At 39.0% G+C, this 105,431-nt stretch overlaps 1 protein-coding gene across 1 annotated transcript; it reads right to left on the bottom strand.

Moving 5' to 3' along the window:
• Positions 1-2,308: 2,308 nt before the first annotated feature.
• Positions 2,309-84,235, bottom strand: LOC106499302 (rap guanine nucleotide exchange factor 4). The gene is made up of 26 exons (XM_013960769.2): positions 84,227-84,235; positions 62,018-62,071; positions 61,596-61,702; positions 59,523-59,644; positions 57,873-58,056; positions 50,771-50,855; positions 47,659-47,719; positions 46,854-46,930; positions 45,178-45,324; positions 43,786-43,901; positions 40,360-40,448; positions 37,819-37,897; positions 31,497-31,647; positions 28,959-29,047; positions 28,455-28,485; positions 28,139-28,217; positions 26,129-26,275; positions 24,825-24,922; positions 21,625-21,750; positions 20,972-21,150; positions 16,202-16,292; positions 13,879-13,929; positions 13,160-13,247; positions 12,811-12,875; positions 5,119-5,173; positions 2,309-3,555 (listed from the first exon to the last, which is right to left on the bottom strand). The coding sequence occupies exons 3-26, from the start codon at positions 61,631-61,633 to the stop codon at positions 3,428-3,430; spliced, it is 2,376 nt and encodes a 791-aa protein (XP_013816223.1). The 5' UTR covers positions 61,634-61,702; positions 62,018-62,071; positions 84,227-84,235; the 3' UTR covers positions 2,309-3,427.
• Between the last annotated feature and the right edge of the window lie 21,196 nt (positions 84,236-105,431).

Consider the following 105,431-nt stretch of genomic DNA (forward strand, 5'->3'; position numbering starts at 1 on the left):
CCGGGATGGCGCTGGAGCGCTGCGGGGGCGGACAGAGCCAAGCCGAACAGCACTGTCCCCAGTTGCCACCAGACATGATCCCTGGTGCGTATCCTCCCCAAATGATGCCTGGCACTCTCAGGGAGTGCTAGTTGGCATGGGCCAAAATCAAGCCAAGCAGTGAGCTAAAAATTAAGCAATACAGACAATCAACGATCCGGTGCTGGAGACTGCCCCCGTGTCTCTCTTGCTTAGCAATGTCGGCACAGGGTCTGAGCTCGGCTTACGGGCTCTGGCCCTGAGAGGCAGCAGATAAGGGGTGTTTCTTCATTAAAGCAGAATCAAGTTGTGCCTTATAGCTGCAAGCACTGGGTGAAGACAGTATGGGTGTTTTGACATTTTAAGGTTTCCTGAGTTTCTATTCATTCTCTGCACTATTCCAGTAGTCACTTAGACTTCATACAGCAAGAACAATATATCAACAGCTGGCTTCCTGTTGTAAAGTCAACAAAGAGAGTGAGAAAGCCAGTATACATCCCGGAGCCCGAAGGTAGTTTTATTCATTTAATCTCTAGGAATGCAGACTGTGATCAGCACCATAGCAACTGTCTGAGACACCTGAATGAGTTAGATGCACAGATAACAGTGCTTGTTATTTATATAGCACCTTTTATTGGAAAATTTAAGAATGCTAGATACCAGTTTCACTGAGATAGGTAAACTGCATTCATGTCTTGATACAGAGATGCCATAAAACCTCCATTTGTATCACTGGGATATATCTACATCACAGAGACTCTTTGGCAACAAATAAGTGAAGCGGTTACAGATTTTAAGGAGTAGAAGTATAAACCAAGGGGGTAAAAACATACTAAACAGATGATGAATTGGTCTATGTGCAGAGCCAAGCTGAAACTTGGCAGCTTTATAAACCAGCTAACACTGAAATAAATGAAAGCCCAGACAACAGAAACAAATCTGGAACAAATAAAATTATCAACTCACAAATGTTATAAATTGATTGTAAAGATAAAAATGTCTTGTGAATTAATTCTGACCATGTAGTTTATTCTGCTGGATGCTTTGCTTCTGGGAAGATTCTGTATCTGAAAGAGCTATATGAAGTATATTCACAGAGAGGTGCAGATAGAAATAAGAAATCATTCTCACTTGAAATAATAAGACACAAGTTTGTCTCTATGGTATTGGCTGCTTTTCCTCTGAATCATCTTGAACTTCTAGTCAGACAGCAAAGTTAAAATAGATAATTTCATCATGCTGCAGAATATTTCTTAACTGTGTAATTCTTTCCTTTGCAGAAGGCAGGTACTGAACAGATAGTGGTCTAGAACATAGTGGTCTAATGTGTCAGTATTTTCCTGGTGGCCCTCAGTTTTTGCAGAATTTATGTTTTGACTAAAAGGATGAAATTATTTGTCAGGTAAAAAATAAAACCTTTAAGTGTATATTGACACCACACAATCCTGGTCAACTCCAAGAAAAGTATCCTGTACCTCTGAGGAGAAACGCAGAAGATGTCAATGAGGTTCTCTCTCAAGCTTAATGATGAGATAATAGTTACAACTTCCAGTATCTGCTCAATCAGTTTTATGGCATCCAACTACTCAGAGTGGAGCTGGTCTGAATGCAATAGGGATGACTTTGCCATGTAAACATCATCAATCCCTTGGCACTTATCTGGCTACCATAAATGCTTGCACAGCAGTAGTACAGCTATCCCATGGAGTATCCAACCTGGCATATGTGATCTTGGAGGAGAAAGAGCATGTGCTGAATCACCTCCCTCTCGTGCTTAAGGACTCCATATATATCCCTGGGGTGACAGAAGCCAAAAGCAATGGACTCCCTCTCGAGTGCCACCTAAGCCAAGGTCTCAACATCAGTTAGCCAACTTGAGGTAAAATCCTATCCAAGATAAGGTAACTTACAGTGTTCACATTAGTGAATGAACAGGACAAATGATAACTGAAAATAGGAATACATCCTTTCTGTAGTTAAATCTTTCCAATTTATATTCTTTCTGTCCTTACATAAGAGGATAAGGAGCCTACTTAGAGACTCTAAACAAACTAGCTAATAAAACCATAATGTTACGTCACTGCAAGACTGTCACCCCCTGTGACAGGGATGGGTCTGACTGCGCTTAAATTGGTCAGGTGTGTATCAAAATGGATGTCAGCTAACTGCAGTTTCGAGGCCCAGCAGAGGACAAGTGAAGTTTACTATATCAGCCAAGTAATAGAATCAGTATTTATGCAGGAATGAAGCTGAAAGTACAAACAAGGCTGGTGAGTAAACTTTTCTGGCAATTACATTTAATAAGGTACTGCATGTTATTTACAGAAAACATACATCACACAATTCCTACACATAAAATGCACACAAAGTATAAAGACAAAAGCTGTACTCCCATTACCTGCTAAATAAAATAAATAAAACATAATTATTTTGGCACAATAGCTATTACATAAATAAATATTCTAGAACATAATGATTTAACTTTTATTTACAGTCTATTGAAAGTGCAAAACAATTGGCTGAAAATTAAGATATCTGTAAATGCTTAAGACCAGAAAATGTGTGTTAAACAGCCACAATTAATTATAGCTGATGTTTAAGGTTTTGATGTCCAGGAAATTATTCTCTTGAGATCTGTTTGTGCATATTGTGCTCTTTTTGAACCAGTCTTTTGCTACCTTTATGCTATTGATTTCAACAACCTTATTCATTCATAATGGAATTTAGTAAAAACCTGATCCACAGTTTAAAAAAACAAGTAAAATGTAAACACAATTAATCTATTTATCATTCAAAATATTTTCTGTCCTGTTAGTTTTCTGAGATGGCCACGCTGCTTGCAGTAGTAGGCAGTATGATTAAGATTGGAAATTCTTCTTAGTATCTGTTGTATTTTAAAGGGAAGTATTTTTAAGCGTTCTTTGAATGGAACTATACTTTGGACCTCTCTTGAACCTACTAACATACATTTTCTACTGAGGTCAATAGTAGCTGGGCAAGCAAAACAGATGGCCAATTTTGGTCCTGAACTGGCGAATAAATCCTAAAATACAGTGTTTTTAATTAGAGGGAAAAACTCTATCACCTTTAGAACTGTTAGGAGTTTTTGATGCATGTTTCACTCGCTATTGTAGTTTACCTTTTGCCTTTTTACTTTCACTATAAGAAATCATTTAGTACACTTTAAAAGGAATTAACAGTACACAGCATGGCCACCCTTACAGCTACAGTGTATAAATTCTTCATCAGCCAAAGTTCTCTGACAGGCTGGTACATTGTGCGTTGCCTAAGATCTTAGAATATGTTTTTGCTTATTTTTGTAGTGGCAGTGCAGTAGCAGAGGAAGTGAAGTTCTTAACAAGTGACCTTGACTGGATAAAAGATCATTTCTCATCATTGCTTCAAATGTTTACGCTCGACGCGGTTCTAGTCGGTGAGACATCTGCGATAAAGTTCTCTGGTTGTCAATCACATTTAATTGCCGTACATAGCTCCGAACATCCTGATGGTTCTTATTAGCTAGGGCTGCGTCAGGATCTGGTGAAAGAGAAATGATGTAGGATTGATACACTTAATGGAACAAATGCCTGAACAGAATGCATAACTCTTTACAAGCTGTCACAGGAAACACCATATCCTGGTGCGTTAAAAATAAAATGTTTAGAAATCCCTCTTTTTGAAACCTTTCCTCTGTATTTGATAATCTTTCTGGTTACTTCCCCCACAAATTAACTTCTTCTGCCAGATATCCTTGGCTACATTCAGTCAAGTTGATGGCCCTTGGGTGAGGTTTTATACATCACCTTATCAGTCAATAGCTATAAATTATATAGCTAACTATTATGAGTTAAAGCTTCCCATCTGCTTTTGAACTAGAAGCATTCACACATGCTCAAAACTATATAATAGATTTCAGCCTCCTTTCATGAAATAACCCTATTTCTAGTTCATCATTAAATATTTGGAATGCTGTAGTTACTTAGTGGCTGCCCAGTTCAAGCCTCAAAATTTACTACCTATTTACATTACTTAACTGCATTTTAACTCCCACAGCAATTATGAAAGTACAGCTTAGCTCAGATCTGAGTATCTTCAACTTCACAGCAAACAGCTTACAATGTAATAAAATGTGGTACAGTACTTAACAAATTTCCCTTCTCTGAAAGAAAAATGCTGAAGCATCTTTTACATATAAATGTATACCCACCTGCACACACACACACACACACACAGAGCACAGGTCTTAGCTATGGTGCATCTATTCACTGACTTTTTTTATATCATGCATAGTGAAAATCCACTTTGATTTTTAAGTCATTTATGCCTGCAGGTCTCACTAGTGCTTAATACATTAAAATTAAAAAATACATAGCCAGAAAAACCTTGAAACCAAAAAAAAAAGAAAAGCTCTGTTAACTTGATATTCTAGAGTTAAGCTTTGACCCAGATGAAAAGACACTATTTTTATTAAAAAAAAAAATTATACTATTTATTCAGTTCTTCAGTTCAGAGAAAGAAGGCGGCTGTGGTGAGGCAAAATGAATGAAGCACTGAGGAAAAGCAGTGCCAGTGTGGACTGGGTTTGACAGTACACCTTGATGGCATGAGACCCACAGAGCAAACCTGTTTGATCATATACCTCTGCCATCTTACATGGTCAAGTAAGTTCTGATAATTATACTGACAAACAGGTTTAAAGTTCATCACCTTATGCGCTTATGTCATTCATAAGCGTCATGTTTCCAGCCTGCTTTCCTATGGAAACAAGGCTTATGCAAGGAAGTAACGTGCCTGTGTCTGTGTCCTTCTGTCTGCCAGCCTCATCTCAACCACTTCTGAAGCCAGTGGCTAATTTCAACCTATTTTAATCTGACAGATGTGTCGAGATCTCACAGATACTTAGCTCCTCCACATTCTTTGAAAAGAGGTAGAGGAGAAAGAGCTTATTAGAGCTTCCTAAAGGATATTTCACCCTGTGAATCCAAACAGGGAAGAATCATTGGAAACCAGGCATTTCAATTGTGTCACACACAGAATTAGTTGTAATTACTGTAGCTACTGAGGATAATGCTGACTGTGCAGATGTTGTAATACACTTACTGAAAGATTGGCTTCGGCAGAATTTCACCGTCCTGACAGTGTTGGCAATCATACGCTGGAAAGAAAAGATGGGATGCAATCAGAGAACAAGCACTGTATTTCATCATCATTTAAACGAAGCACCTAACTGTGGCTGAGTGTGAAGACATATGCCAATAAAAGCAGTCATATGAGTGAAAATATAATTTTAATGCTGATACCCTCATATGTAGGGTGTGATTTGCATTTACACAGGCTTAAAATGAGCATGAGTGTAATTTACATGCACTCAGAGACCCCTTTCCCTTACTTGGATGCTGTAAAAGGCCTTAACTAAAAATGAAAATCAGCCCCTTTAATGTGCACTTCTTTTATACCATCTTCCTACTTGTCATTTCACTAAGTCATGAAGCAAAACATTTCAGATTTAGTAGTGGACTGCAAAATTTTAACTGGTTTGTGCAATTAGCACTATGCAGGTAATACTCTCACCTGTGCTGGACACAATTAGTTGTTCTGCATAATATCAAATAAACTGAAACTTCTGAATTCTCTTAGCTAGAGAGTTTGATTCAATCATTGTTATAAAGACAAGTTTTGTTACAGTTTCTCTTGCTTAGATTAAGAAAAAGCAGAGGGGAGAAGTGCTATGCCTACCAGAGCCTAAGGTTTGTTCCAGCACGTTTAACATGGTCCAACAATTACCACATAGTTACATGTTCTAACACAACACACTCTCACCAGGCTGAAATTTTGAAATTCTCACCTTCCTGAAATTTTGTATGAGATTAACAAGCTAGACATAAGTATAAAAACAACGGAATGATGTATTTCTTACTAGTAAACAGTAAAACCTAATGCTCCTAAAAGTTCATACATGATTATGATCTCATGTGAAAATGATTTTATAAATAAAACACCTTTGTGAGATCTGTCATTTCAGTGATGGTAAATGCCAATGTAAAAAATTGCTTACACACACCTTGAATAATCTTAGACATTTTAATGCATTGTAAAGCATACAAAAATGGGCCTGACTGGTGTATTTATTACATTTTTTTCCTTTATATTTGACTGGTATATTACATTTTTGTGGATTATGCATTGTACAATCCAATGCAATGTAGCTAGCCTCAAACTGATGTAAAAACATTTTACTTCTAAAGCACAGTTCCCAAAAGATCTGGGGAATTTGGATAGAGGACTGTTTATATTGTTCCTAAAGCCATACAGATCTACCAGTGGAAAATAAGTAGGTTTCAAGTAAGAGTCATTTATGTATTATGTTAATTTTCATACCTCTTCAAGCCATTATTACTTGACAAATTTTCTAAGGAACTTATCTTGCAAGCATTCTGATATGTGCTAAACACTAAGCATGTGAGTAATCCCCATTGACTGCAATGGAACCTCTTAAACACTCGAGGATGAGCACCCGTTGTCATACTGGACTGAGACAGAGTGTACTGCATATTACTGTGTTGGTTCTTCAAGTCTGACCCAATCAAAATGAAAATCAAAATAACACAAACATGAAAACATGAATGTTTTGTAACTCTATGGATTCATATGTATTTGGCTCTGTTATCAGTGATGCTGTTATTTTGACTCATACCATTTCAAAAAGTACTCTGCTAAAATAACTAACTCCAAGAGACATCATCAGGTTGAATGAGACTGATGAAGTTTCAAGAGTGACTAACTTCAAGGAAAGATTTTCTAAGGATACTTCATTTTTATGAAGATGGTTGGTATTGCTTGATGTGCTTTCTGGATGGGTTGTCAATACACATCCTAATTTTTCATATCTGTAAAATTTTAGGTTTTGAAGCCTTATTTCACAATGATCTTTGGAGCTAGGCTATAGCGACAGTGTTTGATTGGTTTAGTATTGAGCTTCTTAGGTGAAAACTTCGATTTATCAAAAATGACTGTTCCACAGAATCATTATACTCTTTATTTTCTTTATGGGGAAAATTTGTTTTGAAAAAAAGCATAGCATTCAGGGTAGGTACTGTATTGCTGTACTGTACTGAAAGACAAATGATAAGTGTAATGAAGGTTTTAAAAGTTCTCATTATTTCCAAATTTCTCCCTGTATGGGCTATGCCAGGCAAGGAAACAGAAGTGGCAATGAACTCCTGTGGCTTCTCGTTAGGAGCTGAACTGCCTGGCTTCCTTCATTTGGCTGAAGTCTTCACTATAAGGAGTTATTTTGCCTGTTCCTGAGGAATAGGAATTGCCTATTCCTATGCCTCTTCCTGAGAAGTGGCAATGATGCAACACAAAGGAATGAGGAAGTGGGTGTTAATGTAGAGTGAATGGTGAAACTGGCCAGAGGAGAACATCCCAACCCAGTGGGGACATTCTGGAGCATTATGTTTTCCTCAAAGAGCTCCTTTCACATTGCTTTTTGCAAGTGCTGCTGTACTTTCTAATACAAACTCCAAAGAGCTCCTCTTTGGAAGGTGTGAGTTGGACAAAACAATAGCAAATAAACGGAAAGTGGATTTCCCCCTGGAATCGTTCAGATAAGTTGGAAAGTTGGATTCTCTTCTTTTGATTCAAGAAAACTGGAAACATTGTGTACAGAGAAAATGTTCAAATAGAAGTTCAATTGCCAGCTCCTTACACTTTTTCTTCAAATAGAGGATTACCTCAAGTTAATGCCTGCAAAAATTAACCTCTATTTACTTACTGTGCTAAGAAAGACCATTACTGAAAAGCCATACAAACCTAAATATGGCTCTTTCTGAAATAGAACCAACTGCATAATATAACAGCGACCGCTCCTACCAGCATGCTATATATACACAACAATACCCTTTCAAGTTTTACGGAGTCTGGAATAGTGGCAGCGGGCCAGCACATTATCTTCTAATCCATTCCAAACCCAGGTTCCTAAATGTTATAAATATTCATATATGCCATAGAAAACTACCAAGGGCTTTAGTCACACACTTTTTGCATAATCTTTATGTTCCAAAAAAGAAAGAATGTTTGCCCTTTTTTGCATAAGGATCAGAGTGTGAATTCTCTTTTGTTCATCTCCACAAAACCTGAAAACCAATATGCACAGATTCTCTAATCCTCATTTCACACCTGAAGGGTGAAGAGGCTCGACAAAAAGAAGAATCAGTGACCAGCATCACGGCACTGCCTTGTGCTGCCATGGCAGGTCAGCAGTTTCAGAGCTCTTTTGTGACTTCTGCTCCCTCTGCAGGTGCCAGTTCTGAGACATGCCGGATAATGCAACATGGAGATAGTGCCAGGTAAAGTGATCTTTGTTCTGGCTGCCTGATGATTTGAGAAACAGCACTGATAAAGTTCCCAAATAATTGCAACTTCCCTTTCCTTATGAATGCAAAATTCTGTAGTGGCAGTCAGACAGAGCAGAATTATTAGCTGGGGTGGGGAAAAAAAGCAGCAAATGAGTAAGTCGTCAGGAGGAAAATACAGGAAAACTGTATGAAATATTGCCTCTCTTTAAGGAAAGCCTTGCCCAGTACTTTCTTCACTTTGCTCTCTCTTCGTTCTCTTGCAAAACAATCCTAGGAAAAGGCTTTTAAAATTGTTTCGAAAAATATAGCTATAAAAGCTATTGTACACAATATATTGCCATGTACTGCCTTGCAGATTGTAGGTTGTCCCATATTTGCTAAACTCATACAGAGTTTATAGGAATTAATACTACTGACAGCTTTGGGGACTCTCCTTCACCTGAAAAGAGGGTCATCAAAGGGGCTACAAGACAAAGCCCTTTACTAAACACCTATTCTACTAATACTAACAGCAGTTTAGGTATCCTGTCTCTTTACCGACAAAACTATGAATAACTTGTTCCAGGATAGACAGTTTCTACAGTTTCCTACATCCCCCCCTTGCTTCATGCAATGCAGTGGCGTAGCAAGAGCACAAGCAGAGTACAAGCACGAAGAGGGTACCTATTTCTGACACACACTAAATACTGTTTACCCACATCTTGTACAAACCAAAAGGGTCAGCTTACAAACTTCCTTCTTTACACAGAGCTGTGGCAAATGGCTCTAGCACACATGGTGTCTTCTTCCCGGGCTAGCTTCCCCTCTCCTCACAGCCCTCCCACTCCTCAGAGCATCCCCCAAACCAGAGACGTTGGTGGGGAGCGGGAGGGGGAAGGGGAAGGAGCAGGCACTTACAAAGGCAGCAGCAAGTAAAACAGCACTGCTCTGCACAGCGATGCCCCCCTACTACTGCCATTACTCCTCTGAAAAGACGGATTTATAGGGAAGTGTAGCAGGAGAAATTTGACTCAGTTCCCTTTTTAGTTTGCCTTTCTAAAGAAATGAGGCTAATGTGGTTTAACACTGTCTGTCTGTTTTCCCCTTCTCCTTCTAAACAACTTCATCAAATTTGACAAAAAAAGAACCCAGAGTTTTCAAACATAAGTAAGCTCCTACCATTTTTTTGTGAAAATAGATGCCTGTGGAAAAGACAGAGACCCTGTAAGTGCCCTCTCCCCCTTTATGGAGAGGTCTTTCTTCATGGAGAAGTCTGCAGTGCGAGTTGCTGTGTTACGACAAAAGCCTTTCACGCAGACGTGCCCGCCGTGAAGGAATCGCATGTGCCCCAGCCACGAGGGCAGCCCTGGGCACAGCTCTGGCAGGCACGACTCATGGACCCCGAGGAAACCAGGCCTCGCTGCTTCCGGCACCCAGGGCATGCCTGCCTCAGACCCTGCCTGACAGCTCCTGCATGTTTCGAGATGCACCACTTAAAACAAATAACAACAGAAACATCAGAAAACAAAAAAGATCCAAAGGAAGCTGTTTCAGCTGAAGGGATGCAACTAGACCAAACTTCTACTTTTGGCTGCCAGCTACAGGAATAAAGTTGTCAGCAGCACATCAGCTGCCAGGATCAGAGCTCTGTGGTGAGAATGCAGACACGATGCCAGGGGCTGTTCTCAGTTTCATCACTGCACTTGCAGGAGAGACAGAGGGGCCCACCTCCTCTGCTGGAAGATGGCACCATCGGGGGAACTATCCAGCTATTTTTATTCAGAAACTTCAGCAAGCGTCAAAGTTAGGATGGATCAAAGGAAATCATTTTCCAAAAATGAAGATATCTTAGATCAGTAACAGACTGGCCACCAGCAAGCAATATTTAGAGGTACCTACATATGCTTGTAACAGGGCATCATGCCGTAGAACAAATAAATAGAAAAAACGAATGGCAGGATATTATTCGAGGGAGGAAATCTGGTTCAGAATAACATCACACAGTTACCCTGAATTTATGCTCATGCAAAAGAGAGCAGAATTTTTCTGAGAGTTATCTGGCTGAGCGGTCTTGTCTTCACTAGTCAGTATCTGGCAATTATATGTGGACATGACAGTTATAAGCTTAACACAAGTAGGTGGTAGTGACTGAGGTTTAACAGTAGGCTTTTTTTTTTTTTTGCTTGACCTGATGACATGTACAAAAAAGCTAAAAACTGCCAGGCCCACATTAGGATTTGAATGAGTGATGTGGGTGGAATCTGAATATACATTGCTTGGGACACCTGTGGGTTGAGAAAAGCAGAAAAACACCATAGAAGCATGCAGGATAACCAGTAAAGAACATTAAGGACACAAAAACCTGGAGAAACAGCTTTTAAAAAAGAGAGCTTTTTAAAAAAGAGAGCTTTTAGGTAGAGTACTAACTAAAGTGAGGTTTAGAATAGTGACAAAGGAGAACGTTTCCTGTTCCTTTATTCCTCTTGTGTGCAGGGATATGAGGCTGATTATTTGAAAAATAAATAGCATCAAAAAACACATGAATTGATCTTCACTTTCCCCTCCTAAAGGAAAAAAAATGCTCCAAGCTCAGATTACTGATCAAAAGGGGTAATACTATATTCATACAGTATAAAATTTTATTTAAAACCATTGGGTGCTGCTAGTAAAACCATGCTCTGGTAATAACACACTTTTGAAGCTAGGGGAATGTACAGGCAAGGGTGGAAAGGGCAGTTCTGCAGCAGCCTAGGTATAGATTAGTTTAAGCTGCCACAAAATTCATTCTTGGCCCTGGGAGCACCAAACTGTGGTATACAGTGGTGCAGAACCATTTTGAAATGATAAGTTGAGGATGAACTTCTAATTTTGTCTATGCAAGTGCTTACAGACAAGCTCCTGCCTCCTGTAATGGCTTTCACACAAAACCAGGCATAATTAGGAACCTGAGGCATACAGCTTTGAGGCCTGCAGATGTACTGGTACTTCTGGCTCAGGATGTTTAAGTAGGCCAGGTGTGGTGGAGAACACAGAGCCGATGGGGTGGACTGTGACTTAGACAGCTATGGCAATTCAGTTGCCATCCTTCCTGGTCTGGAGGTGCTCCAGCCAAATCCGAGATCCCTTTGTATTCCCCGAAATATTTACTATCTACACTAAAATACATATATTTATCTATCTAATTAGAACAGGCAATCCAGGGAAAAGTCCTATGTTTTCCAGGTAGAAAGCTCAAGGCTTTAGGGAGGAGATGGCAACACAGTCTGCATATGCAATTACAGAATGTCATTACTGCAGAGTGAGGTCAGGCCCTTACTCAGTCATTGGCACTACCATTTGCACACAAAAAAATTCTCAGCTTTGTAGAGAGATATTTTCACCCATAGGACAGAGGCTGTCCTGGAGCCACAGACTAAACCAAGCTAAAATCTAAGGGAAGAACTCACTCAGAGTCATCATCAATCACTTTTCTGTGAGGCTGTATTACTAAAGAGCTGAAAGTCCTCCTCTCTTCCCATCCGCATTGCCAGCGCTCAGAAGGTAAGACATGCTCCTCCATAGCGCAGTGGCAAGAACCATGGAGTGGTTCTGATTACTGTAGTAATACGAACAAGCCGGTATGGGCCGCAGAGTAGATATACTCTTGCATGGCTGAATGCAGCTTTTCTGCAGACACAGCAAGTCCAGTTTGGTTCTGCAGTGCAATTGCTTATAGCTGGGCTTGGCTATCCCTAGTTCTCAGAGCTGGGTGCCATTAACCATGCTAATTAAGGCCTCAGCAACCAAGAAAACAGCTTCTTCCTACTAAGAAATTTGAGTTTCAGTTGAGATTTCTGCCAGGGGAAGTTGCCTGCCTGCAGTTTTCGACAACTGTGTTTGAAATGATCAGAGCTTAAGTGCAGGATTTAAAATAAAACAAATCTGAGTATAACCTAACCTTCTATCACTGACCTCCCTTTCCAATAGGAAAGCAAGCAAGTCACAGAAATCTCCTTCCACTTGTCAAAGGAAAGAAGAAAATAAAATGTTGTGCATGTTCTGTATTAAAGCTCCTTTCACTCTCTGAGGAGCAATACAGAACTATCCCAGCCTGAGGCTGTTCAATCCTGTTCGAAAGAACAGCAGTTAAAATCACAGCTTGGTCCCAAACTGGCTGTTAAAAATTGTCTTTAAAAGCTCTGCTTCCTGTCACTGCTGCTGCCTCTCCTAGGAAATGTTTTGGCTGTGCATGGCTCCGTGGGCAGTTTCTTCTCCACCACTATGAGGTTTTCTAGAAACCCAAAGGTCCAGGGCTCTGTGCACACAGCAGATGATTTCTGCCAGGTCTTGGTCCTGCCTTCAATCTCTTTAGCCTTGGAAGTCACTGTTGGGAGCTTCACTGCTGAAGAGATAAGGATGGAGTCCTTTTTAACTTTTCATCCCACAACCATCATTTCAAATTCACCATACATACCATTTTTTCGAAGTTTACTAGATTGTCAGTGAGTGTCTTGTTCCCCTCATGAGTAAACGTCATGTCTGTAGAGAAATAAAAGCCACGTAAAAGCTCATAACTAGCTAAATCATGACCATATGAAAAAGCAGAATATTTTATCTATCCCTTACAACAATCAAAACAGCTAAAAGAGTAAAACACTTAGTTTTTAATTTGCAGCATTTCTGAGTCTAGTTAAACTGAAGTCTGATATTCAGATGTACTAAAGAATTTTTTTCTTGTCTCTGTGTCATGCTTTTTACTTGTATTCCTCAAATGTTTGACAAATAGCTTTCAAGTTTATAATTCTGGTAGCATCCAAGCTTACCTTTTATAAGTAGCGGCATGAAAGGAATTATTGGAGGATCCAATTTAGTTACAGTTAGTCTGTAGGCCCTATGGTTTCTTGATGGATCCTTAAGAAAAAAGAGAGCGGTTAATTACTAATATGTATTACTACATGTATTAAGACACTGTATGCATTCATTTAGATGTCATGGCATTTATTAAAATATTTATTTTTCCTGTGTCTTTAAAAAGTGCATCTGCAAACTAAGAACACCTTTTCTCATTTCCCCATGCAGCTTACATGATTAGAATGCAGCCACTAAACACGGAACATTTTTCATGCCAATAGCAAGGTAAGCTATGATTACAAAACAAATTGTTCGTAAAACGAACAGCACTCCCTCTTTTGCACCTGCAGATCCACTTTTGCATATGCTATAACACTAAAATGCACGGCCTGGAAAAACCCAAGTTGGAAAATATAATTTCCCATATGTACTATGGGAAAGCATGTGATAAAGCTTTTCTGAGTTTCCCAGATTAACTTTGAGTGGTACATAAGTTCTCTCAGAGTAGGTTCCTAAGAGTATAATTTATTAGTCATACATACTTGTTTTAGCAGCTCTAAAATGGGATCATAAACTTCTTAAAGTCAAACAAGGACATATAAAATGTTCTGAATCAAGGAATTCAAATCAGATACTCAGAAACTGAATTAGTTCAGATTGCGCACAGAATAAGGGATCTATTGCTATTCACCATTAAGCTTTCAAACTCTGCATAGATCTTCTTGAACTTGCTTGGAAGTTTCTGTTAATAAAAACAAAAATAGCAAACCTTAATTAGATCCAATTCGTGTGGTAATTTTACTGTAAATGCTAATTTCTTCTACAATGCCCTAAGTCAGGAAAGTGCTCTTTTTTTGCCAGATATTTCTAACAATGTGCTAATCTAAAATACAACGTGTCTCCTAGCAACCAGATTATAAATAGAGATGGGACCAGCCATGAAACCTGGATCCTGATTTAAACCCCAACTTGAATTTACTCCTTTGGGATCTTTAGATTCAGACTTTTGTTTGGAGCACTGCTGGCTTACCTGGCAATCCCTGAATTCAGGATGTAAGTGAAAGTTTAAGTCAATGATTTCAGGACATTGCTGATTATAACCTATCTGAAAATATAATTTACACACAGCTTGCGCAGGGGTAGCTCAGCATAATTATTCATACCTATGATGACTTGCCTTCGCAACAGTCACATCTATGCCTGGGCATTTCCAGGAGACTTTTTGTTCATGCAAATGTATCATCAACTATCGGTCAAAATTCTTGACACGCGCCACAGCCAAGGGCCTCTACTGCTTTCTGGGGTATAAATTAATCAATAGTTTTTCAGTCCACAATAGCTACAAGAATAAATCATTGTCATCTGATCGTGCAGTGAATAGGATGAGATGGGCATTACTAAATATTTTCTCTTCTACTCATGTTATGTTAGACCCCTTAAACAACCTTACTGTAAAGTCTATAAGCTATGTTATAAATTAGTTTCAGAGATCTGAGTAACTTTTTATGCAAACTCAGAATATGTCAGCTTTCTAGTTTTAATAGGAAATTTCTGCATATTTGCTGATTAAATCAGACTACTACTGGCAGTGGGTAACATTAAAAATTAATAGAGACTTTACAGTGCAGAAATGATTTTTTGCAGTACTTTCTACATTTGGAGTGTGTAACCTAGCAAGATATTTACACTGTGCCACAGCAAGGGCCTAATTTTTAATGATGTGTGTGAACAACTGTGTGCCTAGTTTGCATATGCATGCAGATTAGGTATTTGTGAAATAAGTGGTATAATTGGACATTTGCACCTGCAAATATCTAGTTTGTGCATGCAACTAATGTAAATGCATGATAATATTAGCAAAAATTACATCTTCATTTGCTTATTTTTAAGTATATTCCCTATATATATCTGGCAAAAAAATCAAGGTGCAGAGATCCTCTTGATAAACTGACTGCCCTGCCAAACCAGAGTGTGATAACATTTCTCTGAACTCAAGTTCATATCCCTTACTAAGAAATAATCTGTTCCCCTTCCAGCTCAGACTCTGTCAATGTCAGATTGCTGTATGTAGTTTATACATTAAATTCCCTCTCCTCTCTCCATACGTAGTTCTCCCAGCTATTCCTCTCAGTAGCCACAAATGAAGGGTCATTATTTTGAGAAACTGACCTCCAAATCTTTGCCGTCAGTGCCAGTTATATAAATTACTTGGAACATGTGCCTTTTTAAGATTAGGCTGGTGTCTTTTCAGATGGGTTAGCCTGAATACCCATTTCAGAGCACTTTCTGGAAAAGTATTCAAATTTTGATTTCAGTCGCATCAGTGATCTCAGTCACGCTGACCAGTTAATTTGAGTTTCTAACGACAAAAGTACATGAACATTCAAATCTGCACTGCTTTTGACAACCAGTATGTTCTTAGTGATTATGTGTGTTTGCTACCTCACCCTGCTGGACATTGCACCCTTTCTGTATACTCACAAACAAAACAGCAAAGCCACAGAAAAAGGTGGAAGCTCTGAGAATGAAGACCAAATTGACAGCAAGCGGGGGATGCATGTCAGATAGAAAACCAGAACTGGTTTGGACAAACCCACATATTACTGGGGTAACAGAGTCCATATGGAGATCAAAAAATAATAAGTATAAATACAGGACAGATTTTCGAGAAGTTCGTATTGATTGATCTCAACAAATGAACAGAAAAGTCAAATAGAGCGTGGGCTGATGTAAGAGCTAACTGGCTAACTCACTTATCTTGTAGGGCACCAGTGAAAGCTGCTGTTGTCAGCTTACTGTCTGTTTGCTAATCTTGAGCACACATATGGGTATACAGCCTTACTAATAAAAATTGTCACCCTTAGCTCCAGGTGTAAGGGTTGTAACTCCTCTTCTCAGGAGCTGAATTACTAGATCTAATTCTATCAGTAATAAAGGCCCAAGTCATGCTTTTGCTTAGTAAAAGCAGAAATTCCAGTCAAACTTCTTACAACTGGATTTTAGCTACAACTTACCTCCCATGTTAATGAGAGACGGCTCACAGCAACATTACTCAGTCCCATAATAATAGCGAAAAAGGAATTCAGATTTTTGTATTCTTTACAGCTGAAACACAAAGGTCCAGGTTTTAAGATGAATGTATCAGTCAGAGCAGAAGTACATGCGACAACCTAAAGAGAGCTGAGCCCAGTCCCCTGGTTTAGATTTGGCTGGATACTCGCAGGCCTCACCAGCAGGCCTGGGACCTGCCACTTCGCCAGCACGGAGTCATCCACCAGCCCCTGGAAGCTTCTTTCCCCTCCCTCCTGAAATGACCTCCTGCTCCCACTTTACTGGATACCAGCTTCTGCAAGGATGTTTAAGAGTCTTTGAAGTTCCTCCCCACCCAGAAGCACACTCCTGAAACCAGGCTCAATTAAGTCCCAGGGAATCCCAGAAACAGTGGGAGGAACCGGTTTACAGCCCCGTTCACTGCAGAACTTGCTGGCAGCTTCTGAGCAGCTACTGAACGCTGGAAGCTATCCCTAGAAGATCATCATTGCAGTTTACAGGGGCACTGAGTCTTTTCAAAGGGAGAAGACCGGCTGTCTAGAGAGGCCTGTGGGTCAGTGACCTCTCTCTCTGTATATGATTTCTAACCAGTACTTGTAGTTTCTGGAACTCTTTAGGATGTTTCAAGCAAAGAACTGCCATTTGCTACCAGCATCATTAAAGAGACCCTGAGCACTAGGAGCTCCAGGTCAGCCTTTATCTCTAATGCAAAAGAGAACTTCTGTTACCAATCAGGAAAGACTGGAGAATGTAGCTGAATATTATGGAAGAGCCAATACGCTGTATGCAGGGGTAGACACAGTTGAGATCTGACAGGAACAGCCCACACGACTGCTCAGTTGTGACTGCATCATGTGGCTCATTGACTCCATGGGAAGGGAAGAGAGAATAAAGCCTTTATCCCATAAATCTGTGCCTCGCTAGGTCACTGCAAATAATTTGCTATTTTTCGCATCTAATTTGCCAAAATCTGTTTTCAGAACCTTCAAACTCTGCTTCTGTTGCTGTTTACCAAAAAAACTTTCACAAGAGTCAAACTATGATTCTCGGGTAGATTTTTTTATTCAACACTGAGGCTCCTAGCTTCCCTGAGTTATCCTCAGCTCCAGACAAAATTAGTAATTATCCCATATGTTACTGCCTGACTCCATAATTGCCACATTTCCTTATCGTTATTCTGTTCTTTCTGTTCTTCCTTTTTAACAGACTTTATGTATTGAGTGGGTGAGTCTTTAGATGAGGGCCTCACTTGCGCCTGCAGTGTGTGAACACTCTCCTTGGGAAAAAATAATCTCCCCTCACCTGGTGGTCTGTCTGTTGGAGGCTGCTGCCCCCTCAGATCCTCTGGTGGAGCTGCTCATACAAATTCTCCCTCATCAGATCAGGGACAGTGAGCAATGCTAGTGAAGATAAGCTAAAATGCTAAAGCTACCCCAACTTATTCTGATTAGAGCAGGTCAGGGAATGCCTTGTTAGTGGATCTGAGGGGAGACAGGGATGAAAAGCAACCAGGATAGGCTGTCAGTCATAACCTCTTCCCCAGGCACAACCAGATCCAGAAAGGGATATCTGTCTGCAGGCTGTGACATGGAGCATATATTGTGGCACTGTAAAAATAATTAGTACCACACAGCAGCAGTGCTGAAATATAGTAGGCAGCTACCAAGGTACCTGCAATATGTAATTTGAAGCTATCTTTCATTTTAAAAAGGAAAAGTTTTGCCAAATACCCTTTTAAGTCAAGGCAATTTGACTAAGTCCCTGTTAAAATCAGGCTAGATGCATGGCATTCTTGCCAGGTTCAACACTACACAGCTTACTGTTCCCAAGTGAATAAATAGTGGGACACTGTAATGAAAAACAGTGCTGCATGGCTCCGCTAGCCATGCTGCATATATTCTGCCTGTATAACGTCAGGAAGTGGGTTCTCCAAAGCACCCAAGTGAGTTAGGAGGAGACATCCCTCAGTCTCCCAAAACTGACTATTGGAAAAATCTTCTTAATACGAACTTGTAAATGCACACATACACATATACTCGTCTCCTATAAAAACACACTACACAGTTAAAAACAATTACACAGGCATATTCATCTTGACATTTTCTCTGTATGCACACACCCCTCCTAAATGTTGTAGTGGCTCCTTGGGATTATAATATAAGCATGTATACAGAAAATGATTTGCAAAAACTGAGTAAAAGTGTCTAAGTGTACTGAAATATACAAAGAAAGGCTTCTAAGTAGCCTGTGGGTATATCTGTAAAGAGGAAATATATACAAAGCATGTTTGCATAAGAGTATGTGCAAGTACATCCTAGAAGACCTTTCTAATACAATTAATATGGGCAGAGCTCGCTCCTGGAGATCCAGTTAGCTCCTCCCCTTTGGTTCAAGTTTGATCCTGCCACGGCTGGAGGAAAGAAACGAACCCGGTAACCTCCACATCCTTCCGCAGCGGCTGCAGAGGCAAGCGCAGCCCTCGCACCGAAAGCACGCGCGCCCAGCACTGGCCTGCCCGTGGCCTTGGGCTCGCCTGCACCGGCAGGGAGCGCACACCGCAGGGCAGGCTCAGGGGCAGACACACAGCGGCGCGCCTCCCGCCACGGCGTCTGAGCTCCTAATCACACAGTTGAGACGGGGGCTCAGGAACAGGTATCTTTGAAAACTGGTACCTGCAAGGCGTCTCGTTACCACCAGTCATGCCTAGGATTAACAGTGCTGCACTGAGCTGCTCTCCCCGAACACTTTCCTAATGAGTCTAGTACTTCTGGGCAGGGTAAAGTTCTCATTAGGTCTCAAGGATCTTCACAAGCAAAACTTACTCAGAGATACTGCTTCGAGGCCTGGGCCCACATCTTTTGATCCCATTCCTTGGCTTTTTTTCCCTCTCGCTGGAGTGCGCTTCGTGTTTGTTTTACTGCACGCTATAGCACCTGTTACCATGGCAGCGCTCTGCTCGAAGGCAGGAGCCTGGCAAAACTTGGCGGTGCCTTTGCAGGGCTGGGATTAAACCTGTCTGCTCAGCCTGCACTTAGGAAAATCTTGTGCTTCAGATTTCTCTGCATTTAGGAGACAAAGAGGGCTCAGCAGAGCAAACCACTTTTAGCTATTTATTTTTAGCATTGTGGTGATACCAGAAACATGGAAGTAAACAGGAGGTTGTCAGGCTGTTGGAAATAGCATAAGATTAAACCCATGACACTGAGGAACCCACTGGCTCGCGCAGTGTATTAAGGAGATATTTACCTGTTGTTTTTAAGATACTTGATTTCAAGTGCTTATAGAAATTCCTGTTGTATCTTAATTTACCACATTTAAGCATTTCCCCCGTCATGCCTGGGAGCTGAGAGAGGACCGGTGCGTGCGTGGGTGCCGCTGCCCTCTCCTGGGCAGAGCCCGCCAGGCCAGGCGGGCCCCTCGCTCCCCGGCGGCGCTCTACCCCAGGGATCAGGCAATACGGCGTGTATACAGTTTTGGAAACCAAAGAGGTAAATTCTGTTCTCTGTCCTGAACATGAACCTGATCCTGCACACCCGCTACTAGATTTTGCATATCTTCGACTCTGGAGGGCCCAAAGCAATTGGTCGAGGAACCTCGGTGCCGGCAGCCGCGGGCCCTTCGCAGAGGAGGGGGCAGCGCTGATGCACAGCGTCTCTGCGAACGCTGACTTCAGCTGGGCGGAATTATGAACTGGGAGGAGGGAGACATCACAGTTGCAATGGTAATCTCTTCCGTCACACAGCTACATTTAGCAATGCAAAACACGTTAACATCCGTGTTTTAATTGCAAGTTATAACTGCTTTGTGCTGTAAGACTGCCTAAAGGCCGGCAGTAACCATGCCCAAAGTCCTAGACAAGCGCTTAAAAAGGCAGTTCCTCGCTGTACACTTAAGTGAACTGTTTGTCCAGACAAGGAGGGACAGGTGATGAATGTAATAAATACATGAAGAACTGGAAAGGAAGGAAGAAGGTAACAGTGATTAAAAAAAATGGTAGCTATGCAGCGTAAGGGCATGCCTCTGCTCCCTCTGAAGTCAGTCACGTCCTTCCCTTGACTGCAACGGTAAGGAATCGTGGCCCAAGTCCTTAGCCTGAAGGCTCCAAAGAGCTTAAGGTTTAATATGAATAAAAGAATAGAAGAGAGCAATAATTGCCTGCTATCCAACTCCAGGCCCAGCAGTTAGCGACAAACAACAGGACATCCATATTGTTCCATTTTTAAACAAAAGTAATAGAAAAAAACACAAGCAGACCAAAGGAAACATAAGCCTCGTCATCTCTGTGCTTCATCTCTGTTGCTCTCCCACTCCATTTTCCCACTGTTTGGGGCTAATGTGAGAAAGGTTGCCTTGAACAGCACCAGAAACACTTCTGTTCTAGGGGGAGTTAAGGCTTGGTTTTGTTAATATTTACTAATTCACATATTAGTATTTGCTAATGCATGTAATGGTACATGAAGGATTCTCCTAATGAACTGAAAGATATTTACTCACAAATTTTATGTGAAAACATGGCCCTAAGAGCTCAGAGATCAAGGATCAATGGAGGAGTAGAACAGGAAAGAAGAATTAACAGGGAGCTATTTTGCGCTCTAAGGAAATGGAGAAAATTACCTAACAGAGAATATTTTAACCTCTAATGTATGTAGCTATCTGAAAATAAAGGAGGGCAGGTAACAACAAATTTACAATTGTGCACATTATTTCCAGATCATAGATGAATGTATACTTACTGGGCTGCTATCTTAATGTACTTCTTTAACAGCTGAACACGCTTGCTGAGTTGAGAGCAAAGACAAATCTCAGTGACCACCCAGAACTGAATTTCATTAAATCTTCTCAAAAACAAGTCCAGATTTGCTGTGGTCTTTTTAAAATTATGTCTTCCAAAAGTGTGATAGATCAGTTCCAGCTAGGAAGAAGAAAACAGTTTTGGATTGCTTTAGAAATCTCCTTTTTGGACAGGAAAAAGGGGCTAAGAAGAATGAGCAGCTAAGTATCTACTGCCTACACATGCCTGAAACTTGCTCTGCACTTTGTATGTGTTGTTGTACAGATGACAAGGATTCAGGTTGCAAGGCCAACAGACAACTGGTGAGGGATGATAAAAGTATAACTATAGACCATGCGTTAATAGCTTAATACCTTGAATAAGACATATTAAAGTAATTCAATAAGCAGCATGTGTTCAGGAGAGGTTTAACTTCATTTTTGCACTTTGCCTGTAGAAGTAAGAATGCCTCACACTTTCAAAACTTCTGCGTGCCTTTATTGTAGTATTTTTGAAAATCAAGCTCAGAAAAAGTTTTGCAAACAATGTACATACCTAAAATATACAATTAAACATTTTTTAACAGATTCTAATGTGCAGAATAGATCCTCATACCTCATGGACACAGTTGAAGAACTCCCAGTCATAAATTGTCATCTGATATGCTAAATCTTTTGAGCTCATCAGTTCAAATGTTCCTACTGTACCAGCAGATGGTCCCTCTTGTTCTGGTAATGGTGCCTACAAATGGAAAAATGGTGCAAAAATATTTTAGAAATGCTAAATTACATACTAGGAGCATTTCTTCCATTATGCTTCGAATTTTTACAATGTGACCGCTTCTCTAAGTCTGTTTATAATAGTAAAACTGGAATTTGTTTTTAACTGCAGGCTGGCTTTAGGAAATGAGAAGCCCTGCACAAAATCAATATCCACTATGCACAGGGTGGTTAGGGAAATTCTGAAAGCTACTCAGAAGCACTGTGAGGAAAATATAACAGACTGTTCTCTGCTATTTTTAGCATTGTTCTAAAATTTGAAGCCAAAAATAAATACTTCGATATGGTTAGTGCTCCCTAAAGCATATCTATTTTTTTAGGAGCATAGGTTGGTCCACAAAACCTTTGTTATCAATTCCCTTTTCTACATACACAAAAATCTAGGCCACAAAGCACAAGCCAAATATTTTTGCAAGTAACTGATTCTAATGATGAGAATTATTACATTTACCATACTTTAGAAATCTGCAGTGATTGCAAGATCTTCTGATCATTTATAAAGTATGCCTCTTACTTTCTCTTTCTCAGTACATGGATGCACTATCAGCCATTTGTGATTACAAAACTCCCAGTTATGCTAATGGAAATTATATGCATAGTCTTATGAAGAAAAAATCCTTTAAATAATTCAAGCATTATAACATTTTTGAAAGACATTTTCATACCACCTAATAAAAAAGATGTTCTTCACAGTTTTGCACACCAGTAAATCTTAGATTAAAATGAGATTTAAAATGTGGCTAGAGATTAAACCGCATTTGGAGTAGTCTGTAGTATATATGCGGATCAAAGTGTTTGAACCAGCCCTGATAAAATACTAACAAACAACCTTCTTGCAAAATCAAATGCACACTGAAATACCCTTTGGGAAAGCATCATTAAAGCTTCCTGTGAATCCACGTTTTAATTATTTTGTTTCCAGGAGAGGGCAGTAGAGTTCACTTACAAGTTTCTAGCTCAATTTCTCATCGGCTCTTTGCTAGATAATTACAGAATAGGTAATTGTCAACAGGCTCCTTTCTGAGTACAAACTGAATAGAGTCTGCAAGATTAACAGACTGTATTTGCACATTGCAGCATCAAAAATGAGCTTACTGAATGAATCTCCTTTCATGAAGGAGCATTTTATTACCAATATAAAAAGCACTCACTGGATTAATATATCATCAAATCACTTTCTCAATAATACACAGTATATAGTAGCTTTATTTCTGTTTGAGTTCCTGCTTTGTGCTCTAGGGAAGACTTGTATTGCAAATATCAATATAACGCAAACTAATTAAAAAATAATCTGCAGTAAAGCACAGGAATCTTACAAGCTCCATCTACAATATTTGAAATACGTATTTAAACTCAGTATTATTTTAAAAAATCACAACCGCCATCAACCTTAAAATGGTCTGCAGATTCCTCTGTATTGCAATTTGCACAAGCACAAAAGTTTGTTTAGTTTAAGACAGAGTATAGCAGTCATTTGTGTTTAGAAAATCCTAATTTGTGGAAATTTGTGGAAAGAGACTTTTCCACAAACTGAAACAGTGTTTTTTTCCCCCTATTTGGAAACAAACACAACATAACTGTTACCATAACAAACACATATTTTCCAAAGCTAGGAAAGAAGCACTTAGATGTAAACTCATTGCATATTTGCAAATTCTTCTGACCCAGAACAATTTTCACATGAGGATTGCCAAGTGTAATGTGAATAAATGTACACACATAGGCAGCAGCTAGAAATTGGAATGTGAAAGGCTTAAATGGGGAGGGGGGCAGCATTATAAGATTTTTCGAGTTGTTTATACCTTTTTGAAAAAACTGTAACTGATGAGGGAGTGCATTCTGCTGTGCAGTGCTGAAAACCCCTTCAAGGTGCTGAGTGTTCATCCCTAACTCCTACTGAAGTCAGTTCAGTTGCTGAAAATTAGCACATCACAGCCCTGTATCTTAGAGCTCCTTGTAGCATTTGGAATACTTGATCCGTAGTAAATAGGCAGCACAGTGGAAAAGGCACCCAAAGCCACGACAGCTTGCTGCCAAAGCTATGTCTGCACAGACAATGCAGAGCCCTGTAACAGCGCCCAAAGTAGCTGCACTGATGCAACACCACTGCTTTAGAGTAGCATGCCCCATGAGGGTATCTGCTAGGCAGGATTAATTAACCCTAAGGGAGCACAAGAATTTAATAAACTGAACAAGAGATATCTCTGCATGGAACTACAGTATGCTGTACTTGCATTCCCTGGCTACTAAATTGAAAGCAGCAGCAAAGCACAGATTTTACCATATCTGTAAAAGAAATCAGGCATACGTACTAAGTGGCTTGTTAAAAGCATACAGGAGGCTGAAACAGGGCTAGGAGTAATAGAGTTCATGCTGACAAGACTTGGCAATGACACTTGTTTTTAATGAAATAAAAGGAACAAAAAGTACAGTCAAATCAAACTCTATAAAAGCAGACCCCATGGAGATTGTTAGAATTACTGTATAAACTGTAAGTACTTATGAACAATTTTTCTTAAGGAAAATCAGACTTTCTAGCTGGAATATTTTCTGTGATTCTAGTTAGAATCATCTGAGATTTTGACATAGTATTTTGTGGGGGCTCAGGAAGAAAAGATTTTAAGGAATTTACTGTTGGAATCAAGTCTCCAGAACACTTTAATTGGTAACATCTGTCTCCTAGAATATATTCCTGTGGCCATGGGAGGTAATTCTGTAATCAGAACTTCACTGCATGGCCTGGTGGTAATATTTAGCTCTTCCTACATGCACAGTGCCACAGAGAATACTGGATGGACTTCTGCTCTAGTTTAGGAAATTACGACATTATCCTGTTTTTAATTTCAGGGCTTGTCCCATAGCACTGTTACAGGCCCTTTGTTGTGAATGTTTCCACTAGTTTTTAGCTAAAACATCGATAAGGCAAAAAAGGCCAAGAAACATTTGAGCTATTAGTGTTCAAATATACCGAAAAGTTAAGTTACAAAGAGGTTCTTTGGCTTGCAGAAATTTTCTGAGAACCATATACATACATACCAGTGAATCAAACTGATCACGTGGGCAGGCAAAGAGCCGTCCATTAACACTGAGAGTTGTAAACACTGAAACATCATGAGGTTTGAGCACGACCTTTTCTGTAAGTACGAAACAAAAGCTTGTTTATTAAACGTATGTAGAATTTACAGCAGGATTGACCCAACAGCTGCACAGATCAGCATTCTGGCTATAACTTTTGCACAGTAAAACAATGTCCAAGATACAAGTAGATGACAACAAGGTCTTCTTTACTGAAGAAATGTGACAACAGGCTCAGACCAAGCCAATCTCCTACAGAACTGCATACAGAACTGGAATCCCAGACCCAAACCATACAGGCAAGCCAAGGAGCCTGTGCCACCCTCTCTAGAAACTATCTGCAACAGTTCAACCATAGTCAGGGATTCCTGTCATTCTTCACTGAGCTTGGAGAGCTTTTCTTACTAGAAAATTGTCTTGGATGACATTAACTACCTAAGGAGATGCTGAAATGAAATTGCATTCAAATGTCATTACAGAAGTCCTAAAAAAAGAGCAGCACATCACAGGTAAAGAAAAGATTATGAAGTAAGTTATGAAACAGTCTCTTCCAGCATGGGCTGGCTGGCAACAAAAAATCGCTGCAATTGCAAGAAGTAGAGCTGCCTGGTGTCAGTCCTCAGGGAGCGAGCTGTTTTTGGCAAGCATCACTGTCTGCAGAAATGCCTTCCAACACAGCTCACATTAGCTCTGTGTGTGCCCACATGGTCATACGCAAGCAGAGAGCACTCTGGCAACACCACTTCTCCAGCAGAATCCACATTGCAGTTACTCTCCCATTACCACAGCCTATACCTGACCCTTTGCCAACACTAAGTCAGTATAAGACTTGGCACTGGGATGCTCAGTGGTGGTTTACTGCGACAGAGCTGCCAGAAGGGTATTCAGTGACCACTACTGGAATGCCAGCATTGCAGCATTTTCTGCTGTTGCTGATTCATATATCTAACCTGACATTACCTATGCTTACCTCACATTTCTGTTGTTAAAAAGCTCTTACAAGTCTTACAGTGAAGGGAACTTGGGGTAGCTCTGCTCTGCAACATGCAGATACACAGGCTTCTCCATTTTCCCTATCTCCCATGTGAGTGCCGATGTGTGCCTGTACTGGGGGAAAGGACGTGCCTCTAAGAGAGAAGCTATGTACTAGCTGAATATGTACATAGCTAGAAAAGCCGTAAGTAAATCAGTATTGCTTTTCACTCCCTCCTAACCTTCTGCTTCACTGTAAATGAGAAGTGTTTAAGATGATGCAAATACAGTACCTCCTCCTGAACTCATCTTTACTAAGGTGAGGCCTTCTCCAGAACCCAGCTTATCTGCTACTGCGCCGATCACTTCTTTCACAGAGGAAGACACTGGCACCCGGATAGTTGTATAGGTTTGGTCTATGCAGTACACCTTAAACAGAACTAAAGAGAAAAAAATTGTTTTATGTGGCATACACAGCACAATCAGATAGAGCTTACTGTACAAACTACTTTCGCTGCAGTAACCACTGCTCACAAATGAAAAAAAATACAGCAACAATAAATCACTACAGTTTTATTTGATAGCTCCCAGTTCCTCAGATGTTCTATAATTTCTCTTATGTAAGTCTCTAGATTTGGTAGAGCTTTTATTAAACTAGGAAGTATCAGTATTTCAGTATTGCTACATTATTTATGAATGCCAATTTCCTCTGTTGTTTTGTTATATCCCAGACATCATGATAGTTTAAATAAATATTTCTTTTCAAGAATCAGGAAAACTGGCTGCAAACTCTCTTAAGTACAGGAAAATATTTTTTGTATTTACAAAATAGATACGACAACAGAATTCTGGTCACAATCAGAATTTAAATTAAATTGGTTTGCAACCTGTTTTTCATAAGCAAGTATATAATTGCTGAATCAAGAATGTAGACAATGAAGGAAAAGACCCTGTCAACAAGAATACACTTGAGTGTACAGTACAAATTGTCTCTTAGAGCAATATGTGAACCCAGGTCTCTGGTTGCCTAGAGATCGATATGATAGTACATTAGCCTGCAGAAAGCAGGGCAGTCCAAAGTGTCATGAATTTAAGACAAAAGAAGTTAGCAAAATACTCCTTCGGCTCAGCTGTCAAGCCAAGCCAAACAGCCCCTGGAGCTATAGCTATCTACGTGTTTTCTGTGTTCAGCTTGCTGCCTGCCTTAAGAACACGAAAGGTGCAGCCATATGAAAAGTGCAGTCCTTGCATGCCCATGCAGACATGAGATAAAGTACTCCCACGGCAGTAGCAACTGTTTTGCTCTTTGGAGACCTAGGAGAAACACTGGTATGGACAGTGGGAGCTGCATCCATGGTAGGAGGTCTGCTGTTCATATGCGGTTACCTCCAGCTTCTGAAATGGCTCTCTCCGTGGTTCGCTTCATACCACCAGCCTTTTCAGATATATTACCTTGCATTTTGTTCCCTTATTTTTAACAAAGTTCACTAGCAAGAGCTGCCCTTTAATATCAAACACCTTGAAGCAGAGGCTATTTTTCTGTGATGAAGAAGCACCAAAACAACCATTAAGAGATTGGCCCCAGCAGTTGCAAAGAAATACCCAGATTTATGAGTTTTAATGCGTAGGTATTTTTGTTTATAAAGAACAGATCTCATCACCAGGGCTCAGGACTGTGTTGACAAAGCAGTGCTTTTTCCTGCCTGAAGTAAAGGACAGTGTGAAAAGCTAGTACAACTGAAAATGATAGTCTGAGGCTCTGCTGTAAATTTTACCTTGATCTCTTCACAGGAGTCCAACAATAGCAACAGGGCAAACCAGCAGATTGTGCTTGCTAGGCTGTGTGCCACAGGGCAGAGATCCAGGGCATGATTATCTGCTCCACTCGTATCTTGCAAAGGAGCATTTCTGGTGAAACAGCTGTATGCCCTAGCTCAAAACCATGGAGGAGAGAAGGAGGCTCAGATATGATCTTCAGCACCAAATATTCATTGCACTGCACCTGAACAGACACTGCCTATGCTGGTTCTTGCTTGTTTTGTTCATTGCCTATTTTAAAGGTTTTTACTTTTTCCTCTGAGGAAGCACAGTGTTTTATAGCAAAAATAACTGATGGAAATGACCAGGAGTGTTTCAAATCAATGATGAAGGAGAATGTTGGGTAAGCAAAAGCAAACAGTTTGCTTCAGGCAAGGCTTGTAAACTGTAGGTACTTTTGTTTATTTTTAGACCTTTTTCTTGCAGAGTGGCAAATTTACTGCAAATCCCAGTGGCTTGAGAAAACTTTGCAAATAGGAACTCACCTTCATCGCTGCCCCGGATAGGCTGGCGTTTCTGTGCTCTGTCATCACTTGTGTTAAACAGCTGCAGAAGAACTTTATGCTGCAAAATTAATCATCACGATTCATGTTAATGCAAGAAGAAACATTATGGGGTAGACCTGAATTGCAATAAATCCTGTATCAATGGCAGGAAAGAGGGTTGCAATGCAGAGTTTGACACTGTAATGTTAAAAAATATTTTTCAGTGTTTGCTTTAATATATCCAAGATTACTATGCTTACAGATTTGCTGTGCTAAAGCTTTTATTTTAGAAAATGGACAAATAAAGTTATCTTACCTTCTTTTGAGGTGCTTTAGGTTCTTCTGAACTATAAAAAGATAAAATATAAAATATATTACTAAATATTACCTGGAAGATTTTATCTACAAAATCACCTAAAGAACAGAAACCTCCTGTCAAACTACAATATCAATGTATTCATGTTTGCTTATATTAAAAGAAGATTAGATAATACCATAGTTAATTTATGATCAAGGCAGGGAAAATAGTATACAAAATCAATGCAAGCATGAAACAAGCAGCCAGTTTGGTTCAATACATACATGTGTACATAATTTCTTATTCCTTCTGTAAATCCTTTTACGAGAGAGTTTGGCATTTGCAAGAATGATGTTGAAAGAGAGGGTCACAGACACACATCCAAACAAGCATGCATGCTAACATTGTCTTGTGTGACTGAACACCATTCACAGAATTAATTTTTAGTAGATGTAAGCAACAATTTTTCTTCATCTATTTACTGAGAAAAAGGGGGGGGGGGAAGAAGTAAAAACTGCTTACACTTGCTTTACAATTTTCTCTAGCTCTAGAAGTTGCTCCTTTAGTGCTGCAATCATTCTTGTATCATCTGATACAGACACATAAAATTCCTGTAAATGACACAGAATAGTCTTTAAATAACTATAGGGGTAAATGAACAGTACACAGGATAGAGGACTATGAGGAAACATCTGATAGTTTAATGATTATAACGAATGATAATCTGAACAGGGGAACATATGTTGGGCCCAACCCCATATTACTTCTACTTGCTTATCTTCAGCTGATTTAAAGCAAGAGTCACATATGCAGAAGGGAAGCATGATGAGAGGTGGGAGACAAAAGTGCTTTCTTAGCTTACTGCCAAGTGTAATGTGAATAAATGTACACACATAGGCAGCAGCTAGAAATTGGAATGTGAAAGGCTTAAATGGGGAGGGGGGCAGCATTATAAGATTTTTCGAGTTGTTTATACCTTTTTGAAAAAACTGCTTACCGACTGTGCAAACACTGCATTTTCAGATTATCAAGGAGAAAGACTACAGAACTCACAAATAATCTGGCATGACTGCTGTTGGAGTCAAGTAATTTTGTTTAAAACCACTTTCTGTTATCACTATTGCTAGAGTTAACCATGAAAATAATTGCATTGTTCTTTACTTTCTTTAAAAAAAAAATCCAACTTTGACCATGCTTTCTAGTATCAGCCTATTTCCTATCTCATCTCCAATTTCTCTTAACATACGGTTTTCAATCAAAGCTTTGAGTTCCTCTCCTCCAGAACCATTCTTGCTCTTTTCCAGTCTGGCTTTCATCCCTTGTATTCCTTTTTTCTCACTGAGGTATGTGAGGTATTATCTCCATCTAAGATTTACTTTTCTTCTCCCTTTCTTGCACTTTATCACTGATTAATTGCTTGTCTGTGCAGATGAAACTACCATTTTCATAGTGGCAACCAACATCTTTACCATTTTATTCTAGTCCTGTCTCCCTCTGTTCAGAACAAAATTTCTTGGACATCTCTCTAGATGTATTTAAATGCTAGCCAAAACTCCAAACGGCTAGTAAATGCTCTTAAGCAATGCCTACCAAGCCATGCTGCTACCTAACTTTTTGGACATTATGGAAATATAACCTGTTGTTCAGGCCTGTAATCTTCTATCATCTTTGACTTGAACCTCTTCTAGGTCCTCACATTTAGGTCATATCTAAGTTTTGCAGACCCTTTCCACATAAGATCTCTAAAACATAGCCTTTGTAATCTACCTGCAGAGCTAAGACTCAGGTTGAGCCTGTCACTGCCTTGCAGCTCACTCACATAAACTCCTTTCTCTGAGGCGTGGACACTGCAGTCTTCCTCATTCATATGTATTTGGAATGATGCTACAAAGATAATTTCCTTACGCCAACGATTCAGTACATTTCCCTTTTCTGCATCCGTCATCTTCACCCTCTTCTCTACCACTCCTCACAGATGTCCCTTCACTCAGAAGGCCTTTCACAGTCTTTTTACACCCTTTTTAGCGGATCACTTGCAACCGAGCTGTTGATTCTCACTACTCCAATCCACTCCAGGAGATCAGCTGCCACAGATCACTTGTTAAATTTCCAAGCAAGTTACATCATTATACCCCTTCAAACCCTACTCAAAACTCTTTCTGTCACACCTACATAAAATTGACCCAAAGAAGGATTTATGTGCTTGCAGTTAGCAATTTTTTTAAAGTGTAACGGCTGGTCTAATAAAAGACTATCTCTGTCTTCAAAGCTTGTCTCTTATGAAAAGCTTGCCCATGTGGGCTTGTTGTATGATAAACCTGTCTGTCATACTTAAGGCCCCTCTGTTAACTCTTGTCTTAGATTCATTTTTAAACTATTTGGGACTTCTGCTCTGCGTTTGCATAGTCAATAACATATGTGATTGTGGTCCACATACTTACTAGATAATCATAATGGCAATCATGATTTTTATGACATTGACAAAGTATCTTAGAAATACAAAGACTTGTCACCTACCGCAAAGACATTACACTCTTAATAGTAACTAATACCTGAGTAATTAGGCTGTTTTAAGGGATCAGGAGAGTACTGAAGGCAAAGATCTTAAGTTCCAACAGCTGCAGCACAGCTTCCATTCGAATGGAAATGATTTTTGGATTTGTACAGGGACAATCCTCCAGCTCCTTCTTGGCACACCTCAGGCAGACATAAACACCACCTTAGTTCAGCCTGGGGGGCCTTTGAACTATTTGCAAAAAGCAACTGAGAAAAGCAACTTCATATATTGCTATAGAGCAATCAACCCACGTGGTACTCTGAAAGGGGTCTGCAACTCTAGAAGGTATTTTCAGAGGTCCAGAGGTTGATAACAGTTCAACCACTGTTGTAGTGAGTATGCTGCCTGCAGCTAAAACCAGGAAAACACAATTATGAGTTTGCACTCTGAAATGACCCACTTTTCTTTACTTCGTAACAGAATTCAGAGAATGAGAACAGGTTTTCAGCTCATCTTCCATGCTAGACACTTTTCGGTACAATAATACAATGACTCCTTCATACCTCCAAGAAGGCCATTGCTGCTTCATCTTCATGTAGTAAATCTCCATATAAAGCAGCCCACTGCAGAACCAGTCGAATGACTCGCCTTTTATTATTGAGGGCATAATCCATTTTCTCCTGCTCTGTACCCTGAGAAGGCTGGGCATGGTAGGTGCCATGGTGTCAAGGAAAATGCTCAGTGACTGAAAATATCAGAACCAGTATGAATTCACCAATAGCTGAATTTCAGTAAGCAATTTTCAGGGCCTTCAAACAAAACGTTCCAGTATATAGTTTTGATTTCTGACCGCTGCTACCGTAAAGATTTGCAAACTTTTCATGTTTGTACTAAAAAGTAAAAACACAGTGAATTCTCTAAAGAGGATAGGAATGATCATAATCCCACAAAAGAGACAATGCTGTAGGGAGCAGAACAGAAATGACACTTGGGACAATGGAGAAGAGGATTAACCTTGGAGACTGAAGAAAGATATTCCTTCTTGTTCCTTTTTGGAGACAGTCACAGGAAAAAAAAAAAAGAGAAAAACATCACTTTGTGGTTATAAACCATTCCAGTCTTCCATCTGTGAGGAAGACTTTTGGAATGAACCACCAGCATTATTCCTCTTATTTAAAGAAGTTACTGTAAACCAAGGTGAATCTCAGTCCCATTATGGTAGAAATACCTGGAAGTTTACAGTCTAAACTGACTAGACAGACATAGGGCAAAATAATAAATAAATTCTAAAATAGCCTAATTTTACAGATGAGGAAATCAGAAGTTTCCACTCTAAAAACTGTATCATATTCAGGACACAATATTTTGTGATAATTATTTTGTGACAATAAGAAAAAATGGGAAATATTTCATTGACCTTTTTAACAGAGAAGCTTCAACATAACAAAAATATGCAAATAGTAAAAAGGCAGAAAATAACATTTATTTGAAGTAAAAGAAAAGAATAAAAAAAGTAAAGTTACAAATAAACTGCAAGCATGCACTGTTTCCACAAGCAGAAAAGCACTTCTTGTAAGTATAGAACATCTCAGTCCTCTCACTAAAGCTGCAATTTGAAAGCTCTGGCCACTTAAAAGATCTCCACTGACATCTCTGTTAAATCAGTGAAAAAACAGACTGAAGAACTCAGCCTGGCCTTCGGACTCAGGCAACAGGGGGAAGGTACAAAAGATTCAATGAATCAAGACTTTAGTTTAGTTAAACTGAGGCAAGTGCACTTCTAGTACAGCTCTAGCTCTGTAGAAATTAGTGGAAGTGAACGCCAGGGCCAATGTAGCATCACTGGATATATCTACATTTTAGGAAATAATTTTTATGAAGTAGTGTAATAACTCCAACATGATGCGCAGGTTTAGAGGGCATAGTATAAATGTTACTATATTTCATTTCCTGTGAACTAAACTGGCCTGCTATATAAGGGCCTTTTTTAACTAGTTAGCATCAAGATTTGAGATGTGTGGTTTCCCAGACAAAAGAAATGAATACAAGCATGTCCATGGAATTGGTAAGCTGAAAAAATTGCTTTACCTTTTCAGGAGAAGCTTTATTTCAATTTGCAGATGAAGAGGAGGGAAAAGACAATGTGTCAGGAAAAATGTGTCCAAAAGGAAAGAAATAAAGAGGATTTACTAGCATATAATTTCCAGAAGATTCCATCAAGTACAGTCTACCTCTGTCCTGCTTTCTCATCTGCAGACATGGTATGAGTGACTTCATCAGGTCTCAGCTGTCCTGTGGGTTTCATACATTTGAGTCCTTCAGTCTTCCTTTGGTTCCTACAGCCAGCCAGAACCACCAGGGAGCGGAAAAGGTGTTTATAACCAGAGGCTTCCTCTCAAACTCTGAACTGCCTCCTATAACCAGAGGCAACAGCAAGGGCTTTTTTTTTTTTATACAGGTCTATACTACTTCCCTCACAAGGACTCTATTCCCTATCCCCACTACAGCATACGTGCCAAGCTGGAATAGAAAACTGCTGCCCAGGAAGGCTTTCCTAGCCCTTAGAAAGCCAAGGATGGGCACTAAGCTGAGATAATTTCAGGCTTTAACTTATGCAAAAATAAACAAAGACGCCCAGCAGAAACAGGATCTGGCAATTTGTGTACCTGCTTCTCACTGATCAGAGGTTAACAATACATATTTAAACTGTTTCCCGATAAACTGACTGAGTACGAGTAAGCACAGGACGAGTGCAGTTACTGAAATGCTCATTCTGGATTCTCATGAATAATAACACTCCCAATTACAGAAGAAAAATTTTAATGTTGACATTCTCTCACTCATCACAAAGTTCAGCATCCTTTCAAGCAACAGTTAAAGTAGCTCTAACTTAAGATTTTAAAATATTAATTAGAAAATTAAAATATTAATTAGAAACCAAAATGGGCTGTAAGATCTGTATTTTAAGCTTCTCATTTAGAATTATAACAAGATCTTGCTTGTTTTTCTCTAATAAGTGTTAAAATTCTTTATATTAATAAAATATAATGGGAAAAAGTACTTATTAACTCATATTTTTCAAATGATCCTCCTGCCCAACCCCCCCCAACGCAGAGATTAGACATGCTACCAAGGTTACTGGGGCAATCATTTGATTGACAAACTTTTAGAAATCTGCATTTTAATTTTGTTTAGAAAGCTTTAAAATGACTAGGGAACTAAAACATGTCAGTATATTTATAAGAGCAAATAAGTCAAAGGGTCATAAGAAGTAAATAATATATTGCAAGCTATGTGCTCTAATGTCTCAGGGAGCAAGTTTAATATTCTACTGAGTCATTTTCTCATGCCATTTTTACCATTCAAGCACTATAATTATTTCATGTATTTTTACTTTCTTATTAACTGACTCACCACAGGCACTGGTAATTTTTCTGTATTTTTACTGCTCATTTATATTAATTGCTCTTTTATTAACATTATTATAGGGAAAGTCAGTGAAAAGTTCCCCAATTTTTATGGGATCTACAGGATGCAGATTCACTGCAGATAGCAATCAGAAGTAAAATATCACGTATTCTTGCAATAAGTGTCAGATAATTGTAAAACATGTATCAACACCAACATGGTTAGAGTTCAATATATATATTTCTAATTCTGTCTAGCATATGCTAGGAAATGAAAGCCGTTCTGAAGTCTATTCCTCCCTGCATGGGAAAATTTAACCATATCAGTAACTCTGCGAAATCAGTACCCATTACTACAGGGGAACAGAAACTATTTTGCTGACGTGATGATAAAGGAGGTTCACAAAACATACGTGAACTGTTATCTAGTTGTACAAAAGTGGCTATTAAGGTCTAATGAATACATGCTTTCTTCTCTTCCTTATCTTAGCTAGTTTTTCTAACAGAAATATACCTATCAGCTGACTACAACTACATTACACTGTTTACTGATGTTTCAGAATTGGGTGAAAACAAAAACAACCCCTCCAGGTTCGTCTGCTTACTGCCATTTCCCTGTCATGCATGCCTCAAAGAACAAGCTCAAAACTGTCTGCAGAAGCCAGTGGCACCGTTTGTTTATGCAAAGGGGAAAGGAGGGAGGGACAGGGAGAAAGAAGAAGAGACACTTGGATAGCAAAACTAAGAAAACTGGCCCTGAAACATCATTTATAAAGCTCTCGGCTTTCCCAAAGTACCAAAAAGAGGCAAAATCAAAACAGAAATTCTGAATAACCATGGCTTTGAAACATCTGCTCTCCAAACATCTTGTTGCTTATATTCCCATATACAATATTTAATCAGTTTGTCTGATACATACATTCTCTCTCTCATATGCACAGGTACACACAGACAAATCTTTCCAAGGGGAGGGAATGCCAAACTGGAGGGAAGCAAATGTTCATAATGAAATGTGCAAACGGATTATCATCTACAGTGAGCAAAAGAGAAGTTTACACACGGAAAATATTTAGACAGTGGCCCTTTAATTATGAACACTTGCACACCTGTCTACACACTTGCTCTATCCCAGGTATGCTTTTGGAGGTGTTACTTCGTTCCAATTTTTCTTGTGGATTTGTCCTGCCTCCCTCTAACAAGCTGCAGCTCTGAGAATTTCTCTATTTCCATCTCGGTGAAGAGGAGAAGGAAACGGGGCCTTGGTCGTATAACCCTACGTACAGGACATGTGCCTATTACATGATCCAGGAGACGGGAGCGTGTCCTTCGCTTCCCTATAAAGAAATAGGTATCTGATTTTTTAATATTGCAGGATTCATATACTTCAGTAACCAAAGAAGAGTGGTGTGCCAAGGGAAAGCCCAGCATAAGCACTGAATCCTAAGCAACCAGCAATGTTACTTAGCCAAAATGGTGCACCCGTCCATTCCTCTCAGCCTTAAAGAACTCACAGATGACCAAACACAGCAGCACAGGAAGAAAAAAGCTAAATAATTTATACCCTTTACTATGCTTGAAAGCACTACAGTGGTCTAATTCTACTAGTACTTGCACGCTGCCAGCTAAAATAGTATCCTAAGTGGGTGTAAGAAAATAGACTTGTATTGATTCAAAATTGGGAGCTGGAGCAAAAACAGTGTCTCTGACTGAATCACCTTTCTTCTTTTTATTTTTCCATTTTAATTTCCTCACTGAGCATAACTAATCTCTCTTTAGTCTCACAGCACTGGCAAACATGTTTTGTAGAGTGATTTTGCTCAAAAAAAAAAAGTTTTGTTAGCAACCTTTCAACTCTAACAATAAAATTCAATGCTACAATCAACAGACACAGTTTGATTTTCCATATTCAGAACGGACCAAATAAACAACAATGCAGTTCTAGGAAAAGCTGACACTAAAGCAGTGGGATACTCATTCCTTCCAATCCCCCTCCTCCTCCCTGAAAGAAATTAGCACACGGCCTGCCATGACCCACTTAAGTAGTGTATGGGCTTACTCTCCTCTCCAGGATAGATTTCATCATGACAGAATGTATACATAAGTGACACTATCATTTTGATCTTCAGAGAAGCTTTTTCCCTGTAAATAATGAGGTACATTCTGCTTGTGTGCCTGATTTTCCAAGCTACTGGATATCAGAGCTATACTATTATAACTAAGGGTAGACAAGCCTCAGCAGTATCAAATGGACTGATTCAATAATATGAACTAGATTAACCTGAAAAAAAGATAAAAAGTGCTGTCCCCTTTTCCCTTCTCAAAGGTGTCAGCAACAGCATTTCATAGTATTTTTGATATCCAAAACTATGTGTATTTGGAAAATGTGTTTGTTGTAGGTATATGAACAATTTTCTCTAGACCAGTTCTGTGGGTCCAAAGGTTTTCAAAGCAATTACTGTTCTTGCTAGGAGTAACAGAAAAGGATTCTCAAGCTCGCTAAACAAAGACATGATGCTCTATTTTGTGGTTTCAGGGTGTTAGCTTTCCCAGATGTCACTCACCCTGCTGAGCTTCAAGGAAACACACTCTTTCTTTCATTCCAATCTGATTCTAAGAAAATAAATAGGGAATTGGTGTTATTATAGCCCTGTCAGAATTCTATAAAACTGCAAACATAATATGTTTATTTTATGTTCCAAGTCTGTTGATAGCTTCATGTAGTCTAAACTCACTGTGCAAAAGGAAAGCTCTTCAATGCCCAGCAGCTCCCCAACCTAAATGACCTGCTGGAAACTGGCTGATGTTCATTTCCCAGACTCCTCCGTAAAACATGCCGACAGTATAAGAATCCCCTCCAGCTCCTGCTACTATCCACTATAAGTTTTCACTTCCTAGATATTCACACACAATTTAGGTTTCTCACAGTGTCTGTTAACATTTGCTATAGACTATTATTATAGATTATTATTATTTTTATTCCTAATTGCATTAAGGCAGTGTCTAGAAACTGCTTACTTGTAGTACTACTAATTCAGGCACTCTTTTGTTTGAGGCACTTTGCAGGTCCACTATAAAGTGGATCATTGAAATTGCAAAAATAATGATCCCAGATGCTGTGATTCAGCAAAAATCAAGAAAGACAGAAAGAAGAAGGATGTAAAAGGGGTAATCCAAACTTGAACGTATTTTCACTTATCTGGTGGAGGGACATGAGGCTTCTTTTCCTTGATATAGCAATCAGCACAGGAAGGATAACTATTTTCATGCTCCAGGACTGCATCTCATCATGGTTTGGGTATACACCATCCATTTCAGAGCTGTGGGCTATGGACAGGCTGTTAGTCAAACACTGAGAACCTACCCACAAGGCACAGCCTGCATGAAACTTGATTTACATACAGAGAGAGAGAAGTTTCAGTCTCATCATTGATAGGAAAAGTTTTAAAAGACATGTAACTTTTCCATTACAAAAGGATATTGTGCCATCAAGGCTGGGCAGAGCTGACTATTTGGCATAAAAACACAGTGCATCATAACAAAATCATTCAAAACGGAATCTGTGAAAAGAAAAGAAAAGAAAAGAAAGAAAGCAGCAAATTAAGCTACTGCAAACAACTTGGGGACTACGAGCATAATGCTTCTTTCATCATTTTAGAGAGCTAAAAGGTCTTATTAGATACACACAATAATGAGGTCATTTTGCACTTTGTACGCATTATTAAGTATGAATATGGGGAATGTACAAATACGAGATGAAATATTAAGCTTTTATTCTTGTCCGCATTGATTTTTCTGCAGTTATGTTATCGAAGAATTTGCCTGTGTCAATGGAGTCCTTGCTCTGAAGTGCAACGTTGCAGCCTTGATTCAACAAGCCTTGGGTGTATGTGCTTAGCTGAAGCACAGCGTCACGTCATTCTAACTTCATTAGGCCCAGACAAAATACTTCAGAAAAAGAAAGTTTGGCATAGCAAAAAAAAAAAAAAAAACTGCACAAAATATTTGGGTATACCTCTCCTATATAAGGGTAAGTGTAGATATCTTAGCATAACAAGAATCAGGCCTGCTGCACCTGAGTACTTAAATGCTGCTGGGTTTGGCATGAGAGAACCACAATACCAAACAGCACATTCAGTATATTCTATAAAGGAGAAGGCAAATAATTTAATTCTTTGCTGATTTCCTAGTAATGAGCAAAAGTCCTGAAAGAGGTAAAAGCACAGTCAAAGATCTGTTTTTATTTTGATTTAAAAACATCACAGCTGCTACATTTACATTAAAATGTATATGGACAGTGGTAGTATATAGATTGGTAGTATACTATGAGATTTTATCTGGCAACAGAGAAAGCTCTTTCTTCCCTCAAAGTGATCTGTGGTTGCACTGGTGTAAATCAGAGTTTGCATTATCTTTGTACTTGTGATGACAAGAAGGATTTATACAGCCTGGCTGTGGAGGCCATCATAAGCTTGGAGACTTGGCAGTTAGAATATTATTTTACTTTTAAACTATGCAATTTTTATATGGAATCACTGAGAAAAGATAAACACAATACCCCGGGGTACCATTTCTACAGTGCAATTTTTCATATTGGAGGAACATTTAAAAACCTTTTAAGTAAGGGATGTCAGACAAAATCTGGTGAGATAACTATACCACCCACATTACATCATTGCTTCCACTGTAATTCACATTTGAAAATATCTCTTAACTGATGAAACTCAGTGCTCCTAAGGTCTCCAGAAGTTTGGGGCTTTTTCTTTGCATGATATCCAGAACAATGTGGATTGTAACCACTTTTAAATTAAGGGAATGCATAAACTACAAATTAGAATTTTCAGCTTTTTGAGCTTCTACCTCTTAAAAATCGCTTTGTTTGTGAAATATGACATTTCGTGTCCCATTAGGCTATATGTATATAATCTTGCCACTGGATGTTTTGGGGAAAAGTTTGAAAGGATTTCAAAACTAACACTGTTCAGAAAATGCACAATACGTGCATAGTATGAATAGTAAACTTGCTACTATACATGTGCAGGCTTAAAGAACAATCTTCTGCTTTTAATCCTAATAATTAGGTATCTAAAAAAATAATAATTTTTATTTTTAAAAATGGTTACAATACACAATGTAAAAGAGCTTCTGAAATCTTGCAATTCTTTCACCATTTATGGTGAAATGTACGAGTTTCTCCAACACTATGAGGTCAGTAACAGATTAACTGTGGATTATTTAAGAACACCTTTGAATATATACTTCTTAGACTTCCAAAAAGTCAAAAAAAAGCTTGCTAAAGCAATGTCTAGTAGCTTAATAAAAAGGTCTGAGTCAATTTATCATAATTAGGAGGATTTTTTTTCTGACTCTTTTTTTTAAATTAAAATATTTACTGATAATAAGTCAGCAAATACCTATATCCTTAGATCTAAATTCTCTATTAGTTCTCTGTCAGCCTATTCAGTGCAGCTGCAGCAACGCGCCTACTGGGGATTTGGCCTTTGGTGTGCTGAGTTCTTCTCTTTTGAGTAAGAATTCTTCTCTCCCTGCACATGGGAAAGTATTGCAAAAAAAGTAATCCACATGTACTGTGATATGGACATGAAAATTTCAGATGACTTAGCCTAGCATAACAACATGGCTGGAGGAATCAAGCTAGTTCACAGTACTATGTGACAGCCAGAACAACAAGTATGAGTAACATTATCATCTGGTGGTAATGCATGTTCTTCTCTGGTCTTACAGCTGTGCCTAATAAAAGTTATTACCAGTGGGCTGGCACCTTTTGAGATTTTGCTGTTTCACTCTGAACGGATAGTCTAAATACAATAGGGTAGGGGGAGTGGATTGCTATCTTTAATTCTGGGTTTCCTAGGCTTTCTCTGGGTTGTTTCAGAGCTTTGGATAGTTTTTTATTCTGGGAAAAATGACCACTAGCTGCTTTCCAAAGTACACTGCAGTGTATCCCCAGCAAGACCATCTTATGCATTAATAATAACACAGATTTGTCACATAATTCTACCTGTTGCTTCATTTAAAGTTGCTTCAAGGCGCATAGTTTCTAGAAAGTGCTCTAAAATTTTCTCTGGTGTTCCTGACATCACAATATACCTGAGGGAGGGAAAGGAGCAGTTAGTGTCTTACAGGCAAAATGGTTAATGGAGAAACAACTGGGTACCAGCAAGAAGATCCAAGATTGCTGAGTATCAGAGGGCAAATACCTGCTCTGACCCATATCTCTGTGTGGCTCAGGAAAAAAATCACTCTCAGTTTTTGCTGGTGGTTTCCCACCTGTAAAATAGGAGCAATAACACTCTCCTCCCTACGCAGGGAGTGTGAGATGACAGATGGCCCCTTCCCCACACCAGTACTCCAGTATAACACCACCACAGTTCCACTGCAATCAGCAGAGCTGCGCTGGTGTAAACCTGGGGACATGCAATCAGAACCCTCTATTGAGGTTAAATTCTCCTCTATTGAGAATAAACGTCTCAGTAATGAGAGCAGTTTTTAGTCATTAGAGGGTCTTAACAGGCTAACTTTGACCACGACATGAGAACTGGTGTGTATCATTGTCAGAGCAACCGAACAAATTCCTGCAGCATCGCTGATCAGGACTGGTCTGAGAAGATGGGGGCAGACAGTGAAATACCACACTGCATCTTTAAATTTGTGTAATGCCTTAGATATCCAAGGTAAGTAAGTGTCTGCAAGTAGATAGACTTACTATTTTACCATTTCCAGTAGTAAATCTAGGGAGGTGAGAAAATTAGTGCAGGAGTCAGGTTACTCCTGCCTAATGTAGGAACACTGGCAAGATTTTAAGTACCAGCAGAATACTACAGGATATTGCCACACTTGTCCTGCTGTCTTTTTTCATTCCTTGCAGATAGGATTTTTTTTAATCTTTCTCTCCATTCTTTCAATCTTTGCATCTTTTTTTTTCTTTTTTTTTTTTTTTGGAATCCGACTGATAAAGTATAAAACTTAAAAAAAAAAAGAAAAGAAAAAACCCCCGAGAAGTGAAGATACTCTGCTCCTGCTGAGAAATAAGTGGTGGAGCTGAGCTCCTGGGAGCTCCTCCTCACTTTGAGCGCTGACCGTCACAGTTCTTTTACCTGCCAACCCCTTTGGAAGAACTGTATTGATGTCCCAAGAACACAAACACTTGTTAAACCGGTGCACATTCTCGCAGAGAAACCAACCAAGTATCTGAGTGAAGCAGAGAAACCACAGTTTGCTGTACTCTGAATATGAAAGTGAAAATGAACAGTGGAGTGACTCGCAGGGCTGCTGAATTTATCCTGCATGAGTGTGATCACCCATGAAGAGGAAGTTAGATCTTGGAGTGAGAACTTCAGAGCTAGTCCTTCGAAGCAAAACTGTCACTGTTTGAAAGCACAGCTCCGGGAGTGGCGGCAGAAGAGGAGAGAGTAGAATCCAAACTGCAGCTCGGAGGATTTGCTCCCAAAGTGCAGTGTTCCCCAAGGTTAAGGTGAAGGAAGTGGGTTTCTTTCCTGGCTGACTGGATCTCTTGGTGAACAACTATGGGGTGCAGAACATTTCTCTAGTTCAAATCCTAGATATTTTAGGAAGCAAAGCCTGAATGTCATTTTCAAAACCAGTGAATTCACCTTGAAAGATCTAAAATAAAAAGATTTTGCCAACACACTGTTAGCAAAGTTATCTGACTGCTGAAAGGCATTCAGTGAACTTTCAGGATATCTTCCTCTTTTGCATGGTTTGTGTCTATTTGTCATTGTTATTAGCAAAAGTTCCCTTGCTAGCACATTCGTAGTACCCAAAAGCTACCCAAATGCATAAAATATTTACAGAAAGGAAATTCTGAGCTTTCACTGCAAATGTTCCTGGAATGTAAGCTCTAAAATACAACCTAGCTTAACCAGGGATCCTAAATAGGTCTAGCTATTTTTATCATTTAAAACAGCTCAAATTCTGAACAAGGAAGTGTTAAATAATAGAAATAATGTTGGTGCAAAGCGCTCGCAATGAAGGTGGTGCTTGAAATATGTTTAAATGGAACCCTCACTTTTGAAAGCATGGAAAATGTATCAGACTCAAGAAAATGGACTTAAATCTAGGACCAAGCTGCTGTGAATAGCAGCTGCTGATGCAAATCCACTGGCTGTAGTCAAGTTTCACTCATTTAGACACAGAGAATCTCACTCTAAGAGTAAATCATTTCCTGGGAGAACAGTGCATTTCTGTAATATATCAAGTGAAGATGAAATGGCAGTTTCTGAAATATTTGAAATGGGTATGTAAAAATATAAAGAATGGTTTGTCTAACCCTTCACAGATAAAGTCTCTTTACTCAAATAGGCAGATAAAATAGATATGTGAAAATCACAGATCAGACAAAAACTATATTCAAAATGTCTCATAGTAAATTAGCTCTTTCGCTGAAAAAAAGCAAGGTGCAGGTGAAAAGGATTCAAAAATTTTTTGCGCTTATTTTGAGTTGTTTGAATGTTGCTCAGGAAAATGGTCATGTGACAACAAATTGTGAATCCATTATTCGCACTGAAAATCTTCATCTTAAAGAAATGATTCTTGAAAGGACAATACTGCTGTATTTTCTTCTCTAAAGATTACTGTTGTCTCTGTGTGTGTACCTATGCTCATTAACACACACATATACACAAAATGTGCATGTTCCAGTAGGAGTGCATATATGAAATTGGAGGGTATCAAAGTTATTCCTTCTGCATTGGGGAATATGAACTCTTTCCGTAATGAACGCAATAGCCCAGCTGTATTTACAACAGTGGAATCCTACATCTCTTCACATGCAGGAAAGTAATACATTTACAAAGCCTTACGGGTTTTACTAGCATTTGGAATGATAATAACCTCACTCTACTCCTATCACAGTAGCAACCAAACAGAATAGTACTTTTTCCCTTTCAGTAAGACAGAAAGAAAATATAATGAATATTGTTATTATAGTGCAAGCCTATTCTGTAAGATAAGCTGTGTGACTTTCATTGCTTAAAATCCTCTTTTTGTATATGTCATAACTAGCAAACTTTTATTAGAATCCAGAGTTTGAAATCCAAAATGAAAATATCTGTACTTAACAATAAAACAATATATCTTCCTCATGTCTTTTACACAGTAGCACTGCTTAACAGGATTTCAGCATTCTCCATGTGCAGTCTATCTAGAAGCTATTACATAAGATAAGTATTTACAGTGAGGTCTTTAGAGAATTATTGTATAAAGCCATAGAACTAATGTGCTGCTGGAAATGGATGTATTATCCAGTATGGGGCATGTGATTAGCTGATGGCTAAAAAAATAAAAGAAAACTTTATATGTACTGCATTTTTGCATAGAAAGGGGAAATATGCTATTGTTTGGATAATAATACCATATGAAAAGGTTAATCATAGTCTGACATTTGTACTATTGAATGAAAACATACTTGTGCTGAGGCTGTGAGTTTCCTTGATTAGAAACTCTGTTTCCTGCTGGGATCTTCTCCAATACCAAAACATCTTGGTCATGTTCTTTGAGTCTGACTGTATTGGCTTCTACATCCTGCAAGACAAGTTGTTTTTAATAAAGTAACTGCTCCTGATTTGGGTGATTAGTCACTCTGAAAAAGTGCATGACTTTCAATCACAAAAGATAAGAGGCTGAGACTCTAGGGTTGGTTCTTCTCACCTAGGTTTAACTATCTTTATTCTGCTTTTCTAATAGGCAGAATCAAGAGGGAAGCACTGGCACTGGGAGAGTTGGAAAATCATGGGAGAGACTAGAGCAAGAACCATGAGAAATCTCTGGCTATGGCAAAGCAAAGAAAGTTTGCCAAAACCAGAGTTCCTCCAGACTTTCAATACGTAATGTAATCTCTATCCCTGCTTTTAGATGAACATTATCCATAATCTGACATTTCTTAGCTATTTTTAAAAGAAATTGGTACTTTAAAATGGTAAGTTTTAGTTCAGTAAACTGTCGGAGCACTGATTTCTTTTCATTTTCTTCTGCCAGAACATACTAGAAAAATAAAACAAGAATAAAATACAGCATGCAGTCAAATAACACAAATGAAAATCAGTAAGACCACAGACTTGAGCCTTCTTTGAAGCACTGACAGAAGTTAGCTCACTTGGAGTCTCCATGGCCAACCCAGCCTTACTACCAATGGCATCCTAGCTTGTTTTTGTACCATAAACACTCAAAAATCACATGTTATTTTGCTAATGCAGTATTCTTCTGGACTGCTTTCACTGCTGCATTACCAGCCATGTATACATTCCAATATAGCATGATCATATTTTTGACTTTCAGTACTCAGAATGATCCCAGAGCAGCTTATATCTGGATGCAGGTTTCAGTTATGGAACTACATTTGGACTTTGGAATGCATTGGCCCTAACACCAACAGCTCTAAAATTTGGGTGGGGATATCCTTCTAGAGACCTCTGATAAAGATTGTCTGTGTGTTTATCTGTAGCTTACTTAATTGCCACTTGATTCTGCCTTGAACCTATTGAGTTTAAGGCACCTAATATTGGCCTATCTAGGACAACAGGCAGTCTTGCTTTATTCAATATTTGGATGGGAGATCACACAGAAAACCTAGAAGAAGATTCCATTTAGTCCCTTTCATGGCTGAGTTAGGAATGGAAAAAGAGGAAGGATAATTATTTTATTCTTCACTTGATTTGTTAGACTATCACATCTCTGTTCTACAATTAGGGGATACTTCAAACAAGGTATCTCTATCAATTTATCACATAAATCAGACAGATTCTAGAAAGATTTGCAAGTTCTGACATCACGCAGCCTGGGTGGCCCTTCCCACACTTACCCTGAGGATTCTGTTAAAGTCCTCCTTGTCTACTCTCAAGAAGTGGCAGTTGTCTTCACGCAGAACAATGGAAGCCGCTCTGGGAGCATCATTCACAAGCGCTAACTTGCCAAAGTCATCTCCTTCATGTAGAGTACATACCACACCCTGCACAGAGCAAAACATTTACATGCTGAAACCCATCATTACTGTGGAGTCTATTGAAAGTCCTTGTACAAACACCGGACTTCACAATCAAATACCAAAACAAATCCATTTGGCAGGAAATCAACAGCCAAAATAATGACTAGGAAACAATACTTGATAGCTGGTTATTACTACTCCTAGAGAAAAGCAAGAATAGAAAAGAATTGGCTTGTTCTCTGAAATTAGATTCAGAGTGAAGGACTCTTCTAGCCCTGCTGAAGACAGAAAGTTGTTGCCTTTTTTTTTTTCTAAGAGGCCCTGAAAAATAAAGATCAAATTTTCAGAACATCATATTGAGAGAGAAATTCTCTTCTCCAGCAGTTCCAGTCTCTGTTACACAGTTTGGCTTTCATTCTGACCTACTTCGAGATCTAATGTTGAAGTACGTTAGCCATTGTTAGATGTTGTCCAAGTGAAACTGCGGGTTTAAATTTTTACCTTCCAAGAGAGGTATATCAAGCTGATCATTCCTCATATACCACAGTGTTACCCCCAGAAGATGGGAAAATTACCCTCACACATAAGCAGTGCTGTAGCAATAGGGATTTGATCATTAAAATAATAACAGCTGGCTATGGAGTGACTGCAAAAACTGCTCAGTAAGTAATATATCCAATACACATGTGATAAAGTTCACAACAATGATATATTAAAATACTTCTAGTGAGCACTTTGGAGCTGTGTTGTCACTGAAGTACATAGCACAGAGCCAAATCTTCAGCTGGTATAAATCAGCAGAGTCCATTCACTCCAGTAACAGAGGGTTTGGTCCACCTAGTGGTGCAAAAAATGTCCTGGTACCTAAATTTGGGTTACTTGGGAAAAGACAGCACCAGGGCCTCTATGCTAGATTTCTGTGAAATGCTCAGTGTTCGGAATGGAGTTTCTCAATCACTGAACGAGAAATCCATAAGGGGAGGCAGATTTTTAAAGACCCAAAGGACTGAGGTGTCCAAAGTCCTGTTTTTGCCTTGAAAAATCTCCCTCATACACAGGAAATTTAGTAGAGATGCTTTTAGGTCTTTAGCTTAACTAAAATGGAAATGAAGAGCTGGAATAAGTTTGGGAGCCGTTCACTCAAGCTGAGAACCACCAGTGACAGAGCAGCACTTCCATCAGATGTGCCTGACATCTGTGAGAGAATTTAGCCATCCAAACGTAAAAGAATATGGTGGTAAAGGCACAGGGCGAAAACTCACATGAGATGGAAATCTGGCAGTTCACCAAATTCCAGCAAATGACTTTGTCCTAATAATACTGATGTAACTGTGCTGAATTATATTCAGAAAGTGTGTAATACATCCTGAAATTATACAGCAATCAACTGAAAGTATAATCAGTGAAACCACTGGATCATTTCTTAATAAAATTACATTCAATTTGTTTCCTCTGAGAAAACAGTTTTGCTCTAAATTAAACCACATTCTTTCAAAATTTATTCTTACAATTTCATTAATAAGAATAATATAAAAAGGCTTCAGAAAAAATACCTTGCCATAAATGACTACGTTTACTGATCCCTTTAGGATAATGTACCAAGAAGTGCCTTCTTCTCCCTGATTAAATACTACAAAAGAGAGAAAAGATTTTATGGTGAGAACAGAGTTATTCATAATGCAAATGGGTCAGATTCTGCACTCAATAAAATTCAAGCTAACTCTACTGCAGTCATATTAATGACTACATTGAAAAAGGTCATACCATGACTTTAAAAGAGATTTCAGGAAAAAAAAACCCTATGCAGTAGTTTTTCTATTACACTGATGGGAAAGCTGTTTTTGTTTGCCATGACAATTGCAACCAGTACTTTATTGATATGTGTCAGGTTATCAATTTCTAATCAGCACACAGATCTGGATCCCACCAGCAGCACAGGTTCTCTAGCAGCTGTGAACTTGGCATTCATTTGCTAATACTTCTCAGTATAAACAGATCTGAGCAATCTAACATTTTAGTTTATTTTGTGCATTAAGATGCACAAAGGATACAAGGATAATACAAGGATAAGATTAAAATACATTTTAAATAGAGACTGGTCCAAATTAAAAACCCAAATATAAATACATCCAAATATTAGGGGATGAATACACCCAACTAAGAATATAGATTTAATTTTGCAGCTGCCCCTGTAACTGGCAACAGGCTAAGGCAACAGCTGTTATCCAGGTTTTGAGCACTGAGCGCTGCTCAAGTCTGAGGCATGCATCCACGTTTTGCTCTTGTCATTTAAACATTAAGAATTTAAATGCTCATGCCACAGAAGGAAGATGATGTGACAGGACTCCTTCTACTTACAGACTGTTCCTGCTTTGGGATGTGACTCAAAAATGAGGACACCTGCTAATTCTCGCTTTACCTTAAAATAAAGAGAAAAAAAATTATAGGTTTTTTAGGTCTTTTATTCTTCCCGCTGAAAGGAAGCTCATATAACATACCTCAGCCACCATTTTTCTTCTCGCTGTGCTGTTCAGTGCTCATAGTGAATTGTGCAGGCAGGCAGTGGTCTGCCTCACTCCTTGTCCAATTTCTTACTCATTAGCTTTACATAACGTGAGCCTCCACATTTAGTGGCTCCAGATGGCTCAGACAAGGGCATCTTTAAGACACAGTTCTCAACGTCCCCCTTCATACACACACATGAAATCATCACTAACAATTAACATCAACATGATGGAAAATTTCCCAGAGCCATAATCGATCTATTAAAGAAGATAAGTAGCAACTCTCGGTTATCCCAGGGTGCTCTGTGGTACGCCATTTCTCCCCTGAGAAGCCAGGACCGCTCCTGTGCCACCGCAAGTCAGCCCCTTGGGCTGCGCCGGGCTGCGGGCACACTGCTCTCTGTCCCACAGCTCCCCACACAAACCGTCCAGGCTGCCCATTCAACAGGACCCTATGTTGTGTGAACCCGTTGCTCTTTGGGCTTGCATTGCTCTGGTGTGATTAACTCTCACAACTGGGCAGTTGTCTCTAGTGAGATGGTCACTATTTACAACCTTTTTTTTTCACTATAAATACAGTTAGCATCATTTTCAGAAAGTGGTAGCACCATCTGGGACCTCATACGCTTGGGACCACAGTTTGCCTGTGCACTTTATGCCCCTCTTCATATAACCGCGAGTCTCCAGTGAGTTTGACGCCAGCTTCCAGACAGGGGGATTCTTGTTTTCAGAGAACCTCAGCTCATCACGATTTGCGTTTCGGGTACTGTTATGTAACTTAATAGTGTCAAATACAGATCAAAAGCTCACTCCAATATATACTTAGTAGTAGCATTTTCACACCATTCTCCCAGCCATTTAAACTTAGAAGAGTTGGATTTGGAGGTGGATAATCTTTAGGCTATCAAAAAATATTGGGGGGAACCCTCAAATTCTGGACACAAGCCAAATGACAACCTGAGGGGGCTGCATCTTCTAAGATGGGTGGACAAATTCATGCTCTGATGTCCTAAAGGCACCGCCAAACCTCTGCTCAGGCACCGAGCATGAACCCCAAACACCAGCCACCTCTCCCAGAACGCCTTCCTGACACACAGTGCAGAGCACTCCCTGTTTGCAGTCGGGGAGGGAGAGGGATATGTAGAGGAGTTTGGACGTTTTTTTGCTACAGCAATCAGCAAATGCACCCACTCACCTTTAATTTCCATAACAATTAGCTCACCAAACTCCCTTATAACCTCTGCCTGAGGGCAAAAAAACTTCCACAGGGACAGAAGCATGCCAGCTTTAGCCCTACTCTGTGCAACGTAGAGAGCTTTTCTCCCACATGTATGTCTTCAGATGTCTTCTCAGCTGTTTCAGCCATTTGCCTCTGCAGTGAATGAATCCTCTTGATGAAGCCAAGAATTTGATTTGTTTTTAACACTGTATTATATAATTGTTTTTCATTCATACATTAAGTTCACAGACTTCCCTAGCGGGGATTAGTTCACCAGCATGCGACTTCAGTTTTATCCATTTACTTTCTGCTGCCTGTGGCTTATCTAGAAAACTTATTACTTTGGGTATTATGCCTTGCTTAAAATGAATAATCATTCCATTTGCTTTCAAGCTGATTGACCATTAATCTTCTGGTTCATAGGAGCAATGTTTTCTGTTGCTCCTCTGAAGAATTCCTCTATGTTAGTAGTAGGTTTTGTCCTCTGCTTCAGTTCATGCTGCAAGTAACAGGCTGCCATTTCCAAATTCTTACTAAAAAGCATAGAATCAACTGCACTTCTTGCATTTCTTCCAAATGCCACATATTTCTTGTGGTTTGTATCATTTGCCTTACATGATCTATATGCCGCTTGCTGTGGATTCTGATCTCAAGTCTGAATTTCTTCTGAGGTGGAAATATTTTGTGTTTTGGGGTTTTTTGTTCTGGATTATGTCTAGTATCAAGAGTGTTGTCCATTCTCTATCAGTATCTGTTTACCTTGGGTGGTTTCTTTAGTTTGATTTGAAAAGTGTAATTTCTGAATCTTTCAGAAGTCTTTTTTTAAATACTTTTTTCCACATCCCAGAGATGCTTAAGAATTTGGTTGGCTGTACCATTTTAGTTCAGTTACCCACTCTGACTCTATATTCTGTTCGAAAAAACATCTTTCAAATGCTATATTTTTGCACAGGGTACTAACTTTCTGTAATGCAGTGCCATAATTAGCTGCATTTGTCAAAGTTAGCTGAAAATTATTAAAAACATCAAGAGCTTCCGAACAAGTTATTATCAAAAATAAACCTACTTTGTGATCGGCTTCATTTTTCTGAGAGCATCCATATCTCGCGACTACCAAGTAAAGTGCTGTTTAGCTTGTGTCTGTTGTCCCACACAGTGTGTCACCACTGGTGAAACTTAACAGGTGCCTTCCCCCCACCAGGTATTTTCTCCGGGTAATTTATTCTTGGTTCAGCGCACAGTTCTTGCCTGCTCGGAGAGAAGGTGTTTGACGAGTCTTCCTTCACTTGTGTCCAAGCACCAGCTGGCCAGCACTGCACAGCACACCCTTCTGCACTGTGTAATTCCTCCCCCTAACTGGTTTAAGCCGAGAACTCCAAAAGTTCAGAAATCGGACATCCATTTTGCTGAAATTCAGCAGCAATGCAGTCCCAGGCGTCAGGTCTGATTTCATGTGCGTTAATTTAAATCCAGGTATGGACCAATATCATGGCTGTGAGGCACCTGTGACAAGGCAGTAAGGTAGGGACTATGCAGAAACAGGAGGCCCTAGAAGAATTTCAGCTGACAGCCAAAAGACAACCTACATCTGCATAGTGCTTGTGTGGTACCCACAGGTGGGAATAAGTCCTGTGCAGGGAGAGTGTGGGTGAAAAGGTTTGTAGGCTCTCAGATGCTGGTAAATCACCAAGAAAGTCACAACTCAGCCTTGCCTTTGGGAATGAGTTATATTTTTAGAAATACTTACTGTGGTAGAAAGGTGAGATAAGGCCTTAATGTGAAGAAGTTCTTCATATATGATTTCTAAATCATCTACAGTTCTCTGGCCAGGCCTACAGACAGAAGATAAAAAGGACAGCAAAACATGTAAGTTCCCAAAATAAATGCCTTAGAAAAGTACAGACCACCACAAAATGCTGGTGTACTGTCTGCAGAAGGGCCAGTTAAAATTCTTAAGCACGAAATGATTGTATGCTGGATATGCCTCAATTAAACCATGTCTTCTGCAGAAGGAGGAAAAGTAAATCAAGGGAAGTAAAGAGTATTACATTAAGTAGAGAAAGGAAAAGGAGCTAATTTGGACATTTTAACACCTCCAAAATGGACAGATTTTTGCACCATACAGTAAGTTTAAATTAAAAGAAGAGATTGAGTTTTAACACTGCTGCCCAGACTGATGTAGGGTGACAATGAACTCTTCTCATTTCAGGGTAGGAGGGAAGAGGCTATGCAGCCTCTGTGGGCACGTCTCCAGCACACTGCACTGTAGTGGGGTGTGCACAGCCTCCGCAGCACACCCAAGCAAGCCTGAAGCTAGCTCAAAGTGGTGGCAGCACAACACACGTAGCAGGATATCCAGTGCCACCGCAGCTCTGAAGCACATACTGCTGCGGCTGCACTGCTACCGGACCTTGCTGCCGCTGAGTCCTGCTCCTGTGGCAAAGGTGTCCAGCAGGGCTAAAGAAAACAGTCCAGCTCCCAAGCACCTTTACTTCAGGCACTTTGGGTACACCCTTTCTAAACAGGGACCAAAAGATGGTTCTGGCTTGAGACTGCAACACACAAAGACTGGAAGCACTGTGAAGCCACCTGAGTGAAACGGAGCAGCAGCCATGGCAACCACCTGAGCGAGAGCCTGATTGGGCAGCTTTCCCGATCAAATCAAGTGTTTCATATGTAAAATGGTCATCAAAAATGATATATAAAGATTTGTTCCTTTCAAGACTTCCCAAGCCACGGTAGGATCTCCAGGATTTTCCATACGCTGCACTAATTGGTTGCAGCAAACAGACAGTAGTGGTGGATTGTAAGGACGGTTCAGATTTCTGCCAAACAGATTCAAAGAGGGAGCAGAGCATCTCAGAAGACATTAAATGTTTCCTAAGTACAGTTAATGCTGCGTGCTGTTTAGCCTCAGAGGTAAGTAAGAACCAGTCTTTTTCCAACTTCTCTCACTGATAAATACAAGAAGTTCCAATTATTAAAAAGCAGGTATCAATGAAGGAATAATCCTCCTCTAGCACAGTGAGAAAGAGGCTGTCACTGTGATTGGAATAATGGCATTTCTGTAAAGAGTCTAGACACCGGTGAATTTTCCAATTGCTAAAAAAGGACACAAATGCTCTGAGGACTGCAGCGTGCCAGAGACACTTTGGAGGATCTAAGAAATAGTACCCAGGAGAAGGGGCTGAAGGAACTTACGGGAATAACTTCTGATCTATTTCCCACTCACAAGATTCTCTTTAGTTTAAGTGTTTGATACCACTTTATTTTCTAAAAGGACAAATTCTCCCATGATGTAATCTCACACAGCTCAGTGGAGTTACACACACACACACACACACACACACACACAAAATCCTTTAAAGCAATATTCCAAGTTACTTCTAGAGGACTAAGTCATTCCAAACAATGTATGGTTTAGATTTGTGGAAAGCAGAATATAAATAATTAAATTATTGATTTATAAGGGCCAAGAGCAGAGGAGAAGAGCAACTGAGAGTCGTAAGAAAGGAGAGAGCAAAAATTTAAGAAGTGTGAAAAAGAGATACAGAAAGCCCAGTCCAGGGGGCAGGAGTTTCAGAGGAGAAGGCTCACATGCCTGCATTAGAAACAGGCTAGTGCACAGGTCTAAATCCAGTTTCTGCAGTGTGTGACGTCTAAAGAATCAGCAGTACAGTTGAGTCTTTGGACAGTCCTAAAAGATATGTAACAATGAACATTTTTGATAGAAATTTTCCTCCTAAAATGTCAATACTACAGGAGATTCTGGCATCTAGAGGGTCAGGAAAGTCATATAAAAAGGGCATATATTGCTCTGTAGTTTTTTTGCCTAATCACCTATTGGTTCAACAGTCTGCCTAAATCACGTATGAGGTAGAGGGAGCAATATGGTGCAGTATCCAGCAACCTTTTTGCTCTGGAATTATATTTCATCTTTTCAAAAAAGAAGTCTGATTGTCTCCAAGACTTCTTTTGGATGAAAGAAGTACTGAAGAGGTCACAGAAAACATAAGGACAACTAAGCTCTCGTCTGCCAAGCAAGCTAAATTTTTCATCTGTTCTTCATTTACCAATGACATGCACTTATTATTACCCAGATGAAAGACCAATTTAGAACAGAAATGTCTTGGATGGAATTATTCTTTTTTTATACCGAATGGAATAAACTGTATAGGGGGAAACAGAAACTGATCTGGTACTACTATGCCCTCTAGTGACTCAAAATATTCACTCTTTGCTATTTCAAAATTTGGATTGAAATGATGAGCCTGCCACTCCCAGTGACTTATGTGGGGAAGTAGCAGCTTACTTAAGAACAGAATACAGCTAAGCCAGTACCACCTACCTTCCAATGCAGATTTAAGAAACACAGGGTAAACATTTTAACAGAAGATACTTCCCACAAGAAGAAACAGCATTAATTGTATTACATGCTTGCAAAAACAGCATTTCTTGGAAAACAGAAAAGACAGTGTATCAGCTTAACAAATTCCTACAAGAAATTAAAATATGAAAGAATGATGTCTAACTACATCAGATTTCTATCAAGACAAAAGGGTACACTCTTCTTTCAGATGTCCATTTGTCTCCTGTGTTATCACATTGGGAGGACTGACAATCTATAGTGGATGTACCCAGTCTTTACTTTTGCTTCTCCAGATGTCATGTGGAGAGATATTAGGGATCACGGCTTCTGCAAAACCTGTGTGGTGACCCACTGATGTTGATTTGTAGGATCCTGCTGTGTAAAGACCTAGTTTCTGCAGGGGACACATTCTAACAGCAATGCCTGGTTATAGGCAGGATAATAAATGGGATAGGTAGAGAACAAGGCTACACATTAACGGACAGGAGAGCTCAGGTGATATTAAGTGATCAATAAAAACCGTTCACTCTTTAGAGAATTTATCAAGGTCAGAGACACTGAGCTTCTCTGTGACTAGGATGTTGACACTAACGTGCTACTTTGGCATTGATAAACTATGTTTGTACAAGCAATATCACTGATCATTTTTATTACACAGTTAACCACAAAATTCTCCGATAATAGAAACAAAGGGAAAGATCAGAGACCCCATAACATTGTGATGATATGTCAAAAAAGCACACGTTTCCAGGCTAAAAATTTTGTCTTCTAGTACTATAAAGAATATGTAGCAGACGAGTAATTCTACCCACTACCTGTGTCTGAGTTTGAAAGTGAATGCAAGTTCACTTACTCTAGCATAGAAGCTAATTACATAATCTTCGTACTTGAATTAGTGCTCCTTGATTAAGGCCATAAATTCCACTTACCACATATAATAGCAATGAACATCAGTGAACTTATATCCGGAAAGACAATCTCTATTTCCCATCCCAGGAATAACACTTGATTTATTAAAGAGCATTGGCAGAAAACCCCACTAAGGACTATGGAACTGGATACACTCCTCCTGGAGATATTGAGTATAGATCTGACCACTTACAACTGGGTGGAATATGACATCTCAATAAAAATTCTTCAAGACAAGAGAATATATCTTGTTTAATTTTTCCCATACCTTCATGGAGCTATAGATTTTTAACAGTAATTAAGCGGTTATTTTACTATATATATCTTTTGTGCTGTTTACCATGTTTAACTCTTTTTTCCACTTCCTCTTCCTAACATCCTGTTCAGCTTATTTCTACAAGTGACACTGAAATTTGATTACTGATCACATGTGTGGACTCAAGCACTCTTTATACTGAGAAAAAAAATTTGCTGAGGGAAGTCACCAAGAATAGATAACATGGATTTGTTGTTTCAGTCATACTGATAACTTACAGCAGACTAGAGCATTAAAAGAGAATATAATCCAAAACATTGTCTGAGTTAAATACTGTGTCTAATGAACATTAGGCTCACTTTAAAGAGTTCTGTTATTATTGCATCTAGCTTTGTACTATGGCATCCTATTTAATTAGAGCTTACTATCAAATTAGCTATGGCTAAACAATATTAAAATCAAATAAAAATATTTTAAATTTGTTTTCAGGATGTATTTTCATACTGAAGAATTGAAACGTATGTAAGGGAGAGACATGTTAATTCAAAAATATTTTCTCCAGGGACCTGCTCAGGGTCTGCACCTGTGCTGCAGGGGCAGAGAGCCGTGTCTGCTACTTCACAAAAAGCTATTTTCACATTCACAGTGTATGTGTTTCCAAAAAAAAAAAGAAAAACCAAGAGCAACAAGAGCCTGCCAAAAATTTCCCTGAGATCTATTCTGTTTTTTAAACTATAGAACATTCTTTCACAGTTTGACAGTTAAAATGCTGCAGTTAATGTAATAAACAGAGATTTTTTTAAGTCGCCTGTCAAAACAAGTGACACTTTTTGCTAGAGATTTTCGGATTTTGAACAATAGAAAGTACCTTTCAAAGCAACAGCTTCATTATACAATCAAATTCTCAAAGTAATCTTCTCATCAAAGAATATTGTCTTATTTCTTTCATGGTAATTATCTGAGTTCTGCAACCTCTCTGGAAGTGGTGACTATTATAAAATGCAGCTGTGCTGGTTTGAAAATCATGGGTCCTGCTCAGGTCAGCTAGAGCCAGTATCTCTGAAGCCCTGACGATTCCCTGAACTTCTGGCAGCTGTAATGGGGTCTAGTCAAAACTAGCAGGACTTTGAGGATTCACTGAGATTTCAACAACTTTGATACACCTCAGCACAGACTGTATTTTTAACTAACAGAACCATAACATATGTAAACTGAACACCAGAAAGGTAGTTAATGTGGTGCCTGACAGTACAAACTTGCTTCTGTGTGCAAAGGGCAGCAAAAATAAGCACTTTCAGGGCTAGGAATAGGGAAAGATGTCAGAAGGCTGTCAGTCTTGAGAAAACCTCTATCCCCTCACTATATTACATGAAAAATCTCCCATGAATATTCTTTCAGATGATGCTGTGCAAGTGGCGACGCAGGGGGGACAGCAATACTTTTCACAGCATCATTCCAACCTTTCAACTCTCTGCAAGAAGTGTGGATGGTAATTAACATTGATATTGCCGGGGTGAACTTACACTGGCTGCTCTGAAAGACACGATGCAGAGAGAATGTAGTAGGCAGCCAAAAATCACGATAGCCTGAGGGAGCAATTCTCCAAGAGCCAGCCTGTCCAGCCAGCCTGAGGCAAAGGAGATGGTGCGGAGGTGCAGCGCCACAGCACACACAGCGCTGTCTCGGTCATCTGCTAATGACTGTTGTCTACTCATGGGTGTAAGGGGCCCTGCTTCCCTCCTCAGAATGTCCAGTGAGAAGAATGTGTTGAATTTCCCTGACACCATAAGGGTTTATGGAAGCATCAAACTCCCAAACTTGTTTGTCAGTAGTTTTCGTGTGATGGGGAGATCTCCTTTCGTTGTCCTTGACTAAACCTCTACCAAGCAGAGGAAACAGAAGCTAACCCTTTAAAAATATTGCTACACTGCAGTGTCATCTATTTTTATGAGCCCAAATATCCGATTGCACTTTCTGAAATTCAGTGCTTTTATCAAGTGCTTGGAAAAGTGCTGGCCAACTCCTATTCATGGAATAAGTTGGGTCCCTGTGCAAACAAGCGTACAATCTAAACAGACAACACAGGGACAAGAATGAAGGGGAAGGATACCAATGGAAACAGAAAAAGTGCAAGCATTTGTGTTAAGTGGTCCAGGTGCATTAAAACTTTTTTAGTACAAAAATTCTCACACTGTAGCCAGGGCCCAAATCTGTCCTATAACAAAGACAAACTTTGCCAATGGCCTCAAAGAAGCACGATCCAGCTTTGTGTACTTACCTTTCTTGAACTGACTCTTACATGTAAATAGTTAGTAAAGATCCCCTTAAGTAATTCATTATTCTCTCATTATTCTCAGTGCACTTAATTAGCAGTAAAATATGTCTTCAAGGGCCCCTAAATTCAACCTGCATAATAAAAAGGTGGCCTTCAATGGAGAGTCAAACACAGTTTATACTGGCTGCTTTGAAGTCATCACTATAAAGCTACCTGTAAAAAAGGGCTTTAGCACAGCTTTCAGTGTGACCAGAATGTATTGCTGAAAGGATGGTTACCCAACCAGTTAGTGAAAGGACATTATTTGATGCCAATTTTCCATCTGAAAATTGCAAATATCCTCTGTGGCCTAGGCAGAAAGCATTTTTTAAAAAAGATGTATTGGTTTTATAACAATAAGAATGGATAAATTAACCCATGGAGCCATATTTCACACCTTTCTAGTAAACTACAACAGGCCAAGTCCAGGCTCTATTAATTCAATAGAGTTCTGCCAAAGATGAATCTAATTAATGGCTGCCACTGATGACTGTGATTGAAAGGTGCCTGCTGTGTTGGCACCTTTCCACTCCATTCATTTGTATTAACTGAAATCAGCACAGTGAATTGCAGACCAGCACTGAAAGTGTTAATGGAGCAGGACTCTTCTATTGACTGCAACTTACTTTTGGGAAGACTCAGAAGTTAAATAAAAACTCATAAGGCTGCATTTTCCACAAGGTGACATTCATAGCCTTTGATGGTTGTTTTGAATACATAGTTGAACTTACAAGCATTAATAAGGACTGGAAATTAATTGATATTTACTTACAAACTTTAGAGGTTAAGCAAACTGGCAATGAAGTGTAATAACTGGCCAAAAAAAGCCTGATAATATGTGTAGCTTCCTCTTATTTGGAGAAACAGGCTTGCAGAATATACACACTTTCTTCCAGGGGCTGAAGCGTGATCCAAAAAACCTGAATAAAGGTTTGGGCCACAGTTTTGTCCATGTTATTTTGCAAGGCCCATGTATAATATTAACCTATTAATCTGCTTACGGTTTTCTGAGAATCATCCTCATATGAGCATCTGGTCCAATCTGAGACAGCAGAAGCATAGTGTCCTGTAGCTCCTCATCACACTCCTTTTTCTCTTCCTCAGTTGGCAAAGGGGCATCTTCATGCTCATCATCCAAAAACCGATAAAATAAGTATTTGTCCTGGAAATGGTGTTCCTGATCCACTGAAAACAATGTAAGATATCAAACACTAAGCTTTCCTCATTAAAATAAACCTTTTAGAAATCTGTGTAGCATAGTATATATCACAGATAGGATAGTTAAGAAGGGAAAGAAAACTACAGAGAAAGTGCAAGAGTATGAAACACCTTTATTTCTCATGAATGCTGAATTTATATAGTTCGGAGGATGCGCTTTTAAGTTGTGCACTACGAATGCTTTCAAAAGATTTCTACATATATGTGTTGTGGGTGTGTATACATGTGTATGTGTGTGCATATGTGTATATGATTTCCTTATGTTAGCTGTTTTTTTGTTGTTATTGCTTCAACCATTTCATTTAAGTGAACAATTCATAATGGAGAAATAGTTATATCATAAATTTCTAAAAGTGTTCTTTAGCATGAACACCTTAACTTATCTGTTTCAGACAGGGCTTAAAGGCAATAAATCCAGAAGCTTCCAAACTCCTTCTCGTGTACCAGGAAGGTCCGTGATCAATCTATAATCACAGGACCAAGTTCATTAACCTGCAACCTGATGGAAGAACTTAATGGAAAGTCTTCCAAAAAAAGACTTCTATAGACAGACTACGATAGGGCCAGGTACAGACCACTGGCTTCCAAGCAAGTCAGAGTGGTGTGCTGAGCTGATGCATCTCATAGCAGCTTGCCACTAGGAGTTCAAGGAAATATTGGGCAGGAATTAAAGCTAGAGCCCTTAGGGAAAGAAAGTGCTGGAAACGACATGTCTTCCCAGGGTGGAAATTTCTCCCTGGGAAGTGGGAAGCACAATAAAGGAAGACAGGAAGTGTGCTGTAATATGGCTGCTGTGCTGAACTTAGTAAAACTGTGCATACAAAGCTTCAGATATGGGTACTGCTTTAAAAGGCTGCCCTTTTGAGGGCTATAACATCCTGTTCCCCAGTAAATCCTGCCGAATGGAAACAGAAAGGCATATAATATACAGTCAGAAAATGACCGTAAAATCCCAGATCTCAGCACTGGGATTCTGAGATTCAAAACCCATTTAAAAGAGCCATTCCTAAATCATGGATCTGAACATGCACAAATGCTCACAATGACTTCTGAATGGTGCAGTCCTTGATCTGAAGATCAGGTGTGTGTATGGCTGTACATCTCTTGTTTTTGGGCCAAGTGCTATCCAGCTCTTGCAATACAATCACAAGGCAGTGTACTATGAACACAAACTAATAAATGTAGTTACAGTTATTATTATATTGCAATTTCATTTACTTTTCAACATTATCATAAGTTATAAAGGTATACTGGTAGGAAGCTGCAATCAATACTGTTTGCATGTTAAATTTGCGCTCATGAATGAAGAGGTCACTCTGTAGCATTCCTTTCGGGCTCATGATCCCTTTCTTTTTCATGAAGGAGATCTATAGAGATACTAATGTGACACATTGCCCATGTTTTAGTAAAGGCTTTAATTTTCTTTATCTTACCATGGTTAAGTACACCCTCCTCCAGCAATACTTGCCACATGCCAATGGCTTGGGTTCGTGAATGGACACAAGGACTTTGCTGCATCATCCAGTCAACTAGTTCTGTCCCCACACAGCATTGTCTGAAGGACAAATAAATAGACAGAAATTAAAAGGAAGCTATCCAAGAGAGCGATTACATACAGTATCTGTCAAGAGCGGTCATTTAAACTTTGCATAACCTGTCCTAATCAGATCTTATTATAGAAAAAACAATGTCTTCTATGCATATGTGCTTGAAATACCAGTTAAAGATGTTTATTTTTAACAGAACCACTTAAGCAGAACAACAAATCTTTCAGAAAATGGAATGTTAAGAGGATCAGTTAGCCTGTGCCATCTGGTGCAAAACCTGTTGCACTGCTGCAATAAATAATCTCCAACCAAAATTTAAAAGGAAATATGCCCTGTATACTATGGGATGGCAAGAGTCATGCATTTTTCAGAATCCTGGATGAAAACAATCATCTAACACTGTAGAAGCTTTGCCAACCAGAACAGTCTGCACAGGAGGAGCATATATCATGAGGATGTTCCTCACTTCGTAATCAAATTCTGGCTCCTATTCCATTTGAGGACATTGGTTTGTAGGTCTGTGGTGTTTCTGAGGCTCTTTCATGCTAGGTGATGGTCATCTAACAGCTCCTGACTGATCCATGCTGTGTGCAAATTTTTGTTTCAGAAGTAATATCCTCAACGGCAGGCCTGAAGTTCTGGAGAACTCCCAAAAGGGAAAAAAACCAAAAGCCAGATGCTCACTATGTAGAATTCTCTCTTTGTCATAACATTTCCTAACACTGCAGAACAAAAGCAAATGACCAGTGTGATCAAAAACTTAAAAATCTATAAATGATCACACATAGAATAGAGAAGAAGCCGGTCCTTCTAGACAGATTCTCATCGTTCTACAGTTTATGCATCACTTCCAGAGACCATGGAGATAGATACTATTGAAATTGCTGAAATTCAGCTTAAATAATGCTCCCCCAATTAAAATCTCATTTTGATGACAATATTTCTCCTCACATTGGTCCAACCTAAATTTTGGTATTCTATTTTTAAAAAGCCCAAGGATAAAACAGTAAGAGTTTTTCCCAGTTATGCTTAAGATTAAATGGTACAATTGTTTGGACCAGCATTGCTCTGGTCTAAACCATGCTTTTCTGTTCTAGAAGTATTCTGAACAAAAGAATACCCAATGTCACGTCATGATAGATTCTCAGATCAACTTACAAGTTCCAAATCTCTTATATCAAATTAAATACATTTTGGACCGAAATATCATGGAAAATCAATGCACTTATCTCAAAAGTGGATCAGTAAGTTATTGATTTACTGTTTAGAAAAAGATATACTCAGAGCTTTCAAATGAATTTTTATTTAAACATACTCAGAATAATGCACTAGGTACTTGATTTAAACATTAGATGCTAAAACAAATTGATTATTTCTCAAGCCAGCAATAGATAGAGCCTAAGTTCCTAAATTCAGATTCCTATTCTACAAGTGCCATTGTTATCCCATTTCAGCAAGACAGTGCTGCCACCAGCAGGAAGATAAGAAAGCCTGACATACACTGAAAAAGATTAATTTTGAATAGAGCAGGAAACCTTTATAAGGAATGTTTTTCGATAGGTGAATTTTCAGAACTCCACACTGAGCAATATCACTGTAGCAATCAATACAGTAACATAATATATTAATGAGCTTTCCTAGTATCTCTTACTGATATAAGAAAAGAACAGAATCTATATTTTAACTTAATATAGAATATTCCAGCTAACTATGCTATTAACTTTGGAAGAGTTTTTGCCTGTGAATGCTCCGTTCACAATCATGGACTCAATTTCCAGTCAAATTACTTCAGAAAGGATTTACCAGGCACATTAAAGACTGCATAACATCCAGACTCAAACAGCATCACAGAATAATTTCAGACCTTTTGAGACCTGCAAGTATGGTAAGGCATAAATCACAAATCAAAGGATGGCAGGCATAAAAATTCAGAGACCTCTATACAATCAGCTCACACACCTGTAAGTCTTCAGATGGTATTTACGATCTCTTATCATGTGAGGGGCTCGGGACAGAATTGCATTCCGCAAAATCTTTCCAGCTCTGAGGATCTTTTCAGAAGGAACCTTGGTGATCATGCAGAAAAAAAGGGACCAAGACACACAGGGTTTAAACTTTCCGCAATCTCTGTACTGCCTTCTGTAAAACAAAACACAAGTTCTCTTCTCCCTAAATTAAAAGTCCTTCCACAGATGCTTACTTATGCAGAGCAATGTAATTTTGTAATGTAAATATTGTGGATTTTAAGTCTCACATGATTATCACAGATCTAACAGAAAGCATCACTAGTACTTTAGCTGGTACATATCATTTTGTTGAAAATTTGAGTTATTTCCATTTGTCTAGTAGCCTGACTCTGCAGCTCACCTATGTCCTATTACCTGCGTAATGGTTTTAGTAGGACGATGTGGGATGTGAGGTTCAATAAGAGGTGTCTGAAAAATAAAATGAAATGAAATACATTTTTACAGGTTGAGCAGTAAAATAAAAAAAAACTATCATGAACCAAAGAAAAGGTGAAAGAATAGAGGGGAGATAGGACACATATCACAACAAAGGAAAAAAAAGGAACGCAGAGGGGTAAATGACAATAGAAATGGAGAGAAAAGAGAACAAAACTAAAACTCAACAACCACATCAGAGTGATGGGAAAACATTTTAGTTTGTTGGGGCAGGTTGTTAACAGGGACTGAATGAACTTCTAGCATGAATCTTTGGAAAACATCACACAAGGGGTGAATTTGTACTTGCTGACAGAGCAGATTATACTGGACACAGAGGTCTACCAGAAGGGTGAGACCTTTAGCTCAAGGGAGTCCCTACTCCTTCCCCACCAAGGGCAGCAGATGGGAACCATCATATCAGGAGACCACTTCTTCCCTTGCTTGTCCAGTCTCACCACCCAGCTGAGGCAGGACAAGAGAGGAAATAAGCTGCCTACCCCCATCAGCACAAAGGCTGGCAGAAAGCCTCTGCAATGGAGCCAGGCACCTTGAGATGCGAACCTAGGAGAGCCTCAAGATAAGCCTAACAAGGAGGGCAGAGAAGTCAAGGGTCTGAGGAGCAGGGCCTTCACTGCCTAATGCTGCAGCTCAAAACAGGGGGAAGGTCTCTGGCCACCCACACAACTACAGGCAGCATAACTGGGCCTTAAGTCAGGTGCAATACATTCTGGGGATTGCTGGGTACTGGCTTTCTTAAGCTGGGCATCTGTTTGGTAACTTCCACAGGATTTTCATGCTGTAACAAAGTCCCTGCAGTAATCAAACAGCGCTAGAAGCTACAAGCTCTCCAGGAAGCTAGAGGTCAGCCAGACAGAGGAAAATAAGGGAAGCACATGACTGAAATCAATAAAGATGAGATAATCTTAATGGAGAGGCCTATATATGGAAAGTAATGCAAGTGTTTTTTCATTTATAGTCATACCTTACAAGAAGTCTCTGAAAAGGCAAATCAACATAATTAAATCAGCCTTCCTTATTTTTCTCATTAATAAGACTAAAACTTTTTTAAAAGACTCAATTAAGTTATAAACATTTCTGTCCCACCAGAAGGGAGTGAAAGCATCTCTGAGTATTCATTGGTTTCTGAAAAAACGTGAAGCATTTGCAGTTAAAGCATGCTAAGAATAGCAAGAATCTTTTGAAAGATGCCTCTAATGCAAGCAAGGCCATTGAATAAAGGTTTCAAACAGGTATATAAATAAATGAAGAAGTCAGAGATGATCACTCTGTGTATTAATAATTTCTGCTTCCATTTTCTTTTAAAATGATTTCAAGTCCCCATAAGTTCAATGAGACTGAAGGTAATATATGCTTAAATGGTTTGTTAAATTAGCATTGAAGTCATTATGAAAATTATTTTTAAATTCTGCATTCTTAAAAGATGGTTTTCTATCAATAAAACACAATATACTCAATCTAGCTTCCAGATTTTAATTCTAGTTATGAATATACTTCAAAAGAGAGATAAATGATATAAAATAAAAAACAAGAGACTTTTACAACAATAGACTAGTGAAAATGAATGCATATTTTTATTCATTAGAAAGAGAATTTCCATTAAGCTACAATGAAAATGCATAAAAATAATACTTAAGATAAAAGATGGATAAAGACTGTCAATAAATCTCCCATCCTAATTGAACCAGAATATAAGAGAACATTTAGAAGAGATCTGATTCAACTCAAAACTACAGGGAAAAAAAAAACAAGGTGAAAGAGAAAAACACAGTGCAGGAACCAGCAGAAAGCAGAAAGGAGGGACATTCGTCTGTGGTCGATTCTAACCAATATGGAAGGATCGACTGAGACTGTGAAGGCAGAAGATAACTTGGATGAGGGTGATCATGAAATGATCCAGTGTAAGAACATTACAAAAAGAAGTAAGAAGAACATCAAAGTAGAAACAATGGACTAAGAAGACTTTTCTATACCTTTTTCCATAAAAACAGAACACTGACAGCTAAATTCCTGGAGCGGGGCAAGGGGGAGCAAGTGTAAGGTAAAATGAGTTAAAGGGGGCTGGTAGTTAATTTAAAGCAGCAATACTAACCACAGATACAACATCCTGGCACAAAGCTAGAAAGTGTAGTAAAGACTCAACTTAGCTAAAGCAAGAGCTATTGGCTGACGCCAAATACAAGGAAACATACAGAAAAGGGAAAGTAGGGGGTTTACAAAGGACAAGTTTAAAAAAATAACTTGAATAAGGAAGGACAGAATTAGAAAGGCAAAGGTATAAACTGTGACAGACCTAGCAAGAAATGTTAAGAGTTCCAAAAAAACATTCCACAAGTACATTAGTAGTTAAAAAAAGACATGGAAAAGTGTTGATTCACTGCTCAACAGAGAGAAATCTATTGACAGATAACACCAAGAAAGCAAGTAGTAGTTTATTTTTTGTATCAGTCTTCATTAAAAAGATCAGTGGCAGAGAAATGGCTAATATTCTTAAGAGTAGAGTTAAAGGAGTAAAATCTCAGCCTGAAAAAAGAAAAGCATGGATGAGAAAATATTACATAAGTTAGATATTTCAGATTGGCTGTGTTTGTAGAATTTCAGGCAGGAGACTTGAAGAGCTGGCTATAGCCATCTCAAAACTATCAGCAGTCACCTCCGAGAACCCTTAGAGACTAAGTAAGGCAGACAGAAAAATAGGAAAAAGAAGGAACTGAAAAATTATAGACATGCCAGCTTAACTTGCCTTCCCAGGAAAACTCTGGAGCCATCGGTAAGCACTTAGAAAAGAACAGGGAGATGAGTCACAAGCAACATAGATTTATCAAGAACAAATCATGCCAAACTGATCCAATTTCCTTCCATGATCGGGTAGCAACACTGACACACTGGGAAGAAGCAGTAGCTTTCCAAACCTTTATTTTAGGAAGACTTTTGCCACTGTCTCATATGATATTCTCTCCTGCAAAGGGCAGATTACATTCTTAAAAAAATTGGTGCAAAGCCAATTTGAAAAGTATTCTTTGAAAGCAATTACCAGTGAAACACTGGCAAACACACTGGAGGTATGTCTTGAGTAGAGTTCTCAAGGATAGATCACATCTAATACTATTAAATAATAATGTGGGCTGAGTTAGAATCTACACTGATTAGTTCTGCAGAAGACTTCAAGATGGGAGGGACTGCAAGTGCATTGGAGTGCATGTTTACAATTCAAAACAATTCTGCCAAATTAGAGATATGATCTGAAAAAATAGGATTCTGTTATGCAACACAGATAGTGCTGACTACTATTCTAAAGCAGGCACTATCAGCTGCATAAAGACAGGATGGGGAACAAGTGTTAGCAGCAGTTCCACAGGAAAAAAAAAAAAAGGTTTATAATGGATATTAAACAGATCTGAGTAAGGAATGCCATACTTTTGAGCAAACAATAAATACTGTCCCAGGATGTAGTAACAGATTAGATACATAAAGCAGTTCTACTTTAACCTGCCTAGAGAAGACCTAAGCTAAAGCACTGTGTCTCGTTTGGACACTTCACTTCAAAAGCATGTGAACCATCTGAACAGAATTTGGAGGACAGCAAGAAGAACAGTCAGAAAGTATGACATAAATAATCAAAGTTGTTCGGCTAAAGAAAAGACAAGTCTTAGAAGAAGTGTGATAAAAAGTCTTCAGATTTAAAAGGGCTTTGAAAAGAGGGAAAAAATGACCTGGTCCATGCTGTAGAGATCAAGAAGTAGAAAGTTTAAATTGCTGTGAGAAAGATTCAGGTTAGATGTTGGTTAAGTTTTTCTAACAGTGTGAACAGTGAACATCAGCAGAGATTGCCAGGGAGGTGCAGTTCCTCCATTTTTGGAGGCTTAGGGGAATATGTAAGGTATCTGGCAGGAGTGACTTTGATATAATGTAGCTCAGGGCTGAACTGGATGATTTCCTGAAGTACCTTTTAGCCTCAGTATCTGGCACTGTGCACTTTCCAAGGACACCTTTAGTGTGTCTAAAATTAGTTCAACCACAAGGAGGTCCTTAAAGAGATGATCAATAACACAACCCCCAGAGCAGCAACCCTGGATTTAGGAAAGCAAGACAGCCGCTCCTCCTACTGAGGAACAACTTTGCTGTTGTCCAAAAGACATGCCCAGCAAAGAGTGCCCCAAAAGTTACAGCCTATCAATCAAAGATACTGCAGTCAACTCTGCTTGCATTAACCACGAGATTAAAAGTAACAAATGGAACCACAGGGCTTAGATTGACTTTGCTATGGAAATACAGTCATGTAAAGGCACAGAAAGGTAATATCAATTAACTAATAGGAGACATGGTGTTTCTGTAACTACTTCTCTTCAGAAAAAATGGATCCTGTAAGAGATCATATCACATGATAATAGTCACAACTTGCCAGAAGTCCAAGATACGTTTTTGCACATCTTTACCATTTCGGATTTCCCATTAAGTGATGCTTAGAAAGCACTAATAAAAAAAGAAGTAGCTCTCCCCATAAAACAGCAGAGAGCAGAGTGTTTAATTACCTTCTTAACACATTCTGGTATCTTTGAAGAATTAATGTGACTAAAGCACACAAAAGTGGCAATGAGCAATATGACTGGGTTACTTGATGATCACGTTTTTCAGGACTTCTGAATTAAGGGAAAAACTATCCACTTAAGAGCTCAGATATGCAAGCAGATATGCATACTTGTTTATCAAATTATTACCCGTCTCCTGGCCACAGCAATGCCAAGTGTACCTGCTCCTAGTTTGCCTCAGTGTGAGAATAAGCAACACAGAAAAAGCAACCATCTTGCAGCTTTAGCAACTTCATATCCTTTTCCAGTTAGTGCACATAAAGATAGTTGCTAAGATCTGTTGATGCCCCCCCTGTAGGGGAGAAGGTGCACATGAGTCTGGAGGGTAGAGGAGAGAAAGCTGCAGGTGTTGAAAGGGGGAAGCACAAAGTGATCATGAGAAACTGTTCCTAGCTATGATAAAATGGCTTTCAGTGTTAACATTTTACAAACTCCATCTCTCTACATTTATAGATTCACACGTTCAGGCAATTCAGACAAACCCTCCGTGTCAGCCAATCACGTAGCTCCTTATTTAAATTGGGGTGAAGCAGAGAAAGTAACAATTTTAGCCTCCAGTCCTTTGAAGAGTCAAATATTTACGCATGAGAGCAATACCATAGATTTAAATGGGACTATTCATGTGTATAATTTTATGCACCCATTTAATCTCTGGAGAAATGGGCCTTAGATGACAAACTATAGGGCAGGAGCTGCCTTTATTTCTGTGCTTCTTACACCACTGAGCAAACCATATGCAAACAAATAAACAATATAATGAATAACAGTAATAGAGACCTAACGTGAGGTCTGTATTGTCAAGTTTTTTGAATCTGCTGCATAAAATCCAAGAACATCTCCTACAAAAATGCATTTTTTCATTTCCCTTGTTAAATAACTGTAAAGGGATTTTTTTTCCTCAGTCTTTACATATGGATGCTTTGGATCTGCAGCAATTTGGATCTGCAGAATCAAATGATGGAAGGGACCTAGCTATTACTCTCAAATGTTAAGGTAGGAAATGTGTATTGCAAAGAACTAAGAAGAAATAAAATAAAAGCCAATGAATCATGACTTTCCCATGACCTCAGTATAGCTCATCTTTGAATAGAGAACAAGTTGCTGTATTTGCTGGAGTTAAACATGGCATATGGGGTTACCCGGGTGATCAGATAAACCTGTGCACTACTCTTGATCCCTTATTTCCAGCTGGCACACTGAAAAGAATTTCAAGGGACGTCCATTTTCCTGCTGGCTGGCAGAGGATCCACCAGAAACAAAGGACAGAAGCCACACAAGTTGAAAGGTGGCAGCAGCAACAGCCACATCATGCACTGAGCAGCTTGTTTGTTTTCCACCCTCAGTTGTTACTGCTGCCACCAGTGATTTAGGGCCTAATCCAAAGCCACCTGAAATCAATGGGAAGTCTCTAATTGATTTAATGGGTTTCAAGGCAGGGCCATGGCACTGGATTCTCCTAAGGGCATTTCAGGAAGCACTGAGCATCTTTAGCTTTCACTGGTTCCAACTGACTTCTGATGACTGTGCTTGAATAACCTTGTATGAATGTCTTGAAAAGCTATCAGTACCCTACCTGGTCCACAAAGGAAGGAAATCAGTCTAGAGCAAAGAGGAGCACAGCTCTAACAGTAGCAGGAGGAATGTGACAGTATGTAAAACATGTTTAAAAAACATTCCTGCATCCTTGGCCAAAGTATAGCCAGTCAATAAGATGCAGCTGAAAATCAGCAAAACTCCCCACAAAATACAGACCTTCCACATCAACCCCCCCAACTTCTGTTCTCCTCATTCTTTCTCAAATCCATTTATCCCTTTTCAAAAAGTTGCTTTTTTGTAATATGTGATCTGTCTGAGCTATTCCAGACCAAGGATATACATAAGAAACCCAAAGATGAGGGGCATTTGTGGAGATGGCTCTTTTTCTCATACAAACCAACATCTCCAGTGGTACAGAATAAGCAGGAATATACCTACAGCAGAGATTTAACTGAGCATACAGTATCTTAACTGTGGGAGTGTATTTCCAGGTGGAAGGCAGTCTTGGACAGACTGTCCTAAATCAGCTCCATTAATCCTAATTCCATCTGCCAAGAAAGAGTGTTTCTGTGCTAAAAAAAGCAGGGTAGAAGCTGGTCTAAGACCCCATCATAAAAGGGTTCTTTGAAAATTTTTTCAAAATATGAGGAAAAATGTAACCAATATTGTAGGAATTTCTGCACTCTGTTAGCCTATGCTGGGTCTTAAGAGCAATCCTATGTAGAACAACATGCTGACACACTGACCAACACAGTTACAGAGTTTAGAGGTGGGAGAAAAGCCTGTCCTCAGAAAACAAGCAAACAATGCCAGGCCCCTAACCAGCCCCCTGGGTGCACTCGGGAATGGGCTCACAGCCACAGGGACCTCGGGGGGCCCCTCCTCTGCCCCAGATGATCCTGTAGCCCCATTAGCAGGACTGAGATCTGCACAACCCAGAGCACTTCTCCCCTGATTTTACATAACAATCCAAGAATTAAAAGGGACCCATAGCCCGTCTCTAAATACTCCAAAACTGTATTATCTAAGCGTCTTCAAACCCACCCATGCTCACAGAAGACTACCATGGCTTCTTAAGAAACATCTATAAATGGCACAAGTGGGAAGGAGGACAAAGTATGAATGGAGGAGAACACAAACAAGTCACACGGATATTTGCAAAATCATGGAACTTCCACAGAGACAGAAAATATCCACATTAAAAAGTCTTCTGAGTTTCATAGAACTACAGCATCTGTAATCTAAATACCCAGAGGTTTAACGAACTACAAGCTAACTAAGCCAAGCAAAATAGACTAGTAGAAATTGTCAGGACCAGTAGGTAGGATACCTGAGTTTTATTTCTTTTTCTGAATTAACTGACCTTGTACAAATCATGTAATCACACTGTGCTTCATTTTCGCCTTTTTGGAGAGAGGGGTACTAATAATTTCTACCTTTGCAAAATGCTTTGAATATTGTCAGTAAAAGGGCTACTATCAAAATACTCAAGGGTAATGATGACTGTTTTAAAATCTATCTTTATTCTTTAAACTTAATACAATGTAAATATTAAGCTGTATTTTAAAATACATTCTAAAATTGCTTTTCTGTAGTAATCTACATGTATGAATAGCATAAACAGGAAAATATGTCCTTTTAAATTCTCAAATACAGTGTAGCAAATTTATTTTAGAATGTTAAATTGAAATTGCATTATTTAGCACTTCTCCAATATTTCTTTGACAAACTGTATACATCTGTCCTTTTACACAAAATGATTCAGCCATTACCAAAAATGATACTTCACTGTGAATGTCAAAGGGAAAAAGAATATTGGAACAGACTACGACCAGTGCACAAAAAACCCTAGAACATGGCTAATGATGTCTTATTTTCCTGTCATTTTTCTACTTCCTTGCTACAATGAAACAGCTGCTATAACTACACTGCATGCATTGAATAAAATGTCACAAAATGCTAACTCTACTGTGAGCATTCCAGATACTCTGATAGAGGTGTGACTGTGGTCGTCATAAGCAATCTCAGCCCAGCAACATTACTGGTTTCTCTGCTGCTGCATTTTTTTAACCTAAGAAAGAAACTTTTTCTATTGTCCCTCACAAGAACTATTTTCTTAGTATCCGTAGTTTTGTTAATATTGCATTTACCTGAAATTAGTTACATCTTGAGAAGCAAACTATAATGCTGAAAACAGAAAAGAAGAATTAAAAATCAGGCTTCAAGGTTACTAGTTCTTAAGATCTGCCTCTCAAACACTTTAGGTACACAACGAATATTCAAAAGGCAAACTGAAAGGAAGTTAATTTTTAATGAGTTTCTGGAGGATTTATTTTGCTAGTTTTCAGACACCTTCCTAATTTCTGCACACAAATATACCATCTCCTAAACTTGCCAAGAGGCCTGCCCCTAGGACAAATGGGACTGGATGGGCTCTCCCACACTCTGATTACACCCAGACACCAGAATTGTTTTGAGCGCTATGGGGTGAAACCTTAGATAATGTGGTTTCATGCCAACCATTAAGGTGATGAAAACTGGAGGAAGTGACAATCAAGTGGTGAAACTGTGACCCCATTAAAATCAATGGTAAAACTCCTTTTCACTGCAGAGAAGTCAAAACATCACCCAAGTGAGGCAGGAGCACCACTGTCTCCTGAAGACTGCCACTACATTTGTGGCCTGATCCCCACTAGTCATTCTGCTTCTGTGTGTTTCAACTTCTCCATCTGTAAAATGGAGATGACAGTTATCTATTCACGTCATTGACAAATAATGAGAATGAGCAACCAGAAACACTATTGAATGTTACATGTGAAATCGTGGAAGTCTAGTAGGGTCTACAATTTCATCCTGAAAATTTATAACCATTTTTAACAAAGAAAGGAAAAGTCAACAAAGCAAGACAGATCTCATGGCAGTTGAAAGTTGCCTCCTGAATCCCCTGGGGAAGTCAGCAACAAGGTAAAGCCTCTGGCAAGCAGAGAAGTTAATTTAAATCCCTTTTGTGTCTCTCTCGGTGATTCCAGGCTCCTTTTTCTCCAAGTTCAGGACAGTGCACTGTGCAAACATACATGAAATGAAGGAGTAAACTCTCAAGGAGCGTGGCACACCTGCCTCGGATTCCAGCTGCCCTATGTGCCCATTCTTCCTCCCGTCATCCTCTTCAGAAATAAATTCTGGCCAAAAATGAACCCGAGAAGGAATAATCTAATCCAGGGCAACAACTTCTGTTATCCCACTTCATACAAATAGATCAGATGATTTTTAATTATTTACACAGATGTTTTCCATCTGTATAGAATGTATTTCCTAACACAGGTTAATGGTTGCTCCTGTAGTACATGAAAGTAAACAGAAGAAAGAAATCCTACACGATGGCTAGACCAGAATTCATTTTAAAAAAGCACAAACATTCTTCTTTCAGCCAGGTATAACTTTACTTCAACAGCTTAAAATCTTCTGTCATAAACTTAAAAACCATCCAAGCACTTCTGCTTAATTTACATATTTGTGCGTCACTGAAAGAGACAAGCATTCCACTCTGGGCAAATATCCACAAAAGAACCTTCTTATCTTCCTTAAAACTTCATTTTCTCCATGATATCTACAAAAAGCTTGTCAAAGTGTAGGGTGCTGATGCGCTGAATCTGTTAGCTATCTTCTCTCATCCATGTCTTTCATAGTGCATGGTTTGCTTTTGTTTTATAACTGGATTGCAATCTCTTCAGGGTAGCACCTTCTTTCTAGTGGCACCAAGTCTGACATAAGACAGTTCCTACCCTTGACCAGGACCCGGCAGCACTGTTTCAGCTCTGCTAGCCCTGAAGAAGCCTCGTGACCAGTCCGAATGACAAGACCAGGAGAGATTGGTCACAAGAGACAATCAAGACGCGTCTTCTGAGGAAACTTGTCAACACCATAACCTCTTTTAGCAGTGAGGGCGCATCACCACCTGCTCAGTAATAGGCAGTGTCAAACAACATATATTTGTGGGGGAAACATTGGCTATGAAGAGTAGGGGGGAACTTTGCTCTTAGAATAAAATCTAGTTGTGATCTCTCAAGTTTAACCAGCATGAAATGAAACTCATTAACTGCTGTACATACCATCAATTAATTCAGTGTTGTTCTGATACTTCGCTGGCAGTAATTGTATTTATTAAAAGCATGCAAAGGCACTTGGAACCAAATTATTAAATCTGCATATGGATTAAAATGCTTCATTTTTCACATTAATTCCATAATCCTATAGGAATAATCATTAAGTAAACTACAAACATTGAGTTAATATGCATCCGTGTGAACAGTAGGTATCCCCCAAGAAGACAGTAAAAGAACTTTTCTGCCAATTCCTGCCAATCTGAACACGATATCATTACTACTGAAAAATAACAAATATCTCACATTTGCAAAATTGCTTCTTCTCTTCTCCTGACTTTCTACAGAGCTGGCAGCTGCCTAACTTGCCACCATTTAAACCAGACCTGTTCACATTTGTTCTTTTTGTTATGAATTTCAGCTCATCTTCTCTGGTAACCTGTGAGGAAAAGACATTTCTAAACATATACTGAGATGCTCCTATTGTAAAATGGATCCTGACTGGAACTGAGAAAAATTTGGCTCCCCAAACGAACACAGAACACTTCAATAATTAATCCAAGATTGAGAGGGAGAGAAGGGAAATTATTCCACCTGACATTTTTCCCTCGCTAACCACTTTATATTCCAGTTCTCCGCAGCAAGTTCTGAAAGAAATGACCTTTTTTTACCTCTCTCAGTATGTAGCCCAAGCTGTGTAAATTCTGTGATGTCTGGCTTTTAGGGATATCACAGAAGCAATCCTGTCCTTGTGGAATGGGAAGGGGACCTACTGTATGCATTTTATAATATATCATCCTTTTCCTGGTCCTCCTTAATATTGGCGTTAATTTTCACATCACTGCTAAAACTATTGCTTCATCCAGCTGAAATTCTGTCCCTGCCATCTCTCAACCACTCCTCTCCTTTTTAAACATAATCTCAAAACCTTCTTTGGTTTAATTGACTCTTTGTGTTCTGTATGTGCTGTATATTGCATTAGGTTAAGCATTTAAAAGCGTACTGTGAAGATAAACAGTTAATGTTTGCTGCTCCAGAGAAGTTTAATTACTGTAATCCAAACCAGCTTGACTGGAAATACTGAACATACATACAGTATTCACAGCTAACTTGTTTGTCTAAAAATACCGTAATTCCTGCACTAACACAGGAATCTTTAGCTGCTCCATGGCAGTCGGCCTGAGAGACTATCTTGGGGAAAGGGAGGTGCATGTCCCTCAGACAAATTTCTGGCCTCATATTATTGCAAATTGCCATGTATCTATACTGCTCAAGGTCACACAACACTCTCCAGGCAGCAATCCATATTTTCTACTCAAAGATCTTACATTTCATAGCAGAAAAGTCAGACAAAAGACAGTCTTTCAAGAACACTGTAACACTGAAGAAACTGAGCGGACTGAGTGGCATACAGGAGCTCTGGCAAGGCAATGTCCTGCCTTCCCTCTCCCTCCTCCTTCCCCCAGTTTGGACTAGTGTACCTGCAATACAGGAATGTCATCCTACTACAGTGACAGGCCAAGGACAGCTGTGGAGCAGTGGCTATAAATTTACAGTAAAAGGAATGCCAGAAACCTTACTTCTATAGTTTTGTTGACACAGGTCCTCCAATATTCACTAACGCAGAAGTTCATGAGAGTGGGAACTCAGCTGAAGACAAAAAAGGTGTCCGGGGCTGGGGGTGCAGTCTGCTTCCACTTGTGGATGCCCAGTTTTACCAAGCATTATGAGGAGTCTTGTGTAGCTAGTGACAATAGGCTTTTCATAGGCACCTTTCCCAGCCTCATATGGAATAGCTGCCAAAACCCAGTTGAAAATTGCTAATCTAGACTGGCTCTGAACACAATTAAAACAACCCAAGAGGAGGGAAGAAAGAGGAACAAAAGGTTACCTAATCTGCACACGTGTTAGGTAACAGGAATATATCACACAAATCTCTATTTAGACACAGGAGATGGAAATCACACAGATTCATTTGCTATTTGGCAGCAACTTGCAATGGAGCTGCAAGCTGGTCTGACCAGAAGGTGCTCTGCCAGTTGTTCTGCTTTCCCTTCAGCTGAAGGGGGCAGAGGAAATCCCCTGCTTCACCACCACATCCAGCCTCTGCCCTTTTGCTTGCTCTGGCCCTGGCCAGGAAGCTAATTTTCAGCTAAACCAGCAGAAAATTAAGATCAGAAAAAGGCTGAATCTCTTTCTGACAGTTCTGCTCTCTCACCACAAGCCAAGCAGCAGTGTCAGCGGGAAGGAGGAGAAAGAGGGGATGCAGTAGAGAGAAGGGACAGCGGAGGAGGCCAGGGCTGCGCAGTCCTCATGCACCTGCTGGGGAAGGGCAGCCCTGGCCCTTGGCTCTCTCAGGGCATAAATCTGCTCCACTCCAGGCAGCGATGCCCCCACTGCCTTCCTCCTGCACAGCCCCCTGCTCCTGCCCCATCTCCTGGTGCCACCACTGCCACTCAGGTGGCTCTAAGGTCAGGAAATGGCTTCAGGTGAAAAGTAACCATCTGAGCCACGGTGCAAAAAATACACAAGGGAAGAGTGGCATGAGGAAAGAAGATATGTCTTTAGTCCCCTCAGATTCATGCATGAAACTGTCAGCAACTTTAGAGAGTGGAGACGCACAAAGCAGTACTGGGAGGATTACAATGAGTTAACTGTAATCCTCTCCATTTAAGTTACTGTCTCTCCATCCAGTTCATATTTAAGGCTGTTGTACAAATTGTTTATATAATTTCATTTCCTTAAGATGAAAACAAGTGTTGTAGAGTAACATTAACTAGAAGCAGTGTAGTAACTGGTATCGGAAGTCTGACTTTTTTTTCATTTTTATTTTGGAACCTAAATTATGTATTCCTTTCATTTCTCTACTAGCCAACTCAGCTATGTATATATGCATTTCCTCACTAACTTCTATCTTTAATTTTAAGACAGCTGCATCACCAATGATAAAGCACACAGAGATCAAACATGTTCACAACCTTGTGCCAAGCTTTCTTCCACAAGGAAATCTACAAAAAGAATAAATAATGAAAAGTCATAAACCATAAATCTTTAAATACCTGAACAGCACTTGCTCCTAACCATCACTGGAAATAACAGTCCAATTATATTTTCAGCTCTCTCTTAGATATCTGACACTTTTCCTTCAAGAATTCAAATCCAGAATGGTTCTACATGAGCACCTGCTTTTGGCAGGGTGCTTTTTGCGGGGAGCCTAGCACAAGGGGCTCCTGGTTCTTGACTAGGTCACACAAAAATAAGAACAAAATCACTGGACAGCTTTTCCCCACTGTTAAACTCTCAAAATTTTGTCATCTGTACACAGATAAAAAAGATTCTGCACAGTGATCAGGTAAGATGCACTGACCATTTCTTACAGACTCAGAACTATATTTGTCTTTGCGGAATATCAATTTCCAGCATGCATTGTAGGACAGGCAGTCAAAATGCTCTGTGAGAGACGATATGAGTGACTATAAGGAATCTGATTTCAGATCCCAGATTCAATTTTTCTGCCAAACTCGAGAAAGTAATTACAAGATTCAAAAAAATCATTTTGCAGTTTCAAATATAAGTGCCAAATGTGTTACTTGTATACGCCTGACTTGTCTGAAGATGTGAACCTTGAAAAGGACTATCTTTTCTTCTTGGTATAATTACCCACTCTTCCTGCCTTTCAACTGCAAAAGATAAATGGAGCATATGTGCATGTTTTATGGGTTGGGACAGAATCACACAGAAAACACAGCCACGGAGCAAGAGTCATCAAATACGACTCCACAGTGTATCTTATCAGACTGCCCTTGCCAGCACTGGCAGGTAACACAGTATGCTGCCCTTTTCCACACAACTGGATATAAAAGTGATTTCAATACTGAAAGAACTTCCCACAGCTCCTTCATAATATTCAGTGTTTTAGAAATTCCAGTGTGAGCTAGGAATTTCTGTTACTTTTCCTTTATTCGTTTTACTTATTTAAACAATGATGACAATACTCATTCATCTAGCCAAGAGGAGACAGAAAGGGAAAGTGTCTCTTCAGCCATATTGCTTTTCCCATGTTATCCCGAGCTCTTACTCAGCATTGCTACTCTGAAAAATGGAAACAGTGCGGATCAGATCCCCTTCAAATGACAAGATTAGCAAATATATATATCACTTAGCTTTTCATTTATCTATTGATTTCTGAACTTCTCCTTCCCCCTCCCAGTTCTCTAGGATTATCATATCCAGGATGGATCAGTAAAAGCTCTTGTTAGAAAGCTCATTTGAAATTAGCACCTCATTGTGATAAGTACAGAATGAACACATATGAATCCTGTGCCTTACAAGGTCGTGAGGCAATGATCATCTTTCTGTCTGACAGTCACCACATCTTTTATGTGACTGGAAGCTCTTTGGGGCAGAGCTTCCTCCCATCCTTTGTATGCACAACACTCAGTGTAAATGAGAACTGCAAGGCTCTAAATTAACATACATACATACATAAATACATACATACATAAAACTGCACATAAACTGCAATAAACGCTGACATGAAAAAAAGAAAAGGCAGAAGTGGGGAGCACAAGACTGTGATAATGCTGCTTGAGGGGACCCTTGTTCCAGATAAATACTGTTGAGAACAGATTAAAACTCAGAAATAAAATGCATGGAACTAAAAATTCATACAGTTTAGTTCTAACATTTACCGCAGTATAAGGACCATTTTGCTGGCAGCAGAGAAGGTCCTTCTCCCTTACCCCTCATCCTTCATCTTTTCACTCCTCCTTCATGATAAAACCCACATTTGGACCTTGCAGGTAGTTTCACAATGCCTCAGAAAGACCTTAAAGCACTTAAAGAAGGTTATAGATACAGACACACTTTTCCAAGATTAGTTTTACATTTTTGAGCAATGGTCGGTGGTTGCTCCAGAAATGTTTCACAGCTGTGACTGGAAGGTGCTGACACTTCAACCCAGCTGTGCTATTGGGCATTATCCACTATTCTTCCATTATTGAACTTCTCCAAAGATAAATGTGGCAATATGCTTATGCTTTAAAATCAAAATACCAAAACCTAGATGTATGTAATCCTTGTCCAGTGTTGTTATTGCTGTTAGAAAATGAGGACAACATTTAAAAAAAGAACATTTCTTTAGGATCTGTAGGCTGTAAGATTCTGCCCTTTTCTGCAAAAAATTTAATTAGGGAAGTTCATCTACCAAGAGAAGTCTTGCCTCTACTTCTTACCAGTCTCACTATCATTGCAAACAGCTCTATTTATCCTTAGGTCTGTCCTTTTTTCTTCCAAATTCATGGAAGGGCTTCAGGACCAGGAATTCTTGAACTGGATCAAGAATGTGAAGAGTAGAAATTTAGTTATTCTGATATACACACTGGTATATACAAAGCAATCCAGATCAGGGATTCTGTTTTTTTTTTCCCTCCACAATGATATTTATTCCCAAATAGTAATAGATCAAATGAGACTAATCACATCTGTAGGTTTTTACCCCATGACTCCTCTGGCTAGTTCTGTGTTGGTCAGATTGGAGTTCAATTATGTGGTTAGCTACAGCAGAAGAAACTGTTTCCAATAGAGACTGCCATTAAGGACTCCAGAATTCAGGACACACAATGAAGTCATGGCTTATAGATATTTCATAGATTATCAGGCAGCTGAATTGGATAACAGAAGATGAGATGGTGTAAGCTTGTTCTTTGCGGCATCCGTATTCACACTGGTATTTGGAAGGGAAGTGTACAGCTGTGTATCATCTGCGTATGGCTGGACCTGGAGATAGTCATGTCCCAAAACTGTCCCTCGTGGTTCTCCAACAATTTAGATTATGCAAAACCTACTTATGTAAACCTGCAGCCTTTCTAACAGTTTTATTTACATTAAAGAGCTCTGGTGACATATAAAGACCTGCGCATTTTTCACAATGAAGTTCATTACTAACGTATGAAAAATGTATTTGTCACAGACTCCTACTCATCTCACACTCCTGTCTTTGTTATCTCTCCTGCCATATGCTGTCACCATGTGACTCATTGCCAAGGACTATATGCACAGTGTCTACACTAGCCAAATTGTTACAGACTGTGATAATGATTGAACCCTGAGCACTTCCACTCAGAGCAAAATGAAGAACTTGAGCAGACCTCTAAGCAAATTACTTTCATATATGTGAAATTGGTGCCAGAATATCAGAGCAGCCCCTAAAAGTAATTGGTAGAGTTAGGACTGCATGAAGACATTACTTACAAATATTTGCATGCAGTGCTTTTATGCAGCCACTTTAAAACAGAAAATGAAAGGGTTTTTTTTTTTTTTAAACTCTATGCTAACATTGTATAGGAGACAACAGAATTTGACACAGAGCCCAAGAGAGGTTAAGAATTAACGCACACATATCAGCAGATGGTCATACAAACCATCCACATAGAAAATCAATTCTGTTAAAACACAATTTTCATGTGAATGCGGAGAGGTTACCACTTCCAAACAAACACCTTGTCATTGCATCTATAATCCTGCTAGAACACTTTGCTTTCCTGCTCTCTCTGTCTTTTGTTATTCTTTTCTGCAGGCTCAGAATCTCAAGAGCATGTGAAACATTTCCCACAGCATTCTGCTAATGGTCTATCAATTCCACATTTGACAATCTACTGAATATGTTAAAAGATATGCTTTCTCCCCGGGCATGTGGGAATAGTAAATTGAAATATAGGGAAATCAGAAGTGAAATTATTGTGTTTATGGCTGGAGTAGCTAATATGGTGAATGAACATGATTATTACTGGTGTCTTGTGTGGGCTTTTCAAGGCTACATCTATTGAATTGTAATGTCATCTTTACAAACAGTATACTTTTAAGTGCCCAGAGCTATAGTTAAGTGCTTGAAAATTGAAATAAGTGAATATTCATTTGCCTGGCAACATTGAAAATGGCAACATTTTGAGGATTAATACTACATTATGTCCTTTTCTGTCAACCAAAATATCTTTTAGATATATTTTGATTAAATAGAGTTGATAAAATAGCAAATTATGTTTTCACAATCATGTTATTTCAATTATTTAAATGCATCAAAATCAGCAAGGCACCTAAGCCTTATTGAAAATTCAGTAAAGAATAGTGATCTACATTTTATCACATCAAATTAATCAGGGAAGAAGACAGACAAAAAGGTGACTTTCAGAAAAGTATTTCAGCCTGCCTTAAAGAAATTTTACTGTAAAAAAATCTTCAAATAAATCACTTCTGATAAGCTTTCAGTCTAGAGGATTTGAACTCATTACATGAAAAACATAAAGGGAACGTTTTAATGAGTAAGCTTTGCAGACCTTATCTCTATGCATCTTCCCAATATTACTTTGTGCACTAGAGGGAGCTCCTGTAGCTCTTTATCACAACAGAGATCTAAAGACAAAATAGGAAAGGTATTAGAAATAAAACATAAAGAGGTAGAGATTTCTAAAAAAATATATTCTTCAACTGTGAAGAAGAATAACTGTATGAATTTGCAAAACTTAATCTACTTGTCTTCTGTGTTCAGGACAGTTTCCTCAGTACAAAGGAGATGAGAAAGCACTTTCCTCCTTTCAAGATGCATGTTTTCAATGAACAAATAGAATAGTTGTTATTGATCTCAGATTTCTGCTCTTTCTATGGATCATTCCTATGCTCTATTAGGAAAAGAATCTTCCATTTGCAAAGGAATTTCACAGGCATTTGCTGACAGCAGAAGAAAGTGCTCAGCACCAAGCTCCAAGGAGAGCGGACATTCGTGCCCTCGATGGGTCTGTCCTCTGTTCTTACTCACATCCATTTCAACCTTTTCGACCAACATGCCATTTCAAGTCAGTTCTGCAATGCCCTCTTCTTTAAAACCATCTTTGTCTTGTCTTCTGAGAAGACTGGGCTAATTCTTTACCCATTCCCGACTGGGGCATCAGTAGAGGGGTAAAAGCCCAGGGGAGACAACTGCACTTTTCTGTTACAGTGTCTGGCTCTGTGATAACCAAAACGTTGCTTTAGCAACTAGAAGGAGTGATTGCAATAAAAACCATACTGTTAAGTATTGACATGGTAAGGCACATGTAGCCCCAGACCAAGGAAGCACAGTGTGGGAATTCAGCATGCACAACGCACACAGCATCTTTGCACGAGCTAGCAATTAAAATGTAACAAGCCTCTAGTGAGCCAACTTCAACCAAGATTTTTCAAGGCTTTATGATATGGTTTATTTTTGTAGGGGGTCACAAATGGCACTCCTTACTGCCAGAGCAAGCCTCAAATGTCCAGCTCCTGGTCCAAAGCTCAGGATTGCTGGAATATCACTGGGAAAAGTTATTTAACATGTTCTGTGTATTTTCCCACATCCTCAATGTCACAGAGGTTTAGATCTATTTCAATTTAAAAATCAGCCAGAAGCATACTCTCAGCATGGCAAATTCAACGTAAATAGTGAAAAACTGGCAAAATTGTAAAAACAGGATCTTGTACTGGGACGCACCAAGTAACCCTGCTGCCAGCTCTGTTGGTAATACATGGAAACATAACTGCTCTCTATTCTGTCTGCTCACTGGAACCCGACCTCCCCTGTGTTCTAAGTACTCTTCGGTATCTTTTCCAAAAATGTATTTGAAATTATTATTGATTTTGTCATTTTGGCTTTAGGGTTATATTCACCTAGCAGAACCAGTTATAGCCAGATCCATCCCACGAGAATTTTCAAAAGCTAGACCTAGAAAGGCTAGTGTGGAGATATTAAACTGACTAGTTAGAAAGACAGAAGCTGTGTTATTTTCCCTTATGCAAGACAGCTTAAATTTATTTTGTTTCCATTCCCCAAAATATAACTGAGGACAGTAACATACTTTGTCTCAGTATTTTATGCTCAATTTAACTGTTATATTGCATTAAATGATGTGCAATTATGTAACCCTAAATGCAAATGAATTCTTGTTTGGTAAAAGAAAATCTTTTTGCTGCCTTCTCCAAATAGAAATTTTTAATGGATTTTAATGAGCTAGGAAAACCAAACATCCCCATATGGTGAGAAAATTTCAAGGCATACATTAGAGGAAAAATCTTAAGTTACTCATCAAAAAAGAATAGACGTGACAAGAGAAAAAATTAAGCTATGAAGATGAAACTCAAATAATTAGCAAATATGGAAAATCATCTATTACAGTGCTTGTAAAAGACTCATTGCTAACTAAAAAAGAAAATCACGCATTTCATATTTGAAGAGTAGAATATATTAGACTTCATCTGAATCAAATTTATTGGGTGTCCCAATAAATGTTTAAAGACTTCCCTGGAAAATTACACAATAATCAGAACTACTGAAGAAATTACATTATCTCCTTCTGTCTAAGAGCATAATGTTTTCTTGCCACATAAACAATTTTGAGAAGCTTTCTCTGAATCTCAGGAAATTCCTCTCTCAGCCTTTTTCTGGCCATTACAGAGTAGCCTGCAGGCCTCTCTTGAGCTGTACTCACTGCCAGTCCAGCAGGCACGATCCCGGCAATATAAATACATAAAGGAATTTAAAGATGCCCTCCAAACACTCCCCTTTCCCTGGATGAATGCTCCTGCACTGATCCAGTAGCCATTTTGGCAAACACATATCACTCTAAAATACACAAACACAGGGCTGTTTTCTGGTAACCTGTTACTTTGAATAGCTGGCAACACTTATGGGAATTTGGCCCTGCAATCACACCATCTTCCTGATCATTCAAAACTGACATGAGGACATGAAGAGATACATGTTGCATAAGCACAGTAATAATTGTACAGTTTAAATTTCAGAACAAAAATTCCATGCAGTAAACAAAATACTTCAGTAGTTACATCTTTGTTGCACTTACCTTTCGCTTAACATAATTAAACAGAAATACGGCCATATGGTGAAAATGGAGAACTAGGATTCATGAACCATTTCTGTGCTACGTAGGTTCCTCTGCCACATTTGTCATAGGACTTTCTGAGCTCCTTCCAGGATTAAACAAGGTGACAAGCATCTGTCACATATTTGCTCTCTGAGCTTTTCTCCAGATAAATGTGCACAGAGTGTGGGAGGGCTGTTTTTTATATGTGGGTCTTGGAAAGGAAGTTATTATGGTTCATGAAGGACCTTAGTCCCATAAAAGTCACTGAACGCTTTGGGGCTGCCCCAGCCACGTTCTCTCTCCTACACAGGTGAACATTACTTTGTGTGTGAAGAGTCTTGCTATGCTAAAAAAGCCCAGCTATTGGCAGCCATATTAATCACAAAGCTCTGCTCAGTTTCTGTAACACTGTGGACCTGTCAGTGTGTATCTCAAAGAAGAATGCCCAGTGGCAGATGCTTTACACTGTCTATGAGCAGGACCCCTGCATTACTAGGGCTCAGCTTTCCTCCATCAGTTCTCCAGCCATGAACTGATCTCAGTTGAACAGTAAGCCATCTGACTGGCAAGAAGCCATCTGCATGCACTGAGGGACAGGAAAAGCCATGTATTATCTCCATATCCTGGAACACAAGTTCATGACAGTCAACCCATTCACACAGCAGCTCCACACGAGAACGGATCCTTGTAGGCCATGTAAAAGAGGGATCTCTTAATACCAGTGATACTGGCTGAGGATCACTGACTGTTACTGAAAGGATTCCATTTCTTCCAGGAAAGATGAGGATGCTTTTAGCTTGCTACCAGGAACCCCTCTATCTGTGTCAGAAGAGAAAGACGTATCTTTTGGTTTGGACTCTATGCCCTCTTCTCGCATTGATTTCTTAGGTGCTCTCAAGTAAGACCCCTGATCATGCAACTTAAGTCCAAAATGCCCATGCCTTGGAAAAGCACTGAGCTAAATACTCATAAATGTTGGTGAAATGATTACAGAATGGAAGATGTTATCTAAGTATCTAAAAATTATTACTTAGTACATGAAAAATATTTATTTTCATATAGGATAAGGCTGCATCAGGAAGTGGTATAGCACTAATGAATAAGACTCTAGAAAAAGGAACTGCATACCATTACAGCTGTACATTTAATAAAGGCTAAATGTGACAATTAAGAAAGGTCAGTACCCTTGAGGAAGCAGGACAGACAGACAGGGAGAGGCGGAAGTAGTTATTTTAGCATTAAGGAAACAGGCTAAAATATTCATTGTCTTTATCTGCTGTCAAGACATGTTTTCAATTTAACAGAAAAATCCTTTAACCTTTTAAAGACATCACACAAATGCATCCAATTAAACTCCTATATTCACAAAGAAAGCATCCAAGCAACTGTATATAACCGTAACACTCTCGCCCCTGCCATAAGAAACCGAACAGGGATGAACATTCACAACGTCTTACACTACTTCTCCCCACTATTATGATTATTTTAAAGACAGCATAGCATTATTCATGAGTTATTTCATGTGGGTCCTGATTTGGTAAGGCTGAACACACAGAAATATTTCACAAAGGGGAACTAGGATGTAAAGCTGTTTCAATACAGTAGAAAATTTACCCTGTGCAAAGGGCCACCATCAGTTAAGACTCAGTTAAGCCTTAAAATAAGATTTAATTAAGAATTTTATGATCTACTGACTATACTCTGTTCTCGTCATGGGGATGCTTTTCTTCCATGTTCTTAGCACCTTTCTTACAGAGATATGACAATCAGATTGTAACACAAACTTCAGCAGCAGTACACTTTGCAATATGCTGATTCTGAACCATTTGCTTTCTTCAGTTTTATGATACCATGTCTAAAGCTAGCTTATAATTTGTATATTTTACTCATATGTATCAGCTACATGCTTTGCATTTTCACCAGGCTCTTCTCAACTTAACACTGTACTTCTGCATTTTTCATTACCAAAAAGCCCCCACAAAAAAACAGACAAAACTAGGTGTGATTTACCTTAGTACAATTTTTAGAAACTTGGCAAAGAGCACTTGACATATTCTCCTTGTCCGGCATCCCTGAAAAAAGAATACAGAAAGTACATACATACTGTACGTTCTCTAAGTACCAAAGGATAGTACCAATTATTACCAATGGAATAAGGAATTGGACAGTTTTAATATTTTGATAGCATATGCACTAATCTATGATTTTTTAACAGTAAAACATGTTTGACCATACTTATTCAGGCAAAATTTTCCTCTTATGAACATGAAAAAGACAAAAGAGCTAACTTGTTTAATTGCTATAACTACAGCTTGTTAAACACAGTACTTTCTCACAATTTAGTATTTGAAGTTTGTATGTAGGAGTTGAATTAGTTATATTTTTTTCATTTGACATTAGCTGTGTTTTAACCCTTGGCAGTCAAAGGCAGGATTGAATTTACCCTAACCAGCTATGCTATGCTATGCTATTCTTCCACAAATAGAACATATTGAACACATAACGTATTGGCCAAAATTTGCAGATGGTCAGACTTCTTCCCAACTGACATCTAAGTAATCCTCTGACAACGAAATAAAAGTACCGTGATTTACAGAAGTGATGAACTACCAAAGGCTTCCCTTGGATTCAAATGACTACAGGCATGTCTATACCTTTATGCCATGGGGTCACATGAGGCAGAGACGTACCCAGACTAACTTAGCTATATAATTAAGGTCAGAGAGCAGCATGATGAGCGCAGGCTAGCTGCCCGAGCATTAACCCAAGTAAGTTTTGTAGCCCATCCTAGTTAAGAAAATTGGTCAGTTTGTTGTATTTATTCTACTCACAGGACTCATGGCTGCATTTCATGGAATTCATGCAACATTTAGATACAGTTAAACGTTATATGACAAAATACAGTATATTTTAGTCAACAGGTCTAACTCACAGCGCGGACCTGTGTACAGCTCTGTATATAGTTTTATACAGTTGGGAATGCAGTTAGGCAAGTTCCAAATTATTTCCTACTATTGCAATCTTAACCCAGTCCTAATACTGGATTGAATTCAACATCAAAAATTCCAATACCCCAAAATGGAGAACAATTGTCGTCTTCTTTCTTTTCTTTTTTTTTTTTCCCTAACATCTGATTTCTATTTTCTCATACTTACTGTCATTGTTGGAGCCCGTTTCCATAACACCATATGGAGGAGTGAGAAGTCCAGACATATACTGTCGATATTTCTGAAAGACAGTGATGGCAAATTCAGTCAGGTACAAGATGTATAAGCCATTCACTGGATGATGTGGTATTTACATCTGTGCCTGCTGCCTTGTTCTTCACATGTACACAAGCAACCTATGACAGAGCCCATTAGACATGTTTTTACTCTTAACACTACAAGGCCTGTTTTCTTGATCAGAGCATACTGCCTTTATTTTATCAGAAGTTTTAGTACAACCCCATGCAGTTCCCTATTCAACCTCCCCAAAAGGCATGACTTTGAGGGGTCTAATAAATCAATATTGTACTTAGCTGTGTGATTTCCCATAAAGTCTGTTTTAAAGCTTGCTTGAAATTACACTACTCAAACAAACTCAAGCTTGCTACCTACTTTATTTTAGGGATAGAGGCAAGGCTGTTAATTAAGAATTCATGGGAATCATGTACTACCTTTTCTACAAGATTTAAAACATACAGGATTTATGGCTAAAACCCTAAATGTTTAATTCCAATACACTAAACAAAGCAAAAGTCTGGTTTTCAAAACTACAAAGTTATGTAACATACACATACCCAATATGCACATACACACTAAAACTGTATTATCAGTCAAAACTTTGTAACTGTAGAAACAATGTCCCTTGTACCACTACAAACTACATAATTGTAACTGATGTCAGTAACTGATTATCTTTCTTCAGTGAATGCCCACACAATCAATGAGGTTCAAAGCTTACATAAATCTCCGTCTAGAAGTGTTAAGAAACTCACAGAACATAAAAAATAGCACCAAGGAAAAAATGTCCTTTTATCAAGTAGAAATCATTCAGTGCGTAAGTGAGACATTTTTGTTTTCAATCACACCATCTTGCTCTCATGCTTAAGGATAAACAACTATAGTTCCCTTTTGGAACTGGCATAAAATAAGCTTGTGCAATGAGGATGCTAATGATTAGTATGAATAAAATGTGTTGTGTAGGCCTTAGTGTGTGCTGAACGTGAACAAACTACTGCTTTAAAGTCAAGTAGGTTTCAACTAAGCGTACAGAATAACTGAGGCACAAAACTTCCCTCATAGAACAATTTTAATTAAAAAGTTTTATCCTTTGCTCTGTGGGGCTGTCTTGATGTATTCACTTTAAAAATGTTGTCTACTGAACTTTAACGGATGCTTGAATTATCCTTTCAGCATTTCTTTTCCCGGGAAATGGATATAAAAATGTCATCAATTGTGGCACTAAAGAATGAACGTCTTGCACTCTAAATAATAACAAAAGCTACAAAGAGTACATTAATCTTAATAAACCAATCCTATTTTTAGATGAGCTATTACATGCTAAAGCTTAGTAATATATTATTTAAACCTCACCCATAGCCCAGCTGAAAACTCACAGGAGTAAAATGTTTCTGAACACAAGAAATTATGTTATATTCCTGGTGCTTCAGTCACACAAAATAAATGCTACTTAATTTGGGGATAAAACTCTCTTGTTTTGTTTTCCAGGCTGTTCACTACTCTGCATCCAGTCCTATGCCTGGAACTTCCACTGAACTCAACAAGAGGGAGAATGTGACAAATAATTATTTTCCCAGTTCAACAAGTAAACCAAACACATAAAGCAGGGAAATACTCATTTTGGCTGACAAAATTAAACATAGGAAAATATGACACAAGGTCTTGAAATAACATTTTATTCAAACAATAAATAAATGTTTTGTTCTGGCTTTAAAATTAAAAAATTTTAACATGCAACTTAAATGAATTTGGTCTTGAAATGTGATTTAGAAAAGGAAAATGAAATGTTTCATTTGGGATATGATAAAATCAAATTTTACAGAGAATTTTTTTCTGTTGTTCCTAACCTTTTGGATGATACTCAGGTATTTGTTCTGTTTTCCCCCAAAATAGCATTTTCCCAGAAATAAATTATTAGTCCCAAAACATTTAATCCACTTTGATAAGGAACTTAGATTGTAGGGTGATAGTAATTCTCTCTTTTAACTTTTCAAATATATGTATTTCCTATGCCATGTTCACCACTCATGTACAGCATGGCAGTTGCCTTTCTGATTAATTCTCTAATATTTTTCCTGACTATTCTTCTCATGAAATGAAACATAGAATACACCATACAATTGCAAAACTGCATGGGGGCTTAACTTAATAAAAATACATACAGAAGTCTTACAGGTATAATAAGCTACAAATGCATATATGACTTTTACAGCAGTAAAACTCTGACATTAAGCATCAAATGTGCAGAGTTCCACACTTTTGCTAAAACACAACTCTTTTAGCTCTATTATGTAACTGCCCTGTATAACATAAGGTATCAGCCACAAGAAAAAAGACGTAGCTGCACACCACCAAGCAGTGATACAAAAAGGTATTATAAAAAGCTGACATTTTAGGGTTCTTGGAATCCCATACATGTCTTAGAAACTTGCCATTTTTTAAGAACCTCAGTGTTATTTACCTTTGGATGCAGGTCTGATGTTCACTGACAGGCAGGGACCTATTCTCCCATCTTGTACACCTACTGCCATATTATATGCTGTATTATTAGCACTCATATCCTGTAGGCTTTAGGGATGCCTGAAGATTTCTTGTCTGTGTGGACACCTAACCACATTCAGCCCTATCTCATGCTCTGGATGCCAACACCCACAAGGAACAAAAGCATAGGCTACCAAAGACTAAAACTCTGCCATCTTCCATGCAAAAGTCCTACAATACCATGGGATACATCTATTTAGGAGACTGGTACAGCCAGCCTTGTGAGAAGCACTGCCTAGGAAACAGCTCAGTCAGCATTACCAGAAGAGGTAATTCAAGACATGCCTCCAGAAAGCTCAGTTGTTGAGACTCCTGCTGGGACCTCAGTATAAATTAAGCTACCTTGTATCTATGGCTGTCTTGAAGGAAGGCAGATATGACTGCCTTCACATGGTCTCCTGTGAAGATAATACCTCTGTAGGGTGCAGACTGACAGAGGAGGTACAATTTACACCCAAAATTGTGCCAGCTCATCAGCCAAATTAAATGTCAAAGGACACTCATTTGTAGAGAAGCCAGATTACTGTTTTCTAGGAAAGTAAGTATGCAAAGAGAGACATAAAATAACTGCATAAAGATTCACAGTATCAAATGGAGTAATGAAGTTCCAAGCATGATATCTCTCAAAGCTGAGATAATGAGGAAAATGCAATATTGAGTGTGAGACCTCTCTTATTACCATAACATCTGTAAATGAAAAGAAAATGCAATAAGCAAAATTGAACTGGTAGGTGGCATTTAAAATGATCCTGAAGATTAACAGACTAAATATTTACAAAAGGCTTTTGAGAATGCATTCCACTGGTGGTATGAACTCTGGAAAGGCTCTCCTTATGAAAGACAACATAGCTATCAAATCATCTTAAGCTTGTTTATTACCAGAAGTCTTCAAGATCAGTAAATCCAACAGGACAGCAAGTTTTACAACTATGCTCAGTGACCTATTCATTGTTTCTTCAGATTTCTCCCAATTTACAAACGTTATTGTGCAATAGCTTAAAGAGCAGGCACTTTCTGCATCTAACCTGACAGTTCCAGTTACTGACCAAATCATATCCATGCAGTGGTGAAATTTAACCCAACCTTTTCAGTCACTGCTACAGCCTAAACCACAGAAGAGTGCTAACAAGAACTGCATGAAGGGAAAGGAAGAAAGGGGGTAACACGCTTCCCTGACTGGGGATGTGCTGTGGGTGAATTCTCATGCCAAGAATTTTAAAGCCACTCATTTCAGTGTGCTCAGCATGTCCCTTCGCACGCTCCTATTTGGACTGTGCTTGCGGGTAGCTGGTAATCAATTAGTCTCAGAGGTTTTCATGACTACAGCAGATTTGCTTCCACACCATGAACATAGTTTGGTAAAAATTTTATATGATAATGTTTAGAAAGGCGATTACTGTAATACTGACGCAAGCTATCTGTGAATCTCTTATAAACTTTTCCAGTGCATATAAGGTATATAAAATACATCTTTTCAGTTGGTAAGTATTTGAGAACTAATACCCATATAAAGGCAGGGAAAGAAGGAGCAAAAAGTGATCTATACAATGCAAACACTCCAATAAAAGCCAGGTGGATGTGAAGAAGTGTACGACCCTACGTTTCTTTCCACGCGCACTGGGCAGCAAAACCACAGCAATCTAATGGGAAGGCCTCGGACTGACGAAGGAACGACCTCTTGGCATAAAGCTCTTGAAGCCGGGTTCCACATCAGATACTCTCCCAAGTGCAACAGTTCTCTAGGCAGCAAACAGCATCTGATTAATAGCTGTTTAATAAGGACTCCGGTAGTGATGGCATGCAGCACTAGGGAACCTTCTGACACTTCCCTGTGCTAAGGCAAACCTACACATAGCAAGGTACTAAAAAGTGGATGCCCTGTAACATTGGAGAATGTTTTGTAGATTACAATAGATGCTTGGTTGAATACATGCTCTCTTTCTCCCTCTAAACCTCCCCCACAAAAATTTCAATATATAGTGACACTTGTCCAGATGCACTTTTGTTACCTCCTGTTCCACCAATGACCACTGGCAGAAGAGAAAATTGTAAGTAATACAAAATAATACAAAATAATTAATCTCAGTTCTGTTCCAGGAATCCTAGGCCAAACACCAAGGTGGCCTTTCCATATACACTTCTCAAACCTTTGTGTAACTATTTTATCAGCCATTGTATTTTGACTATTACCTGAGTTCCGTAATCCTCCTGTGCTATCGGTCCATACTCCCGAAATGGTTTCTCTTGGGGGATATAAGCTGTAGCTTGACAGCGTGGGCCAGCTTTTCTATTTTCTTTAGATACTAAATAATTGATCACTGATGCTCTCAGTACAGCTCTGTTCTTCCTGTGAGTTGGCTGTGCCAGTCATACCATTTTGGCCATGAATAATGTCTCTTCTGAGCTCAGCATGGTACATTGTCTCTTCTTCTTTTCTCCAGAACAATACTGAGAGATGGGAAGGAGCCCCAAAAGATCTCTGGCCCCTCTTTTCACCCCCAAACCAAGCAGAGATTGCTGTCTCTATGTCTAGATCTTCGCATTCAGACCTGAGGCTCCAAAGATCACTCTTCACTGAACTACCGGGCAAGTGAAATCTCAAGCCACTTACCTACTGCTCCTAGGTGTTTTCCAATAAAAACTGCCTAATATTCTTATAGAACTTCACTAAAAAAGAGAGTGAAACAACGTGAAAAAAAAACAAACAATGTGTTTGCCATGGTCCAGTATTATATGCTGAAACCCACAGAAAACTCACTGACATTTTTCTGATTTCAGAAACTGCCTTGTCAGTATATTTATCAAATAGTAAGTGTATTTCTCCTAAGAAATCTTAATCAGAAATTCCCATCCCTTTCAGGTCAATGCCACTTAACTGAATCATAGAAAGGACCTGTCCCATGGCTGTATGACATTGAATAGTAAATCCTTGTTGGAAGCTGCTGTAGCAATATAACCTCATAACACCTATCACTTCAACAGAACCCTAAATTTGAGTTGTGATAAGCAACTAAAACCATATGGGGATAAGGGTAAGCTTGCAGGATTTGAAGCAAACTTTGCTCCTCAGCATCAGCTCTCTAAAACTTTGTCTCTGACAGGGCCAGAGTGTAACTGGCCTGAACCATAATCAGGGATTTACACAAGGTCTCTTGCCCAGACAGCTACTAGCGCACACCCGCATTTCCAGCCATAGGCTGACTCCTCTGATCCATGAGCTGTAACAGAGCCACCCCACTTTCACATTCAGTGTCTTTCTCCCAGCTGCTGAATAAGCCAAGTTTACTTACAAAATGTTATTTAGATCAAAAATCACTCTAGAACAAGTCCACACACGTGAATCTCAAAACACGGTTCTTCAGTGAGGTTGCAATGACAGCAGCCCAGGCAGGTAAATGACATGGCAAAGTTGCCCAGATACTTCTATGAATTTCACTCTGAAGGTTGCTTTTGAAGAAAAAAGAAAAACAAAAACTTTTTCACAGTAATTCTTTCTCATATCTCCAAAGAGAAGCTCAGCACGTCATATTACTACCACACAGCAGTGTATTAAGTGACAAGTAGAAATCCTGATGACTGAAAACAACTTCATGCTCAACATGGCTGAACAATGTGACAAGACCTCAGCTCTTTCTGAGCCAGACCAAGAGAACACTAGCCCTTGGCCCAAAGTGTTTTATGTCCGAGCCACAGGCAAGGTTAGGTCTGCCCCCAAATCTCGTGGGGAACATTTGGGTTGGGAGAGCTTGCTGAACCCAACAGACTCTTCCCCCAGTCTGCAGATCTGATCAGCTTGTTGCTCTCTGCCTCTCTTTTTATGGGGTGAGGCTGACTAGTGGCCTTGACTGCCTTCCAGCCAGAGCGCTTGTTGCACATATGTCTGCATGGGATTAACACCTCACCTTAGTGTGGGGTACAGTGACCCATTCCCTTCTGCACAGTAAGAAGACAGGCTTCATTAGTAATGTGACCCACAGATTGTATGACCCCACTGCATGCTTTTGCACTGGAACTCAGGCTCAAGTCATAAAGCACATATATAGCAGGACAGAATATTGAGGGGTGGTCTTACCTCAGTACACAGGGGAATTTCATGCAAAAACTGCGTGAACATACAGATTAGGATGGATAATACCTTTAAGTATGATGAATATTATTAAATACATTGTTTCTTCTTGCTTTTGTGATTCACACAGCATAATTCAAGTACAGGTAATGGAACAAAACTGAAGTATTTTGAAAGGAAATTATAAAGACAAATTGGAATAAAATAATAATGAACCAATAGAGAAAATACATTTTTATGTTTTGTGGAAAAAGATTAAATAAAACATGTGGCTAAATATTTTACCATGTGACTTACAGAATAGAGACTGCCTTGTATATATTAGTCTATTCAAGTCATTAAAATGAGATAGACAAGGCCTGAAATAGCAGAACTGAAGTACCATTTAGTAATATTTAGGTAAAATAGGCACAGGAAATGCCTGTAGTGAAATTGCTGAATCCTGATCCCAGAATTAGTACATTCTATACAACAGTACATGAATCTGCATCTTTTCCATTTATTTATCTATTTACAATTTTCCAAATGTTCCTGCATGGCTCTAATCAACTAGACTTTAGATTTTATTTTGGCTCTTTGTTTTGAAGGCATATATTTTTCTGCCATGTTCCTGCTTAAATCAATTTATTGTGCTTGAAAAGCTCTGTGTGCAGAATTTGCTTGATCACAGAATCCCCCTGCGTTTTAGTTGAAAAGAAAAATGCACCCCACTCACTGAAATCATGCCAAATAGCAGACTTGGCTACCAGATAGAGACCTGAAGATAAGACTGCACTGCAAAAATCAAATCCAAGGAAATTAGAGCATGAGCAATGATTGAACAAATTACACAGACTATTCTGCTCCAACCAATTTAAATATAGAAATGACATCATGCAGCCCTCTGATTCTGTCTCCTACAGGAATCCACTCAGGAAATGTACCTGGGTGGGGATTAGGAGTTGGTAGGCAGGGATCAGAAAGATTGTACCTACTTAAAGGAAGACAAAAGAAATACATAAAAAAAAGAACACAGGGTCCATCTGATTCATGTATTTTCTTTCACTACACTTGTGTACCATATAATGTACTTACATTAAAAAAAAACGTTAGTGACTCAACTCCCTTTAACGTGAAGTTTAAGTTTTCAGAAGTGGCTGAAAAAGAGCATCATGCAATTCCATACGTATTTTCTTACAGTGATCTCTGTATGCTGAATTTGTTCACTTTAAAAACAGATGATGATGTCTCTCAGAGCCAGTACTTCAAATTCAACACAAGATCAGAAAATCAAGCTGTGTTCTCCTTTCTTCCTCTCTCATTATCACTTCTAGGAGAGATGCAGAAAATCACATTTTAGCTGGAATTTTCTGAATGATGCAAGTAGCAGAACAGAACCTCGCTCCCCTTCAGACTGTTCTACAAAGCCAACAAATGCAAACCTGCATTTTTATTAGCGAAGTCAATGGATATGACTTGAAAACAAACAAAGAGTAGAACGATTAAGAAAAAAGCACTATATTAACATAATCATTTTTCCTACCATGGCCATCCTTTAAACCCACATGGACAGTCCTTAGATCTAGCTAAGTCTGACAGCATCACATGGGCCATTTACATATGGGAAACCTATTCCAAGAACAATTCGCTAAAGTTCTGTGCACAAAAGCCTTTCTTTTAGCCCTAGGCAGTCACACCTTCTATTTTCAGATATACTGTTTTAATGATGGGAGTACCAAGGGCGCTCTCTTTCAGGTGAGCTCAGGGTGGGTGCACTATGCAAGAAGGCAGTGTACAAGGCGGGTCACAGGCAGACAATTAGCAACTTACAAATACAGGGATGAAGCTGGTGTTTCTCAGGTCTTCACCTGGACATCTATTGGCCACCTCCTACACTATTTCTTCCATTGCTTCTCTCTAAACTGATCCTTAGCATTTTTGCAGAGCAGAGCTTCAGCTGAGATAAAAGGTCATACCAGGAAGAGGTTTATGTCGGCAAAGTGCTTTGACAGAACAGTAAACTCTGTAACTGCAGCAACATATAAGTCTTGTTTCTGATCACACATCCTCATCTTCATAGCAAGCAAAAGCGAAGAATACGTGCACTAGAGAAGTCAGAAGTCAGCAAGAGCCTCTAAACAAAGTTGATTCACCCTGACATTGCTGCCTCCCAAATGCAGAAGGCCGGACTCACATGACCAATATATCTTTGCATGAGTATGATACAAAAGGCTTTGTCTGAAGAAATCTTTGCGGAACTAGGTATGCATCAGTAAGACACGGAAAAGTAGCAAACCTTGCAGCGCAGGTGGTGCTTTAGCAGAGGGCTGAAGTCATGCTCCTCTGTACTGAAATTCTATAAGGTCAACGCAAGGTCTATGCAGTGCTTAAGTCCTAAAAATAGGCTTTAAGTGCAACTTAAATGGCACACTGGCCTTCTGTTAGCACTGTGTGCAGCAGTGAATTTCATCCACTGTGCATAAATACGTTTTTCTTCCCTCCCCCTTACATTTTTTAAATGGAGATTTGAAACAAAAAGCAAAATGGTGAGCTGAACTGGATCTCTGCTTTTCATATTTATAAACCCCAAGCACAGAAGTGCATTGGTCTAGAAACTTGTTTTCATCTAGAATGAAACTCTGGGTTAAATACTAATTCCTCTAAAATCAATATAACCTTCTTAATGAGTTCAGTGGGGTCATTCTAACACTGTGCCTTTGCTTCTCACAGAAACAGGTACATAACAACTTCCAGCACCCTTCTAATATTAAAGCCTTCTATTTTGGGGATAATTGTACAAAGCGATCATTTCTACTACAATTGTGCCTAATAACAATGAGGATATTTGGCAAATGAGTAAATATACAAGGGAATTTCCCTTATAATATTAGCTTCAATGCTTCAATGCTTTTTAAAATATTATTTAGATTACAGAGTAAGCTGCTTTAATAGCAGCTTGTGCAGCTCTCTTAGCAACACTGCTGTGAAATCAAAACAAGTACAGTCCAAAATAAGAAAGGGGAGAAACCTAAAGACAAACTGAATAATTATAATTCAGGGATTATGATTGAAAATAGTCTGATCCTTCTAGTACAAGGAAAACAGTGCATTGTGACACAGAAAACAACTCACAATCAGATTAATATCACTTAACAGGACCCCAAAATACCTGGTCCTCCCACCCCAGCCAGCAGTCAGTGCAATGGAACCACTGGAGTTATCTTGCCAGGATAAATCTCTCATGGATCCAAATGCCCAAATCCAAAGGGATCCCTCTCATACAGTGTAGCATAATAAATGCTACCTGTGATGCTTCCTCCACTCGTGTTCAGAATGGTATTTCAGCTATTTTGTAACACAACATTTGGTTTCACTGCCTTACAGCCACGCTCAGAGGCCAGCATCTAGTCACCATCCTGTCTGAAGCTTGTACAAAGGCCTGTGAAGCAGAGTCTCTCTGACAGGCTTCTACAACAGCACCTTATCCAACGATACAAAGACGTATTGGACCAGAGTGATGGACTTTGCTTACACTACAACACGAACAACATTAATAATGTGGTTCGAGCTGTGCTGTAACACAGGGATTAGGTAAACTGCATTAACAATGTGCAATGTAACTGCCGTACTTTATTTGGATGGGGCACTTTCAAGGATTTTCACTGACTGAAGTCAGCACAAGCAACTTCCTCAAACCAAAAATACTTTATTTACCCAGCAATCTTGTCTACCAAGACAGAAAAGCCAGCACACCAAATGCTGCTCTAGAATTGTAACCTCCAGCCTCTTGCTGCAGGCTGCTTCTCAAGCTATTTTTCTTTAAGCAAAAAGTAAACTAACTTTACTCATTTCTTCTCAGCCCTAGAAACATTTTCAGCACTCATCAAGAGAGGCGACAACAAGGGATGGAGACACACAGGGATGGGGAAGAAGGAAGAAAGTCCCACTGAAAGTTGTAAATGTTGGGAAAAAAAAGAAAAAGTAACAAGAAACAAAAAGAGGAAGGAAAGGAACATGCTTTAGGGAGGAATTGTGTGAAGGGCAGGAGCAGAGTGGAATATATAGTCTAAACAGAAGCTCCTTTATTTGAGAAGGAGGAGAGTCAAAAAAGTCATGAAGTTAGGGTCTGGCAATGAAAATCCAACTTGTCTCAAAATGCTTAGACACTGTGGCTTGGGAAACAACAGAAAATCTTAAGAAAGATAAAATGTTAAGGAGGATTGTCTAGAAGGAGACACCACAGTTCCCTGAACAGATGAGACACTACAAGGAGTGGATAGATTTCAGAGATGATGATACACTAAAGAAAAAAAAACAGGAAGAGAAAATGTGAAGTAGCCCATGGGCACGCTTAATAAATGAATTCCCGTCTTCCTTCTTGCTGCCACTGAAGAAAGCACTTCCACTGGTTTTCTTCAAGTACATGTTGATATCTTAGAAACAGATAAGCAATTTCACAGTAGACAGAGTCTAGGCTCATTAGATCTGTCTGTCTTTGAGACAGTTGAGGCTTAAGGCTTCTGCAGATCCAGATGAACATCAGCACAGAATACAGCATCAAGCCTGCAAAGCAGGCATGAAGGCATTTGCAAACATGCAGATTTTCCAATCACAAGCTTAATTTCTATTTTCCATAGTGAACCACTGTTTGTGTCTGTTATTTTTTATTGTGTGTCATTGTGATGTCAACTATAAGCAAAATTAGAAGAAAACAGGATAGAAAATCTGAGATTTAAAGGATTAAAATAGTATAATCCCAGTAGAGTCCAAACTGCCTCAAAAATCAAAAGTCATCTGAGACTGAGAAGTGGCATGAATATAGAAATTACATAACATTCTCCCTAAGGAATTGAGCCTGGTAAGAATAATCCAAATCCATTTGGTTACCATTTAAAAATTACTCGGATTGTGGTTTTTTGCAGATTAAGTTGAGCATCAAGCATGTAGCCTAGTTTGACTAGGTGATTACTCCAGTGTGGGAAGGAATTTTGCATTGAGAAGTCTTGGTTTTTTGTTTGCTGTATTTCATTTTTTGAACAGGAGTTTCTTTCACAGTGCAATATATAACCACAAAACATAGTCACTCTGATTTTCATTCCTCATTATCAGCCTTCATTCTCACTATGATCTGCCACATTTAAGACTAAAACAGCACTTGAGATACACAGATGGTCACAATATTGAGGATGCACTATGGATTTCTTAAGTGGACAAAATACTAAAGAGAGAAATTAAGGCTGAGCCTACACATGATCAAAAGAGAAAAATGAAGCATGAGAAATGTGACAAAATGGAGAGAACTCACAAGATAATGAAGGGTAAAGTACTGAATTAAATCAAAAAAGAAAAATTATTTCTGGAAAAAGAAGGATGGAAGGAAAAGGATGGAAGGAAATCTCTTCTTCTACGCAACAGTGCCCTGAAGTCAGCTTGACTGGGGTACAGCTTTGCTAAATTCTACATAAAGAATAAAAAGTCAGCTCTCTCCCTCCTCCTCCCACAAAGGCTCCCAGTGCAGTTAGAGGTAGGATGCAAGCAGGCAGAACAGCACAAATTAACTAAATGAGAGAAGTGGATGCTTCACTAGGAATTTTTGTTCAAATAAAGAAAATAAGGTGAGATTGAGCATGAGAAAACTGAGGACAAGATGTTCACAGCTTTGGCATTCATCCTAGGACAGACATCCAAAGGCTGAATCAGAAACACTTTACAAAACACTCTCCCGTTTGAAAGATTGATGTTTGATACATTCTTGCACTAAAACTATACTGCCAAAAAGGGAGGTAACTAATAAAGACAAACTAAGCCAACACCATCTCAGAGATTAAACTTAACATAACCAGATTCATAAGGGACATTGCTATTCCATAGTTACGTGGAAGGACTTCACCCATGACAGTGACGGAAAACAGTAAACAACCAGCCGGAAGTGAAAGAGAAAGGGGTCTGCTGAAGACTCACTAACAGACCATTAAACTCAGCCATCTATTACATATGTAACAACAGCAATTTTATGAGGCAATTTGGCAAGAAAATTCCACATCTGAGGGGCAGTGAGAAAAGCTGATTTGAGCACTGAGAATCCTCCAGCAACAACTTGCTGAGTGAGAGCATCTAGAGCCTGTCAGCACAAATGCCCAGGTACTCGCCTCTCAGGGGAGAGGCAATTTCTGTGGAACTGGCTAAAAGATGCTGTGCAGGGTTTAGTTTGCCATTCTGAAAGACCTGGCCTTTAGAAGTATATTCTAAAACTTATACTTGGCTTTAAAAATGACAGATTTGATAGCAAGCTCACTAGGAACTGAACCAATTTTCTGAACTTTTGCATCCACTCTACTAGAGTAAACAGTCACTTCTTCTGGGTACCCACCTTTCACACTGCTAAAAATAATTTCAATAGCATATTGAAATCTCAACCTGCCCCACTAGGTGGGAAGATTTAATACAGCCAAAACATACAGTAGATAATTAATTTTGAAAGTAAAACATCTTTCTAGTCCATTGTTTTCAATTATTTGTTTCTCAGATATCTTTGCATTTCCAGTTATTCCTTTATGGAATCAGATTTTAGTTCTTTCTTTAAAGGCTGACATAAAGGTAGGAAAACAACTCCACCAGGCTGTGCTGGGGAGGCTCCACCACCTGCTTCTTACAAACCCTGGCTGCTCTTGTTCTAAACCCATTGGAAGCAAAGTATTTACAAGGCATAATATTAACACAAAGCAAACAGTAGTACTAGATAAACATGCTGTTTTTACACAGACAGCAAACTAAGTTCAGTTTCAGTAGAGGAGGAAAAATATTACTGTACAATACTACTGCACTATGATTTCATACTGTTTCAGTAGATTTTCAAATGAAGGTGAATGGGTTGTTTAAAATTTATATTGCACAAATGCATTTTAAAAATTCAGAGAGATTCAACAAGGATGTTACAAAATTCTTTTTCAAAAGGCCTTGTTAATGCAAGCAAATACAGTAAATAATGCAGTAAATAATCTTGGCTCTGGTTTTGCAGAGGAGAGAGCATCTTTTCCTGTTAATTTCTCTTACATTGAAAAGTCTGATAATTTCCTCAGCCTTCGCACTACAAGAGTACTTACAAACTTTAATCATTCTTTGTGTTATAACTGTGGCCACAATGTGCCAGACCTCCTCAACACAACTTTGGTTACAAAGACTTGGTCTGGTTTCCTAATGAAAAGCAACCAATTTGCCCGTCAGGTAATTCCTCCATTTTCTCCCTTCTTTACAGTAACTTTTGCTCCCAGTGGACAATTTTAACCAAATTTGAAAGAGGGTCAAATAACGTCCTAGAAGTTAAATAAAAATTAGAGATAGAAGAGAGGTCCCAAATATAGTGTCACCACTAAGGGACAAGACGGCAGAACTTTCTGTCCTCCACTTCACTGGCAACACGCACATGCACACTGGCTGGCTCATCGGCACGGTGTAACTCCAAACTAGCTACCACGTGTGGTGTCCATTGTCACCTAAATACATCAGAGAAGTGATGGTAAGCATCTGGGCAGACAAGAGACACAAATTGCCAGGAAACAGAGATTTTCAGTCCTTCTACTCACGGAACAACTTTTCAATCATCTTCATTGGCAGTGATTATTTTTATATCCCAAACTTATTTTGTAACTTCAATTCTTATTATTAGCAATTCTCCTAAGTGTCTGCACTTATGACCATGCACCAGTGTCCTACAGTTGCAACTTCTCAGGGTTTGGGGGAATTCAGTGTTGAGGGTGCTAAGCACCTGAAACAGGTAGCTCTGGCTTAGGAATGCACTGTCATTGATTGCTATTGCAGTGATAAAAAACATACAGGAACATTCTTACATACTCCTCATACAAGAATGAGAGGTTTTATTGAGAAGTAATCTGATGCACTTCATCCTTTTTCCGACAGCATGATGAATTATTAATTCTTGAAGCAAGTGTATTGCCATACTGGGATAAGACTTTCAGTCCTTCTAGAAGACAAGACGAGGTCACTGATAATACTAAAGTTAGAGCACTTCTTAATTGAAGGGTTAGCTAATTTGCAATGACCTACACTCCAGTCTATTTTTGCAGGGATTTTTTCTCTTTTTAATGAACCAAGACAGACAAAGCCTGTTATTGTCACTTTGATACTGAATATCCACTCACCATTCAAAGAAAGTCTTTATATAGAATATGCAGTAAAATAAGCTACAGCATGAGTCACACTGCTAAAGTCCATGTCTTCTGAGTGTTTTGAGGCACCAGAGGAATCAAATGACTTGCATATGAGAGAGAGATTATCCACCAAGCCACAAGTGTAATTATAAAGCAGCATTAAAGAAAGGTTTCATTAATAGAGAAAAAATGCTGCCTTCCTATCTAAATCCATTTCACACAATTCTTCTGCTAACTTGTAATTCTAAAACTGTATTAGAAACAAGTTTGCAAAGTGTATTATAATGAAAACAAATACATTGGAAATAAGGCAAAAATATTTTTCCATGTAATATGAATTTTATTTTTTTAACAAGGTAACTGCTGTTTGTCTGGTGTGTCTTCCTTTGGTTGTACTGATGGAAATTCAACGTTTACATTATGGAACCTGTAGACATACGCATGATGCACTTAACTGGCTAGCTTTCAGTTTACAAGTATTTTCCCACTACATACTGCTAGCTGCTTGTTTAGAGAGCATCACAGGTGCAATTTTAACATTATACTGTCCCTTCAATTTATAAACTTCAGATTTCCATAAAAATGTTGATAGCTTTTAGATAAGCCATTGTTTCCTCTGAGTATAAGTTTATTATTTGTATAATTCCTATGGAGTTAAAGTCAAGTCCCTTATACACAACTATGCTGGGATTGATACTCAGCTGATATAAATTAACACTTTCACTGGTTTCAGTGAAGCTGATTTACCTCACTTGAAGTGCTCCTTTACCATAAATAATCATTAGTCATCTTGTAGGGAAGCATATTGTCTAGTAACTAGTACTGAGGACTAGATCTCAAGAGAGCTCTGCCATATTCCCAAGTATGCCACTTACTCACTGTGATGAATACTTGAACCAAAACTGTTGTATGAAGACATATTTAGCTGGGAAATAGGAAGTCTGACTACCTTGAAGTCATTAGGAGAATTGCTGTTTATTTCTGCAGAGGGAATTTCATCCTTGAGAAAGGTCACATGCAGACAGCCTATGTCCCGCTTATGTCCCAGGCCCTTGCTTCTTCTGTTCACAAGCTCCATCGCCTTGCCATACCAATAGGAAAAAGATAAGCACAGGACATAAGTCTTTGTGCTAACCACTGCAGTCTTTGTACTAAAGAAGTATCCCATAACAGTTTCTGAAGTTGTTTTCACCTCCATAATGTAGGAGATCACAGTAGGTTCCAAAAGCAGTAAACCAAAGCTCCATGAAATAGGTACACTCTTGCCACTGTCTTGCCACTGTTCTGAAAACACCTGGTGGTGCTTTCTCATGGCAAAATCATAAAGTTTTTGCATCACCAATATCACCTATGTTTAGCAAACAGGTATCACAAATCTGATGTGACTAGAAAGAGCAGGGTAAATTGCCCTGTAGACCTAATGAATGACTACATTTCCCATCAGCATCACTAACGCTAGCTTCAGTTACAGTTAATCCTTCCTGAAAACAGAAACAAGTAGGAAAATACAGAAAAGATAGAAAAAAGTGCTAGTGTCTGAATATTTCATAGGGACCCATTTGTTAACAATAGCACAGATTAAAAAAAAACTGGTCTCTGAAAAAAAGCAGAATTGCTTCAAGTGTCCGAAGATGCCATTTTTAACAAAGGAGTAAGCACAGAAGAGGAGATGGGAATTAACTAAAATCCCAAGCAAGATCAACACTGCCGGTACAGGTCTGTTGATCTGTTCTGCCTCAGGCAGAAACTAAGGATCCAATACACTGATGTGTTACTTCAGTTTCATGCCAACGTGACTTTTTTCCAAGAGATATAAAACTCATATAATGTTCATACATCAGGTTAGTTAGAGCAACAGAGAGCTAATTCAGAAGAGGCTTCCAGAGTATATACTAGTAGCAGAAATAGATGATGGTAGCCAGAAAAGCTGTTTCTAAAGATGAAAGATATCAGTTACAAGATTTTGGACTGAACCAACACTTTCTTTGTTAGAGCAGCAGTCCCAGTAAAGTAGTCTTTTTTCTAACTTGCACAGAGCTACATTTTATCTAGATCTATTACCATGGCCCCAAACAGTACAAAGAACAGTAACACACATGCATATGAACAACACCAAAAGTGGCTATGTCTAGTAAAAAAAACACAAAGAGGCTGAGCTAAATCATCTCTGAATTTATCAGCATGTTTTACAAATTTCTGAAAGAAAAGAGACGTATCTCCCTAGAACTATAATTCTCCATGCCACATGTTGGGCTTTGCTTATTAATGAGAATTAAGACCACCTTTCATGTTCTCCTTTAGGGTTCTCTTCTCATGACTTAAACGGAATGGTCAAACCTCGGCAGCTACGGCATCCACAGCCCAGTTCTGTGATGGGCCCTTGTCATGCAGTCTAGGCCACACACATTCTCTTCCCATGTGGACACAGTGGCAGAACTCAGTTTGTAGACACTGAAACATCCTGAGATGTATGTGGCTATTAGGCAGCGTGCTGGCCCAACAACTGCTCCTCACACCTGAGAGGAAAAAGGAGGAGGCCAAAAGGAAAGAACCTGCAGGTCAAGTGTGACCAGTTGGGCACCAGCGATATTCATGAAGGACTCTCTAACTCTGTAATCACTGTATTACCATACCTGTGAACATAACCCAGTGGAATGCCATCAAATTAAGTGCTTAATATTTGTAAAATGCTTCAAGATGTGTAGATTAAGGATACCATAGAAATGCTAGCCAAAATATTGCTATTGTGATACTGCATTCTTTCAGAAATAGACAGACGCACACTCCAGTACATAATTGGGCTGATACATCTTTAAATATAGATCACTAGAACTCCATGGAGATACCCATCAGTGTCAGTAAATGTATGTAAAAAGAACTACTCATTTGATTATCTTACAATACAAAATCCCATGCATAAATCCACAATGATTATATATTCAGTACATTCCCTTTTATGTCAGTTCATCAACTGTGTTTTAGCTGAGATTTAGCATTCATTGTCTCATTCAGGCAAGTTTTGTCTTACCTCCTCATCTCCCACACTTGATCTGCCTCTTTAAACTTGGCATTTCTAGCAACCTCTCCCAATGAGGTTTTAAAAGTAAATTCTTCTCTCCTCCTCAGTAAGCAACAGAACAGTATATAATTTCCTGTTTTATGTACATCATCTGGCACCGTAGAAAGAACCATTGCAAATCTTACCAAGACAGCAGAAAAAAATAGCTGAAAATCCTTCTGCATGGAAAAAGGCTCTGCAGCACTGGCTATAAAACCTATTACATATTAAATGAAAGGTTAGCAGATTTCTTTGCAGAATATAGTACAGTATGTGGGATTTGATTGCTGTACAGAAACAGCACTGAGAGAGAGACAGGGCCTTCCATCAAGCACTGAACGATGAACCTCAATCTGCTTTTCTCTGCACTAAATAAAAAATGTCAGGAGAAATCTGGCAGAAGCCTACACTTCCTAATGTTAATATTTTGAGTAATAGCCTACACAAAGCATCTGCAACAAAATAACCTTCCCTATGCAACTGGCAAACAAGCAGAGAGTACAACATTTCCCAAAGCACCAGAATGATTTAAGTAACAAAGCTCCATCTATAGTAATGACTTAGGCACTTCAGAAACTATGCAACACTGACATTCAGTGACACCAGAGACAGAATTTAAAGATATTTAAGCACTCAGAGACAGTGACCTAAACATTGGCCCTCTTAATAATCCCACAAGAAGCATATGACAATTTGGGTCTTCCATGTGAGGTTATGAACTCCTATCTTTATCAAACCTCCAACTCCAGAAAGAGGGTTATTAAATGAAGATGAGTCTCTATTAAAACACAAGAAATCTTAAAAAAGGAAATCATGATGTTCACCTTTGCAACGACTTTACATGTCAAGAGCATGCAATTGCCTGCTGGGACTGAGCAGGGAGCAATCTTACAGTAGCATCAGAAGTTTATAAAACTGCAGGAGATAAGGGATTTGGTGTTTCACTCAGCTGTTCAAGGAGAGAGGAAACTGCCTGAATCCGCGGCCCAGCGAGGCAGGAAGAAAACTTGTTTCCCTGCCTGTACACAGGTAGGTATCCCTTCCCAGCGGGCTCTGGGGATCACAGATAGGATGAGAGGGTGTGTAAGGGCATTTGTTTCCAGTGACTTGTAATCTTTTGAACTTTCCCTGTTAATAAAGCAATGTTGCTTTCCAAACCTTTGCATAAAACTCTAGCGCTTCAGTTGTCTATCTATACTCAGCTGTCATAAGCCCCCCCAAGGCAGCAAACTCTTCAGCAGGAGTCTGGGAACAAAGTACCCGAACTGCTGTCAGTGTCTGCAAAAGCAGACACAGAGCTGGGATATTGGTCAGGTGCTTTCACAGTCCTGATCTGCAAAGGTACTGTCTAACTAGGAATCAAATACCTACAAAACCTGTCCTAAGCACCTGTGGAAATAACAGCCAAAATTAACTTGGAACTTTGCCACGTGCTTACATAAGGTCATGACATGATGTGGTTATTTGTTAGTACCGATATTTATTGAAGTGAAATAAAGTGCTATTCACGAGCTAAAAGCCAGCCCAATATTTTATTCAGGATTAAAATGCTTTTTCCAAACAAGATGGCTTTTCCAAAGTGGTAAGCACTGGGCCAACTTTGTTTCTCTTAGCATCAGAGGCAGCTTCTGAAAACAGCAGCCCTAATTTGAACCATTGTGCCGGCTCTTCAGGGCAACTCCAGGCTGGCAAACCAGCGCCGTCTCCCCGGGAGATGAGCATGGCTAAAGGTAAGCAAGCAAGCTGCATTAAAATGGGAGCTTGGGTACAAAGGTAACAAGGGAATGACAAGGCCCTCCTGGCTAATTGGGAAACCTTTTCCCATTCAGAGTAAGCTGGAGGAAAGCTGGAGAAACTCTTATTATGATAAAATACGTTTCAGAAGTGTTCTGCCCAGAGGAAGGCCAGGATCATTAGTGAAACACCAGCAGGCATTTTAACTACAGTTCCATTATGAGTGAAAAAAATTCTGTCCTGCAGCATTACTGGGACTATATATTCTTCCCAGGCCTCTCTTCTGTCAGAAGACAACATAAACATAACATAACAGCAAACTAGAAATTTAGGTTAGACCAATAATTTAATTTACCATGTGTATTTTTTTCTAAATACATTTTCACTGAGCTATTGCTGATGCTGCATGCCATTGCAATTTAAATTAAGAGAGGGCACAAAATAC

The sequence above is a fragment of the Apteryx mantelli genome, chromosome 6 (genome assembly GCF_036417845.1).
Source record: "Apteryx mantelli isolate bAptMan1 chromosome 6, bAptMan1.hap1, whole genome shotgun sequence".
Classification (NCBI taxonomy): domain Eukaryota; kingdom Metazoa; phylum Chordata; class Aves; order Apterygiformes; family Apterygidae; genus Apteryx; species Apteryx mantelli.

Coding starts and splice junctions, on each gene's coding strand:
- LOC106499302 (XM_013960769.2), bottom strand. CDS start 61,633: ATGATAAGAGATCGTAAATACCATCTGAAGACTTACAG. Junction 31,648..37,818: donor TGCCCAGCCTTGATGGCACA/ATATCCTTTTGT, acceptor ACACCATGGCAC/CTACCATGCCCAGCCTTCTC. Junction 24,923..26,128: donor AAAGATGAGTTCAGGAGGAG/GTACTGTATTTG, acceptor TCGTACTTACAG/AAAAGGTCGTGCTCAAACCT.